Raw genomic sequence first — 138,567 nt, forward strand, 5'->3', positions numbered from 1 at the left:
TGGAATAGTAATAATAGCTGGAGGAGATGGTGGAAATATTTTAATATTTGTAATATTCCGACTGCAGTTACACAATGCCAGTGGATTTGAATTAATGACTGAAGAAAAGTTTTTGTACACTAAACCAAGGTTTTACCTTGAGATGTTTCTACTTTTTAAGACTTGAACATGAATTCCCCCCCGTGCCCATTCTCTCGGGCAGTCTTTGCCACTCTTCACACTTTACTATTCAGTTGATTTAAATAGTAAAGAAAAACAGTCCAAATGACTATGCTAAGAGCAAACTATTTCCCCCTCATGGTTTTTCACAGGGAGATCCGTCATTTTACTGGGACCTACACTTTAGTTATATATGTATTATTTATTCCAGATATTCCTGAGAAGATACTGAGGTTTGTGAAGGTATTTCATAAAAGAGCCAAAGTGTTTGTTCCTTGGGTAATGTTTACAAGTTTTAACAGGTCAAGTCTGTACATAGGTTATTGATGGTAATGTCACGTTCTGACCTTTATTTCCTTTGTTTTGTCTTTATTTATTATGGTCAGGGCGTGAGTTGGGGTGGGCAGTCTATGTGTGTTTTTCTATGTTGGGGTTTTGAGTTCAGACTAGTATGGTTCTAAATCAGAGTCAGATGTTGTTAGTTGTCTCTGATTGAGAATCATACTTAGGTAGCCTGGGTTTCACTTTTGAGTTGTGGTTGTTTGTTTTCCGTGTGTGTGTTTGTTGCCACACGGTACTGTTTCGGTTTCGTTAATTTCACGTTTATTGTTTTGTAGTGTTCAGTTTATGTCTGTAAATAAACGTTATGGGCACTTACCACGCTGCACATTGGTCCTCCGATCCTTCTCGCTACTCCTCCTCAGAAGAGGAGGAAGAAAGCCGTTACAGGTACCTCATATATTGTTCAAAATGATTACCTTTCTCCCAGTGTCTTACCATTTACCAAACTCTTTTCCTGTTGTGAGAATAGTGTATATGACAGTGTCTAAAGCAGGCAGGAACCCAGGAGGATACTGTCATTCCATGTCACGTACTCCAATAAAAAGAATATGAGATATTCTCAGTTTTTCTTTCATTCTCAGTAATTTCATGAACACACGTTTCATAAACACGCATGGACGATAATACTTTGTACTCCAACATTCCCACGATACCCCTTTCCTCTGCCAGATAGAAGATTAACTTCTTCCTGTGGATTTCTGAGGGATCGTTTCATGGGTTTTGACCTCATAACTGCTCCCTAAACCTCTAAATCCACCATGAACAAGTAAGAAATGAGCTATTTGTAGATTGCATCCATATGCACTTACACGCACAAGCACACAAATATAAGTGATTGCATAGATATGCACTGGTCACAGTGTGGGCATAATAATCTTTGCATCGGCTTATCTGTAACTTATGTCAAGGAAAAACAACGAGTAGTGAACAGGATATGGAGAGCAGATAGTATTCATTGACTTTCGTATCGTCTGAGATCACCAAAGATTGGAAAGCTGCCGTGGTCATCCCCTTCTTCAAAGGGGGAGACACTCTAGAAACAAACTGTTACAGACTTCTATCTATCCTACCCTGCCTTTCTAAGGTCTTTGAAAGCCAAGTTAACAAACAGATCACCAACTATTTTGAATCCCACAGTATCTTCTCCGCTATGCAATCTGGTTTCCGAGCTGGTCATGGGGGCACCTCCGCTTCGCTCAAGGTCCTAAATGATATCATAACCGCCACCGATAAAAGACAATACTTTGCAGCCGTATTCATGGACCTGGCCAAGGCTTTCGACTCTGTCAATCACCACATTCTTATCGGCAGACTCAACAGCCTTGGTTTCTCAAATGTCTGCCTCGCCCGGTTCACCAACTACTTCGCAGACAGAGTTCAGTGTGTCAAATCGGAGGGCCTGTTGTCCGGACCTCTGGCAGTCTCTATGGGGGTGCCACAGGGTTCAATTCTCGGGTCGACTCTTTTCTCTGTATACATCAATGATGTCGCTCTTGCTGCTGGTGATTCTCTGATCCACCTCTATGCAGACGACACCATTCTGTATACTTATGGCCCTTCATTGGACACTGTGTTAACTAACCTCCAGATGAGCTTCAATGGCATAGAACTCTCCTTCCGTGGCCTCCAACTGCTCTTAAATGCAAGTAAAACTAAAACCATGCTCTTCAACCGATCGCTGCCCGCACCTGCCCGCCCGTCCAGCATCACAACTCTGGACGGTTCTGACTTAGAATATGTGGACAATTACAAATACCTAGGTGTCTGGTTAGACTGTAAACTCTCCTTCCAGACTCATATTAAGCATCTCCAATCCAAAATTAAATCTAGAATCAGTTTCCTATTTCGCAACAAAGCATCCTTCACTCATGCTGCCAAACATACACTCGTAAAACTGATCATCCTACCGATCCTTGACTTCGGTGATGTCATTTACAAAATAGCCTCCAACACTCTACTCGGCAAATCGGATGCAGAATTACAAAAATCACTGAAGATGGAGACTCATCTCCCTCACTAACATTAAACATCAGCTGTCAGAGCAGCTCACAGATCATTGCACCTGTAAATAGCCCATCCAACTAACTCATCCCCATATTCTTTTTCTTTTCTTTCTCCTTTACACCCCAGTATCTCTACTTGCAAATTCATCTTCTGCACTCCTATCACTCCAGTGTTTAATTGCTAAATTGTAATTTTCACCACTACGGCCTATTTATTGCCTTACCTCCCTAATCTTACCTCATTTGCACACACCGTATATAGATTTTTTTCTATTGTGTTATTGGCTACGTTTGTTTACTCCATGTGTAACTCTGTGTTGTTTGTGTCACACTGCTTTGCTTTATCTTGGCCAGGTCGTAGATGTAAATGAGAACTTGTTTTCAACTGGCCTACCTGGTTAAATAAAGATGAAATATAAAATGTAACCCCTCTGATACAACGTATCTCCAGTGGCCAAGTGGACATGCTTTCTTGAGGGGAGTGGCCAGAAATGTTTGGCATTGGCTGACATGGCTGTGCCCCTCTGTGAGTCATACTGTCTCAGTACTGACATCATCGAGAGGCTATTGGCTCTGGTCATCAAACCACAGATAGTATTGATGAGTGAAGGGGAGTATGGGGGGGGGGGGGGGGGGGGGGTGAATGAGGGAGAGAAAGAGACAGAGAGACAAGAGACACAAAGGGAAGTCCAATTCAATTAAACCTGCATTAGTATTATTACAAGCACACAGTAGCTTTTTTCAGATCATGTAATAACATCATAGAAAAGTTGTGGGTTCTGTAAAGACGTACTATCAAATGTATTTATAAAGCCCTTCTTACATCAGCTGATATCTCAAAGTGCTGTATAGAAACCCAGCCTAAAACCCAAAACAGCAAGCAATGCAGCTGTAGAAGCACAGTGGCTAGGAAAAACTCCCTAGAAAGGCCAGAACCTAGAGAGGAACCAGGCTATTAGGGGTGGCCAGTCCTCTTCTGGCTGTGCCGGGTGGAGATTGTGGGATTACTATCAGTACCGAGTAGACACCGTTCCCAGGTAGATGCTCGGGCTGTAGTTTCTAAAGAAAGATACATTAGTCATGGAGGTGAAACCCACCAGTATCATCAGTCAAATAGATTTTTTTAGAAGAACAACTGAGAAAGATACTGCGTCTCTCTATGCTATACCCCCTGCTACTCTATTTTAATGTTCTAATGTACAGTCTTTGAAATGCAATAGAGCTTTGGCTGAAAAGGGATCAGAGTGGAAAAATACAAAATCTTCTGTTGCAATGACTGACTTTGTTCTTGACTAAGCCCAATGTGACATGCTGGTGACATATGAAGGCTAGACTTCCATCGAAATACGTTGATACAAAGTTCCTACAAGGGCAAAGATGCTGCTCATTCATTTTCTCTCAGAGAGAGACTCAGAGAGAGTGAGCAGAATGGGAACATAATCATAATAATAGCTCCCTATTAGTGACTCATATTCTCACTGTTTTCTAGGAACACTTTTAGAATAAAGGGTGTCCCCATTCCACAGAGGAAAGAGTTCTACCTGGAACCAAAAGGGTTCTAACTGGAACCAAAAGGGGTCTTCAAAGGGATCTCCTATGGCAGGGGTGTCAAAGTCAAATGGACGGAGGGCCAAATAAAAAAATCAGCTACAAGACGAGGGCCGGACTGTTCGAATGTTCATTGAAAAATTTTGAAATGACGCATATAGTCTAGTGAACCTAATTGAACCTACTGAAAACCTAACAAATATATTACAATATGATCAGATAAATAAAGCAATATTTTCTTATGGCTCTGTCAGTAATCTTTAATTTTCAACAGACACAAAAGACAAATTTCCTTTATATAAATATCCCCATAACATGAACATTAAATGAAAGAAACCGGTATTCAAGGCACCATCAGTAGACTATATTTTCTATTTTAGCAAAAGTGGGCTAAATTTACTTCAAAGAAAAAACAATAATAGCAATTTTCTATCATCCACTCAACTGAAATATTTTTAAAATATAATTGGATTGAAATACAAAAAAATAAAGTGCAAAAATCTATTAATCAAAAACAACACTTTGTTTAAGGAGAAGTAACATGCAGTGAAAACAAATATTAAATTTTAACTTTTAAACTTGAACTGAGTAAAAACTCTAAATATGTGATTGCACAGTAATGTTCACTTGTTTGAGGTTGAGGGTGATACTTGGTGGTGTCCCATCTTTTCCACAAGTTCATCAATGTTCGGGGTAAGGCTCTGAGCTGAAGAAATCCTCAGAATTGAGTGGAGGTGTTCAGCAGTAAGTCGACTTCTGTGTGATGTTTTGTTCAGGTTCATCAAAGAAAACAGTTGTTCACACAGGTATGTGCTGCCAAACATAGACAACGTTTGAGCAGCCTGGATGCGCAGCTGGGGCATTGTGCCGGGGAGGAAACGGGCGAACTCCGCAGCACCCACTGCCGCATATTTTGCCCTCAGTGCATCATTGCATTGGAGGTCAATCAACTCCATTTGGAGGTTTGGTGGTGAGCTTTCCACGTCAACAGCAAATGGGTTACCGAGCAGTTCCAACCTGCTTTTTTGTGCTTCAAAGTCAGCAAATCGGCGTCGAAAGTCAGCGGCAAGCATACCTATTTTATCAGCCAACTGTGTGCTCGGGAACGCACTGGTAGAGAGCTTCTCTTTCATGGTCTGGCAGCTGGGAAAGTGGCTCAAATTTTCTTTCCGCATCTGCGTCTCCCACAGAGTCAGTTTGGTTTTAAATGCCTTCACTGTACTGTACATATCAGAGATGACACGATCCCGACCCTGCAGCTGCAAGTTTATTGCATTCAGATGACTCGTAATGTCACACAGAAAAGCCATTTCACACAGAAACATTTCGTCTCGGAGTTGTGTTGTGTCTTTCCCTTTGCTGTCCAAGAACAGACAAATCTCCTCACGAAGCTCGAAACATCTTTGAAGCACCTTTCCCTGGCTTAGCCATCGCACCTCTGTGTGATAAGGCAAATCACCATGCTCCGTTTCTAACTCCGTCAGAAATGCCTTGAACTGGCGGTGATTCAAACCTTTGGCTCTGATAAAGTTAACTGTGCGCGTGATGATGCTCATTACATGCTCCATTTTCAAGGCTTTACCGCACAACGCTTCCTGGTGTATGATACAATGATAAGCTGTCAGCTCACCTGTCGCGTTTTCCTCTTGCATCTTTTCCCGTATCTTCGCCACCAGTCCGCTCCTGTGTCCACACATCGCAGGTGCTCCGTCGGTTGTCAAACCCACGAGTTTTTCCCAAGGCAGCTCCATCTCATTTACACATCTTGACACCTCTTCATACAAATCATGCCCCGTAGTTGTGCCATGCATAGGACGTAAAGCCAAAAACTCCTCTGTCACGCTTAGGTTGGAGTCCACTCCGCGGATGAAAATTGACAACTGGGCAATGTCAGAAATGTCGGTGCTCTCATCCACAGCCAAGGAATATGCAATAAAATCTTTTCCCTTTTTCACAAGCTGCTCTTTTAGATTGATGGACAACTGGTCTACTCTCTCGGCAATGGTGTTTCTGCTCAGACTCACATTTAAAAAGAGTTGCCTTTTTTCTGGGCAAACTTCGTCACAAACTTTAATCATGCAGTTTTTGATGAAATCCCCCTCCGTAAATGGCCGGGCTGATTTAGCGATCTCTTCTGCCAAAATAAAACTGGCCTTGACAGCAGCCTGGCCTTGTGATTTGGCTTTTTTGAACAGAGCCTGTCGAGATTTGAGGCCTCGTTTTAATTCCTCTGCCTTTTGTAGCCTTTGTTCCATGTCCATATTCTTGTTTTTGTCCGCGTGTTTCGTTTCATAATGTCGTCTCAGATTATACTCTTTCAGTACCGCCACACTTTCTCCACACAGAAGACACACAGGTTTTCCAGCTACCTTCGTGAACATATACTCCGACTCCCACCTTGTTTGAAACCCCCGGTTCTCAGTATCCACCTTCCGTTTTGCCATTTTTGATGGGTATCTGAAAGTTAATTTTACTGTGATGCTGACGACTGCTGTGCCAATAAATATTGAAATGAAGCAGCCTACTGCTCGGTGCGTCACCTTTGCATTGTGGGAAATGTAGTATTGGTGCGTGTAAAAGATCTGCGGGCTGCCGGCTTGCTGCGGGCCGGTTCTAATAATAAATCAAGATCATCCCAGGGGCCGTAAAAAACCTTCTTGCGGGCCGGATGTGGCCCGCGGGCCTTGACTCTGACACATTCATTTAACAAGGCAAGTCATAACTAGATTCAGTCATAATTGGACAACTGCTTAGATACCACTGCTGCCATGGGGCATGGTTCAGGAAAATCATGATGCTCCTGGTGGACTAATTCCCCATGTTGCCAGGATTCATGACCCCCATCTTTCTCACCACTGTGTCTCTCATAGGAAAGGAGCCTGGAGAAAGGGAGAAAGAGCCAGCCCTGAGCATACAAAGCAGACTGTCTCCACCTAGTGTGCTTGCCTGTAGCCTACAATAAAACACAGAATTTCTGCAACTCCAAGATCTCAGAGGTTATTAGCAAATACATACACTGAGTGTACAAAACATTAGGAACACCTTCCTAATATTGAGTTGCACCCCCTTTTGCCCCCAGAACAGCATCAATTCGTTGCGGCAAAGTGTGGAAAGCGTTCCACAGGGATGCTGGCCTATGTTGACTCCAATGCTTCCCACAGTTGTGTCAAGTTGGCTGGATGTCCATTGGGTGGTGGACCATTCTTGACACACATCGGAAACCCAACAGTGTTGCAGTTCTTGGCATACTCAAACCGGTGCACCTGGCACGTACGACCATACCCCGTTCAAAGGCGCTTAAATATTTTGTCTTGGCCATTCACACTCTGAATGGCAGACGTACACAATCCATATCTCAATTGTCTCAAGGCTTAAAAATCCCTATTTAACCTGCCCCTACATCTACACTGATTGAAGTGGATTTAACAACTGACATCAATGAGGGAGCTTATTCCTGGATTCACCTGGTCAGTCTGTCATGGAAAGAGGTGTTCCTAATGTTTAATACACTCAGTGTATATTTAAAGTACCTGAACTATCAAAATAATGGTGACGGCGCATAAAGACGGAGGAAATCAGATATGCGTCTTTGTTTTGAACACTATCCATAGACTTTTCAAACTACGTAGCACGACATGGTTCAATGTGCCTATAAATCAGCACAATTGACTTTTTCTTATTTTTTTTATTGCTGCCGTCTTGGAGCTAAAATTGGGATCATGTATGCTGTGCTAATGCCAAACAAAAAATGAGTAACGGAGAGCACTGTAAAATACGGCAAACTTAGCAAATGAGTTGTTTGTGGTAAAGTACATGGGGGTCGTCATCTTCAAGCATCTTCGCCATTCAAGACAAATCTAATGAACAGCAAACTACTACAGTGAACAACATTGACTATTCACTTTAAGATTTAAAACAGTGATTTATACTTACTGGATTAAATGTAACATTGAATTGAAATAGTAGTTATTACAATGGGAACATGAGATTCCTGACATTATTTTAATTTATACATATTTGTGTTTATTTACCGGTATTTATGTACAGTATTTTATGACTACCAAAACTAAAACAGTATCTGTAGCACAATAACTGTTATTAGAGAGACACATCAATTGTTTTATTTTTATGTTTAAAACCATTTAAGTCAACACTGATAGTATTCAACGTCGTCAGGAATAAGTATTTCAAAATCCCAAAACATACATGGTCAACAGTTTATCACAAGATGGGAGGGCAACGACAGTGCTAAAAATCTGAAATAAAAAACAAACACTATAGGAAACCTCCCCACCGGGAATTAACTTACAACACATAGCTTGGCATAACAACCTATACCTGACAAGGCAAGGAGGAGGAAAGAACACAATGCTTGTACAGTATACAGAGAACTGGTCAGAGAAATGAGGAGCCTACTGTAAATGTCCCTACTGTACCGTTCACAGTGTCGAGTGAGTGGTTAATAAACATTGGCTTGTGGTCTAGTGTAACATTGTTCATACTCTGATGTGTGGCACTAACAGTAAGGTCTAATGTGAATAGGTAAGAGGGTAGCGCGAGTGATGATGGAGCGAGCACCTGTTAAAAGTGGCTCCCATCGTCAACACTCACAGGGCTAAGAGGAGGTGCTATTCTAGTGACTCCAACAATAAGGACAGGAGTCAAACCACATCATTAGTGTAAATAATGGATTTCATTATCACAGCTTTTTTTCACTGGATCTCAAAGCACTACATGTACTAGCTTGGTCACTGACAGAGGTTAACAGATATTTTTACTAGCTTGGTCACTGACAGAGGTTAACAGGTATTTGTACTAGCTTGGTCACTGACAGTGCTTAACAGGTATTTTTACTAGCTTGGTCACTGACAGTGCTTAACAGGTATTTGTACTAGCTTGGTCACTGACAGTGCTTAACAGGTATTTTTACTAGCTTGGTCACTGACAGTGGTTAACAGGTATTTGTACTAGCTTGGTCACTGACAGTGCTTAACAGGTATTTGTACTAGCTTGGTCACTGACAGAGGTTAACAGGTATTTGTACTAGCTTGGTCACTGACAGTGCTTAACAGGTGTTTGTACTAGCTTGGTCACTGACAGTGCTTAACAGGTATTTGTACTAGCTTGGTCACTGACAGTGCTTAACAGGTATTTGTACTAGCTTGGTCACTGACAGTGCTTAACAGGTGTTTGTACTAGCTTGGTCACTGACAGTGCTTAACAGGTGTTTTTCATAAATACATGGTTCTTAAAGCATACTATCAATCAATACTTTATAGAATAGGCAGGCAAGTGATATTGAACAAACATTCTGAAAAAACAACAAAAACAAACATATCAAATACAAATCAACATTGCATTTCCACAGATTCACCTTTTGCACTTTAGCAGATAGAAAACGAAGACCCGTGTCATGTAATAGCTGACTCCGCTCCCCCGTAAAGTAGTTTCACAAAGCTTGAATTGCTGTGGTTGAGTGGAAAAAGTAGGCACCACCATCTGCACATACACAGCATTGATCAAATAGCACCTGGTGCAGAGAGGTTGTTAGGGGCAACCTTCTATCGAGCATGGCTGTCAGTGTCATAAGAAAATAAACAGCAGTGTGATTATAGGAAGCCGGGTGTCTCGGCGACCTTTAACTTCAGACAGCTCGTGAAAAGAGAGAAGAAAATGGAGGAAAAAGAGGCCGTTTTTTTTTGGGGGGGGGGGGGGGGGGGGGGTGAAGGTTCTCCCTGCTGCCATGTATTGTGCATGCTTTGTGTCAAAGGTGTTCAGACTGAGGAGAGTGAGGAGATGAATGGTTTAACCATCTCCCTTGACTTCTGCACATTCCATCAGCAGACAAGCTAAGATCTAAGAGTCAATATTTCAGATGTACAGTAATGTTTTAGCTCTAGACACGATCAAAAATGTATAATATTAACAACAAAAACATTACAACAATACAAAAAGTGCAGCAATGAGACAAAGGAAGATAGAATTGAATTTGTTGAGCTGAAAGTTCTGTTGTAATACTGACCAGAAAGACAGGCTATGGAAGGACAATAACTTGAACTCACAGCTGTTTTAAAATCATACAAATACTGCAAACTGACTTAGTGAGGTAAAAACGTAATCTGAGTTCCTTCAACAACACTATTTTACAGCCTCGAAAATGTAAAAACATTTGTGAAACCTTGCATTTACTTATATGATGGAAGAAAAACAATAACCAATGTACTATAGTTAAATATGCCATGTGTCTTTGACAGTGATCTAATGCAATGGCTCACTTCTTGGAATCAGAAGTGATTCTTCTTGTTTGGTGTCAAACCAAGAATGCCCTTATATAGTACGATTTTTTTTTAAAAAGACCTAAAAGTGTTATTTGACTGTTCCTATAGGATACCTCTTTTTGGCTCCAAGTAGAACCCTTTCGGTTCTAGAAAGATGGTTCTAAATGGAACCAAAAAGGGTTCTCCAATGAGGACAACCACAGAACCCTTTTGAAAACCTTTTTTCTAAGAGTGTAGATACATCAAATGCCACAAGAACACAATACACAGCTCCTCTTGTACAATTAAAAGCCAAAATGTAATCAAAGACTAAACTTAAATTGTGTGTGTGTATATATATATGAGTTAACAATACATTAGGAACACCTGCTCTTTCCATGACAGACTGGCAAGGTGAAAGCTATGATCCCTTATTGATGTGACTTGTTAAATCCACTTCAATTAGTGTAGATGAAGGTGAGGAGCCAGGTTAAAGAAGGATTTCTAAGTCTTGAGACAATTGCGACATGGATTGTGTATGTTTGCTGTTAATGGGGTGAATGGGCAATACAAAAGTGCCTTTGAACTGGGGATGGTAGTAAGTGCCAGGTGTACTTTTTCACGCTCAACAGTTTCCTGTGTGTATCAAGAATGGTCCACCACCCATTGGACATCCATCCAACTTGACAACTGTGTGAAGCATTGGAGTCAACATGGGCCAGCATCCCTGTGGAATGCTTTTGACACCTTGTAGAGTCCATGTCCCAACAAATAGAGGTTGTTCTGAGGGCAAAAGGGGGTGCAACTCAATATTAGGAAGGTGTTCCTAATGTTTTGTACACTCAGTGTATATACAGAAAAACATCAAGAACTCTCTAAATTCACTTGACTCTTCCTTAAAAAATGTTTTAAAGATTGCATATTGCGTAGGTAATACAAAACAAAACATTGAGTGCTATTTCTTTTTTTTCTTTGAATGAGGTGGCAGAGCGGTTAAGTATGGATGAAGATGGATGGAGTGTTTTTGACCACCAGATTGCAGTTAAGTCAGGGAGACGGGACCACAATAGATGAAGCTTTGTTGGTTGTGATGGTTGGTCTAGGAGCTGAGGTGGATCCTCCTGCTCCGCTTCTCTCCTCCCTAGCTCAGCTGACAGTAGAGCTTAACCCAGGCTGGTGATGTTGGACCTACCACCAGGGGGCGCCGCAATGCGCTGGGTGTTGCGGCGGGGAATGTTATCATCAACTTGCGCACCTGGGCATGAGATATAAGAGAAAAGAAAGTCAGTTACACTACATGACCAAAAGCGGTTAGGCCTGGCTCGCACTCTGCGTTCCAATTCATCCCAAATGGGTTTGAGGTCAGGGCTCTGTGTAGGCAAGTCAAGTTCTTCCACACTGATCTCGACAAACCATTTCTATATGGATCTTGCTTTGTGCATGGGGGCGCTGTCATGCTGCCACAAAGTTGAAGCACAGAATAGTCTAGAATGTCATTGCATGCTGTAGCATTAAGATTTCCCTTCACTGGAACTAAGGGGCCTTGCCTGAACCATGAAAACCAGCCCCAGACCATTATTCCTCCTCCACCAAACTTTGAAGTTGGCAATATGCATTGGGGCAGGTAGTGTTCTCCAGGCATCTGCCAAACCCAATATGGTACAATTTCAGGCCAAATGATAATCCTTGTGTGCTTACACATCTTAGTATTATGCTATTCCTACTGGTATTCCACGTTGAGCTGTACTGACCAGACAAGCTGAAGCCAGACTGGTGCAGGTTACGGACGGGCTGGGGAGCCTGCTGCTGCTGTTGCTGCTGCTGCTGCAGCTTGGTTGGAGAGGTCTTCACCGAGGTGACCGGGGTCATGACCTTAGGTGTCACATTCTCACACACTGGCCCGTCATAGAGACCCCTGGGGACTCCACTCAGCTCCGTCAGCTGGGAGGACAGAAAGACAGACGAGATAACAGCATCAGTTCGGCTGTTCAAGTTCATCACTGTCAGTGAGAATGGTAATTAACAATCAACAATCTTTATTCTATTCAATGTCAGTTTCACTGCACTATAGACTCACCCTGCTGCGAGCCTTTATCCTCCTGTAGACATGGTCAGGGAAGGGCTTACGGCTCACATAGCGCCCACAGCCCTCAGTGGTATGGAGGTTTCCCTCTTCCAACACTATTTTGCCCTGGCTGACCACCACCAGGGGAGCTCCACGCACCTCGGTGCCTTCGAAGATATTATACTCCACAGCCTGCAAAAGAAGAGCTCTGATGAGAAGAGTTTCAAATAGACTGACAAAGTACAAGAGGGCAAATCACAGAGAAAGACAGCACTTACTCTACTTTCACATGCACATTGCAAACCCCAAAAAACATTTCAAAGATTTGAGGCCTTTTTCCATATGAACTTTAGTCTAGGCCCTTATATATTCAATGAATTGTGCCAGCATGGTAACTGTGGCATTCAGCTGACATCATCAGGAGAAACTAGTGCTGATGTAGCCAGCTAGCTCCTCTAAATGAAAGAAAGCGGTGACTCATTGAGGGATAACTCAGGCCCTGTCTGCATGAGCTGTTCTCTAACAAGTCATTTCAGGTCAGTAGATTTTACTTAATGGTTTGTCTCAACGCTTCGTAGGAAAAAGGCTTCATGTTTCATATGAAACTGAGTCCTACATACAGTAGGTGGGACTAAAACCATGTATAAACACCATGGTTATGATATGGTTAGTACAGTGTGGGTTGGCCAGGCTCTCACCAGGTTGTGACTCTTGGCAGAGATGATCTTGCTGACGTCTGGGTCCCAGAGGACCAGGTCAGCGTCAGAGCCCACTGCAATGCGGCCCTTACGGGGGTACAGGTTGAAGATCTTAGCTGCGTTGGTGCTGGTCACAGCCACAAACTGGTTCTCGTCCATTTTTCCAGTCACCTAAGGGAATCAGAAGAAAATGCATTGTCACTTCCTGACTAACAAGACAGCTGCAAACGTTCACTTGAACAACTGAGAACCCCTTGATGACATGAATGACTGCGGCACAAACTGGGAAAGTAAATTGATTGTTAATTCTACAAAATCTATATCTATTTACATAGACAGGATCAATTTGAAAGAAGCATGTTTGATTGTGGTATGTTTGATTGTAGGAAAACCAGCAGAAAAAGGTCAGTAGAATGTGCCTCACCACACACTTGTCCCAGATGAGGGAGAGTCTCTCCTCAGTGCCGTTGGTGCCTTCTGGGATGAGGGTGAAGTTGTCTTTGCCCACAGCACGCTGAGAGGTGTGGAACGTGCAATGAGCACTACCAGTCACCTGCAGGTCACCACTGGAGACGAACAAAGGATGGAGGGAGAGAGAGAATGAGACACTCCACCCATAGGTCTTACGTTTGCATGTTTTGTCTTGAGTTATATGACTTTCCATGGGCCTCTTATCAACTGTGAGTACATTTCTTTAAAAAATTCTCCCTGACTGTCTAGTTTTAATTTCTGTGATTATTAGTGAGCTGGAAACAGTCAAGAAACTGTATGAATGTTGGTCCATTATCATTTTCTACACAGTTTTGATTGGATTAGTCATCTTAAAGTATACCGAGTTCGTTCTCCACGCCAAAAATGTATAAAACGTTGTTGTTATTGTTTGTACTAAAACCACCGGCGGGCCGGATTGAACCCCCTCGCAGGCCTTATGTTTGACACCCCTGGTATAGCATCTGAAATTAAAAATAGGCTTGGCTACGATGTCGTGCTCCTAATCCTATCTCACAAAAATACTGTAGCCTACCCGTACTGTCACTTACTGTCGAGGTTAACGGCCTATTTACTTTTGAGCATGCTTGGCTATTGAATGAGCGATTGATAAATGGTAGACTACTATTTCTTGTGTAATGGGAACAATTCAAACCAGTTATGTCAGAGAAGGAGAGACATGTCCTGCAATTTGATTATGATTTAGGCCTATATAATAAAATTAAAATAAACATATTAGATGCTATGCGATCTCCTCTTAGGGACTTTAGCATAGTCATTTGGATTGTTTTTCTTTACTATTTAAATCAACTGAATAGTAAAGTGTGAAGAGTGGCAAAGTCTGCCCGAAAGAATGGGCACGGGGGGAATTCATGTTCAAGTCTTAAAGAAGTAGAAACATCAAGGTATTTGCGTGGAGATACACACACTTTTCAAAATCGATAAATACCAACCTTTGCGGGAAAACTGGACGTTTTTTTTAACCTTTAATAAATGAAGCCCCAGGAGGCTAGAATGACATATCACCTTCTGGTGGAGGATGTGTGTAAGTAACACATGATTACTGCATATCTCTGTGTTAAGTAGAGGTACATAGTGTAAATGGAGCACCTACCAGGAGAGCAGTGAGTTGAGATAATCAGGGGTGGTGGGGTCAGGGCTGAGGGGTGGGGAGGTGACGAAGGCAGCTGCCTTGGCCCAGTTCTTACTCCAGTAGTGGGTTCCGTCCGTGCCCAGGCTGGCAGAGATAGGCTCTCCATACACCACAGCACCTAGAGTACCACAGAACACAGCAAAACACCAGGACAGAGGGCTTGTGCCCTGTCTCCAAAGCAGTACTGATTTACAAGGGGAATCATTTATATGCGATTTGACATTTAGTGTACCTTAAAACGGACGGGTAGCCTAGCAGTTAGGACTGCTGAGCCAGTAACCGAAAGGTTGCTGGTTTAAATCTCTGAGCCGATTAGGTGAAAAATCTGTCAATGTTCCCTCTTAACCCTTATTGCTTCAGGATCGCCGTCAATAATGGCTGATCCTTGGCTCTGACCACACTCTCCAGGGGTTTCTCAGGGGCAATGGGGTATGCAAAAAAAGAATTTCCAATTCGCACGTGTGAAATAGGACAAATGTAAGCACACACATTACTATTATTAAACAAACCACAGAGAGCAATCAATAGAAAACATGTTACAGTAGTCCATCACCACACTTCTTTCTCTTTACTATTACCCTTTTTCCTGGCCAGGGCGATGACATCAGCAGCACTCTTGCTCATCACCTTGGTGATGTAGAGGGGGCAGTTGGTCTGATTGGCCACAGTGACTGACCGGTTGACTGCTTCTGCCTCCACCTACACAACAGAGACAGACACAGAGAAAGGGAGTTCAGACCAGACTCAGTGACCTTCATGTTGAGTTACGGACTTCTTCACTGCTGCAGCATTTACCAAAATGCTGAGTAGGCATTCTGGAGGAAGCAAGCATAGGAAAAGAACTCAAGAGACTTGACTCTCACATTCGCTGTTCAGTTACTTCTGTAGTGAGTTCTGTTAAAGTTAGCTTTTTAACAACCAAATCTCTAAAAAGCATGTCATAGAAAAATCCAGACACTTATTTTTGCAATTTAACTTTTTATATTTTTTATATACTGCAACCAGCGATTCACTTTCTCTTCCTTGTTGTGGAGTACAGGGGCCCCCTGAAAAAGCATGAACAAAGGCTCCAAAAACACAAAAATAAGTCATTTTAGAAAACGCAAACGCTCCCAGTATAGTCATGCAGGTCTTTAGATGTTGTACACATTAAATCATGTAATTCTGAACTTTATCCGCAATGGTATATTCCATTTCATTGCGACTCAAGCTTTTCCCCATCCAGCATTTCCATTCACTGTGTAACCTGCTGCTACAATGAACGGAGAGGTATAGCTCGAGTCGCAATAAAATGGAATATAATGTTGCGGATAAAGTTCGGAATGACAATTTTATGTGTACAACATCTAAAGACCTGCATTACTATACTGAGAGCGTTTGCGTTTCTAAAATGACTTATTTTGGTGTTTTTGGAGCCTTTGTTCATGTTTATTCGGAGCACCTGTACTGCGCAACGAGGAATAGAAAGTGAATCGCTGGTTGTGGTACATTTCAAAAAAAAAAAATTGTTATATCGCAAAAAAAAAGTGTCTGGACCTCCGGAAGCCCTGAAGCCCAAGGCAAAAAAAGAAAAAGAAGACTCTTGGAATCATCTAGTTTGAACGATTTAGTAAAAAAAAAAGTTGTTTGAACAAGATACAAAGAGGTACTAAGTTGTTTTAATGACTTATTATCTCGTTTGAACAACTTAATTGTTATCTTGTCTAATTAGGCCTCATTTGTTATGCAGCTTGTCAGACCGTGTAACGGTTGCTGTAGCCATTCATTCACTGATTTGATCGATTGAAATGATTATTAATTAACAGTTCTTTGATAGCCTAAAGCAGGGCTGCTTTTGAATGCCAGAGCATGTAAGTGGAGAAATGTGGAGCAAGGAGCAGAGCGTAATTCGAACATATTTTTTTTAAATGGTGTTGGCCTTCTCTCCTGCCTACAGTGTTGCTGTAGCCTTCTCTCACGCTGCAATTTCGCTCTGGTACTGCTCAGCAACAAACTCTGGGCCTGCTCTGCCTAGCATTTTTTGTTTCTTTATCACTATTCTTTTAATTAGGACTACTCGGTTGTAATTATTTAGTTTATTTATTTACCCCACCCACAGTAAATCTATTTAATATTCTACTTTCTGTAGTTTATATTTTGAAGGACTTCAAATATATTAAAGCTGTTTTAGGTGGGCAATACATAAGCTACTGTAAAATGTATTTAGGTTTTTCTTGGAATAGACACCCCATAATATAAATCAATTTAATAAAGCAAAAATATCTGAAAAAAATAACTAATGGCCAGTATCAGCTTCTTTTTTAAATGAGAATAAACAATAGAAAACTGCAGCGGTCAAATGATTTGCGCACAGAAGCAAGCACCAATAAGCTTCATATGAGCATTGAGCATTGGATATTCGCTCTACGAATTAAATATCATTATCACTATTATTATTATAAAATAAAAATACACATGTAAAAGCTTAATTACATAAAGGAATATTACTGGGAATATAACCATAACATAAACAAGAAAAAGGAGAATGGAATATATATGAGATGCCTCCAATTAAAAAATACATGGATACTATTTCAAAACATTTTAAAAAATGTCTTACAGTGTCTATTATGCATTATTATTATTCTTTTGATTAGAGAAAGAAAACAAGTAAACGGCCAGTATGGTGCAATAAACTTTAGTTAACAATTTAGAGAAAATATTTACAAAATACAGTGCATTCGGAAGGTATTCAGCCCCACGAATTTATCCACATTTTGTTACGTTACAGCCTTATTCTAAAATTGATTAAATTGAAAAAAAAATAATAATATTGCAATTACATAAGTATTCAGACCCTTAACACAGTACTTTGTTGAAGCACCTTTGGCAGCGATTAAAGCCTCAAGTCTTCTTGGGTATGACGCTACAAGCTTGGCACACCTGTATTTAGGGAGTTTCTCCTATTCTTCTCTGCAGATCCTTTCAAGCTCTGTCAGGTTGGATGGGGAGCGTCGCTGCACAGCTATTTTCATGGCTCTCCAGAGATGTTCGATCGGGGTCAAGTACGGGCTCTGGCTGGGCCACTCAAGGACATTCAGAGACTTGTCCCGAAGCCACTCCTGCATTGTCATCAAATCAAAATCAAATGTATTGGTCACATACACGTGTTTAGCAGATGTTATTGCGGGTGTAGCGAAATCCTTGTGTTTCTAGCTCCAACAGTGCAGTTATATCTGACAAGCAATATCTAACCATTTTACAACAATACACACAAATCGAAGTAAAGGAATGGAATTTAGAATATATACATATTTGGATGAGCAATGTCAGAGCGGCATAGACTAAGATACAGTAGAATAGGATAGTGTGGTGCCAGGAAAATAACCTCTCACTCAAACGTCAACAAAACAAAGGAGCCGATCATGGCCCTCACCTCCCTGTAGGCTGTCTCGTGATTGTTCGTAATCAGGTCTACTACTGTTGTGTCGTCTGAAAACTTGGTGATTGAGTTGGAGGTGTGCGTGGCCACGCAGTCATGGATAAACAGGGAGTACAGGAGGGGGCTGAGCACGCACCCTTGTGGGGCCCCAGTGTTGAAGATCAGCGAAGTGGAGGTGTTGTTTCCTACCTTCACCACCTAGTGGCGGCCCGTCAGGAAGTCCAGGACCCAGTTGCACAGGGCGGGGTTCAGACCCAGGGCCCAAAGCTTAATGATGAGCTTGGAGGGTACTATGGTGTTGAATGCTGAACTATAGTCAATGAACAGCATTCTTACATAGGTATTCCTCTTATCCAGATGGGATAGGGCAGTGTGAAGTGCGATGGCGATTGCATCGTCTGTGGATCTATTGGGGCAGTAAGCAAATTGAAGGGGGTCTAATGTGCCAGGTAAGGTAAAGGTTATATGATCCTTGACTAGTCTCTCAAAGCACTTCATGATGACAGAGGTGAGTGCTACGGGGTGATAGTTACGACGTGGCTGGTTTTCCCTTTGTAGTCCGTGATTGTCTGTAGACCCTGCCACATACGTCTCGTGTCTGAGCCATTGAATTGCGACTCCAATTTGTCTCTATACTGACATTTTGTCTGTTTGATTGCCTTATGGAGGGAATAACTACCCTGTTTGTATTCTGCCATGTACGCACATTCAGTTTTGCGCGAATGCTGCCATCTATCCACGGCTTCTAGTTAGGGTAGGTTTTAATAGTCACAGTGGGTACAACATCTCCTATACACTTCCTGATAAACTCAGTTACCGTATCAATGTAATCATCAATGTCATTCATTCTCAGATGCTACCCGGAACATATCCCAGTCCCTGGTCAGACCAGCGTTGAATAGTCCTTAGCACGAGTACATCCTGTTTGAGTTTCTGCCTATAGAAAGGGAGGAGCAAAACGGAGTCATGATCAGATTTGCTGAAGGAAGTTGAAGTAGCAATGGTCAAGTGTTTTAGCAGCGCAAGTACTGCAGTCAAAGTGTTGACAGAACTTCGGTAGCATTTTCCTCAAATGTGCTTTGTTCAAATCCCCAGCTTCAATAAATGCGGCCTCAGGATATGTGGTTTCCAGTTTGCATAAAGTCCAGTGAAGTTATTTTATGGGCTGTTGTGATATCGGCTTGAAGGGGAATATACACGGCTGTGACTATAACCAAAGATAATTCTCTTGGGAGGTAATACGGCCGTCATTTGATTGTGAGGTATTCTAGGCTGAGTGAACAAAAGGACTTGAGTGTCTGTATGCTATCACAATCACACCATGAGTAGTTAATCATGAAACATATACCCCGCCCTTCTTCTTCGCTGAGATATTTATTGCTGTCAGCACGATGAATTGAGAACCCATCAGACAGTATATCCAGAGAGAACCATGTTTCTGTGAAACAGAGTATGTTACAATCCTTGATGTCTCTCTGGAAGGAAATCTTCGCCCTGAGCTCATCAACTTCAATATCCAAAGACTGAAAATTAGCGAGCAATATACTCGGATGCGGGTGTTGTGTGCGCCTAGAAGTCCACTCCGAATACCTCTTCTCCGCCAGCGGTGTTTTGGATCAGCCTCTGGAATCAGTTTAATTGCCCTGGGGGGTAAGAACAAAGGATCCAATTCGGTAAAGTCATATTCCTGGTCGTAATGCTGGTGAGTTACCGCCGCTCTGATATGCAAAAGTTCTTCCCGGCTGTCTGTAATCACGCAAAACAAATCTGGGCAAATAATGTAAGAAACAACACATAAAAAAACAAAATACTAAAAAGTTGCCTAGGGGCTGGAAGCATGGCGGCCCTATCTATTGGCGCCATGTGCTTAGGGTCGTTGTCCTGTTGGAAGATGAACATTCAGCCCAGTCTGACGTCTTGAGCGCTCTGGAGCAGGTTTTCATCAAGGATCTCTCTGTACTTTCAGTGGCAGGGACTGCTCTGTTACTCTTTCCCTCGATCCTGGCAAATCTCCCAGTCTGAAAAACATTCCCACAGCATGATGCTGACACCACCATGCTTCATCGTAGGGATAGTACTCCGCTAATCTTTCCCTCGATCCTGACTAGTCTCCCAGTCCCTGCCACTGAAAAACATCCACACTGCATGTTGTTTCCACCACCATGCTTGGCATTCAGGCCAAAGAGTTCAATCTTTGTTTCATCAGACCAGAGAATCTTGTTTCTCATGGTCTGAGAGTCCTTTAGGTGCCTTTTGGCAAACTCACAAAAGTGGGCTGTCATGTGCCTTTTACTGAGGAGTGGCTTCCGTCTGGCCACTCTACCATAAAGGCCTACTTGGTGGAGTGCTGCAGAGATGGTTATCCTTCTGGAAGGTTCTCCCATCTCTCTGTCAGTGTTTATCGGTTTCTTGGTCACCTCCCTGACCAAGGCCCTTCTCCCCCGATCGCTCAGTTTGGCTGGGCGGCCAGCTCTAGGAAGCTCTGGCTTGGATTTTTGCTCTGACATGCACTGTCAACTGTGGGACCTCATGTAGACAGGAGTGTGCCTTTTCAAAACACCCAATCAACTGAATTTACCACAGGTGTGCTCCAATCAAGTTGTAGAAACATCTTAAGGATTATCAAGGCTTTCGACCGTCAATCACCTCATTCTTATCGGCAGACTCAACAGCCTTGGTTTCTCAAATGACTGCCTCGCCTGGTTCACCAACTACTTCTCAAACAGAGTTCAGTGTGTCAAATCGGAGGCGTGCTGTCCGGACCTCTGGCAGTCTCTATGGGGGTGCCACAGAGTTCAATTCTTGGGCCGGCTCTTTTCTCTGTATACATCAATGATGTCGCTCTTGCTGCTGGTGATTCTCTGATCCACCTCTATGCAGACGACACCATTCGGTATACTTCTGGCCCTTCTTTGGACACTGTCCAAACTGAACTCCAGACGAGCTTCAACGCCATACAACACTCCTTCCGTGGCCTCCAACTGCTCTTAAATTCAAGTAAAACTAAATGCATGATCTTCAACCGATCACCTCCCGCACCTGCCCGCCCGTCCAGCATCACTACTCTGGACGGTTCTGACTTAGAATATGTGGACAGCTACAAATACCTAGGTGTCTGGTTAGACTGTAAACTCTCCTTCCAGACTCACATTAAGCATCTCCAATCCAAAATGAAATCTAGAATCGGCTTCCTAATTCGCAACAAAGCATCCTTCACTCATGCTGCCAAACATATTCTCATAAAACTGATCATCCTACCGATCCTTGACTTTGGCGATGTCATTTACAAAATAGCCTCCAACCCTCTACTCAGCAAATTGGATGTAGCCTATCACAGTGCCATTCGTTTTGTCAGCAAAGCCCCATATACTACCCACCACTGCAACCTGTATGCTCTCGTTAGCTGGCCCTCGCTTCATATTCGTCGCCAAACCCACTAGCTCCAGGTCATCTAGTCTTTGCTAGGTAAAGCCCTGCCTTATCTCAGCTCACTGGTCACCATAGCAGCACCCACCCGTAGCACACGCTCCAGCAAGTATATTTCACTGGTCACCCCCAAAGCCATTCCTCCTTTGGCTGCCTTTCCTTCCAGTTCTCTGCTGCCAATGACTGGAACGAATTGCAAAAGTCACTGAAGCTGGAGACTCATATCTCCCTCACTAACTTTAATCAGCTGTCAGAGCAGTTTACAGATCATTGCACCTGTACATAGCCCATCTGTAAATAGCCCACCCAACTTTGCTTTATCTTGACCAGGTCGCAGTTTTAAATGAGAACTTGTACTCAACTGGCCTACCTGGTTAAATAAAGGTGAAATAAAGAAATATATATATTTTTTAAATTACCTCAATTGCTGCTGCAGCGGGGAGATTACCGAGAGGTGGGGGAGGGGCGGAACGAAGAGGCCGGAGATCGGGCACAAGTGATGGGTGCACACACACTCAGCCAAGCGGGCACAAACAGGGAAGTCGATAAAAATCAAACAAAAGTCGCTGAGGCAGCCTTAATAAGTAGCTACATTTGTCGCTATACTCTTTTGTCAATAAAAGTCACTGGAGGGGTCTGAAAACTCGTTAAATCTAGCTGCAAAGTTGGCAACACGGGATGAGGAGATATGAATGGGAACTAAGTTACAGTCGCTCATCCAATCGTAGCAGTAGGATCAAGTTATAACCCGTCTATTTCTTGACAGAGAGCTGAACTGGCCAATTGAGCTGTTTCGAGTTTCGTCCTGGCAGCTGAGTTGTTTCAAGATGCGGCCTGACAGCTAAAAAAAATAAAGAATGATTTTGTCATCAACATTTTCAAATTTAATGAAATAAAATATCGTCCTACTTTACCGGCAAAAATTGGTATCGGAATCAGCCCTCAAAAAAATCCACATCGCTCGTTCTCTAGTGTATTCTCTCCAGCAGTGAAGTGTAGGCATATGACTATGTAGCCTTGTGACACTGTCCTACTGGACTCTGTGCCGGTCCCTAATGTATGTTGAAATCTCATTATCTTCCTGCAGATGACAGTATTGTGTCATGACCTGAGGGCCTACTTGTTTTCATTCTCTCACCTGTCTTTATTATAATAATAATAATAATATTTCATTTGTAAAGCGCATTTCCCATGCTTAATGCGCATGTGAAGCTTATTGGCGTCATTTGACTGCTGCAGTTTGAGATTATTTATTCCCTTTTATTTATGAAAAGAAGCTGATACTGGCCTTAATTATTTACGGTTTATTTATGATATTTTAGATGAATTAAATTGATTTATTTATATTATGGTGTTCCTATTCCAAGAAAAACAAAAATAAATTTTACAGTCACCTATGGATTTAAAATAGAAACTACATATCCTAATGTTAAAGTAGAATATAAACTAGATATAGGCTACTCTGGGTGGGGTAGGCTACATAATTACAACCAAATAGACCTAATTAAAAGAACAAAACAAAAAATGCTAGGCAGGGCAGAGCGAAATTGAAGCAGGAGAAGGTACACACCATTTTTTTAATCTGCTCAAATTACGCTCTGCTCCTCGCTCAACATTCGCCCACTTACATGCTCAGGCTAAAGCAGGGCTGCTGTTGAATGCCAATCAAAAAACTGTCAATTAATAATGCAGCAACCATTACACGGTCTGACAAACTGCATAACAAAGGTCTAATTAGACAAAACAACATTCATATATTTTTTTTCTACTAACTTGTTCAAACAAGATAATTAATAGAGTCTAAGTTCTTATTTTATTTTGCCAAGGGCTTCAGGGCTTCCATTTGGACCCATCTATAACATGAGATTTACATTAAAAATTTAGATTTGGTTGTAAAAAAGCAACATTCTCCTGTAACATCATATAGCCACTTTCTTGCTTTCCATGTAAAACAACCAAAGGAACACTTCAAGTTCAAGTAGAAGACTAATAGAAGCACAGCACTTGGCCAGAGGTCGTAGTTACCTCCTCCGGGCGGCTCAGCACGTGACCCTCAGGGCCAGTGATGCCCAGCTCCAGGATCTTACGTTGCTCCTGCAAACACATCAGACAACAGCTTTAGTGGCTTGGCCTGTGGAGACAGCAAACTGGGACAAGGTGATAGAATTTATTAGAAGTTCTGTTACCTCGGCAATGATGTCCCCGTTCTCTGCGTGCACCTGAGCGATTGCTCCCAAGTTTCTGATGACATTGAACACCTCGTACATCTACAGGAAGAGGAAAGCATCCTTTCAACACAGGCCAGGGAACAAGGGGTTTTAGCAACGAGGACATTTACAATGTGTTTTTTGGTGGTCCAAGCTTTAGTGGAGATCTTTGTCAGAGCAAGACATGTTGGATGAGAATGTTAAATGCATAGATTAATTAATATACTCTACTTCTTTAGGTTGACCACATGGTTCAACTCAGATTTCACATGGCAATCAACTAGGAATTGACAGCTGCAATAGGCCACAGGAAACTGTCAGGCAATCTTTCAGCACGTGTTACAAGAGTCATCCCCAGTGGCAGTCCTAACCACTAACCGGCCTGTGCTGAGTGGGAAAACTCAATACAGTGCCATTAACAAAGCTTTCCCAGAAATACATGTGCAACGTACATGTGCAACGTGAGAGAGATCAATCACCCCACAGTAAGACAATCCTTTATCTAGCAGATAGCAGTAGATATTCCAGAGGAGGTGAAGAAGGCTTCAATAATCTCATAATTGTTGGAGCAGTGTTCCGCATAAATCCATGCAAATCCCACATTGACATAAACTACTTTTTACACGTACTAATCTCAAATTAGGTTTCAGCCTTCAAAGAGTTTCTAAGCAATGGGTAACACTTTACTTGACACGCAGTGCCATAACATGGTCATAACCATGAACTAATGTCATAACAGCTGACATAACTTGTCATAATATTGTCATAACCCATATTTACACCTGTTGTGACATATATTGCATTATTTTATGGCTGGTTATGACACTTACATAAGAGTGTCAAAACCCACATTTATTCAAACTAGTTTTTTTCCCTGCCAAGAAGTTCCCTTTCGTTTTAAAGTTTGTTTCTTAAATCCTTTGTTGTCGTTGTAATAAATGATTTATAGTCATGCTTTATTCATCATATTTTAAATAACTTTATGACCATACTGTGTCACTTTACTTGGACTAAGAAAATACACTTTATTACACTGTCAAAAAGCATTATGACCTTAATAATCATACAAGCCAGATAGGCCTATCTCGTACACGCCCTTATATCAGTCATCAGTCACAAAGAGGGTGTCTTGTCCTGCTCCTGAAATCTGTTCCTGCATTCATCTCAGTCATCAGCAACAGAGCATTGGGGTAAGCTGCATGTCTGACATCAATGTGTACACAATTACAATGATAATTTAATATGGTCAACAACAAAAAAATAGATAACATAAAGATACTGTTGACACATAGACTATGGTGTAATGGAATGTTTTTGTTTTGTGGGTTTTTAAACTCTTATGTAGGTGTCATAACCAGCCATAAAATAACACAATATATATCATGACAAATCTAAATATATGTGTCATGATAGTGTTTCTGAACATATTATAACAGGTTATGACATGGTTATGACGCTGGATGTCAAGTAAAGTGTTACCAAGCAAGATCATACAGAATATAATTTCATGCAATGCATTTACGCAAAGTGCAATGCAATCACAACTTTAAATGCATGCACAAGCCTCCACAAATGTTGACTCCTCCATCCGTCGCCAGTAAATCATACCAATCTGAAATGCTTCAAATCGTACCTGGGAGTCGGAAAGTTGGAAAACATCCTTATAAGCCAAATAGACCAGGAAAGAGTTGACACCTAAAGATAGAAAACTTATGAGCAATAGTAGCAATAGACAAAGGGAGAGGAAAGGACAGTCACAGGAAGGAAATAAACCACAAGGAGAGTTTTAGTAGAAATCATAGCTCCCTCACCCCAACTGACATTAGTGAATGGGTGACAATGGTTTGTGTAATTGTGTTAGTTGCGTACCGTGGTCCTTCACCAGGCTCTCCATCTCCTCCTGCATGCCCTTGTGCCAGTTAGTGATGTCCACATGCAGGGAGTAGTCACAGCAGGACTTGCTGTCGGCCCATTCCCTCCACTGGTTGAACGCTGCCACCAGGCTCACACCAGGTTCTGGAACCACATGATCAACTACAGACAGACAGACAGACAGACAGACAGACAGACAGACAGACAGACAGACACACACACAGACCATTGTCATTGAAACCACCTTAGCAGTAACATTATCACGTTTTACAGAAGGCATAATGTTCAAAACCATGAGGCAACATGAACATCTGCAAAGGGTAAATTAGTAACAAATGTTTTGGCTGGTTGATATCAGTATTTCAGAATCTAGGGGTGTCTGTAAAGTGTCATTGGGGATGAAGCATTTCATTAGTACATACCTATCATGGTGGTTCCCCCAGCCAAAGCAGCACGGGTGCCCTGGTAGAAGTCATCTGCTGACACCATGCCCCTGTCTGGCATCTGGAAGCGTGTGTGCACATCTATGCCCCCGGGCATCACCATGCGTCCATGGGCATCAATGATCTTCACCCCACCAGGAACTATCAGGTTCTCTCCAATTTGCCTGAGGAGAAGAAATGTATTGAGAGAGAGAGACCAGAAATGATAAAAGTCATTACAAAATAAGATTTAAAAAATCCCCATATATATCTACACTGATCAAAAAAATAAAGGGAACACTAAAATAACACATCCTAGATCTGAATGAATGAAATATTCTTATTAAATACTTTTTTCTTTACATAGTTGAATGTGCTGACAACAAAATCACACAAAAATTATAAATGGAAATCAAATTTATCAACCCATGGAGGTCTGGATTTGGAGTGACACTCAAAATTAAAGTGGAAAACCACACTACAGGCTGATCCAACTTTGATGTAATGTCCTTAAAACAAGTCAAAATGAGGCTCAGTAGTGCTTGTGGCCTCCATGTGCCTGTTTGACTTCCCTACAACGCATGGGCATGCTCCTGATGAGGTGGCGGATGGTCTCCTGAGGGATCTCCTCCCAGACCTGGACTAAAGCATCCGCCAACTCCTGGACAGTCTGTGGTGCAACGTGGCGTTGGTAGATGGAGCGAGACATGATGTCCCAGATGTGCTCAATTGGATTCAGGTCTGTGGAACGGGCGGGCCAGTCCATAGCATCAATGCCTTCCTCTTGCAGGAACTGCTGACACACTCCAGCCACATGAGGTCTAGCATTGTCTTGCATTAGGAGGAACCCAGGACCAGCATATGGTCTCACAAGGGGTCTGAGGATCTCATCTCGATACCTAAAGGCAGTCAGGCTACCTCTGGCGAGCACATGGAGGGCTGTTGCGGCAAACAAATGTCACCCCACACCATGACTGACCCACCGCCAAACCGGTCATGCTGGAGGATGTTGCAGGCAGCAGAACGTTCACCACGGGGTCTCCAGACTCTGTCACGTCTGTCACATGTGCTCAGTGTGAACCTGCTTTCATCTGTGAAGAGCACAGGGCGCCCGTGGCGAATTTGCCAATCTTGGTGTTCTCTGGCAAATGCCAAACGTCCTGCACCTGTGGACGTCGGGCCCTCATACCACCCTCATGGAGTCTGTTTCTGACCGTTTGAGCAGACACATGCACATTTGTGGCCTGCTGAAGGTCATTTTGCAGGGCTCTGGCAGTGCTCCTCCTGCTCCTCCTTGCACAAAGGCAGAGGTAGCGGTCCTGCTGCTGGGTTGTTGCCCTCCTACGGCCTCCTCCACGTCTCCTGATGTACTGGCCTGTCTCCTGGTAGCGCCTCCATGCTCTGGACACTACGCTGACAGAAACAGCAAACCTTCTTGCCACAGCTCGCATTGATGTGCCATCCTGGATGAGCTGCACTACCTGAGCCACTTGTGTGGGTTGTAGACTCCGTCTCATGCTACCACTAGAGTGAAAGCCCCGCCAGCATTCAAAAGTGACCAAAACATCAGCCAGGAAGCATAGGAACTGAGAAGTGGTCTGTGGTCACCACCTGCAGAACCACTCCTTTATTGGGGGTGTCTTGCTAATTGCCTATAATTTCCACCTGTTGTCTATTCCATTTGCACAACAGCATGTGAAATGTATTGTCAATCAGTGCTGCTTCCTAAGTGGACAGTTTGATTTCACAGAAGTGTGATTGACTTGGAGTTACTTTGTGTTGTTTAAGTGTTCCCTTTATTTTTTTGAGCAGTGTATATAGCCAACAAAAGTACCAACAATGGCGCTCAAACTAATAAGACTTACTTGATGACTCCATCCTCGATATAGATGTCAGCAAGGAAAGACTGGTCATCATTTACAATCTTTCCACATTTTATAAGGAGACGATCACTCTGTGAGAAGAGACGGAATTTAATTTGTGACTTAATTGTGTTAACAGCAGTGAGCACCACAACCCATTGATGATAGATTTAAAAAGCATACTTCATATTGGACAAATTTGGCATGAAAGGTAAGCTAGCCAATACTCAATCCCAGCACATCCATCCAGGAGAGCATCAACAGAACCTAACTGAATAGAAGCACATCAGAGGCATACCATAAGGGACTAAAAAGCTCCACACAAGGATAGAGTCCGTAGTATGCATTCCTGTATAAAACAGCACTAGGGCTTGGCCAAGACATGGCCATTGTCTGCCAAGAAACCCCAACCAACAATGCATAAGCAGAGGTAAATCAGAAACAAAGTAACACCCAATTGTATTCAACAATATATTTTTAAGTGTTTTATCTAAATGGAAAAATTTAAACAAAAGGACACAGGCTTATGGCCACAATTTTCTTTATTTTTGTGATCCTTCTGCAAAGTTATCTTCTTAAGCAACAAGAGCTGTTTCTTTCTCTGTCAAACCCGCGATGCAGTTAAGGGGAATTCCGACACCTACTCAGAATGTCTCTACACTGATTATACAAAACATTAAGAACACCTGCTCTTTCCATGACAGACTGACAAGGTGAATCCAGGTGAAAGCTATGATCCCTTATTGATGTCACTTGTTAAATCCACTTCAATTAGTGTAGATGAAGGTGAGGAGCCAGGTTAAAGAAGGATTTTTAAGCCTTGAGACAATTGCGACATGGATTGTGTATGTTTGCTGTTAATAGGGTGAATGGGCAAGACAGATGTAAGTACCTTTTGAACAGGGTATGGTAGTAAGTGCCACTGGTTTGTATCAAGAACTGCAACGCTGCTGGGTTTTCACACTCAACAGTTTCCTGTGTGTATCGAGAATGGTCCACCACCCAAAGGACATCCAGCCAACTTGACACAACTGTGGGAAGCATTAGAGACAACATGGGCCAGCATCCCTGGGGAACGCTTTCGACAAATTGCAGAGTTCATGCCCCGACGAATTGAAGCTGTTCTGAGGGCAAATGGAGTGCAACTCAATATTAGGAAGGTGTTCCTAATGTTTGGTATATCATGTGAGTACAGAAAATGTACAAAAAAAGTATGCACTCAATACTGTAAGTCGCGCTGGATAAGAGCGCTTGCTAAATGACTGAAATGTAAAAATGAGTACAAAGATTAGGCTAATGCCTAACAGAAAGGCCTTATTAAAGCAACCACTACTAAGACAACACTTGGATTCTCCATTTTTACTAGGCTATTGGCCATATATTTCATATAGAATAAGGCTTTATGTGTTAAGTCATGACATATTCCACCCTGATCACAAACAGCTCAGATCTTGAGGGGTAGCCTAGTTCAGTCTGAGATGCAGGGCTGTGTAGAGTAGAGCATGGCTTAATGGAAGACCAGGAGCATCCACTTAAGAGTAGGACAAATAATCCCATTTCCATCTGAGGAGAGCATTCTACTGTTGGCTCGGGCTGGCCTACTTCTCATCAGGCCTTCCTCAGGGAGTGTGGGCTGAGTAGCTACCTTAATGAGGCCAATAGAGGCTCATCCTCTCTCCAGACCATACAGCAGTCACAAGATGTAGAGTGTTAGTATCCCCTAGCTAGCACACTGCCCTGAGCGCTTTCACAATCAGACAGTGACCCTATAGCCTACCACTAATAGTTGTGGTGGTCGCACAGAAGACTGTACAGGCCTCACAAAACTGCATTCTTCCAGCATGATCTAACAGTCTATTATCTTCAAATGGGTCAGTTGACTTCAGATTAGACCACATTTATGCACTCAACCAGATAAAGGAAAATAACAGGCCTGAGTGCAGGGAATAAGGCAAATTGGTTCCAATATCCTGTTTCATATGTCTATGATAAACCATGAGTGATCTTGTCTTACTTATCTTTTATCTGTTTACCATCCATAGTAGAGGTCGACCGATTATGGTTTTTCAACGCCGATACCAATATCGATTATTGGAAGACCAAAAAAAAACAATATCGATTAATCGGCTGATTTAAAAAAATATATATATATATTTGTAATAATGGCAGTTACAACAATACTGAATGAACACTTTTATTTTAACATAATACATCAATCAATTTAGCCTCAAATAAATAATGAAACATGTTCAATTTGGTTTAAATAATGCAAAAACAAAGTGTTGGAGAATAAAGTAAAATTGCAATATGTGCCATGTAAAAAAGCTAACGTTTAAGTTCCTTGTTCAGAACATGAGAACATATGAAAGCTGGTGGTTCCTTTTAACATGAGTCTTCAATATTCCCAGGTAAGAAGTTTTAGGTTGTAGTTATTATAGGAATTATAGGACCATTTCTCTCTATACCATTTGTATTTCATATACCTTTGACTATTGGATGTTGTTATAGGCACTATAGTATTGCCAGTGTAACAGTATAGATTCCTTCCCTCTCCTCGCCGCTACCTGGGCTCGAACCAGGAACACATCGACAACAGCCATCCTCGAAGCATTGTTACCCATCACTCCACAAAAGCCGCGGCCCTTGCAGAGAAAGGAGAACAACTACTTCAAGGTCTCGGAGCTAGTGACGTCACCGATTGTAACGCTATTAGTGCACTCCCCGCTAACTAGCTAGCCATTTCACATCGGTTACACCAGCCTAATCTTGGGAGTTGATAGGCTTGAAGTCATAAACAGCTCAATGCTTGAAGCACAGCGAAGAGCTGCTGGCAAACGCACGAAAGTACTGTTTGAATGAATGCTTACGAGCCTGATGCTGCCTACCACCACTCAGTCAGACTGCTCCATCAAATATCAAATCATAGACTTAATTATAAACACACAGAAATACGAGCCTTAGGTCATTAATGTGGTCAAATCCAGAAACTATCATTTCGAAAACAAAACTTTAATTCTTTCAGTGAAATACGGAACCGTTCCTTATTTTATCTAACGGGTGGCATCCCTAAGTCTAAATATTGCTGTTACATTGCACAACCTTCAATGTTATGTCATAATTATGTACAATTCTGGCAAATGAATTCCTTTGTTAGGAATAAATGGTCTTCACACAGTTCGCAACGAGCCAGGCAGCCCAAACTGTTGCATATACCCTGACTGCTTGCACGGAACGCAAGAGAAGTGACAGAATTTCCCTAGTTAAAATAAATTAATGTTAGCAGGCAATATTAACTAAATATGCGGGTTTAAAAATATATACTAGTGTATTGATTTTAAAGAAAGGCATTGATGTTTATGGTTAGGTACACATTGGTGCAAAGACAGTGCTTGTTTCGCGAATGCGCTTGTTAAATCAACACCCGTTTGCGAAATAGGCTGTGATTCGATGAGAAATTAACAGGCACCGCATCGATTATATGCAACGCAGGACAAGCTAGATAAACTAGTAATATCATCAACCATGTGTAGTTAAACCTCTTACTTCTACCCCCTCCTTTTTCGAACATTCTGTTAAAAATCACGCAACTTTTCAGCGTCCTGCTACTCATGCCAGGAATATAGTATATGCATATGATTAGTATGTGTGGATAGAAAACACTCTGAAGTTTCTAAAACTGGTTAAATCACGGCTGTGACTATAACAGATCGTGTGTTTCATTGAAAAACGCAAGAAAAACTGCTCTCTGAAAGCTAAAAATAATTTCCATAAGTCACTTTCATGGGTTGTTAAAAGGGGACAAAATTTAATATCGACCTGCATCCAACTATCTGGATTCCGTTTCTTCCGGTCTCCACCAGGATCCTTTGAATGTGGACATTGGCAGCCATTGATTTGCAGACGAGGAGCTATTGAATATACATCGCCCTGTAATCATTTTGATAGATTATAAACGTTTACTAATACCTAAAGTTGGATTACAAAAGGATTTCGAAGTGTTTTGTGAAAGTTTATCGTCGACTTTTTTAATTTAAAAAAATGACGCAGCGTTTAAAAACAATGTTTTTTTCTGAATGACACAGCTTCCATAGAAAGCTATTTTGGGTATATATGGACCGATTTAAACGAAAAAAAGACCCAATAGTGATGTTTATGGGGCATATAGGAGTGCCAAGAAAGAAGCTCATCAAAGGTAATGAATGTTTTATATTTTATTTCTGCGTTTTGTGCAGCGCCGGATAAGCAAAGTCTTTATTTACGTCGCATTCAGGCATTTTGAGGTGTTGCATGCTATCAGATAATAGCTTCTCATGCTTTCGCCGAAAAGCATTTTAAAAATCTGACTTGTTGGCTAGGTTCACAACGAGTGTAGCTTTAATTCAATACCCTGCTTGTGAATTTTGATCAAGGTTTGAGTTTTAACGAGTACATTTAGCATTTAGCGTAGCGCATTTGCATTTCCAGGTGCCTACTTGAGACATATGCGTCTCAAGTAGAATCAAGAAGTTAACTAGTGATTATGTTAAGATTGATGGTTTTTTATAAGATAAGTTTAATGCTAGCTAGCAACTTACCTTGGATTCTTGCTGCACTCGCGTATCAGGTAGTCAGCCTGCCATGCAGTCTCCTCGTGGAGTGCAATGTAATCGGCCACAATCGGTGTCCAAAAATGCCAATTACCGATTGTTATGAAAACTTGAAATCGGCCCTAATTAATCGGCCATTCAGATTAAACAATCGACCTATAATCCATAGTGATATATTTATTATAGGCCTATTAGGAAATAAGATGGAATCAGCACCTAAAACAAGGATGCAATCAATGCAAACATTCATGATAGTGATTGATGCCACTGGGTATTCACAAGATGGAAACATTGAGTACAGAAAATAATCAGTAATGTGTTATGCAATGACATTTACACAACTATGCAAAACACTGACTTACTGTGTTTTTATGTCATGCCACTGGATCTCTTTATAAATACCCCACAAACAGAATGACTTCATGAGTCTCTGTCCCCCCTAACAGCACCAGCGGAGGTTAAATTAACTAGGCCTATTTCTATACATACAGTATCTCTGAGACTGACAACCTCAAGGGCAAGCATAGAATGTATTTATTTCATGGACAAGATGTTAACAATAAGCCTATGCTATAATTGTGGAAAATCTGAGAACTCCATGCTGTGCAAACGCTTGACACAGTGATGAAGTGAGAGGGAAATTAAATGCAACTATTGCACTTAATGGCATTTATAACAGGCCACACTAATGCATTATGACTAGTCAGGTAAGGGTAGGGGGCAGTATTTTCACATCCGGATGAAAAGCGTGCTCAAAGTAAACTGCCTGTTACTCAGGCCCAGAAGCAGAGGATATGCATATAATTGGTAGAGTTGGATAGAAAACACTCTAAAGTATCTAAAACTGTTAAAATTATGTCTGTGAGTATAACAGAACTGATATGGCAGGCGAAACACCGAAGACAAACCATAAAAATGTTTTAAAAATTCAGCCTACCACTGTTTCCAATGGCTTTCATGTTTATTATGAGGCGAAGTCTTCCCAGATTGCAGTTCCTAGGGCTTCCACTAGATGTCAACCGTCTTTAGAAAGAGTTTTAGGCTGGTTTTTGGAAAAATGAACTAGAAGTTGTAGTTTTTCTAAGTGGCTCCCATTTTGGCTGTAGTGTTTCCATGCGAGTGGATGAAAGCACATTCTTTGTTATTTATCTCTGGTAATGAACATATTATTCTCTGCCTTAAATTGTATTGTTTATTTACGTATTAGGGTACCTGAGGTTTGATTATAAACGTTGTTTGACTTGTTTAGATACATTTATTGGTAACGTTTAGGATACATTTTATATGCATTTTGAAGGAGGGAAACCGGTGGATTATTGAATGAAGCGAGCCAGCTAAACTGAGTTTTTATGGATATAAAGGACTTTATCAAAGAACAAAAGGACCCTTTGTGATGTAACTGGGACCTTTTGGAGTGCCAACAGAAGAAGATCTTCAAAGGTAAGGCATTTATTATATTGCTATTTCTGACTTTCGTGTCGCACCTGCCTGGTTGAAAAATGTTTTTCATGCTTTTTGTATGCGGGGCGCTGTCCTCAGATAATCGCATGTTGTGCTTTCGCCGTAAAAGCCTTTTTGAAATCTGACACAAGCGGCTGGATTAACAAGAAGTTAAGCCTTATTTTGATGTATAATACTTCTATTTTCATGAATGTTAAATATTTATACTTCTGTAATTTGAATTTCGCACTCTGCAATTTCACAGGATGTTGGCCAGGTGGAACGCTACCATCCCACCTGCCCATAAAAAGTATCCTGCCCATAAGAAGGCATCCTCCTGCCTCGTGTACAGTGAGCCCACTTAAATGCTGAGCTGGATGGGCTCTGTGGATGGATGAGTAATCTTTGTGACACGGGAAATGATTCTGTACCAAACACTCTCTTGGAAATATTTAGGCTACACCACACACATTGGTCAATTGGTCCAGGTCAGGGATGGGCAACTTTGATGGGGGTGGGGGCCACAAAACAATCTAAACTCAGGGGCCGCAAACCCACATCCATACCCACACATGCAGTCAGAGCCACTCTGTCAATGCCATGTACATTAGCAGCATCCCATAACTTCTCTCTTTGCATTTGGTGGGCTGAGAGAGGAGTGCGCAAGTAACAGGGCCAAGGCCTAAACCCTAGGATGCTTCAGTAAAAGTGTTTCACATGGAAGATGTGAGTCAGCCACACCACAATGAGGTGGTGCCACTGGTACAGTTGATGGGAAAACATCACATTGCTCTGTCCCCATTTTAAAGCCACAACACACTGATTGAGCCGTCTGCATGCAATGCCTGAGATGTCAGGTGCTTAGATAAGTCTGCTCCAGTTGTGAGGGAGAGCCGACAGCTGCCTGAAAATACCTCCCCCAATACCAGTTCCCTTCCATGTTGCCCTTGCATAAACAAAAAAGGAACAGATCTCTAGAACCATTTTATTTCAATAATTCATATATTTTTGACAGGAACGCACACAAATGTGTGGTTTGTGTTATTTGATTAAAGACATAAATGCCTAAATGTCATTACTGCATGTAGAGTATGGCAGCATACAGACAAAAGCTAGGCCTTCACAGCAGGTAGCCTAGTGGATAGAGCGTTGGGCCAGTAACCGAAAGGTTGCTAGATCGAATCCCGAGCTGACAAGGTAATAATCTGTGTTTCTTTCCCTGTAAAAGGCAGTTAACCCACTGTTTCTAGGCTCTAATTGTAAATAAGAATGTGTTCTTAACTGACTTGCCTAGTTAAATTTAAAAAACAGTTTACAGCAAGGATGGACTTAATCCAATGACCTACTTTTCATTAAAGGTTTTTGCCCTTTTAACTACTAAGGTTATGACCCCCTCCCTAAATGTCATCATGGCAAATCAACCCTTTGCTGTCTTGGGTTGATAAGACAAATTGTTGTGACAAATGCATATGTATTCAATAAATGAATACATTTTCCCCAAAAAAACATTGTATTATTGTTGCTGGGATTTTCCCCACATTTTAATTTATATTGTGGTATCCCCATAATCTATAGCTACAGTATTACCAATAAGGCATTACAAGTATATTAGAATCAATCTGAATATACGGATGGAAAATATAAAAGATTTTTCCCAATCATCCATTCTTGTTCCTGATCCTGTCGGCTGGGCTAAATCGTCTAACATGGTAGGATATGGAATGGCTAAAAAATAGCATGCACACAATAAGATGAGCGTCTTGACGATTATTCCAATGACATGAGCGCATGAACTGGAGTTCCAATTATGACCAATTACCCTGCCTTTGTTGATTATTGCAAAGCAAGTGGTGACATTACACTGGTATGAATGCCCCCCCTCCCATCCTCCTCCTCAGATAGCGTGATAACTACAGCTAGCACAGTCTAGCTGTCTAATCCCTACGGCTAGTTTATTCATAGGTATAGATTTTTACACAATATTGTTAAATTATGAGCATTTAAAACACTACTCACTGTAATGCGAGGTATATTTTTCTTTCCCTGGTATCCGGACATCTTAGCGGCGCGTTGTCAGCGTCCTCGATTATGGCTGTCACCTCACTGATGTTAGCTAGACCGCTAGCAATGAAAGGGATGGATGCTCAGATGCGTTGAGACCAGTCGACGCCCAGACAAAATTGTGTCTCCGGCTATCGCCTGACTAAATTCGTGAAATAGCTCAATCCGTTCCAACTAGGTTTGCTGAATGAACTTAAAAGGTCTGACAGCCTTTCCTCACGTTCCAATGCTGCGCCAAGCCTGTCCAGCAGTCACCAAGCGATAAGATAAACGGTGATGAGGGCCACGGTCACCGTGCATGCGCAATGCCCCACCCTGCCTCTCCACTCACCTGCTGCAGGCCAAGTCTGGAGGCTGGATGGGAGGCTAGGAGTGACACTGATGCTTATTTGACTTGTCTGAAACAATGCAACTTCCTTTAATTAGAAAGGACAAGCAAAGTCGATTGACATGAGCGCATGAACTGGCGTTCCATGTTTGACCAATTAACCTGCATTTGTTTATTATAGCAGTGCAAGTGGTGACATTACATTGATATGAACTGGTAATAAATCTGAAATAAGCAAGATCTTTTCTCAGATAAAATATTTTTCTCAAAACACACACTGCATTATAAGTATCTTTTGAACAATTAATTATTACAGATACAACCCCTGTATGCCAGTCTAGACTTAGGTGTGGAAATGATCCTTTCATGTATGAGTGGTGACTAATGAGAGTAATGAGGAAAAGGCCCACACACTAATATCCATGTACCACCTCTATTGGTGGTATAGGAACAATCTACTGTCAGGTTTAAATTTGTTACACCTTTGATGATTGAAACCACTTGTGTATTTAGTAATATACATCGTGTGTGGAAGCCTTATGGATTAAATGCTGTTATGTTTCATCAAACAATATGACAGTCAGGTGTGCATGTTGATTTAATTAATTCAGGGATGTATTGTGCATATTCTGTTTAATTTAATGTAATATAAATTCAATTAGATTGCTTTTAAAATTACGAAGGAAGCCATTCACTCATACGCATAGCCATGTGGCCAAGTAGCAGTTTGTCCATGTAGGTAGAAATTAACACATACAGTGCATTCAGACCCCTTCCCTTTTTCACATTTTTACGTTACAGCCTTATTCTAAAATGGATTCAATTATTTTCCCCCTCAATCTAAACACAATGCCCCATAATAACAGCCAAAACAGGTTTAGAAATGTTTGCAAATGTATTAAAAAATACATCTGAAATACCTTTACATAAGTATTCAGACCCTTTGCTATGAGACTTGAAATTGAGATCAAGTGCATCCTGTTTCCATTGATCATCCATGAGATGTTTGTACAACTTGATAGTTGTATCCACCTGTAGTGAATTCAATTGATTGTACATGATTTGGAAAGGCACACACCTGGCTATATGGAGGTCCCACAGTTGACAGTGCATGTCAGAGCAAAAACCAAGCCATGAGGTCGAAGGAATTGTCCGTAGAGCTCCGAGAGGGGATTGTGACAAGGCACAGATCTGTGGAAGGGTACCCAAAAAAATTCTGCAGCATTGCAGGTCCTCAAGAACACTGGCCTCCATTCTTAAATGGAAGAAGTTTGGAACCACCAAGACAGTTCATAGAACTGGCAGCCCAGCCAAACTGAGCAATCAGGGGAGAAGGGCCTTGGTTAGGGAGGTGACCAAAAACCAGATAGTCATTCTGACAGCTCCTATGTGGAGAACCTTCCAGAAGGACAACAATCTCAACAGCACTCCACCAACCAGGCCTTTATGCTCATGGCCAGATAGAAGCCACTCAGTAAAAAGCACGATAGCCAACTTGGAGTTTGCCAAAAGACACCCAAAAGGACTCCGACCATGAGAAACAAGATTCTCTGGTCTGATGAAACCAAGATTGAAATCCTTGGCCTGAATGCCAAGCGTCTGGAGGAAACCTGGCACCATCCCTACAGTGAAGCATGTCGGCAGCATCATGCTGTGGGGATGTTTTTCAGCGGCAGGGACTGGGTGACTAGTCAGGATCAATGGAAAGATGAATGGAGCAAAATACAGAGATCCTTGAAAGCCTGCTCCAGAGCCCTCAGGACCTCAGACTGTGCAGCGACTCTCCCCATCCAATCTGACAGAGTTGGAAAGGATCTGCAGAGAAGAATGGGAGAAACTCCCCAAATACAGGTGTGCCAAGCTTGTAGCATCATACCCAAGACTTAAGGCTGTAATTGCTGCCAAGGGTGCTTCAAAGTACTGAGTAAAGGGTCTGAATACTTATGTAAATGTGATTTCAGTTAATTTTTTATAAAATGTGCAACAAAAAATCTAAAAACCTGTTTTTGCTTTGTCATTATGGGGGTATTGTGTGTAGATTGAGGGGGAAACTATTTAATCCATTTTAGAATAAGGCTGTAACGTAACAAAATGTGGAAAAAGTCGAGGGGGTCTGAATATTTTCTGAATGCATTGTACCACTTCTTTCAACATCAGAACATCTGCTGTAAGCCAATCGAGATGTCTGAAATCCCCAAACCTCTCCTCTGTTGCCATGGGTTAAAAGAGGTATTTATCCCTCAGAGTATAATAGAAACATGAACTAATGGGATGAACCAAGAATGATCTGTTCCTTACAAAACAGTGTTTCGGCATACACAGAGAAAAACGTAAGCATTCATTTAGAGACAGCATGCTGAGGCTAAGAGGACAGACATCTTAATATAGTACTTTTCTATTTACACTATTTCCTCTAAACCTCAACTGCTAAGTAACTTGGTAAAAGGGTTGACTTGACATTGTTTAAATTATTCAAGTCAGAGATAACAGCAATAAACCTTGCTTGCAACAATCTACAACCTTTCACCGATATTCAGATCAATGCAAAGTGGTTCATTTGACCATATTATTGATTTAGTGCGTCACTGTTTGAAAATATGGAGAGACGGTACTGTTACATCTACCCAGTCGCTGTCTAGGTTCAATAAACATCTGCCAATTAATGTGAAACACCTCTGCCACTGCCTATTCTTTCTACTTTTCATGCATCAAGATGGATTAGTGTCAAGTACTCTATCACCCACCTTCCTCTTCTGTTGACAATGTTTTACAATGCATTTCTGTTATCCGTTTTCACCATTCAAAAACCACATTGGAGTGAATTGCGATTAATTTCTCATTTTAATGTCAGATTTTCATCAAATTGGAAAAACTATCAAACAAGGCTGAAAGTTCTTGCTACTAGAATCAATATCACAAACAAAACATGTTCAAGGAAAAGACCAAGCATCTTTCAGTTTGTATTTTGGATTATCAAAGAAAAAAAATGAAACCAATGATAATGCACATACTTCTTCTGCGTTAGATACAGGATGGACTTGACAATATTAAATGAAAGCTATGACAGCCTTTGGCATCTCATGAATGATAATAAGTTAATCAATGCCAATTACAAGCTAAAGGTATGCATACAATGGGAGTTACTTTGAGTTGGCACAAACCAAGAACAGAGGCACAAAAAACAATCCCACTCAAAAAAAAGAACCCTACTACAATCATCACATCTATCCCCATTGTCCACTCACCCTTCCCCCCCAAAGTTAAAAAACAAAACCCTAAATAACCAAGCAGGGGTGGAGTGCTGGTTCTGTAAAGATACTTTCTCAGGAGTTCCTATTGCACGCTATGTGAGAATAATTACTTAGTGTATGAAAAAAAAAAAAAAGCTTTTTACTATTGCAAAAAAAAGAAAAAAGGGTCCTTTATCAGATTTCATAAAATTATTTCAGTACCAAATAGGTCATTGTTAAAGATGTATCTAAAAATCATTACTTGCATATGGTCCGCTTTATGGAAATGTATGCCTATGGGGAATGGAAACATATTTCATGCATACACAAAATGTTCACCGGAGGACATGTCAAAACCAGGACTTATCAGGAATGGAGATATGAGTGCATGAAACTGTTTGTGTTAGTTAAACTTGTCCAATAGTTGAGAAATCACTGTGCGTGTTACCTTTGTAATGAAAGCGCTGAGATTAAAATAAATCTATATTTGGCACTATGCAGTAGTAATTTTGTGTACCAAAAGGAAACAAAACTGAATTATTTGTGGCCAGTTATAACATCATTCCACCAATACATCCTACTCTGTATGGTGGCTGGGACCTATACACTGAGGGCGTGTTACCACACAGGAAAACTTACATTCAAAAGGTTTATAGAATCAGCTTGGAGAAAATAAATTAGATATGAAAAACAAAAGGAAGAATGTGTGGCATTGACACATTAGTTGTTGAACAACAGGCAGGTTGTGTATATTGGTATCAACTACTGTACATAAAGTCTTCATTCAAACTTTCCCTTACCCCGTACTTTAACCTGTACTGCATTTAGATGTACTATTCTTTCTGCATCTACTGGGATGTTTTCCTATTAATCAATGGAAATCTGCAGTAGCTACTAGCATCACTATTCACACCCTTTCACCAAGAGACCACCTTCAGAGAAAATTATTTGGGGCTACTAAATGACACAAATTAGGTATAACAAGAATAGGCTAGAATTACAAGCAAACTTATCCTGAATTGATAAGTCTGGGCTGAATATTATTCCAAACCATAATAAAATAACAAATCTGAACAACAATACCACTTGATTCACAGTTACTGCAATTCTCAATGCCAATTGAAAGACGTACTGCAGATATGTAGCTTATTTTGGTTCAGGTAAAAGTCACCATGAAATTTACTGACTTGGAGTAGGGAGCAGTCGAGGAATTCTTGATTTCTCAAAGCACAATCTCTAGGTCTAAGCCAAGTAATCTGTGTAGAAATCTAAGAGAAATTCCCAAACCCTCAGGCCCTGTGCCATCCAATACCAGTTACAGTGTTTGTGCAGTACAGTATAAACAGCTTTTGAGGAATAATTTTGTCCAGAAGTACATCACTCAGATTCAGGTAGGTGCTGTTAACTATTATGTGCTGCTAGTGGTCATTACTGTTCAAAGCCAATCTGTGTCAAAAGGTAAAAAGTTCCCAGTCATTTATGAATTATGAACCCTCCAAAAGCACGCTACATCAAAAAACGTGGGTAAGTCATTGTTAGATAGTGGTACAAATAACTAAAAAGGGGGAAAAAACAGTTGAAATGAGCTAGCTAGGCATACAATGGATGCAGAGGAAAAGAGGACATTTAAGCACATGAAGACATTGTAACAACTAGTCAACAGGATAATTTTGATGCGACTTCCAGATACTGCTTCACTTTGGGTTTAGAAAGAGCTGGTGGAAGGCGTGGGGAGTCTCTTCCCAATGTAGACCCTAAGGAGACAATAAGTACAGCATGACAATGCTGAGCGATTAACTGACAGTTGTTTTTAACAGCTAATTGAGCGACGACGGTTCATTTTATTCAGTTTTTCCTTCTGTGAGTTCAATGCGCACATTGAACATTTTCTCTAGAGATAAATCAGACCCAGCCTGAACTGTGTGATGTAGTAGGGAGTTGTAGTTTCCAAAAGGCCAATATTCCACATTGTTTAGTGCAAAAACATGGTAATCAACTACAATGACCGTAATCCATTGCGCATCTATCTACCTTGTCCAGTCTCTTATGCCTGCTACAGAAGAGGCAGAAGAATGCACGATCGTGAGGGGATATAGAGAGCAGCTGTTGCTTTGAAAATACATGATCTAAGTGATTGATAGCTTGGTATTCAGCAGTCATAAAAGTATGCCTTATTTAAGAAATACAAAAGTGATTTTGTCAGACAGCATATGCAGCAGCTCTAGAGAAATAAGATTACTTTATTATATCATTCCAAGTTATCAAATAAAACTAATGTAATACACAACTAATGTAATGTGAAAAATTATGGTTAAGTAATAATGGGCAGTCACTACCATGGGACTTTTAATTGTTTTATTGTGATAGGGCAAAATCAAAAAACGTATAATCGAACAGATCACAAAAAAGCACTAATCGCTCAGCACTAATGACAATGATTCAACAGCAGACAATCTACAAATACTCACATATCCATTTGATTTGCTAGTTGTGTAAGATGGAACAGTCACTCACCCAATGCCAAGGGCAAGAATGTGAGATAGCAGTAAGGAAGGGATGAAGACTTTGAGGAAGTCAGCAGAGAAGATACCCCCTTTCTTCATGGCTCCACTATTTCTCATGCTTAGGGATACTGAGCGTCTGGGGTGACGGAAGTGGAACTCCCTACAAAAAAATAAATAAATAAATCACTGAACATGTTCACCATCTTGAAACAAATTGCATTGTTATCCCACAGAAAACTGACATTTGTCTATTTTTGCTATGATTTAGGCTAGCAGTTTTGTGTTAGAACAGGGGTGGGAAAACTTTAAAGGCTTGAAGGCCACATAGGGATTTTGAAAGGGCCGCACATTTTCTATGTTTATACTTTATATCTCCCTCCGGCTGGATTGAATGGGCTCGCGGGCCGGATCGTAGTTTGCCCAACACTGTGTTAGAGTGTGCCGTGTGTCTCCTTACTTGGGTGGAACGTTTTCAGGCCGACTGGACCAATCTGCAACTTTGTTCATCAATATATCCTCTTTGTTTTTCTCTGGACCTTCCTCCTCTAACTGCAGATGGGGGGAGAGAGAGAGCACATGTGAACAGAGAATTACTGTATGCCTATAGTGTAACAGTGTAGACAGGGGCATTGATGGAGGAAGAGAGACATGAGGGCAGGCTGGGTTGTTGTACCTGGCTTCCTCTCCGACTGGACATCTCCACATCAAACGTGATTTGGCCGTCATCCTGATCTGGACTGGGAGGTCTGTGAGGACTGAGGTGCAACACAGGAGGAAATGAATACACAAATTATACAAACACCTCAACATGGAGGACAGAGTTTAGGGAGTACACTAAAAACATGACACTCCCTTACCTGTCGCAGGAGGAGCTGCTCTGGCTGGACTCGTGCTGAGCATCCAGCAGGATCTTCTCCATGTCTCCATTGTGGATAGAGGAGGATGAGGGCACATGCTCCAGTGCCGCTGTCAGACTCTCCTCCACCTCCTCTGGCACCACCTCCAGGGCCTGAGGGGCCTGACTCTCCCCCTCATTCCCGTTCCCCGGGGCAGGAGAGGGTGTGGTGGCGTTTGGCAGCAGGGCTTGGTTCCTGTTGTTTCCATTCATCTCCAGCTCCACCCATGACCCTGAAAACAAAGATGGCAGTGGGGTTTAGAGGAAGTATGTGTATTAGTACAAATGTTAGTGACATAAGTCTAATGGTAAAGATGAAGTGACATTCTCAAATTCGATGCATGGCTTACTGCACCGTCACCAAAAACATTGCATTTTGAAAAGAGAACTTGCAGCTACTATTGTAATTCAAATGAGCAAGCTGGAGAATGAAGGCAGTGGTACTTGGGGAAAACACCAAATAGCTGCTGTAAGTGCTTGCAATTAGCTACAAAGTCAACAAAGAGAGAAGTCATCATGACACAAAAAGACTCACTGAGCCCGAAGAGAGATCCAGACATTTACATTTCATCTTAGTCTACAGCAGAGAGCCCCTGGCAGAGGAATGCATCCCTTCTACCGTTTAGGACCTTTTATATCAGATGCATGAGACATGTCTGTGCTTGGTCTGGCCTTGTTTGTCTCAGCCACTCACAGTATGTGTAATGAAGTCACTGTATGGAACATACAGCAGTGCATGTTAACAAGGAGAGTCAGTGGATAGCCACCCTATGCTGCCGAGGATTAGGCCTAACTCCATATACATGAAAGCAGAATAATTTTGTAAAACAAAAAATAGACATGCATGCATGGGTTTTAGATGTTAAGGACACCAATAGAGGATCTTTGTAGACCTAAGGTTGCATGTGCATGTTACTGAAATGATTGCCTTCATTAACAAAAACAAACATACATTACATGACCAAAAGTATGTGGACACCTGCTCAAACATCTCATTCCAAAATCATGGGCATTAATATGGAGTTGGTCCCCCCTTCGCTGCTATAACAGCCTCAACTATTCTGGGAAAGCTTTCCACTAGACGTTGGAACATTGCTGCACGGACTTGCTTCCATTTAGCCACAAGAGCATTAGTAAAGTTGGGCACTGATGTTGGGCGATTAGGCCTGGCTCATCGTCAGCATTCCAATTCCTCCCAAAGGTGTTCGATGGGATTGAGGTCAGGGCTCTGTGCAGGCCAGTCAAGTTCTTCCACAACCAATCTCAACAAACCATTTCTGTATGGACCTCGCTTTGTGCACGGGGGCATTGTCATGCTGAAACGGGAAAGGGCATTCGCCAAACTTTACAGTTGGCACTATGCATTCGGACAGGTAGCGTTCTCCTGGCATCCACCAAACCCAGATTCATCCTTCGGACTACCAGATGGTGATGAGTGAAACATCACTCCAGAGAACGCATTTCCACTGCTCCAGAGTCCAATGGCGGCAAGCTTTACACCACTACAGCCGACGCTTGGCATTGCACATGGTGAACTTGGGCTTGTTTGCGGCTGCCTGGCCATGGAAACCCATTTCATGAAGCTCCCAACGAACAGTTGTTGTGCTGACGTTGCTTCCAGAGGCAGTTTGTAACTCGGTAGTGAGTGTTGCAACTGAGGACAGACGATTTTTATGTGCTTCAGCACTCAGTGGTCCAGCTGTGAGCTTGTGTGGCCTACCACTTCGTGAGTAAGCCGTTGTTGCTCTTAGATGTTTCAACTTCACAATAACAGCACTTACAGTTGACCGGGGAAGCTCTAGCAGGGCAGAAATCTGATGAACTGACTTGTTGAAAAGGTGGCATAGGACGGTGCCACGTTGAAAGCGACTGAGCTCTTCAGTAAAGCCATTGGCAGTACAATGTTTGTCTATGGAGATGGCATACAGCCATGCAACAGGTGTGGCTGAAAAAGCCAAATCCACTTATTTGAAAGGGTGTCCACATACTTTTGTATATATAGTATAGCAGACTTCAGTAGATTTCAGTTTAGAAAAAGGTACTGGACTCAAAGTCTAGTATGCTTTAAGCCGCAACTGGAACAAAGCATGCTCTCAGTCTTTGCTCACAGTCATAAAAAAGCACCCACGGCTATTAAGCAAAACATTCCTGACTTCCTCTCTTGGGGACATCAATTGGGCTTGTAATGGGGTAATCTCGTCCACCAGCCAGCTCTCCCTCTAATTCGAGCCTGGGGACAAGGTTAGTAGGGGTGGCCTGAATGCCACTGTCAGTGAGGTTATGTGGTTCCATTGCCAATCTGGGCCCTTACATAATGTGCATATTCTATAAAACATAGACATAGCATAGAGATGTTATGTCTATCCATCATCTGAAAAAGTATGCCTCTTATTCATAATTTTGCTTCATTTCATTGCTTCTCTATAAATAAACACTATCCAGATGATAGCCTACATTTCATAATGATAGTGCTACTGCCTCTAACAGCAGGCTGCCTGAATGGAATCCAAACTGCTCCCATGTACGGGTAGGAGGGAGGGGAGTTATGCAATCTCTGCAACCAAGCTAAGCATCGAATCCAGGGCCATCAAATCCAGGGCCTGACTATTTAGCCAGTTACGCCTGAGCAACATTCAACTAACTAAACCTCTTCTAGGACTTTCCCTGTGCATTCTACCAGAAATCCACTCTGCATCTCCATACTGTAAAAAAAGGGACAAAAAGGAACAGAAAGTACTATACAAGGACACCGATAATACCAACCTATACCATCTTAATCTTGTGCTTTTGCCTCCAACGTGGACTGTGTGGGCAGTTTAGAAACTGCATCTGATGGTCATGTCAATATTGACTGTTCAGCATACAGTAGCAGTCATTGTGGGTGGAAGTAGACAATATACCTATTGCGTTATCTGCAAGGTTTACTTTTGACAGTTCCTACCCAAACAGATTTACCACCCCTACCAAAAAAAAAACTAACATTTTTATTACTGATTAGATTGAGACATTGAGAAGCCTAATCTAGTATAAATCTTATTATGAGAAAGCCTTGTAAGGATATGGTATGATGACACACTAACCTATCACTAAGTGTTATGGGCAATTGATAGGTGTGGACTTGAGTCGAATGACTTGGACTTGAGTCTGACTTGAGCCACAAATTTGATGATTTGAGAATCAGCATGATATAAAAAATAAAATAACTTGGAGCCTTAATGCTCGGGACTCTTATTTGACTGGAGACTTATCTGGCCAGGTTTTATAATGTTTTGTCACTTACTTTGTGGCATAGAGTCTTCGTGAATTACTCTCCACGCAGCCACTGTATCACACTTGCAAAAAAAACAAAAAAAAGTGAAACACAAACTTGGTCCTCTAATTGGACCAGCAAACTATCAGTCAACACAGATCAGGTGAGCTTGCTCAGTGAAAAGGTTTTGGGTGGGTTGTGAGTGTAGCCTACCATTTGTATTTTATATTTATACCTTCGCTTATTCAACCTGGTCACTAACATAGGCCTACGGAAATGCACCAAATTCTTGTTTCAAAATCATCTAATCTGTGCTTCAGAACCAAAAAGTTGTGCATCTTGACTGTTGACCAATCATCAGCATTGGCGCGCAAAGGCGGGCTCACATATTCAGATTAGTGACCAGAAAGCACTTGTTTAATTTTCTCCGGTTTTGCCTGCCATTAATGTACATTATTCCATATTAAGTACCATTTAGCAATCTGCTACAGACACATCTTTGTCACAACAATAGGCTACCTGGTGATTTCATTGATCATATTTCAGATAGGCCTAGTTTGGGTGGGTTAATTATACACCTCAGTGGTGGTACTGGCTATATTACGTCTAAAGATAGCTGTAACATCACACACCCTTCAAATTCTTTTGAGATGAAGATGTAGCATTCTTGCAAACTAATTAAGATATTTGTGAGGAAGAAAAATGGCTAAAGACACGTCATGCTTTCCATTCAATCCTGCAACATCCGCTTCTTACAAGTATGATCCTGCTTGCTCTGGACTCCAGAGAAGTGACAATGACCATGTTAACATGCAAACCAATATCCCGTTATTATTCGGGATCTCAAGTATTCTGCTTTTGAGTGGACACATGTAAACATCATATCCTTTAAAAAAAAAATTAAAAGCTTGTATCCCGGTTATGAGAACCCGGATAAGATGCCTGGGATATGTTGATCTTAGATGGGATACTGTGGCATGTGAACATTTTATCCTGTTTACTGTTGCTTTACACGGTCTGCGCAGGCTGAGTTTTGCATTTTATGGGTGTTGTGTGATGTTTTCATCTGATTGTCAAACAAATCACTTCAAAAATAACTACCTACCAGTTCAATCCACCATAATTCACTTTGCTGATACTCCGTACTGAACCGCAGAGCATAATTGCTACATTCATCCCTAATTTAGACAAGTTTTGGATTTATTTTATTTTATTTCACCTTTATTCAACCAGGTAGGCCAGTTGAGAACAAGTTTTCATTTACAACTGCGACCATGCCAAGATAAAGCAAAGCAGTGCAACAAAAACAACAGAGTGACACATATACAAACGTACAGTCAATAACACAATAGAAACATATATGTACTGTGTATGCAAATGTAGAAGAGTAGGGAGGTAAGGCAATAAATAGGCCATAGAGGCAAAATAATTACAATGTAGCATTAACACTGGAGTGATAGATGTGTAGATGGTGATGTGCAAGTAGATATACTTGGGTGCAAAAGAGCAAGAGTATAAATAACAATATGGGGATGAGGTAAGTGGGTGTGCTATTTACAGATCGGCTGTCTACAGGTACAGTGCCCAAGCCCCCCCAAGCTGCTCTGACAGCTGATGCAAAAAGTTAGTGAGGGAGATAGGTCTCTCTCACTTCAGTGACTTTTGCAATACATTCCAGTCATTGGCAGCAGAGAACTGGAAAGAAAGGCGGCCAAAGGAAGTGTTGGCTTTGGGGATGAACAGTGAAATATACTTGCTGGAGTCCGTGCTACGGGTTGGTGTTGCTATCGTGACCAGTGAGCTGAGATAAGGCGGGGCTTTACCTAGCAAAGACTTATAGATGACCTGGAGCCAGTATGTTTGGCGAAGAATATGTAGCGAGGGCCAGCCAATGAGAGCATACAGGTCGCATTGGTGGGTAGTATATGGGGCTCTGGTGACAAAACAGATGGCACTGTGATAGACTGCATCCAATTTGCCGAGTAGAGTGCTGAAGGCTATTTTGTAAATGACATCGCCGAAGTCAAGGATCGGTAGGATGATCAGTTTTACGAGGGTATATTTGGCAGCATGAGTGACGGAGGCTTTGTTGCGAAATAGGAAGCCGATTATAGATTTCATTTTGGATTGGAGATGCTTAATGTGAGTCTGGAATGAGAGTTTACAGTCTAACCAGACACCTAGGTATTTGTAGTTGTCCACATATTCTAAGTCAGAACAATCCAGAGGTGTGATGCTAGTCGGGCAGGCAGCAATCGGTTCAAGGGCATGCATTTAGTTTTACTAGCATTTAAAAGCAGTTGGAGGCCATGGAAGGAGTGTTGCATGGCATTGAATCTCATTTGGAGGTTTGTTAACACAGGTTAACACATTCGAAAGCCTTGGCCAGGCCAATGAAGACAACTGCACAGTACTGTCTCTTATCGATGGCGGTTATGATATCGTTTAGGACCTTGAGCGTGGCTGAGGTGCACCCATGACCAGCTTGGAAACCAGATTGCATAGTGGAGAAGGTACGGTGGGATTGAAAATGGTCGTTGATCTGTTTTTAACTTGGCTTTCAAAGATTTTAGAAAGGCAGGGCAGGATGGATATAGGTCTATAAATGTTGGTCTAGAGTGTTTCCCCTTTGAAGAGGGGGATATCAGCGGCATCTTTCCAATCTTTGGGGATCTCAGACGAGAGGTTGAACAGGCTAGTAATAGAGGTTGCAACAATTTCAGTGGATAATTTTAAAAAGGGAGGGTCCAGATTATTTAGCACAGCTGATTTGGAGGGATCCAGATTTTGCAGCTCTTTCAGAACATCAGCTGTCTGGATTTGGGTGAAGGAGAAATGGGGAGGGGGGGGGGGGGGGTTGGGCAAGTTGCTGCAGAGGGTGCTGAGCTGCTGGCCAGGGTAGGGGTAGCCAGGTGGAAAGCATGCCCAACTGTAGAAAAATGCTTATTGAAATAATCCTTATCGTAGATTTATCGGCGGTGACAGTGTTTCCTAGCCTCAGTGCAGTGGGCAGCTGGGAGGAGGTGCTCTTATTCTCCATGGACGTTAGTGACCCAAAACTTTTTAGAATTAGTGCTACAGGATTCACATTTCTGTTTGAAAAAGCTAGCCTTAGCTTTCCTAACTGACTATATTGATTCCTGACTTCCCTGAAAAGTTGCATATCGCAGGAGCTATTCGATGCTAATGCAGAACGCCACAGGATGTTTTTGTGCTGGTCAAGGGCAGTCAAGTCTAGGGTGAACCAAGGGCTGTATCTGTTCTTAGGTCTACATTTTTTTTGACTGGGGCATGCTTATTTAAGATGGAGAGGAAAGCACTTTTAAAGAGAAACCAGGCATCCTCTACTGACGGGATGAGGTCAATATCCTTCCAGGATACCCGGGCCAGGTCGATTAGAAAGACCTGCTCGCTGAAGTGTTTTAGGGAGCGTTTGACAGTGATGAGGTGTGGTCATTTGACCGCAGACCCATCATTCACGCAGTCAATGAGGCAGTGATCGCTGAGATCCTGGTTGAAGACGGCAGAGGTGTATTTAGAGGGCAAGTTGGTCAGGATGATATCTAAGAGGGTGCCCATGGTTACGGATTTAGGGTTGTACCTGGTAGGCTCCTTAATAATTTGTGTGAGATTGAGGGCATCTATCTTAGATTGTAGGACGGCCGGGGTGTTAAGCATATCCCAGTTTAGGTCACCTAACAGTACGAACTCTGAAGATAGATGGGGGGCAATCAATTCACATATGGTGTCCAGGGCACAGCTGGGTGCTGAAGGAGGTCTATAACAAGCCGCAAAAGTAGAAGCTCGAATTCTTTGGGCACAGACCTGGATAGCATGACTGAACCCTGCAGGCTCTCTCTGCAGTAGATTGCAACTCCGCCCCCTTTGGCAGTTCTATCTTGTCGGAAAATGTTGTAGTTGGGGATGGAAATTTCAGGATTTTTGGTGGCCTTCATAAGCCAGGATTCAGATACGGCTAGGACATCAGGGTCGGCGGTGTGTGCTAAAGCATTGAATAAAACAAACTTAGGGAGGAGGCTTCTAATGTTAACATGCATGAAACCAAGGCTTTTACAGTTAGAGAAGTCAACAAATGAGAGCGCCTGGGGAATGGAAGTGGTGCTGAGGGCTGCAGGGCCTGGGTTAACCTCTACATCACCAGAGGAACAGAGGAGGAGGAGGATAAGGTTATAAGAACTTATAACTTACATTTGTTTATCAACTATAGTTTGATACACGCAGCTTCTCTTCTATTATAACTTGTTGCCCCAGAAGACTAAATAAAGTAGTGCTTACCAGAATAATGTCTTACAACGATAGAATAAATGCATTAGTAATCTAGTTAACACCAGTGAAGTTGTCTGTTTTGTTTAGGGACCGGTGAGAAAAAGCAATAACTCAAAAACAATAACGTTTGAGCTCCCGAGTGGCAAAGCAGTCTAAGACACTGCATCACAGTGCTAGAGGCATCACTACAGACCTTGGTTCAATCCCAGACTATCACAACTGGCCGTGATCGAGAGTCCCATAGAGCGGCGCTGAATTGGCCCAGCGTCGTATGGGCTAGGGGAGGGTTTGGCCGGGTTAGGCCGTCATTGTAAATATCAATTTGTTCTTAATTGACTTGCCAAATAAAGGGTAAATGAATAAAAATGTAATTTAAAAAAAAAAAAACTGTGGAACGATTGGTCCTGTGAGAAATGTCATCAGTTTGACCAGTTTTAAGGAGAAAAACATTTGAGAAAAACATTTCTAATAAAACTTCTGTTTTGTACTGGGTGCATATTTTAAGGTTGAAATTGTCTGCTTGCAGAACAGTGTCAAAGATAATATTACACACACATTCTCTCAAGAGATGCTGAAAGAAATCACATTTCTCCACTCCTGTTCCTGAGACAAAATTAACATTTATTTTATAATTTTACTGCAAGAAAATATATTAGACTACATGTGAGATGTTATAGGCCTACAGTCAGTGTCCATATATCAGTTATTATTCCATTTAACCCATATGAACTTAAATTAGGAATATTCTGTTTATTTGTGGTTAGAGGGATACTCATTGAGCGGGATATCAAAAGGTATGTATGTAAACAGCTTATACAGTATTAGACCTTAAGCGGGATATGAGCTACTATCTGGAATAATGTGTGCATTTAAATATGGTCAACGTGACATGATATCCCTAGTTGATATTGACTGCTTACTTGAATGACTCATCTCAAAATGCGGGTGTAAAACGCTGTTAATTTCAAAATCTTGTTGTTTGAAAATGCATCACTATTTATGGCTGTAATGACAGGCTACATCTGTGCAGTGATTGTGCGTAAGCTTTGAACTACGTCTTTGTGGGGGTCAAAATTAACTAATTAAAATTAGTTAGAAAATCCTTGCGCTAGCAAACAGATTGCTGATTTACTTTACAGCAATAGGACCGGGTGCAGCGTAAACATCAAATTGTATGGAGAGAGGATTGCCATAAATGAATATGCAGATCCAAAAATTGTTCGGTGATCAAGAATATGAACTGTTTACCTTGCAAACTCACCAGCAATGGGGCATCAAGCAACAATTACTAGCATAGGCCTACTGGTATTTTGTTATGTCAAAAGTGCTTGAAATTGAGCATTTACCTACGAAGCTCACATTTGAATTTGTAGTAAAAATGAACAACATAATCAAAAATGTGTTGAAGATAGAATAATGAAAATGGCTGTATGGTTGTCTCAAATAGACAAGCACAGTCGTGAAGAGGGCACGACAACACCTATTCACACTCAGGAGACTGAAAAGATTTGGCATGGTTGCTCAGATCCTCAAAGTTCAACAGCTGCACCATCGAGAGCATCTTGACTGGTTGCATCACCGTCTGGTATGGCAACTGCTCAGCCTCTGACCGCAAGGCACCAGAGGGTAGTGTGAACGGCCCAGTACATCACTGGGGTCAAGCTTCCTGCCACCCAGGACCTCTATACCAGAAGGCCCCAAAAAATTGCCAAGGACTCCAGCCACTCTAGGTCAAAAAGGTTTCTTAATAACAGCTTCAACCCCAAGCCATAAGACTCTTGAACAGTTAATCAAATGGCTATCCGGACTATTTGCATTGACCCCACCCCACATTTTTACGCTGCTGCTACTCTGTTTATTATCGATGCATAGTTACTTTACCTAACATGTACATATTAAATCAATTACCGCGACTAACCGGTGCCCCAGCACATTGACTCTGTCCCGGAACCCCCTGTATATAGCCTCGCTACTGTTATTGTATCGTTGCTCCTTAATAATTAGACCCCCCCCCCCTTTTCTTAAAACTGTATTGTCGGTTAAGGGCTTGTAAGTAGGCATTTCACTGTAAGGTTGTGTTCGGCGCATGTGACAAATACAATTGTATTTGAACAATTCATTGCCTGCATAGCACATTTTTATTGACTTAAGAATTTACATTAAAAAAAAACTTGTGACAACTTGCCCTTAGAATGCACGACTTGTATTTGACCCGTTCTAATTGGAACTCGATTTGTGACTTGCTTGTGACTCGAATAATAGCGAATTGGTCCCACCTCTTGGAACTAAAAAAAATAATATGCACACGTTCCCTGCAGGAAAACGCACATACGTAGACATGCTGTATGCAACGTCTAGAAATGTGTTTCGCATGGCAAAAACGTTGTCTATTGAATGCATTCCATTCGCCTGTGTGTGGATTCAGAAAATCGACAATGCACTGAATGTGTGCAACTCAAACCATAAAAGCGTATGAGTAGCTGGAGTTATGTAAACACATTACATGATTTAAAACAGGGAATTTGTTCGGATTCGACACATTTCATTTATAATTTTCTTTTCAGACATGTTTTGATATGGATTAAGCCCGCCCCAAGACAAACTAGTTCAGTGGTATCCTTCCATGGTTGGTTGAAATCCTGTCACTCAAACATTCAAAGTAAATCAATTGGAGCAATAAGGGTGACGTTTAAACAATATTAAGAGCTCCTCCTGCCCTAAGGAAGCAGAAGAAATTCTAACCTAGGAGGCAACTTTTGCGATGTTTTGTTAAAAACATTTACCATGAAAATAAAGCACATTTGTTGGACATGTATTCAAAACTCTTGATTGTTCGAAAAGGTTGTCGGTGATACTTACCGTTTAGGCTAGGCTCCTCGTTATTGTTTTGCTGAGCAGAAGCAGTGGCGGACATGTTGCCAGCTCCGTCTTTAGCGTTTGTCAACATGACACGCAAGCGACAGCGCGCGCAGGCGTATCATATATGATTGGCTCACCTGAGAAGAGACGTCACTAAATTATTTCACGAACTTTAATTTGTTGTTCAAAATGTGCACCAACTCAAATAAACATTTGTTTGTGATGTGTATTCCTTGCATTTCGCATTTAAATGGTCTTCTCTTGCTTTATTTTCTCAATTTTCAAATGGTGCTTGTTTATGTAATGACAAGACACTTTCCTATATGAGAACATTATACAAATACAAGTCATCTCACTGTGAAAGAAGTCAGAAACGTATTACAATTATTTTATTCATTCTTTATTACTCATTAACCTAAACTGTATTTTATTCTGTTTGACAAATGCAAACAGACCTATACTGTGAACCTTTAAAACTGCTGTATTCCTTTTTCTTTTAAATCACCCAGAATTTCCCAATCTTTATCAAGAGTCCCTCAAAAACAAAACATACAAATAAAAGAAATTCACAAAAATAAAAAGTGCATTCTGTTGTGAGTCCTGTGAATACATTATATTTAAGTTCTCCTGGGCATTCTCCTGCCTGACAAGCCACCAGTCACTTCAGGAAACATACTTTATCTAATTTCCTCTGCTATGAAAAAGGCAATTAGGTCCTTCTGAATGACATTTCGTGGCTTTAGACAAGAGTTGTGAAGACAGGAGTGTGTGGAGGAAAGTTATTTTATTATGTTCAGGTGTCTCCAAGTATTGTTTTAGTCTAAACTGACAGCAGAGATATATAGTTGAAGTCAGAAGTTTACATACAACCACTCCACAAATTTCTTGTTAACAAACTATAGTTTTGGCAAGTCGGTTAGGACATCTACTTTGTACATGACAAGTACATTTTCCAACAATTGTTTACAGACAGATTATTTCACTGTATCACAATTCCAGGGGTCAGAAGTTTATACACTAAGTTGACTGTGCCTTTAAAACAGCTTGGAAAATTCCAGAAAATGTTGTCATGGCTTTAGAAGCTTCAGATAGGCTAATTGACAAAATTTGAGTCAATTGGAGGTGTACCTGTGGATGTATTTCTAGGCCTACCTTCAAACTCAGTGCCTCTTTGCTTGACATTATGGGAAAATCAAAAGCAATCAGCTAAGACCTCAGAGAAAAAAAAAAATTGTAGACCTCCACAAGTCTGGTTGATCCTTGGGAGCAATTTCCAAAACGCCTGAAGGTACCACATCCAGCTGCAAAAACAATAGTACGCAAGTACAAACACCATGGGACCACGCAGCTGTCAAACCACTCAGGAAAGAGAGGCGTTCTGTCTCCTAGAGATTAACGTATTTTGGTGCGAAAAGTGCAAATCAATCCCAGAACAGCAGCAAAGGACCTTGTGAAAATGCTGGAGGAAACAGGTACAAAAGCAACTATATCCACGAATCCTATATCGACATACGGTTTGCAACTGCACATGGAGACAAAGATCGTACTTTTTGGTGAAATGTCCTCTGGTCTGATGAAACAAAAATAGAACTGCTTGGCCATAATGACCATTGTTATGTTTGGAGGAAAAAGGGGGAGCCTTGCAAGCTGAAGAACACCATCCCAAACGTGAAGCACGGGGGTGGCAGCATCATGTGTGAGTGTTTTGCTGCAGGAGGGACTATATTGAAGCAACATCAAGACATCAGTCAGGAAGTTAAAACTTGGGTCACAAATGTGGTCTTCCAAATGGACAATGACTCCAATCATACTTCCAAAGTTGTGGCAAAACGGAGTAAGGACAACAAATTCAAGGTATTGGAGTGGCCATCACAAAGCCTAAATCCTATAGAAAATTTGTGGACAGAACTGAAAAAGTGTGTGCGAGCAAGGAGGCCTACAACAAACCCGACTCAGTTAAACCAGTTCTGCCAGGAGGAATGGGCCAAAATTCACCCAAATTTATTGTGGGAAGCTTGTGGAAGGCTACCCAAAACGATTGACCCAAGTTAAACAATTGAAAGGCAATGCTCCCAAATACTAATTGAGTATATGTAAACTTCTGACCCACTGGGAATGTGATGAAAGACAGAAATAAATCACTCTATACTATTATTCTGACATTTCAAATTCTTAAAATAAAGTGGTGATCCTAACTGACCTAAGACAGGGAATTTCTACTAGGATTAAATGTCAGGAATTGTGAAACTGAGTTTAAATGTATTTGGCTAAGGTGTATGTAAACTTCCAACTTCAACTATGTGTATATATATATATTTGTATGTATGTATATATATATATATATATAAAATAAGAGCCGATCTGTGGCAACAATTACATTTGTACCGTAACTGAGCCGTGATGTTCTAATGCCAAGAGTGTAATGGCGGTATGGGGTTAGGGGTATCACGTGCTGCTTCTCCTATTGAGCATTTTACATCTTAACCATACCTAAACATTAGGCTAGTAGTAGGCTACTCTTGTTCCTCATGTCATGACACATTTTCACAACAGCTATTATAAACTGTCCACAAAACAAACATAAGAAAATTAAGTATTCAACAAGGACATGAGGAAGTGACCCTCACAACACCAGTAGAGCTAATGACCTTTATTGCAGTCTGCAATAGTGCTTATTGGTAGCCTTACTAGTAAATGAGACTCAATTGATACTCTTAATGCTAACTTATTACGATCAAATGGCTCACAATTGGTATCTCGTCAATCAAGTATTCGCGTAGCCATGTGCTACAGACAGAAGAAAAAATTATTTACCTCCCAAAATATCAACAAAGAATGCCACATTGACTAAATACAGTACAAACGCTGGAAATGCCGTTTATTTTAAATACTGTCTCCAATGCCCTGAGCTGACATTACCCAGTAATTCCATCCAATGATACCCACTAACACGACTCACTTAACAGTTTTGTTTGTTTCCTGCATAAAGAACTTACGCACAATCAAAAAAAGAAAATATTGTTTCATAAAATATTTCAAGTCAGTAACCCTGTCTAGTCAATAAACCTGATACTCAGTGAACGTGCGGTTAAGAGCATTTCTTCAGTCAAACTGAAGCAAACAGATAATGCCTTTCCCATTCTCAACGTACAATGGGCTATTAATAATAAAATGATCTTTTACTCAGTGCAATTTTTTTGAAAACACAGCCATGGCAAACAAACGGATGCACACAGATCCACACCGGAGTTAAAACAATTAGCGCAAATGAACTAGCTTAAACTCAGAAGCACCCGAATCCATTCCAGTCAATATCGGTTACAGTAACCCAAATACAAAAACGAATGACCATTATGATTCCACAGTGACACATACCTGAAAATACTTATTTGGACATCCAACATGCATAAAGCCTTTCTTAATGGCACATTAATATGCACTCCATCCTCAAACCCGCAGCCCACGTGAATTTAACACAGTAAGTCACATTAACTTTCACCAGTCCAAGTAATCCTTCAGTCCATAGACCAGTCCAAAACCTACAGCTTAATAGACAACAGTGATCAGACTACACCAAGTAGTGCGAAGGGATTAAAGGATATCAATCAATATTTCTGTCTTCTTAATTCATACAAAAATAAACTAATTATAGTGATTATTCTTTATCTGAAGTACAAAACATCATTAAAAAACAAACAAAAAACTTGATCCAGAGGGAAAACTTAAATTCACAAGAAGCATAAGTCAAGACGCATGCATGGAACTGAGCAGCAGAGGTACAAATGGGTGCCGCGCTTACATTTAAAAACGGACAAGTCATGCAGGTCAGCCAAGGCAGGCCTGTCTTTCTCCTGGCATTACTGCCTCTGTGCTGAGCTGTACATGGTGGCACTCTAAGTGCAAGAAGGAGATTAGGCTGCAATGCCTCTGCCCACTACCGTTTACTTGGAAAAGCAATGGCTTCATACTGTAGGCTACCTCTGGAGAAGGGCACTGTGCTTACCAGACGGTTAACCCTTGTCTGTAGTCTCAGACTGGCTAACTCTATATTCTACATAGTTGTCTCGAAATTACCCCCAGACCCCAACCCAGCCCACCAACTGAGTTGAGCTATTGTGTGTGTGTGTATACGTGTCTACATCAATGTTTAGAGTAAGTGTGTACTGTATGTGAAAGAGGGTGAGCAAACTTGGAAATTTGACAAATGGCCTGGGACAAAAATTGAGAGCTGTCAGCTTGCCAATTTGGTCAGTGAAGAACAGCAATGTTGTGATCGGTGTCAACGATGGAGGGGTGGGAGGGAACAACTTCCTATCAAAAGAAAAAAATGCTTGTATATATAAAAATTGCTTGTGGCACCAAAACCGTTAAATTAGCAACATATCAATATCTCAAAGACTAGTGTTAAAAAAGTGTTCCCTTTGGGATGTAGTGGACAACAGTTGCAATGTGGCAGAAGAAGTGTGGTACTGTTGGAGCCCCCTGAACAGGAAATAAGACTAAGAAAGCCATCAAAACAGAGGCGTTTTGCTGCACTTCTCCAGTTGAGATGTTGGGGACCAGAGTAGTGAGGCTAAAGTGGGATCTGGGATATGAAGGGTTCATTGAATATTTGTTACAGTTTGTCCTGAAATATATAGAGGTTGTTAGTGGTGGCCACGGCGATGATGTTGTCCTGAGGGTGCCAGGCCGTGTGGAGGATCTTCTTGTTAAAGTCCAGGCTGTCTACACTGATCTCGTCCTTCTTGCGCTTCCCACCTGTGCACACCTTGCGGGGCTTGAGCACAGAACGAGGCTTACTGCTTTCCCGAGACGCCTCCAGGGTCACATCCTGCCGGTAGCCTCGGTCAAACATCCTGAAGAAGTTGTTGTATGAGCCCGTCATCACAACACTGAGGAGGACAAGGGTGGGGAATGAAACTGAGGTAGTGGCAGACTGACAGTGGTTTCACATCCGTCTTTCAATCACAGAATCAAAACACTTATTTATCTCAGGCATATTAAGACCGTACAAAATTCAACTGTATTGTGGCGACAGGTAGCCTAGTGGTTAGAGCATTGGGCCAGTAACTGAAAGGTTTCTAGTTCGAATCCCCGAGCTGACAAGGTAAAAATCTGTTGTTCTGCCCCTGAACCAGGCAGTTACCCCACTGTTCCTAGGCCGTCATTGTAAATAAGAATATGTTCTTAACTGACTTGCCTAGTTAAATAAATGTAGAGTCAGGTCCATAATTATTGGCACCCTTGATAAAGATAAGCAAAAATACTTTTAAAAATAAACACTAACCTATACGGTATGCAAAAAGGGCAAAATTCAATTTTTTTTAACTAATACAATAGCTCAGAGAAAGAGATATTGTTTAACAAGTAATTTAAAAAAAGTCAAAAAGATACATGTCAAAACTATTGGCACCCATGTTTTCAGTAGTCTAACACCCTCCCCGTGAGAGGATAATGGCACAGCCTTTTTCTAAAATGTTGAGATTGGAGAACATGTTGGGAGGGATCTTAAACCATCATTCCATACAAAATCTTTTCAGATCATTGATATACTTTGTCTGCTGCTATGGACTGCCCTCTTCAATTCAAAGTACATATTTTCAAGTCCGGAGACAGATGGCCATTGCAAATATGTTGATTTTGTGGTCAATTAACCATTTCCACCACCATAATTTACTGTAGGTATGAGGTACTTTTCTGCATAGGCTTCTGTTTTTCAATGCCAAATAGCTCTATTTTCATGTAATCTGACCATAGCAACCGGTTCCAATCCAAGTGCCAATGCCGTTTATCAAACTGTAGGCGGAGTCACATGAAAATGCAAGGGTGAGCCTTGAGTTCTGTTGGACAGCGATAAAGGAAGCCTTTGATAAGGCCTGTGTCGCTCAGTTCAGATGAGGGGATATCCCCATATACTGTATCTTACAGTATCTACAGCCTTTCTTCTGTAGGCCAAATGGAACATAACATTACTATGTACAACATAGTAATAAATACAACTATTACTCTTTAATGTGTCCTCAATGTCTAACATTGATCTAATGCAGGGATGGGCAACTTCAGTCCTCGGGGGCCTGATTGATTGCCCCAGCTAACACACCGGACTCCTATAAACAACTAATCATGATCTTCAGTTTAGAATGCATTTTTTTTTAAATCAGCTGTATCTGTTAGGGAGGGGGGGGGGGGGACACCACTCCAGCCCCAGAGGACTGGAGTTGCCTATCCCTGATATAATGTATCATACAGCATCAACTTCATGATCAATGTCAGACAGCTATTCGTAATTCTAAACCTAATGCTAAACTTGACTCTCACCTGTCGTTTCCATTCCAGCAGCACTCAAACTTATCAAAGATGCAGTCGTTCTCATAGAGTGAGCACAGTTTACTCCTGAGGTATTCATGGACCTGTTGGGAGGAAAATTATAGTTTATCAAGACACTGAAAACAGTACATTATATTTGCACAAAAAATACATTGGTTCAGTCTAATATAAGCATACCGTCAAATGATAACAAATGATACAATAACCAACTGAATGTATCCTTGCTTGTAAACCATCAAATACAACAAAGGCCAATACAGGACCGGTGTACTCGTAAAGGACACATGTATACACTATATCTCCCCCTACTGGAAGACTTTGATATATATATAAAACTAAAGTTTAGAGATTTGACAAGCAAATAGAATTTTGGACGCAACATCCATGATGTCACCATCTCCCACCATACAGACACCAGCTGACCTGATAAGTCTCTACTGGACGGGACTCCATGTTGAGGTCCCAGATTTTTACGGACAGGTAGTCCCGGGTCATCATGTAGCGCCCACTGTGGCTGAACTTGACATCAGAGATGGAAGAGATAATCTCAGAGAAGAATGAACGATTGCTTGGATCTTCAGGCTCTTCAAACACTGAGTGAGACAAGGAGAAGTGTGCTCGCTTAGTCAGTTCATTGGCTAGGTTTCTGTTCAGCACTTTGTGAAATCAGCTGATGTGAGGGCTTTATAAATAAATTTGATTGATTGAGTAGGTCAATGACAGGAATGGACTCTTGAAACATCTGCTTCCAAGGTCTCTGAAATTTCTGCTTCCAAGGGCTCTGAAATTTCTGGGATTCTCAGTACTTTTAACCTGTCTCCGAAAAACTGGGTACATGTAGTAGTCATTTCAATCAATATACCATTTTAGTCACTTTACCTAGTCGTCTCCACAGGGCACAGCATTCTTCTGTCTGAAACTAAAATCTTTGACTCCACTGTCAGATGCCACTTACGTTTGGAGTGCTGGTCACAGAGAGCTGATGCTCTCATGTCACAGAGGCGGATGGTGCCCTTGCTGCTACTGTAGACAAATGTGTTGCACTGGTTTGGATGGAACTCTGCGGCTGTAATCACCTCTGTCAGCTCCTCCATGTTGACTGGCTTGATGTCCACAATGTCTGAGGAGGTCAGTGAGGTCAAGGGCAAACATAACAGCTCTGACACAACCACAGATAAGGGGGCTCCTGAACTACCCTAGCCCACAAATTACTTGAATTGTGCTTTATTGAACTGTCTCAGTGAAATTGATTACAGTACTATCCAAGACAAAGTCTACACACACACAGATTTTTTTTTTAAATCAGACAGCAGGAAATTGAGATGGATCAAGATCACCTTCATCAGACGCTGTGCTCATCAGACAGACTGAAAGGAAAAGTGATGGTGACCAAACAGAGGATACTAAAGCTGCGGTCAGTGATCTCTAGGTTCCAGAGATTGATGCGAAGGTCATCAGCAGACAAGTAGGTCTCACAGTCACTGTTGACCGAGATGGAGTTGATGTGGTAGGTGTGTGCATTAGCAAACACTCGCCTGGGGCTGGCCTCAACCATCAGGTCCATCGGCTGAAACACTGGGACCTATGGTGAAGGAGAGATTTAGCAGGTTCTGTAGTATGAGTTGTTTGTGTATAGGATTAGGTGTATAGGGTGAGTCTACACACTCTTAGTTGTGTCAGTGTTGGTGTCTCTGAGTGTGTAGGGTATAGGTAGTGGGTACGTGAAGGTCTACACACCCGTAGTGTTGTGACGGTAGTGGGGTCTCTGTAGCGCCCATCCTCTTCCTTGAGGTTGTACCCCTCTGGTCGCTTGTCCCGTTCACTGATTTTCCACAGCTTTATAGTTTTATCTGCAAGACAACACACGTATGTCACACTGCTTCTGCACAAGCTAAATATTTATGTTGATCCCTCTCCTATTCAAATCATACAAATGAATCAAATTAATAAAACAGCTTATCTACAGTTTCCCCATCTTCACCAGAGGAAGGGCTGGGGAGGATAAGGCTACATGCACACACTGCTCTGCTGACCATTTGTGGACAAGAGGAACTGTGCAGCGTTCTTCTGAGGCAGCCACCGGATCTTGTTGATCTTCTCCTCGATCTCAAGGCTCTTCAGGTAGTCGAACTCGGGCTCGTGGCTCTGGAAGGTGCTGTAAACATTGTACTCCCCACGGCACTGTGGCTGGTTCTTGCTCTACTCAATGACAACATGCATAACAGATTCTGAGACAAGATTCAGTCAAGTAATTGATTTTAGTGGACTGTGTTGAGCAGGATCCTTTACTTACCTCTAGCTCCTGCTGAAAGATCACAACGCGGCCCCCCTTGTCCCCAGTGGCTAGCAGCTCCCCAGAGTGATTGAATTCCACAGTGGATATGATGTCAGCTGTTACAAATAACAAGACAAGTAGTAGGTTAAATTGCTTATTGCAAAATAATAGATGTATCAACATTTGTCTTTTTTGGGGGGGGGGGGGGGGGGGGGGGCCTCTCCATTTAGCAATGCATCTAGTGCCCAACAGTGTTGCACTGATTTCACTACAGAGCGTAATACTAGTAGCCTAAATGTGATTTTGAGAAGCTGTGGAAAGCAAGGTATAGACCTACTTAACCACTCCAGAGGGAAAATGTAAAACAAACATAGCATCGGCAGCTAACCGCTTCCATAGAATTCTCATCCCGCTGCCTTTAGCTCAACAATCTCTCCCTTATGACTGAGGTTGGCACAAGCCTGAGTGTAGGGTAGTGCTATCCCCAACACAACAGGAGTGCTATGGAGAAGTGCTTGACTCAGCTCCTGCCACAGCCACACACTGCCCCCCCACAGTTCCAATAGGAACAGACAAAGGAAACAAGCAGAATAAACTATATTTTGCAGCAGCATGAAAACTGTTGCGTGTCCCACATTGCCACTGTCTGAGTCTTGCATCCTTTCTCATGTCTGAAAGTCTGTTTAGATTAACTTAAAGGGACATTTTTATGCGAGTAAAGTACACTTCAGGAAAAAGTGACAGGCCTGATGGAAACTGCAAATTTGTTGGAAAATGTTCCAAATGTCGACAAAACACACTAGACAAGATAGGATGTGTGTGTGTCTGTAAATGTAATTATGAGAGAAACGGCAGTGGAAACACTTATGCACAAATGTCGACATAACTAACATATCGAAGCAAACTTGAGTCACGTGATGATATATTGTGTTGTCCTCCCACTACGACTTGGGAAAGCATGCAGTTTATTAGGCTACAGATGAAATAAACAACAAACTTCACAGGGTGGTGAAACTACACTGAGATCAGCTTGATGCTCCTTTCCAATAAATATTGAGGGTCTTATTCTGGTGACATGAGGATCAATGATTGGCTGTTTGACAAATAAAAACACTTTCTCTTTTGTCTATTATAATCTCATCACATAGGTTAAACCCGAATGCATCTTTGAGCATAGAGCGCATGTGCCAAGGCCAGAGTGGTCACATTTGCTATACAATGCACTTTTTGTGTGTGACAAAACCATCAGTAGAGTTGAAAATGCGATGGAAACCAATTGAACTTGTACTTTTTAAACAGGTACATGGTAATTTAACCGTAAATGTTATACAGTTGAAGTCAGAAGTTCACATACACTTAGGTTGGAGTCATTAAAACTCGTTTTTCAACCACTCCACAAATTTCTTGTTAACCTGTTGGATCTCTGGGGGCGCTATTTCATTTTTGGATAAAAAACGTTCCCGTTTTAAGCGCGATATTTTGTCACGAAAAGATGCTCGACTATGCATACCGTTTTGGAAAGAAAACACTCTGAAGTTTCAGAATCTGCAAAGATTTTGTCTGTAAGTACCCCAGAACTCATTCTACAGGCGAAACCAAGATGATGCATCACCCAGGAATTAGCAGAATTTCTGAAGCTCTGTTTTCCATTGTCTCCTTATATGGCTGTGATTGCGCAAGGAATGAGCCTACACTTTCTGTCGTTCGCCCAAGGTCTTAGCAGCATTGTGACGTATTTGTAGGCATATCATTGGAAGATTGACCATAAGAGACTACATTTTCCAAGTGTCCGCCTGGTGTCCTGCGTCGAATTCGGTGCGCAATTGCCAGCTGCTTCCACTTTACCATTTGATTCAGGGGAGAAAGCATGTGTCCAAGAACGATGTATCAATGAAGAGATATGTGAAAAACACCTTGATGATTGATTCTAAACAGCGTTTGCCATGTTTTCAGTCGATATTATGGAGTTAATTTGGAAAAAAGTTCGCGTTTTGAGGACTGAATTTTCGGTTTTTTTTTGGTAGCCAAATGTGATGTATAAAACGGAGCTATTTCTAATACACAAAGAATCTTTTTGGAAAAACTGAGCATCTGCTATCCAACTGAGAGTATCCTCATTGAAAACATCAGAAGTTCTTCAAAGGTAAATGATTTTATTTGAAGGCTTTTATGTTTTTGTTGAAATGTTGCGTGCTGGATGCTAACGCTAATGCTAACGCTAAATCCTTTGTTTGCTAGCTACTGTTACACAAATTATTGTTTTCCTATGGTTGAGAAGCATATTTTGAAAATCTGAGATGACAGTTTTGTTTACAAAAGGCTAAGCTTGCGAGATGGCATATTTATTTCATTTCATTTGCGATTTTCATGAATAGTTAACGTTGCGTTATGGTAATGAGCTTGAGTCTGTATTCCTGATACCGGATCCGGTATGGGGAGTTCCAAGAGGTTATTAACAAACTATAGTTTTGGCAAGTCGGTTAGGACATCTACTTTGTGCATGACAAGTAATTTTTCTAACAATTGTTTAGACAGATTATTTCACTGTATCACAATTCCAATAGGTCAGAAGTTTACATACACTAAGTGGACTGTGCCTTTAAACAGCCCGGGAAAAAAAATAAAACATGTCATGGCTTTAGAAGCTTCTGATAGGCTAATTGACATCATTGTAGACCTCCACAAGTCTGGTTCATCCTTGGGAGCAATTTACAAATGCCTGAAGGTACCACGTTCATCTGTACAAACAATAGTACGCATGTATAAACACCATGGGACCACGCAGCCGTCATACCACTCAGAAAGGAGATGCGTTCTGTCTCCTAGAAATGAACGTACTTTGGTGCGAAAAGTGCAAATCAATTCCAGAACAGCAGCAAAGGACCTTGTGAAGGTGCTGGAGGAAACAGGTATGACAGTATCTATATCCACAGTAAAACGGGTCCTATATCGACATCACCTGAAAGGCTGCTCAGCAAGGAAGAAGCCACTGCTCCAAAACCGCCATAAAAAAGCCAGACTATGGTTTGCAACTGCACATGGGGACAAAGATCATACATTTTGGAGAAATGTCCTCTGGTCTGATGAAACAAAATAAAACTGTTTGGTCATAATGACCATCGTTATGTTTGGAGGAAAAGGGGGAGGCTTGCAAGCCGAAGAACACATCCCAACCGTGAAGCACAGGAGTGGCAGCATCATGTTGTTAGGGTGCTTTGCTGCAGGAGGGACTTGTGCACTTCACAAAATAGATGCATTGTTAGGAAGGGAAATGATGTGGATATATTGAAGCAACATCTCAAGACATCAGTCAGCAAGTTAAAGCTTGATCGCAAACAAATGGACAATGACCCCAAGCATACTTCTAAAGTTGTGGCAAAATGGCTTAAGGACAACAAATTCAAGGTATTGGAATGGCCATCACAAAGCCCTGACCTCAATCCTATAGAGAATTTGTGGGCAGAACTGAAAACTGGCTGTTAGCCAGCCTGCCAGCATAGTGGAGTCTGCCACTAGCACAGTCAGTGTAGTCAGCTCAGCTATCACCATTGAGACCGTGTCTGTGCCTCGACCTGGGTTGGGCAAAACTAAACATGGCGGTGTTCGCCTTAGCAATCTCACTAGGATAAAGACCACCTCCATTCCTGTCATTATTGAAAGAGATCATGATACCTCACATCTCAAAATAGGGCTACTTAATGTTAGATCCCTTACTTCAAAGGCAATTATAGTCAATGAACTAATCACTGATCATAATCTTGATGTGATTGGCCTGACTGAAACATGGCTTAAGCCTGATGAATTTACTGTGTTAAATGAGGCCTCACCTCCTGGCTACACTAGTGACCATATCCCCCGTGCATCCCGCAAAGGCGGAGGTGTTGCTAACATTTACGATAGCAAATTTCAATTTACAAAAAAAAAAATGACGTTTTCGTCTTTTGAGCTTCTAGTCATGAAATCTATGCAGCCTACTCAATCACTTTTTATAGCTACTGTTTACAGGCCTCCTGGGCCATATACAGCGTTCCTCACTGAGTTCCCTGAATTCCCATCGGACCTTGTAGTCATAGCGGATAATATTCTAATCTTTGGTGACTTTAATATTCACATGGAAAAGTCCACAGACCCACTCCAAAAGGCTTTCGGAGCCATCATCGACTCAGTGGGTTTTGTCCAACATGTCTCTGGACCCACTCACTGTCACAGTCATACGCTGGACCTAGTTTTGTCCCATGGAATAAATGTTGTGGATCTTAATGTTTTTCCTCATAATCCTGGACTATCGGACCACCATTTTATTACGTTTGCAATTGCAACAAATAATCTGCTCAGACCCCAACCAAGGATCATCAAAAGTTGTGCTATAAATTCACAGACAACACAAAGATTCCTTGATGTCCTTCCAGATTCCCTCTGTCTACCCAAGGACGCCAGAGGACAAAAATCAGTTAACCACCTAACTGAGGAACTCAACTTAACCTTGCGCAATACCCTAGATGCAGTTGCACCCCTAAAAACTAAAAACATTTCTCATAAGAAACTAGCTCCCTGGTACACAGAAAATACCCGAGCTCTGAAGCAAGCTTCCAGAAAATTGGAACGGAAATGGCGCCACACCAAACTGGAAGTCTTCCGACTAGCTTGGAAAGACAGTACTGTGCAGTACCGAAGAGCCCTTACTGCTGCTCGATCATCCTATTTTTCTAACTTAATTGAGGAAAATAAGAACAATCCAAAATTCCTTTTTGATACTGTCGCAAAGCTAACTAAAAAGCAGCATTCCCCAAGAGAGGATGACTTTCACTTTAGCAGTGATAAATTCATGAACTTTTTTGAGGAAAAGATTATGATTATTAGAAAGCAAATTACGGACTCCTCCTTAAATCTGCGTATTCCTTCAAAGCTCAGTTGTCCTGAGTCTGCACAACTCTGCCAGGACCTAGGATCAAGAGAGACGCTCAAGTGTTTTAGTACTATATCTCTTGACACAATGATGAAAATAATCATGGCCTCTAAACCTTCAAGCTGCATACTGGACCCTATTCCAACTAAACTACTGAAAGAGCTGCTTCCTGTGCTTGGCCCTCCTATGTTGAACATAATAAACGGCTCTCTATCCACCGGATGTGTACCAAACTCACTAAAAGTGGCAGTAATAAAGCCTCTCTTGAAAAAGCCAAACCTTGACCCAGAAAATATAAAAAACTATCGGCCTATATCGAATCTTCCATTCCTCTCAAAAATTTTAGAAAAGGCTGTTGCGCAACAACTCACTGCCTTCCTGAAGACAAACAATGTATACGAAATGCTTCAGTCTGGTTTTAGACCCCATCATAGCACTGAGACGGCACTTGTGAAGGTGGTAAATTACATTTTAATGGCATCGGACCGAGGCTCTGCATCTGTCCTCGTGCTCCTAGACCTTAGTGCTGCTTTTGATACCATCGATCACCACATTCTTTTGGAGAGATTGGAAACCCAAATTGGTCTACACGGACAAGTTCTGGCCTGGTTTAGATCTTATCTGTCGGAAAGATATCAGTTTGTCTCTGTGAATGGTTTGTCCTCTGACAAATCAACTGTAAATTTCGGTGTTCCTCAAGGTTCCGTTTTAGGACCACTATTGTTTTCACTATATATTTTACCTCTTGGGGATGTCATTCGAAAATATAATGTTAACTTTCACTGCTATGCGGATGACACACAGCTGTACATTTCAATTAAACATGGTGAAGCCCCAAAATTGCCCTTGCTAGAAGAATGTGTTTCAGACATAAGGAAGTGGATGGCTGCAAACTTTCTACTTTTAAACTCGGACAAAACAGAGATGCTTGTTCTAGGTCCCAAGAAACAAAGAGATCTTCTGTTGAATCTGACAATTAATCTTAATGGTTGTACAGTCGTCTCAAATAAAACTGTGAAGGACCTCGGCGTTACTCTGGACCCTGATCTCTCTTTTGAAGAACATATCAAGACCATTTCAAGGACAGCTTTTTTCCATCTACGTAACATTGCAAAAATCAGAAACTTTCTGTCCAAAAATGATGCAGAAAAATTAATCCATGCTTTTGTCACTTCCAGGTTAGACTACTGCAATGCTCTACTTTCCGGCTACCCGGATAAAGCACTAAATAAACTTCAGTTAGTGCTAAATACGGCTGCTAGAATCCTGACTAGAACCAAAAAATTTGATCATATTACTCCAGTGCTAGCCTCTCTACACTGGCTTCCTGTCAAAGCAAGGGCTGATTTCAAGGTTTTACTGCTAACCTACAAAGCATTACATGGGCTTGCTCCTACCTATCTCTCTGATTTGGTCCTGCCGTACATACCTACACGTACGCTACGGTCACAAGACGCAGGCCTCCTAATTGTCCCTAGAATTTTTAAGCAAACAGCTAGAGGCAGGGCTTTCTCCTATAGAGCTCCATTTTTATGGAACGGTCTGCCTACCCATGTCAGAGACGCAAACTCGGTCTCAACCTTTAAGTCTCTACTGAAGACTCATCTCTTCAGTGGGTCATATGATTGAGTGTAGTCTGGCCCAGGAGTGGGAGGGTGAACGGAAAGGCTCTGGAGCAACGAACCGCCCTTGCTGTCTCTGCCTGGCCGGTTCCCCTCTTTCCACTGGGATTCTCTGCCTCTAACCCTATTACAGGGGCTGAGTCACTGGCTTTACTGGGGCTCTCTCATGCCGTCCCTGGAGGGGGTGCGTCACCTGAGTGGGTTGAGTCACTGATGTGGTCATCCTGTCTGGGTTGGCGCCCCCCCCCTTGGGTTGTGCCGTGGCGGAGGTCTTTGTGGGCTATACTCAGCCTTGTCTCAGGATGGTAAGTTGGTGGTTGAAGATATCCCTCTAGTGTTGTGGCGGCTGTGCTTTGGCAAAGTGGGTGGGGTTATATCCTTCCTGTTTGGCCCTGTCCGGGGGTGTCCTCGGATGGGGCCACAGTGTCTCCTGACCCCTCCTGTCTCAGCCTCCAGTATTTATGCTGCAGTAGTTTATGTGTCGGGGGGCTAGGGTCAGTTTGTTATATCTGGAGTACTTCTCCTGTCCTATTCGGTGTCCTGTGTGAATCTAAGTGTGCGTTCTCTAATTCTCTCCTTCTCTCTTTCTCTCTCTCGGAGGACCTGAGCCCTAGGACCATGCCCCAGGACTACCTGACATGATGACTCCTTGCTGTCCCCAGTCCACCTGGCTGTGCTGCTGCTCCAGTTTCAACTGACCTGAGCCATAGGACCATGCCCCAGGAATACCTGACATGATGACTCCTTGCTGTCCCCAGTCCACCTGACTGTGCTGCTGCTCCAGTTTCAACTATTCTGCCTTATTATTATTCGACCATGCTGGTCATTTATGAACATTTGAACATCTTGACCATGTTTTGTTATAATCTCCACCCGGCACAGCCAGAAGAGGACTGGCCACCCCACATAGCCTGGTTCCTCTCTAGGTTTCTTCCTAGGTTTTGGCCTTTCTAGGGAGTTTTTCCTAGCCGCCGTGCTTCTACACCTGCATTGCTTGCTGTTTGGGGTTTTAGGCTGGGTTTATGTACAGCACTTTGAGATATCAGCCGATGTACGAAGGGCTATATAAAATAAATTTGATTGATTGATTGAAAAGCAAGAAGGCCTACGAACCGGACTCAGTTACACCAGCTCTATCAGGAGGAATGGGCCAAAATTCACCCAACTTATAGTGGGAAGCTTGTGGAAGGCTACCCAAAATGTTTGACCCAAGATAAACAATTTAAAGGCAATGCTACCAAATGCTAATTGAGTGTATGTAATCTTCTGACCCACTGGGAATGTGATGAAAGAAATAAAAGCTGAAATAAATCACTCTCTCTACTATTATTCTGACATTTCACATTCTTAAAATAAAAGTGGGGATCCTAAGTGACCTAAGACAGGGAATTTTTACCAGGATTAAATGTCAGGAAGTGTGAAAAACTGAGTTTAAATGTATCTGGCTAAGGGGTATGTAAACTTCCGACTTCAACTGTATTTAGGTGCACTATATCATCACGCACAGCCTTTATCCACAACAAGTACATTTGATGGAAACATCTCTGGAAAATGCTCATATTGTTTTTATGCATATTTTTTACATTTCACATGAAAATCTGTTGCCAACTGGATGGAAACCTAGCTACAGACATACACAGATCCCTATATCTTATGTGCAACTAAGCACACCGTCTATGCAGACTAAACCCAATTAGGCTACTAGCTCTCAAATTAAAAAGCAAAAGTGCCAGTGTTCCCAGTATCTTAATGAGTTTAAGTGGAAAAATACAACAGTTAACATGGGCTCTTTACCAATACTTTACTAACCTGCATCATGAGATGAAGAAGGCTACAGACCAAAACTACATGGCATGACAGACTATAGCTCCGTCATGAGAATCACCCAACATCATCTTACCTTTCGTTTTGGGTCACTGACCATTTCCAGACAATCAATTATGCACCATCACATCTGATCGCAAAATTAACATGTCCCTTTATTATTTGACATGTTTGGTGGGTAACGTAAAACTTCAATTAAACAGTCTCAAAAAGCCACCTGTCCCTTTTAATAGCCGGGCAAAGGCACACATTTCAGCAAATAAACCTTGTGTCTAAATGAATTGTTTACAAGGTTAACATGAATAGATTACCAGGTTTAAAGTTTGATGTGTTACATTAAATAAATCAATAATGACTTTTTTTAAATTATGGAAATCTGTTTTTTTAATTTATCACGAGTAAGAAACTGCTAGACATTGTCTGATAACAGCAAGCTACTGTTAACTGGCAAGCACAAAAACAGTCAAAAACTTAAAAATAGGCATACTAAGACTCAATGACTGACACTGTGTGTACATGATAACACAGTGCAGGCAATGAATAGATTGATTAAAATGAGTGAAGTGAATGCAGGCGCTAAACAAAATCAACTAGCTATGCAAATGAGCAAACGTCTGTATGCATTAATAGATGCCTGGCTCAAATAGAAGCCTGTCTCTAATAAGCGCTTGTTGTGTTCCGTGATTTTAATTGAAGTTATGGTATGATGTTTTGAGAGGAGAGGTGAAAGTGAGTCGGTGGCTGTCGTTGCTAACTGCACACTACATCAACTAGCTAGTTAGCAGTCTAGAGTCTGAATCATCAGTCATACCTTCAGCCACATCGTCATCAATCGCTCCTTTGACTTGAGAGAAACACCACTGCACATCATTGCCTCCGCCGCCAGCTCCTAGAACCGCACAAACAGCAATGCTTTGAAAATCAAAAGCTGCATCATCATGGTTCTGATGTCAAAGATAATATGAATCTTATTGATCAGCATGCTTTGTTTATAATCTTCTGACTACTGTAGCTACTTTCCATGAACATCATCAAGATGTCTATTTTGCTCAATAGTTATCCTTGCTTGCTAACGTTAGCTCCAATACAGAGTGGAAGTTATAACTAACACAGATAAAGTTAGGTAACATTAGCTATCTAAATGTCGATGGTAGAGTTAGCTAGCTAACCTAGCCGAAGCCTCCACTATCGCTGGACAACACATGCAGAGCAACGTTTACACTCCCAACTCGTAGACGTACTACGCTAACCTTAGCTAGCTAGATTATCTCTAAATATCAAGAAAGCGGACAATCTAACGTTACGTCAAAACAATTTGTAGATTTTATGGGCGATTAACTTGACCATTTTATTTATGCGTCATAGTTAGCTAACGACAGTAGCCTGCTATTTAACTTTACCTGCCATGGTGGAGAGGGAATCTCTGTCGAGGAGGGCTTGCCTTGGTTGGGGCCCTTGCTTATCTTTCCAGTTTACCGTGCTAGGGTGTGTACAAGCAGAATCTCGATGAGTGCAGGTGAATCGTAAAGCTACAGAGTGTGTGGCTTTCCCCCTACTATTCTTCAACTTCTCATGTCACTTATCTTGCTTAGCAGTGCTTTGACAATCAGCAACTCTCCCTTAGAACACCTTGCAAAGCCTCTTGTTTAGCTGGCTGCTTGCTTGCAAAATTTCCCCCTCCCTGCTTCTACTTTCAAAATGGCGCAACCTAGTCCTGCATTGACGTCAGTGAGAGACAGACTTCTTCTTCTTGTGAATTTCCGGTAGAGCGATACGAACCTTGTTTCAGCAGGATGTTGTAGATTTTCCTTATGTCATGCCTTATTGGAATGGATTTATTGATAAAATCTCTTGGAAAAAAGTTTGGATGTTGCCACACATACCTACTTAATTAAGGAATTTCCTTTAAAATTATCCATAAATATTAACCACTATATGAAGAAGTTGAATGAAAACATAAACTCAAATTGCTCCTTTTGTAATGACCACCCAGAAACAGTGCTGCATCTTTTTTGGCATTGTATTCATGTAAGAAAACTGTGGCAAGACATCAGTAGATTTATACTTGAACACATTTAGGAAGATTTTACACTATTGTGGAGAGATGTACAGCTTGGATTCTTTACATACGATAGAAATAAGCTGAAACGTTAATTTAATTTAATTATTCTTTTGGCCAAATTTCATATACACAAATGTAAATTTACAAACAACAAAACACATTTTATTACCCTACAAAAATAAATTGAACTGTATTTTAAGTCAAAAAACTTTTTACTAACAAAAAAGCTGTTAGAATTGTCAGCGTATGTATGTCCCTTAAAGTCCTTGTGTAAATGTAATGTGATATTGTGCCCCCTAGCTCGATTGTCCATTGTATATAATCTATATATACTTGTGTTCCCTCGTGTACTTTCTGTATTGATTTGGTGTTAATAAAAATAAAATAAATTAAAAATGTAAAAAAATATGTATAGGGTCTGTCGTATCGCACCACATTGTGCATGTGCAGGCCCTCCGATATAAAGTTGTTTATGACACACAAAAAAATGTGAATTTCCAGTAGACTAGACATTTTTTTTTTTGGCGTATTGCTTCCTTTCTTAGTTCGGAATGTGCATTCCACATTGTGACAAAATAAAAAAATTAAGGGAAAACCTTAAATTGCACCACCATCTCACCCTGCACCTAATATACATTTACATTTCAGCCATTTAGCAGACACACTTATCAAGAGCAAACAGGGTGCCTTGCCTTGCTCAAGGAAACATCGCCAGATTTTCCACCTACCTGCCATCCTATACACTAGCCCCCAAATCCACCGCCCCATCCTACTTAGCCCTAAACGATCCTACACCAGGCCGTCGGCCTGGGAGGATGGAACCCCAAAACTCAAAACTTTCTGTAGATCTGCACTAAAATCTCGTACACCGAAATATTTATCTGCTGCTGCAACTTCCACATCTATCTTGATGATTTCCGCTCCATCAGTGCAATGCAGTTGATCACCATCTCTATAAACGCAAGAAATCCAACCTTACTAAAACTCTCTCTACAGGACTATTCACTGTGGGGGCTCCCAGTCGACTCACTCATCCTTGGGCTATCCTCTACTCTCTTCACTGCCTCAGCATAGGAAACGTTCTGCCCCACTCAAACTCTGGCAATCTCAACCTGTCTTTCTCTCACAGGGCTCTTCTGATCCACAGCTGCATGGGCACCCCCACAGTTGAGTGCAACTGTGGGGGTTGAGATTGCCAGAGTTCGAGTGGGGCAGAACGTTTCCTATGCTGAGGCAGTGAAGAGAGTAGAGGATAGCCCAAGGATGAGTGAGTCGACTGGGAGCCCCCACAGTGAATAGTCCTGTAGTGCACTCTCTATCCCAACTGCAAACTCCCTCTGACTATGCCCTCCTGCAATATCTCACATTGTGGAATCTCTTACACACTGCTGCAACATGTCTGAATCCTTAGCACCTAAAGCAGTGAAGCAGGTTCAGAACATAAGCCCTCACAGAATAGCAAAACACACTACAGGTTAAGCACCTAGCCGCGTGACTCGAAGCGCCCACTTCCTCTGGGAGGCTGTTACACAAAAAATCAAAACAATTCCACTTCTCAAAACTATCAAATATGTAACCATTCCCAGTTGGTCCTATACCCAGCTTGAAACAATGTATGGGTTGGCCGAAAAGCAGGAATTGCCTCTTTCCAAAAATCTCACTTCTACTGATCCAAAATCAATTGCTGATAATGGGCCTCTGTAAGCCTACGTAGATATTTCCTTAATTATCAGCCATTTCCAGCTACAATAATCCTTTACAACATTAACAATGTCTACACTGTATTTCTGATCAATTTGCTGTCATTTCAATGGACAAAAAAAGCTTTTCTTTTCCAAGCTTTGAACAGTAATGTATATTACTGTCACGCCCTGACCATAGTTTGCTTTGTATGTTTCTATGTTTTGTTTGGTCAGGGTGTGATCTGAGTGGGCATTCTATGTTGGATGTCTAGTTTGTCTGTTTCTGTGTTTGGCCTGATATGGTTCTCAATCAGAGGCAGGTGTTAGTCGTAGTCTCTGATTGGGAACCATATTTAGGTAGCCTGTTTTGTCATTGTGGGTTGTGGGTGATTGTCTATGTTAGTTGCTTGTGTCAGCACAGTTCTTATTATAGCGTCACGGTCGTTATTCGTGTATAGTTTGTTCAAGTGTTCTCTGTTCATTAAATTCACGATGAGCACATACCACTCTGCATTTTGGTCCTCCGATCCTTCCAACTACTACTCCTCCTCAGACGAGGAGGACGACGATCGTGACAATTACAGTGCATTCAGGAAAGTATTCAGACCCCTTGACTTTTTCATCATTTTGTTACGTTACAGCCTTATTCTAAAATGGATTAAATAAATAAAAATCCTCATCAATCTACACATAATACCCCACAATGACAAAGCGAAAATAAGTTTTTAGACATTTTTTAAATGTATTTTTATTTACATAAGTATTCAGACCCTTGCTATGCATCCTGTTTCCATTGATGATCCTTGAGATGTTTCTACAACATGATTGGAGTCCACATGTAGTAAATTCATGATTTGTAAAGGCACACACCTGACTGTATAAGGTTCCACAGTTGACAGCGCATGTCAGAGCAAAAAACAAGCCATGAGGTCGAAGAAAATGGTCTTAGAGCTCCGAGACAGGATTGTGTCGAGGCACAGATCTGGGGAAGGGTACCAAAAAATGTATCCAGCATTGAAGGTCCTCAAGAACACACTGGCCTCCATTATTCTTAAATGGAAGAAGTTTTGAACCACCAAGACTCTTCCTAGAGCTGGCCCAGCCCAGCCAAACTGGTCCAGCCCAGCCAAACTGAGCAATCGGGAGAGAAGGGCCTTGGTCACAGGGGTGACCAAGAACCCAATGGTCACTGAAAAAGGCCCTATGTGGAGATGGGAGAACCTTCAAAGAACCTGATTGCACTCCAACAATCAGGCCTTTATGGTAGTGGCCACACAGAAGCCATTCTTCAGTAAAAGCCACATGACAGCGTACTTGGAGTTTGCCAAAAGGCACCTAAAGGACTCTCAGACCATAAGAAACAAGATTCTCTGGTCCGATGAAACCAAGATTGAACTCTTTGGCCTGAATGCCAAGCGTCAAGTCTGGAAGAAACCTGGCACCATCCCTACATTGAAGCGTGGTGTTGGTAGCATCATGCTGTGGGGAGGTTTTTCAGTGGCAGGGACTGGGAAACTAGTCAGAATTGAGATCCTTGAATTGAGATCCTTGATGAAAACCGGCTCCAGAGCACTCAGGACCACAGACTGGGGCGAAGGTTCCCCTTCCAACAGGACAACGACCCTAAGCACACAGGTAAGACAACGCGGGAGTGGCTTCGGGAAAAGTCTCTGAATGTCCTTGAAGTGCCCAGCCAGAGCCCAGACTTGAACCTGATCGAACATCTCTGGAAAGACCTGACATAGATTGAGAGGATCTGCAGAGAAGAATGGGAGAAACTCCCCTAATACAGGTGTGTCAAGCTTGTAGCGTCATAGCCGAGATGACTTGAGGCTGTAATCGCTGCCAAAGGTGCTTCAACAAAGGACTTAGTAAAGGGTCTGAATACATATGTAAATGTGATATTTCAGTTTTTTATTTTCAATACATTTGCAAAAATGTCTAAAAACCTGATTTTGCTTTGTCATTATGGGGTATTGTGTGTACAATGATGAGGGATTAAAAATATTAAGTTTAGAATAAGGCTGTAAAGTAAAAAAATGAAGAAAAAGTCAAGGGGTCTGAATATTTTTGGAATGCACTGTATATCACATGGGATGAACTGCTGTAACCATAATTCCCCAGTATCACGGAGAAAATTGAACAATTTCAAACACTAGATGGCAATAATGTAACATGTAATCTATGTCCCCAAACTGGTTCTTGTGTTACTTGCTGACAACAGCCTGCAGATTTGACAGAAGAGGGGAAAAAAACACTTCTACACAGCTCTCGCTTCCACTAGAATATAAAAGCTGTGCTCACCATAGTAACATGGAAGCCATCCAGTATCTTTATGTCATATGCTTTTTCGATCAAGGAGGCTTTTCTTGATCAAAATGTAAATAATTTTTACAATGCTGAAGAATGCCATTTCACCAAGGTTACCAAATAAATCATTTTACGTATGTGTAATCTATCTTTGTTCAAGTTATTTGCTGCCAGGACAATTGTTCCTTGATATTACTGTTCCTCACAATGATAAATCATATGTGTAATATATATCATATTCATGGGTTTGAATATATCAAATGCATTTTATTATTTGTATGCTTCAACGTGTGGTAATGTATGTTTAGCTTGTGGTAAAATCTGACGGATAATATGACTGAGTTTGTTATCATACCGCCCCGTAGCACTCACTTCCGTCATCATGAAGTGCTTTGAGAGACTAGTGAAGGACCATATCACCTCCACCCTACCTGACACCCTAGACCCACTCCAATTTGCTTACCGCCCCAATAGGTCCACAGATGACGCAATTGCAACCACACTGCACACTGCACACTGCCCTAACACATCTGGACAAGAGGAATACCTATGTGAGAATGCTGTTCATCGACTACAGCTCAGCATTTAACTAGTACCCTCCAAACTCATCATCAAGCTCGAGACCCTGGGTCTCGACCCCGCCCTGTGCAACTGGGTACTGGACTTCCTGACGGGCCGCCCCCAGGTGGTGAGTGTAGGTAACAACATCTCCACCCCGCTGATCCTCAACACTGGGGCCCCACAAGGGTGCGTTCTGAGCCCTCTCCTGTACTCCCTGTTCACCCACGACTGCGTGGCCATGCACGCCTCCAACTCAGTCATCAAGTTTGCTGACGACACTAGAGTGGTAGGCTTGATTACCAACAACAACGAGACAGCCTACAGGGAGGAGGCGAGGGCCCTCGTAGTGTGGTGTCAGGAAAATAACCTCACACTCAACGTCAACAAAACAAAGGAGATGATTGTGGACTTCAGGAAACAGCAGAGGGAGCACCCCCCTATCCACATCGATGGGACAGTAGTGGAGAGGGTAGTAAGTTTTAAGTTCCTCGGCGTACACATCACAGACAAACTGAATTGGTCCATCCACACAGACAGCGTGGTGAAAAAGGCGCAGCAGCGCCTCTTCAACCTCAGGAGGCTGAAGAAATTTGGCTTGTCACCAAAAGCACTCACAAACTTTTACAGATGCACAATCGAGAGCATTCTGTCGGGCTGTATCACCGCCTGGTACGGCAACTACTCCGCCCACAACCGTAAGGCTCTCCAGAGGGTAGTGAGGTCTGCACAATGCACCGGGGGCAAACTACCTGCCCTCCAGGACACCTACATCACCCGATGTCACAGGAAGGCCAAAAAGATCATCAAGGACAACAACCACCCGAGCCACTGCCTATTCACCCCACTATCATCCAGAAGGCTAGGTCAGTACAGGTGCATCAAAGCAGGGACCGAGAGACTGAAAAACAGCTTCTATCTCAAGGCCATCAGACTGTTAAACAGCCTCCACTAACATTGAGTGGCTGCTGCCAACATACTGACTCAACTCCAGCCACTTTAATAATGGAAAATGTATCATTAGCCACTTTAAACAATGCCACTTAATATAATGATGTGCACCCAAACCAGCCTTGATTTCCCAGAGTTTATGGCAATTTGATTAATGAATTAGATCATTCACAGCACTGGTTTGGTTCTCCTACAGAAAAACTTTTAAAGATAATTTCCTTTTCTGTAACTAAATGTACACTGTTTGTGAGTATGTATGCTTAATTGGCCAAGTTATTGACTTTCTGAAATAAGTTACATTGACATTTTAGTCATTTAGCTCTTATCCAGAGCAAGTCTGGATAACAGTGACTTACAGGAGCAATTAGAGTGACTTACCGTAGCAATTAGGGTCAATTGCCTTGCACAAGGGCACATATACAGATTTTTCACATTGTCAGCTCGGGGATTCAAACCAGCAACCTTTCGGTTACTGACTCAACATCTCTACAGTATGCTTTCTTGTCTTAAATATTAATTTCAAAGACACAGCCACCTCCATCATCACAATGAAGACTTATTCCCTCTATAATTAAAATAGATTAGATGAGGAGGCCGTAGGTTTTGATAATCAAAGGGAATTAAGTCTGACATTTTAGGCAGTTACAAGTGCACTGATTGGCTGTTGTCTTCCATGCCTTTTTCTCTGTAGACCTCGGGCAGATTTCACAGGCTAAACCCGAGAAAACACAGAGACTTCTCATCAAAAGATGCAGCTCATAAACTGTCAATTTTTATCTGCTGAGGAAAAGCATGTGTTCTCTTGGTTTCCAAGGATTGTCAACAACAACAACAACATCAGCTGCAGTAGTAACATGCAAGTAACATGCAACTCATAAGCAACAATTATGTAATATACAAAAGCTGTAAAATGTATGTTACTTTTGTGAAATATTCACAACATTTTTTGCAAAAGCTGCCAAAAGCCAAAGGTTTTGGAAAAATGTTATGTTTTCTAACATTTTTTAGATTAATTTTCCTCTGGATATTCCTTAAGCCTGTCCTATGTGTGTTTTTTTAACATAGTTAGACTCAAAGGATTCTAAACAGTGAGCCCTGCAACTACTCATGGTTATACAAGATGTCTTTGTGTCATTATGAAAGGAGAGGAAAATGAATGACTATTCTGGTATCTGTTTACCAGATGACCCTGTGGAAATGTTTTTTTCTTCTGTTTGACTGTTTGAATCTTTTATAAAAGGCACCTTTAAAATGTGTTGGGTCATATTTAAAAGACAAATCGATTGCTTCTTCCATGTGTTTATTTTTTTTTGCCGTCATTACTAATACGGAATGTGAGGCAACATCAAGGTCACCCCAGACTCCTTTGCCCCAGCCAATCTTACTGCACTGTGTGATATTAGAACATGCCCTTATTAATTACCCAATTGAGTCACTCCATTTATAAAAAGTGATTTTCTCTGCCATTGACCTTGAGAGCCTTTCCTGTGTAGACTTTTGCAGTCGATGTGATGTATAGTTAATGTCCTACTAGAGTCGTTTTGTAAGGACTCAAAAATGCATGTAGGAGGTCTTATTTTCACATCCATCGATGTTGTATGTAACTGCTGAAGAGAAAACAGTCACTAAACATCACATGGTAAAATTGGTCATTTGTAGCCTGAAGAAAAAGTGGTATTTGAAATAGCAGAATCAAGCAAGCAAGTATAGTCTACGTAGTTGCTAAAAAACAGACCTTGCAGGAATCCTCCCACAATCCAGACGGTGCAGTGCTCCCTGGCAGGGATGGCATTACCTATTCATCAGACGTGCTTGCCACTCTCTATGGAAATGAAATGCTAAAACATCCAATCACTTCCTGTAGTTGCAGAACTTACTTGACATGTACTAAACCTCATCCTATAATTTTCTAATCTATTCTCCCTGCATATTTGTGGGCTATACTCAGCCTTGTCTCAGGATGGTCAGTTGGTAGTTGAAGATATCCCTCTAGTGGTGTGGGGGCTGTGCTTTGGCAAAGTGGGTGGGGTTATATCTTTCCTGTTTGGCCCTGTCCGGGGGTGTCCTCAGATGGGGCCACAGTGTCTCCTGACCCCTCCTGTCTCAGCCTCCAGTATTTATGCTGCAGTAGTTTATGTGTCGGGGGGCTAGGGTCAGTTTGTTATATCTGGAGTACTTCTCCTGTCCTATTCGGTGTCCTGTGTGAATTTAAGTGTGCTCTCTCTAATTCTCTCTTTCTCTCTTTCTTTCTCTCTCTCGGAGGACCTGAGCCCTAGGACCATGCCTCAGGACTACCTGACATGATGACTCCTTGCTGTCCCCAGTCCACCTGGCCGTGCTGCTGCTCCAGTTTCAACTGTTCTGCCTTATTATTATTGGACCATGCTGGTCATTTATGAACATTTGAACATCTTGGCCATGTTCTGTTATAATCTCCACCCGGCACAGCCAGAAGAGGACTGGCCACCCCACATAGCCTGGTTCCTCTCTGGGTTTCTTCCTATGTTTTGGCCTTTCTAGGGAGTTTTTCCTAGCCACCGTGCTTCTACACCTGCATTGCTTGCTGTTTGGGATTTTAGGCTGGTTTCTGTACAGCACTTTGAGATATCAGCTGATGTACGAAGGGCTATATAAATAAATTTGATTTGATTTGATATTTGGATCTTGTTTACAAGTGGGCCACACCACAACCCAGTTCATAAACAGGGATGACACAGCAATAAACTGTTTAAAGATAATATTCTCGAACAAAAGAGGCATATCTTGTATGTCCATATGTCCATAAATCTTTAATAGTATGATGGCACAAGAGGAGCGGTTGAGAGTGTTGGAATATTGTTTATTCAATCTTATTCGTTTGGGTGAGGAGTATGCATCTCTTTTGAAGATGCATGGCTTATTGGGATCTTATTGCAAAGTATATCCAGATCAGTGGGATATTACAAACTGGCTCAATTTAAAGGTGCATTCACTGCCTGAAAAAGCAGACTCGGCTGAGATTGTCACTTGAAAAAGAAGTCTATTCCCACAGCCATTTATCCAACAGTTACTTAAAGGGAGGGTTTATTTGGAGTCATCTGAAGTTTCAAAATGCTGCAAAATGCTATGTGAATAAGGTGAGATGTATCTATTGGAATTATCTTTGTTTAAACTACTGAATGCACTCCGGCTCTTATACTTTTAGTTATCTTTGTGTACACAGCCTGTGTGATACACATAAGAGAGAAGGAACTTCAGTCATGTTTCTCTTTGCATTCCTCTCACTGTCCATGCGCTCCCCAATGTCCTATGGCAGCTACAGAAAAACAGCAAAGGAGGCTGTCCTGAGGGCGAGACAAGCAAAATATGACCAAGATGCAAGAATGGTGCACTGTCCATGCGGACCAAGAATGGATTAGTGATCTGTGAAGTTCTGTGAAGTTCATCCTTCAATAGTGTTTTACAGTGTACACTGACCCTGAGTCAGCTTACTTTTGGCTACCTGCATGGTGGCTCTAAACAGATTAAAATGTCAGCTGGACAGCAGAACATCTGAGGTTTTTAATTTACACCGCCTGCCTGCCACAGGTAGAAGTGGGATTTACAATACCTCAATTTCATGTCCTTGCAACTTTTCTGCCTCCCTCTTCCCTAAAAAGACAAATGCTCTCTTCTTCAAAGACTATTTCCCTTCTACATTTTGTCTAGACGCCATAGTTATCAGCCATGTACAGTATGAGGGTTCATTTTAGCTACACAACACCCTTGACATATGCCCCCAAAAAATGATCTATAGGCCCACTCCTGTTTTGGCTTCTTTAAATACATTATGTCTCATATTACAGAGTAAAATGGAAAATGAAACGGTTATATCTGTCACATCCTGATCTGTTTCATCTGTCACTTCCTGATCTGTTTCACCTGTCCTTGTGCTTCCCCCCCCAGGTGTCACCCATCTTCCCCATTTATCCCCTGTGTACTTATACCTGTGTTTTCTGTCTGTCTGTGCCAGTTCGTCTTGTTTGTCAAGCTTACCAGCGTTTGTCCTGTCAGCGCCTGTCTTTTCCCAGCCTCTCCTTTTCTCGTCCTCCTGGTTTTTGACGCCCGCCTGACCACTCTGCCTGACCCTGAGCCTGCCTGCCATTCTGTACATTTGCTCCCCCTCTGGATTACTGAGCTCTTCCTGAACCTGAGCCTGCCTACCACCCTGTACCTTTGCTCCTTAGTCTGGATTATCAACGCCTGCTCGCCTTTACTTGTCATTTGCCTGCCCCTGTTGTTACAATAAACATTGTTACTTCACACAGTCTGGACTTGGGTCTTACCTTGATACCTGATAGTATGAACTGACCATGACGGACCCAGCAGACTAGGACCAGCTCCGCAATGCCATCTCTTCCCAAGGATCCACCATTGGTAGGCACGAGGAGTTGCTTCGCGGTCTGATGGAAGGGTTCCAGGCAGTGGCCGAACGTCACGACCTAGCCTTGGACGCATTGAGGGAGTAATTCCTTGGGTTGCCAACTAGGCAACCTACCATTTTTATTTTATTATATTTTACTTCACTTTTATTTAAGCAGGTAGGCTAGTTGAGAACAAGTTATCATTTACAACTGCGACCTGGCCAAGATAAAGCAAAGCAGTGCGATACAAACAACAACACAGAGTTACACATGGAATAAACAAGCGTAGAGTCAATAACACCATAGAAAAAAATAAAGTCTATATACAGTGTGTGCAAATGGTGTGAGGAGGTAAGGCAATACATAGGCCATAGTAGAGGAGTAATTACAATTTAGCAAATTAACACTGGAGTGATAGATGAGCAGATGATAATGTGCAGGTAGAAATACTGGTGTGCAAAAGAGCAGAAAAGTAAATAAGGCAATATGGGGATGAGGTAGGTAGATTGGGTGGGCTATTTACAGATGGGCTATGTTCAGCTGCAGCGATCGGTTAGCTGCTCAGATAGCTGATGTTTAAAGTTAGTGAGGGAAATATAAGTCTCCAGCTTCAGTGATTTGTGCAAATCTTTCCAGACATTGACAGCATAGAACTGTAAGGAAAGGCTGCCAAAGGAGGTGTTGGCTTTGGGGATGACCAGTGAGATATACCTGCTGGAGCGCGTGCTACGGGTGGGTGTTGTCATCGTGACAGGTGAGCTGAGATAAGGCGGAGCTTTACCTAGCATAGACTTATAGATGACCTGGAGCCAGTGGGTCTGGTGACAAATATGTAGCGAGGGCCAGCCGACTAGAGCATACAGGTCGCAGTGCGTGAGTGAAGGAGGCTTTGTTTGCGAAATAGGATTTAATTTAGGATTGGAGATGTTTAATATGAGTCTGGAAGGAGAGTTTACAGTCTAGTCAGACACCTAGGCATTTCTAGTTGTCCACATATTCTAAGTCAGAACCGTCCAGAGAAGTGACGCTAGTCGGTCGGGCAGGTGCGGGCAGCGAATGGTTGAAAAGCATGCATTTGGTTTTACTAGCGTTTAAGAGCAGTTGGAGGCCACGGAAGGAGAGTTGTATGGCATTGAAGCTCGTTTGTTAACACAGTGTCCAAAGAAGGGCCAGATGTATACCAAATGGTGTCGTCTGCGTAGAGATGGATCAGGGAATCACCAGCAGCAAGAGCGACATTGTTGATATATACAGAGAAAAGATTTGGCCCGAGAATTGAACACTGTACCCACATAGACACTGCTAGGGGTCCGAACAACAGGCCCTCCGATTTGACACACTGAGAAGTAGTTGCTGAATCAGGCGAGGCAGTCATTTGAGAAACCAAGGCTGTTGAGTCTGCCGATAAGAATACGGTGATTGACAGAGTCGAAAGTCTTGGCCAGGTTGATGAATACGGCTGCACAGTACTGTCTTTTATCGATAGCGGTTATGATATCATTTAGTACCTTGAGCATGGCTGAGGTGCACCCGTGACCAGCTTGGAAACCGGATTGCACAGCGGAAAAGGTACGGTGGGATTCGAATTGGTCAGTGATCTGTTTATTATCTTGGCTTTTGAAGACTTTAGAAAGGCAGGGCAGGATGGATATAGGTCTATAACAGTTTGGGTCTAGAGTGTCACCCCCTTTGAAGAGGGGGATGACCGAAACAGCTTTCCAGTCTTTAGGGATCTTAAATGATACGAAAGAGAGGTTGAACTGACTGGTAATAGGGGTTGCAACAATGGCAGCGGATAATTTTAGAAAGAGAGGGTCCAGATTGTCTAGCCCAGCTGATTTGTTCGGGTCCAGGTTTTGCAGCTCTTTCAGAACATCTGCTATCTGGATTTGGGTGAAGGAGAAGCTGGGAGGCTTGGGCAAAAGGCTGCGGGGGGTGTGGAGCTGTTGGCCGGGGCTGGGGTAGCCAGGAGGAAAGCATGGCAAGCCGTAGAGAAATGTTTATTGAAATTCTCGATTATCGTGGATTTATCAGTGGTGACAGTGTTACCTAGCCTCAGTGCAGTGGGCAGCTGAGAGGAGGTCCTCTTATTTTCCATGGACTTTGCAGTGTCCCAAAACTTTTTGGAGTTAGAGCTACAGGAAGCAAATTTCAGTTTGAAAAATGTAGTCTTTGCTTTCCTGACTGAGTGTGTGTATTGATTCCTGACTTCTCTGAAAAGGTGCATATCGTGGGAACTATTAGATGCTAGTGCACAGGATGTTTTTGTACTGGTCGAGGGCAGTCAGGTCTGGAATGAACTAAGGGCTGTTTCTTAGTTCTACATTTTTTGAAAGGGGCATGCTTATTTAAGATGGTGAGGAAATTACTTTTAAAGAACGACCAGGCATCCTCGACTGACGAGATGAGGTCAATATCCTTCCAGGATACCTGGGCCAGGTCGATTAGAAAGGCCTGCTCGCAGAAGTGTTTTAGGAAGCGTTTGACAGTGATGAGGGCTGGTCGTTTGACCGCGGACCCATAGCGGATGCAGGCAATGAGGCAGTGATCGCTGAAGTCCTGATTGAAAACAGCAGAAGTGTATTTGGAGTGCAGGTTGGTCAGGATGATATCTATGAGGGTGCCCATGTTTACGGATTTATGGTTGACGATAACCTCCGAGCCCCTCTGTAAACCGGCTGGTAGCAGCACCGTAACCCCGGTTTCCCGGGAACCCCGACTTTCTCTTCCAGTTCTCCCTCGTTTTTGAGCTGCAGCCTTCTTCGTTCCCCTTGGACTGCTCAAAGATAGCGTACAGTATTACGCTGATGTCTAGGAGGGCACTCGCCTGGGTCACGGCGGTGTGGGAGCAACAATCTGCTGCCTGCCTCAGTCTGGAGGTATTCGTGGCAGAGGTGAGAACCACAGCGAGAACCACAGCGAGCCGATCCAATTCCTGCTGGTTGAGACTCTGCAGGTTCCCGTGCTATTGGGATTCTCTTGGCTCCAGCAACACAATCCCTCCATTGACTGGGCTACTGGTGCCATCGTGGGCTGGAGCCCATCTTGCCACACTCATTGCCTGAAGTCAGCTCTGCCTGCCCCGGGACATCTTCCTGGGGCTTGGAAATTTCCCCGGACCTCTCCGCCAGCACCTCAGACTACCAGGACCCCTGAATTGGATTCAGTAATGCCCGGGCCACTTTGCTTCCTCAGCACCGACCGGTATCCAAGAAGGTCAAGCCTGAGGCGCTGGCATGCCGCTATAGTGTCGCGGCTACACCCCCGGAAGCCAAGACCTTTACCCCCCGCTCCAAGATCATTAGCCCCTCTGCTGTTCGTCCTCTGTTGCCCCGTACCCTCCGTATTTGTCCTACCTTTTCTGTGTCTAGAGTCAAAACCATGCCCCTTGTCTTCTGTTTCTAGGCCACCCCCTCTGGATTACAGACCTCTGCCTGTCCTTGACCCTGAGCCTGCCTGCCGTCCTGTACCTTGGCCCCTACTCTGGATTATTGACCCCTGCCTGCCTTGACCTGTCGTTTGCCTGCCCCTGTTACAATAAACATTGTTACTTCACAGTCTGCACTTGGGTCTTACCTTGATACCTGATAATATCCTGTTGTGCTATGTACCACTTCAGCCAGCTGACATGTAACAGAGGAAGCTTACACTGTAAAGAGATTGCCATGAATTTGACAGGCAGCCCGTGGCAAGTAAAATTCTTTATTTCATATTACAGTACACCTGCTGTAATATAAATATGGTAAGAAATGAAATGCTACCGTAATCAGAAATAATTCATGAATGAAATTCATTGAGGTGAGGGCTTTGTATTTTAATCAATCAAATGTATTTATAGAGCCCTTTTTACAGGAATTGGCACAAAGTGCTATACAGAAACCAAGTCTTAAACCCCAGAGAGCAAGCAATGCAGATGTAGAGGCACCATGGAGCGGAAAAACTCCTTTGAAAGGCAGGAACCTAGGAGGAGACATAGAGCAACCAGGCTCTGAGGGGTGGCCAGTCCTCTTCTGGATGTGCCATGTGGAGATTATAAGAGTACTTGGTCATTAAGGCTAGATCGTTCTTCAAGATGTTCAAATGTTCATAGAAGACCACTCGGTCAAATAATAATCATAGTGGTTGTAGAGGGTGCAAGAGGTCAGCACCTTGGGAGTTAATGTCAGTTATGTGACAGCATGTGTGGTATGTTGAGGGTGAACAGCTCAGGGTTCCATGGCCGCAGGCAGAACAGCAGAAACTGGGTCGACCAGGCACGACCAGGTGGACCAGGGACGGGGACAGCCAGGAGTCATCAGGCCAGGTATTCCTGAGGCATTGTCCTAGGGCTCAGGTCCTCTGGGAGGGGATGGAGAGAGAGATATGGGAGAATCAGAGGGAGCATATCTAAGATCACACAGGACATCAGATAAGACAGGAGAATTACACCATATACAACAGACTGACTCTAGGCACATATACTATTGCTGCATAGATACAGGAGACTGAGACGGGGGGGCTCGGCTACACTGAAGCCCCATCCAAAGTTACCCCCTGGACAAGGACAATCAGGTAGGATATAACCCCACCCACTTTGGCAAAGCACAGCCCCCACAACACTAAAGGGATATCAACAGGCCACTAACATACTACCCTGAGACAAGGCCGAGTATAGCTCACAAAAATCTCCCCACCGTATGAGCCGGAGAACAGGAAGGACGGAAGAGCGCAAGCAAGCCAGTGACTCAGCCCCCGTAATGTGCAGAGAATCCCAATCGAGATAGGGGAGCCGGTCAGGCAGAGACAGCAGGGTGGTTCGTCACTCCAGTACCTTGCCGTTCGCCTTCACACCCCTGAGCCAGACTAACTTCAATCATAGGCCCTACTGAAGAGATGAGTCTTCAGTAAAGACTTATAGCTTGAGATCGAGTCTGCTTCTCTCACATGGATCAGCAGACCATTCCATTTTTTTTTTTAGCTCTTTAGGAGATTTTAGAGTGTTTTTCTGTAATTACAAGGGATTGGTGCAAGCAGGTCGGCTGCTAGGTAAAGTGTTTACACGTTACACCATATTAATGAATAATTGGTGTTTAATATAATTTGCACTCAACAAAGACATTCAAACTGGCAGCGACTACAGGGCAAAACAGATGAAAATGACATGGCAAAATGCTCAACCATTTAATGACTTGCTGACACTTCAATCTGTCCTCTATACATTTTAAATGGATGGGGCACAATAACCACATAGGAGTTAATTTGATACAGCATTCTCACTCACAGGAGTAACAAATATAGCCTCTTACAAGGCACGCCTCAAAATATGTTAATGCTCAGAAACAAGCATACCATGCATCCAATTGTGGATAAAAGTTTTTGGGTGCTCTAATGGTACTGTAAGGTACTGTATTTTGAGGGGTGAAATTACAGTACCATTCGAAATACAGCAATTTTCCCACTATGCACCATAATTTACAGTATGCCGCAGTAAATCGTTTCAGAGTTTTTTATTTTTTTTACTGGTAATAATACCTAAAATTACCATATCAACTTGCCTGTGGCATTGACCTGCTCTGTCTGTGGCACTGCGCAGGCTGGTGGAGGAGGCCTTGTCCATGGTGCTGAAGGCTTCGAAGTTTGTACTGTAAAAAAGGAAGCTAGATTCAGTGCATTGAGGTTAGAAATGTTTTGAGCGAGCTGGCTAGGGTTATTTACCTGGAGAAATTGTGTTTTAGCTGGCAACTGCTTATTCCCTTTGCCATAATTGTCTTTTTGGATTGTTTACTGAACAGACATGGCCTTGTATGATGAGAGGTGAACAAAACTGAAGGTGAACAAAACAAAATAAACGTTTGTGTGATTGACAGATTGTGTGTGATTGTATGATTGTTTCACTTGTCTGCTGTATGGATATATGCATAGAAAAATGTGATTTCTCAATCTGTAAATTACTTCAGTTTCTGAGTCAGTTTGGTATATGACTCAGACTCATTAGATGGACGTTTGGTGAGGACACAGGTTAGTCAGTTAGATAATGAGAAATTGACAAGTATATAAATGGAACTACATGGACATCTTTTCAAACTCAAAAGGAGTTAGGTAATATGAACAACCCTTAAAGAGGGAACTTGTGGTCTGTTGTGCTGAATTGCTACCTTTGTGCAATTTTTTTTCTTACATGAAAAGACTGAAGGACACCTTTCTCAAACCACCCACAGTTTCTCTCTGTCGTTCTCTTTGTCTCGCCGTATTCAGAATAATTTATTTAACATATTGCCAGCCATGTATAATTTTAAAGGAGTGACAAGAACAAAGCAGCAACAAAGGCTGCACAATTCTTTATGGTGGTGAAACTGGCCAGGGACTGATTAGTCAATCTCCTGCCTAGTGCTTTAAAGCAGAACGCATGGTATGGGGATAAAATAAAATACCAGGGACTCCAACCAGTGAAGTCATTTTAGCTGTAAAATGGAAAGATTGATGAAACCGTCACCAAACAGGGCAGGTGGAATTCAGTAGGTAGAAGTCAATCCCCAGCTCCCAAACCCTCCCAACACACCCACCCACACCCACCACCCCGTGCTCTTTCTTACTGCCTTTTTGTTATGGTCAAATGTATCTCAATTTGACTAATTCATAAAACCAGGAGAGGAGAGACTGGAGGATTACCTGTCACATGTGAATGTAATTGATGTCAGTGAATGGGTGATTAGTACAGTGGCTGTACATCATCCCATCACAACCACCCCACCTAGTCCCATCACAGGCCACAGGTCTTTGTGACAGTATAGATACCCCCCATGAATTATAGCGCAAAAAGCGCAACACAAATGTACTTATCAATAGACTTACAGGCAGACCCATGGAGAGGGTAGTCACATCAACAGCCTATAACGTCCCTTTTTAAAATGATCCCAACTTTTTTACCTTCGTTACTGGTATGCAATCATTTATGGAAGCAGACACTATGTGAGTAAAATTTTCCAGTGCACAGTGTTACCCTGCTGCGCCAGCTTCCCTTACTATCATGATATCATGGAGTAAAGCCATTTGGAATTATCTATCCTTTCTGCTGATTAACTATTTGTAGTTGTTTTCTATTATAACTCCATTAAAATGTAATTCCCAGGGGGACATTACTGGGCTTTTGATATAGTTTTCTGTACTGGCTAAACCACCAAAACTGTGCTTTATCAAATACCACACCACACAAAGATACAATACACGACCAAATCTAAAATGTGATTCTTCTCACCACAGTGTCGTGACATTGTATTGATTAATGTGACGACTGCTGCTCGTCGAATGATTAACGGTTTATAATTACGTGACTAAATGAATCAGGCAACTATTAACTCATTAACCTGGGGCTCCATGGGAAAGTTTTAGCTATTTTGAGTTTCTATTTCCCAAATTAACTCAAAAAAGATCAGAATATCGATTTTACAACAGTTGCTAATTAATACATTTCCTCTACAGTCTCATTCTGAACGTCGCATAATCTGGGAATCTGCACAATCCCGAGTCTCACCAAATAAATTCGTACCACACCAGTTGAGTTGATTATTTATTAGCTAAAAAGCTATAATTATAACATAAGATACACAAAAACACAGTCTAGGCTATTGATTAGAACTTAGAACGATAAAACAGGTCTCTAGAGGGCCATCACGATATGACGCGTGTACACAAAATGGGGATTTCAAAAGAGAGCGAGAGTGAGAGAGAGTGCACGAGAAAAGACACGTTTCCTTGGAGAGTGGTGACCGGGTGGTCCTGCTTGAATTCATCCCCTTTAGATGCAGCTACTCATCCGTAGCATAGGTTGTTAAAAGGTTCCTTTGTCTTCTTCAACCTTGTTTAGCTTTTTCTGACCACTCAGACCTTGGCTGCAGCTCAGTGTCCCTTAGTCTAATATGTTAATTCTTAACTCACATGTTTTATACCCTTGGGTCAGAAATGGGCGTTTCCGCCTTTAGGGCAATTGTCTGGGTGTACCAAGTTATGAGGCAAGGTCTGGATTTTATTCAGATCCAACTTAGACAACTAACTTCACATTTCATCTTTACAAAAACATTCTCTTTGATCTGGATATTTTCTACACAACATACAATATGCAAACAGTAGGCACATATTAGGAAAATTCTTAAAGTTGGTTTCGTTATAATGTCATCCTTTAACCTTTAATAACATAACAAAAACTACATTCATTTTCATATTCCATCTATAGTCATTGCCACCATTGTGGCTGACAAAACCTATTTATTGCATGTTATCCATTTATTGCATGTTAATGTTCTGAGGCCGGTTCTCCATAGTGAGAGGACAAAGGAATTTTGTCTGCTGCCTTAAGATTTACAATGGGCGTGAGGTGTCATAAACCCCCCATCTCCATACCTCTCGATCTCTTCCCCTCTGGTGGGTGTGAGATATCTCACTGTAGGATTGTGGTCCATGGTATCCTGACCCGAGCAGGCCAGTCATGACAACAGAAACAGAATCCCAGAGCAGGACTCAAATACAGTACAGTGCAGGTGTGAAACACACATCTTAGTGGGCATATTCTGTTGGAAAAACAAAAGAAAAGTACTAATTCATGCATAAGAAGACATTGTAGTACCAGAGGTGAACGACATAGCGTCATCATCCTGGGATTTGAGTATATGTCTTTCATTCTCCTGCCCACTAATAGAAATTGTCACTGTGTCAGCCTAGCCTTCATTTCTTCAGAGCCAGGATAATGAAATGTTTGTCAATATGTTCTTCCATTTGCAGGGCTTTCAACTAAACATTTTATTCACTCATCATAGCTTTTTCAGGAAATTAAGAAGGTGTGTTTAACAGAGAAAAAAAGAGAGGGCTTTCATGTCAGGCTCCACAGTCCACAGTCCACACAGAATCATTGGCTGTGCGGGGACCTTTTCCAGTTGTGATGCTTGAGTGGATTTGCAGAGAAGAATGGGAGAAACTCCGCAAATACAGTTGTGCCAAGCTTATAGCGTCATCACCAAGAAGACTCAATGCTGTAATTGCTGCCAAAGGATCTTCAACAAAGTACTGAGTAAAGGGTCTGAGTACTTATGCAAATGTGTCACGTTCTGACCTTTATTCTGTTTATTTTGTCTTTATTTAGTATGGTCAGGGCGTGAGTTGGGGTGGGCAGTCTATGTTAGTTTTTCTATATTTTCTATCTCTGTGTTTGGCCTGATATGGTTCTCAATCAGAGGCAGCTGTCTATCGTTGTCCCTGATTGAGAACCATATTTAGGTAGCCTGTTTTCCTTTGTGTTTTGTGGGTGGTTATTTTCAGTCTTTGTGTGTCTGCACCGGTTGTCACTTTGTTGTTTTGTATTTTTGAAGTGTTCAGTTGTTTATTAAAAAGATGAAAACTAACCACGCTGCGCTTTGGTCCTCTCCTTCTTCCACCCAAGACAGCCCTTACAGAACCACCCACCAACAAAGGAACAAGCAGCTTGGTAAAGGGCAGCAGCAGCAGCGGCAAGGAACACAGGACTCCTGGACATGGGAGGATTCTGGACGGCAAAGGACCCTGGGCACAGCCAGGGGAATATCGCCGCCCCAAAGCAGAGCTGGAGGCAGCGAAGGCAGAGAGGCGCTGGTATGAGGAGGCAGCACCGCAGCGCGGCTGGAAGCCCGAGAGGCAGCCGCAAAAATGTATTCGGAGGGGGCACAGCCATGTAGGAGACCTGCGCCAACTTCCTGTGCTTACCGGAGAGAGAGAGGGACCGGGCAGGCACCGTGTTATGCGGTGGAGCGCACAGTTTTCCCAGTGCGTGTGCATAGCCCAGTGCTGTACATTCCAGCTCCTTGTATCGGCCGGGCTAGAGTGGGCATCGAGCCAGATGCCATGAAGCCGGCTCTACGCATCTGCTTTCCAGTGTGTCTCCTTGGGCTGGCGTACATGGCACCAGCCTTACGCATGGTGTCCCCAGTTCGCCAGCACAGCCCAGTGCGGGCTATTCCACCTCGCAGCCCTGGCCTGGCTACGGGGAGCATTCAACCAGGTAAGGTTGGGCAGGCTCGGGGCTCAAGAGCTCCAGTGCGCCTGCACGGTCCGGTCTACCCAGTGCCACCTCCACGCAACAGGCTGTCTCTCTGTCTTCTGCCTACAGGTGTTCCCGCCTGTCCTGAGCCGCCGGAGTCTCCCGCCTGTCCTGAGCCGCCGGAGTCTCCCGCCTGTCCTGAGCCGCCGGAGTCTCCCGCCTGTCCTGAGCCGCCGGAGTCTCCCGCCTGTCCTGAGCCGCCGGAGTCTCCCGCCTGTCCGGCGCCGCCGGAGTCTCCCGTCCGTCCGGCACCGCCGGACTCTCCCGTCCATTCGGGTCCCATTTCTAGGGTGACGAATATGTAGCGAGGGCCAGCCGACTAGAGCATACAGGTCACAGTGGTGGGTGCTATAAGGTGCTTTAGTAACAAAATGGATGGCACTGTGATAAACTGCATCTAGTTTGCTGAGTAGAGCATTGGAAGCTATTTTGTAGATGACATCGCCGAAGTCGAGGATCGGTAGGATAGTCAGTTTTACTAGGGTAAGTTTGCTAGGGTAAGCCATTTGAAAAATATGTAACTACAATTCCTTTAAACACAGATACAAATTATGTACACTGCTCAAAAGAATAAAGGGAACACTTAAACAACAAAATGTAACTCCAAGTCAATCACACTTCTGTGAAATCAAACTGTCTACTTAGGAAGCAACACTGATTGACAATACATTTCACATGCTGTTGTGCAAATGGAATAGACAACAGGTAGAAATTACAGGCAATTAGCAAGACATCCCCAATAAAGGAGTGGTTCTGCAGGTGGGGACCACAGACCACTTCTCAGTTCCTATGCTTCCTGGCTGATGTTTTGGTCACTTTGAATGCTAGCGGTGCTTTCACTCTAGTGGTAGCATGAGACGGAGTCTACAACCCACACAAGTGGCTCAGGTAGTGCAGCTCATCCAGGATAGCACATCAATGCGAGCTGTGGCAAGAAGGTTTGCTGTGTCTGTCAGCGTAGGGTCCAGAGCATGGAGGCGCTACCAGGAGACAGTCCAGTACATCAGGAGATGTGGAGGAGGCCGTAGGAGGTTAACAACCCAGCAGCAGGACCTCTACCTCCGCCATTGTGCAAGGAGGAGCAGGAGGAGCACTGCCAGAGCCCTGCAAAATGACCTCCAGCAGGCCACAAATGTGCATGTGTCTGCTCAAACGGTCAGAAACAGACTCCATGAGGGAGCTTACAGCCCAACACCGTGCAGGACGGTTTTCATTTGCCAGAGAACACCAAGATTGGCAAATTTGCCACTGGCGCCCTGTGCTCTTCACAGATGAAAGCAGGTTCATACTGAGCACATGTGACAGACGTGACAGTCTGGAGACGCCGTGGAGAACGTTCTGCTGCCTGCAACATCCTCCAGCATGACCGGTTTGGCGGTGGGTCAGTCATGGTGTGGGGTGGCATTTCTTTGGGGGACCGCACAGCCCTCCATGTTCTCGCCAGAGGTAGCCTGACTGCCTTTAGGTACCGAGATGAGATCCTGAGACCCCTTGTGAGACCATATGCTGGTGCGGTTGGCCCTGTGTTTCTCCTAATGCAAGACAATGCTAGACCTCATGTGGCTGGAGTGTGTCAGCAGTTCCTGCAAGAGGAAGGCATTGATGCTATGGACTGGCCCGCCCGTTCCCCAGACCTGAATCCAATTGAGCACATCTGGGACATCATGTCTCGCTCCATCCACCAACGCCACGTTGCACCATAGACTGTCCAGGAGTTGGCGGATGCTTTAGTCCAGGTCTGGGAGGAGGTCCCTCAGGAGACCATCCGCCACCTCATCAGGAGCATGCCCAGGCGTTGTAGGGAGGTCATACAGGCACGTGGAGGCCACACACACTACTGAGCCTCATTTTGACTTGTTTTAAGGACATTACATCAAAGTTGGATCAGCCTGTAGTGTGGTTTTCCACTTTAATTTTGAATGTGACTCCAAATCCAGACCTCCATGGGTTGATAAATTTGATTTCCATTGATCATTTTTGTGTGATTTTGTTGTCAGCACATTCAACTATGTAAAGACAAAAATAATTTAATAAAAATATTTCATTCATTCAGATCTAGGATGTGTTATTTTAATGTTCCCTTTATTTTTTTGAGCAGTGTATTTTATTTACATGCTGATGCAAAAGTAGGGTGTAAAAGGCAGATGTATCTACACAATACAGGGAATGAACCACAATAGTATCTACATATCTCTATGATGGAATTACCATTGTGAATGACCACTTTGCTCTGCAAGTGTTATACTGTATGTCAGAGGAATTCTCTGTAGTGATCTCCATACTCTTTATTGACAGTTTATATGCCCTCCTAGCTCACTGGAAGAATGTTCAACAAGGGGATTTTGAATTTGATTAAATCATTTCTAAGTGATTCAATATTTCCAAGCTAGTGAGTATTGATCACGCTCATCAGTCTTCATCAGTTAATAATATTTCAGAAGAAAGCATTAATATTGGGTCCCAAAACATAACAGCTTCTCCAGTCAACAGGCGGTTCTCTTCTCAGGCAAATCTCCACTTGGCGAGACACTGACTTCTGAGTCTTTTGAAGCGGAACTTTGCCAGAGCACAGAGAGTGAGAAGATCCAAGTTTTTTCAAGATGAAGGGTTAGTTGGCAGATGGGAGGTACAATCCTTGCCAAGCCTTTGATAGTGGCTATGTTTGTGACTGTTCACAATTAGGCAAGCACTAAGAGGCATGATCAGAGCCATGTCCATGGACCACACTTCTTCAAATAGCACATCTGACTAACTCAGAATCAAAGTGCCTGATTCAAACCATTTGAAGGTAATAGAGGCTTAATAGCACTTGGAGACATATATGTGGAGTCCCACAATGTATCTTGTGTGTATAATACAAATATGCATAAGTACTGGACCTAAAAAGAGATGACTCTATGCAATGCAATAACACATTTATGGACATTAACTCCATATCCAATATACTTACTTAACCCTTTTGAGTGTGTTCAAATAAAACTGTAGTGAGAGTGGTAAACATTTGGAAAGGCAAACTGTTACTAATAAAGTCTCAATGAGAGACGGAGGCAGAGGAGAGACATTAAATATAAGATTATGTTTGACATGAGATGGCAAATAAGCTTCAGGTCATGTTATCTGATATATACCACAAATTACTTGTTTGCCTCAAAGATCAATTTTCTTATAAACAAATCACTGGAAAAGGTGACCTTACAAAAGGTCCAAACTTAAAACTTAAAGACCCAGTGGGAACTAATTCCACGTGAGAGGAATTTATGAGTCAGTTATTGTGTTTGATATGTTATTTTCCTGTTTGTTTGAATCCAGTCACAATCACAGCAGGGTTGGAAGTGAATCTGTTTCTTAATTTATTTATGTAAACTTGGCCTTCCTCCAGTTGGAGCAGATTATTTCATTTGTCTGAGCAGAGTGACTGATTTAATAGGATTACAACCTGGCTGGGAAATAAGCATTGTCTGTGTATCTCTGCCTCTGAACGTTTTAGCACAGTTGTTAACCCATGAAAGTTCATGTTCCTTTTCTATCAGGTTGAAAAAAGCTAGAGGATTTTCATCATCATCAGTTAGAAAAACAAAACCATATGATGTTTTAATATTCCCTGGGAAAAGAAGCTGGGGATAGGCAGCAGTTAAATTGAGTAACTGACCAATGTAGTCCATAACCTGATAAAGAGTATAGCATAAAATCGATACTGAAAACACAGTTTAATCCTCTGAACCAGATCTCATATGATAATCGAAAGGCAATGAGAGTAACCATAGCTTGAGCAGGCAAGGAAGATATGCAGCATGTTCTGCTGTATAGCCGTTCTTAGCAACAAAGCCACACTGAAAGAGTCTCTGCAAGGGATCTGCTTTCAGACTCGCTCCCCGGTACCCTGGGGTATACTGCAGTAGATCACCTGGGAGGGAGGCAGCTTCAGGAATGTTCACATGCTGAGACAGATAGAAGCCAGTTCAGAAGTGCACTAGGATGCACTCCACACACGCAAACTCTATTTAAAAATAAGTCCTATTATCCAGTCAAACAAGTACCATTACCGATGTAATTAATTACATTTGACACACATCCATATGCTAATGTCAAGGTGGAAATAAATTGACTTCCAACACACCAGGCTAATGAAATTGGTTGGAATGTTTGGTTTGTGAACACCACCTTTTCCTTGCAATATTCTTTTCTCTGTTTTCAATTTTTTCCATCACCTTTTGACTTCATTGGAAGTATGCAAAATTACAGCTATGGATATAACAAATCAGAACTCAGCCTGAATACGTCAGGTAAATCCATGTTAATTTTGTGACATTTGCTGCTTTAGACTGGACTTAAACAGCCAGGTCTTTTGTCCAAAACTAAACACCAGTAAGAGGAAATGGCTCTCATGATTCAGTCCAGACGTTTAGCAATCCCCTTTAGTAAACTATGAGACCAGTATAGCCTCATAAGCACATTTCTACTTCATGCCTGAAAAAATATATGACTTAAGGGTATCAAGAAGGATCTAGCAAATACCTTTATGTTAGAAATAAGCACTGCTGTCATCTTACAAGCACCACACTGCACAGACCAGCACATGAGGGAGTTTAGGACAGACCGAAGGAGACAGTAATCTGAATTTTATTTCCTAAATTACCTCAGTTGAAAAGCACAAAATGTGAGACTGGAGCAAGGCGAGACTGAAGGAGCAAAGAGGGTGAAATTATCGAACAGGGGGATGATATGATAGAGAGAGCCCAAGAACAGAAATTAGGAGCAATTAGACTCACAGATATAATCGGATTTACTTTCCTGTCACCACTCAATTATTCATACATGTTTCCGCTTACCACATTCGCTGTATTAGATACTGTAGAAGAAGAAAAAAACTATTCGGATGAAGCCAAAAAAATAACAAGTAAATGTGAAAAATACCACATTTATTGAAACCAAATATATGACTCAGTGCCTACTGTTTTATTTGATTATTACCAAACCTATATATAAAGTTGCAACCTATTTAACACTGAACTTACTTTCCTCCGTGTGTTACACCTAATAAATAATAAATTATCAGGAATCATGGTAAGACCCAAATGCAGGCTGTGTGAAGTAACAATGTTTATTGTAACAACAGGGGCAGGAAAACGACAGGTCAAGGCAGGCAGGGGTTATTAATCCAGAGTAGAGGCCAAGGTACAGGACAGCAGGCAGGCTCAGGGACAGGCAGAGTGGTCAGGTGGGCGAGTACAGGGTCAGGACAGGCAAGGTTCAAAAACCAGGAGGATGAGAAAAGAGAAACTGGAAAAAGCAGGAGCTGAGAGACAAAACTCTGGTAGGCTTGAGCAAACAAGACGAACTGGCAACAGAGACAGAAAACACAGGTATGATTACCCAGAGGATAAGTGGGGAAGATGGGCGACACCTGGAGGGGGTGGAGACGAGCACAAGGACAGGTGAAACAGATCAGGACGTGACATAAATACAAACAAATTTTTAATGTAAATACATTTTTTAAGAATCTTGTTCCGAGTTCACTTTTTAATTATCTTTCCAAATGTCTTCAACTGGGTTAAAAGCGATTCAATAAATTTCCTATGAATTAAAACATTTAGGTGACAGTCATCTTAAGAAGATGATTCGTAGGTAATGGCGGACTGAACAAAGTTATGTAGAGCACCTCAAGATAAAACGTAATATTCAATATCGGCAAGTTAGACTAAAATATTAGCACTACACAATCTGGTGGGTGATAACCTTCAATCTGGATAATAACACAAAACAAATCTTAAGACTAGAGACATTTGTCAACAAATATTACGAAAACAAGCAACACCCAAACATGACGGAGAGTAAGACAGGGGAACCGATTCCAAAACGAAAACGTGACTCTTCTACAGACACAGACGAACCAATGTATTGCTGTGAGCTGGGGTATGAGAGAGCTTTCAATGTTGTTCAGATGATGGATATACTTTTATAATTAATTATACGTCTTATTTATTTATTGTCCTATCATGGTGGAACAGTTTTAAAATAAATGTTTCAGGGAAAAGGTGTACATTTGACCTAGGATGTGACAATGGTTAATAAATCTCTCAATTTCTGCCCATTTTTTTTGCGCGGTCTTGCAGGCCTTCTCGTGCAGCTGCAACAGTAAGTGCATTTGTAAATCAGGACCTTTCTTGAGTTGGGCTCTGGTATGGTGCAACTGTTGAGAATGGGAGTTTATGGTTGTGTGTGGGGAAAGGGTTGAGTGTGTGTGGGTGTATGTGTGTATCCCACAACTGTTGCGAAGGAGTAAAACATGTTAGGGACAATAGAGGATGTTCCACAGCTATGTATAATACAAATCGAGGTGGAAATGCATTTGGCAGTTGATCTACTTCAATTCGGTAAATGTGTGCTCTTTTCAAAGGATGGATCCCAGTCTGTTCAGGGCTATGGGATGCGGGGGGTTGGAGGTGGTCTGCCGGTCATTGGAATGACGGCCCAGCTCGGGATGAGGAGGGTTTTTAGCGGGTGGAATGGTGGGGACCAATTTGAAGTTTAATTAGTAGCAATGAAAATATCATGGTACAGCTAGCTATATAGACACTCAATCATCATGTTACTTTTTAATGGTACGTTTACGAACATATATTTTGATAAATAGAATTGAAAGTTCATTATGGTAAGTGGTGAAATAAGTATAGCCAGTTACAATTGTAATGGCCTAGCAGATAATAAGAAAAGACGATCAGTATTTACCTGGCTAAAAGAGAAGGAATATAATATCTATTGTTTACAGGAAACTCATTCAACAATTTTAGATGAAGTTTTGTGGAAAAAGAACTGGGGGGGAATATATTTCTCCCATGGGCAAAGAAATTCAAAAGGGGGGATGGTTTTAATTAACAGTAATCTTGATCCAAATGTGCAAATTGTCCAAACAGATCCTCAAGGTAGATGGATTATTTTAAATATGTTTTGGGACAATAAACAGATATGGCTTATTAACCTATACGGTCCGAATAATGATGATCCAAGATTCTTTGAAAATATATATAAGAATTTATCAACTCTACAAGCAACACTAGACTCTATTACTTTGGTGGGGGATTTTAATATGGTCTTAAATACCTCTATTTTTTATATATATATATTTTTTAACCTTTATTTAACTAGGAAAGTCAGTTAAGAACAAATTCTTATTTTCAATGACGGCCTAGGAACAGTGGGTTAACCGCCTGTTCAGGGGCAGAACGACAGATTTGTACCTTGTCAGCTCAGAGATTTGAACTTGAGGTTACTAGTCCAACTCTCTAACCACTAGGCTACCCTGCCGCCCCATGGACTGGAAAGGAAACCACACTACAAACTATCATCCTCAAGCACTTAAGGAAATCATGAATGTCATGGATATATTGGAATTAGTGGATATATGGAGACTTAAATACCCTGACCTAGTGAGATATACATGGCGGAGGCTTAATCAAGCTAGTCGTCTTGACTACTTTCTTATGCCATTCTCTCTGGCACCAAAAGTTTAAAAAGTGTTGATAAGGGACAGAATGAGGCCGGATCATCACATAATTGGCATATATATTACTCTTACGAAATTTCCACGTGGGGGAGGATATTGAAAATTCAATCAAAGCCTACTAGATGATAAATTGTTTAGATCTAGGACAGAAGAATTTATAATGGACCTTTTCAGACATAACATAGGTACAGCAGATCCCCTTATTATATGGGACACTTTTAAGTGTGCCTTTAGAGGCCATGCCAGTACTTAGATCAAAAGAGTCCATATTAACAAAGGAAATTGAAGGACTAACAGTACAGTTAGATAGCAATAAAAACGTTACCATAGAGGCACAGAATAAGTTAGAGGAAAAACAAAAAGAAATGGAGGAACTTATTCAAGGAAGATCCAGTGTAATAGATTATAAAAATAAAGGGAACTGAATGGAATGTGGGGAAAAATGCACCAAATTATTTTTCAATCCTCAATATAGAAATGATACCAAGAAAAATCACACATGAATCACCAAATTATATTTTGAAAGAGGAAGTAAAGTACTTTAAGAATATGTTTTCATGTCAGCCTCCTCCGTCTCCACTAACTGAAAATAATTGTATGGATTTTTTTCCTAGTAATATTGTAAAATTAACATCTGTACAGAAAAACTAATGTGAAGTCCAAATTACAGAGGAGGAACGAACTGCTTGATGCAATTGGGGCCTTTAAGGATGGGAAAACTCCAGGGCTGGATGGCATACCAGTGAAAGTATACAAAACTTTTTTTGATATACTCAAAGGACCATTTTTAGCATGTTTTAACCACTCCTATATAAATGGTAGATTATCAGACATGCAACAAGAAGGTCTGATATCATTATTACTGAAACAGGACCCAAGTGGTATATATAAAGATCCAGTCCATTAAAGAGACCTCTTACACTTCAGTGTTGTGATGCAACAATCCTAGCATAATGCTTGGCTCATAGAATTAACAAGTATTGTCAGATATTATTCATCCTAATCAGACAGGTATTTCACATGGACGATACATTGGAGATAATATAAGACAAGTACTGGAAACAATAGAATACTATGAAATATCGGGGACACCAGGCCTGGTTTTCATAGCTGATTTTGAAAAGGCTTTTGATAAAGTACGACTGGAGTTTGTATATAAATGCCTAGAATATTTCAATTTTGGGGAATCTCTTATAAAATGGGTTAAAGTTATGTATAGTAACCGTAGGTGTAAAATAGTAAATAATGGCTACATCTCAGAAAGTTTTAAACTCTCTAGAAGAGTAAAACAAGGTTGTCCACTATCGGCATATCTATTTATTATTGTCATCGAAATGTTAGCTGTTAAGATTAGACCAAACAATAATATTAAGGGATTAGAAATCCGTGGCTTAAAAACTAAGGTGTCATTGTACGCTGATGATTCATGTTTTCTTTTCAAACCACAATTAGAGTCTCTCCACGGCCTCAGAGGATGTAGATACTTTTGCTATTCTCTCTGGATTAAAACCAAATTATGATAACGTATTGGATCACTAAAACAATGCAAATTTTACATTACCATGTAGTTTACCAATAAAATGGTCTGATGGAGATGTGGACATACTCGGTATACAAATCCCAAAAGAAAGAAATTATCTCACTCCAATACATTTTTATAGAAAGTTAGCAAAAATAGATAAGATCTTGCTACCATGGAAAGGAAAATACCTGTCTATTTGTGGAAAAATCACCCTGATTAACTTTAGTCATATCACAGTTGACCTATTTGCTTATGGTTTTGCTTACACCTAGTGACCTGCTTTTTAAATTATATGAACATAAAATATTCAATTTTATTTGGAACGGCAAGCCAGATAAAATTAAAAGGGCCTATTTATATAACGAATGTGAATTCGAAGGGCAGAAATTATTAAATATTAAAGCATTAGACCTCTCACTAAAGGCATCAGTCATACAGAAGTTATACTTAAATCCAAACTGGTTCTCTAGTAAATTGGTACGAATGTCTCTTCCTATGTTCAAGAAGGGCCTTCTTTCCTTTATTCAGATTACACCGGCCCACTTTCGATTGTTTGAAAAGGAAATAATCTCCAAAATATCTTTATTTTTTAAACAAGCCTTAGAAAGTTGGTTGCAATTTCAGTTTAATCCAACTGAAAAGACAGAACAAATAATACAACAAATATTGTGGTTAAATTCAAATATACTTATTGATAAAAAACTGTATTTTTCAAATACATTTTTAAAAAAGGTAGAATTTTTGTGAATTATATCATAAATAGGACTGGTGGAGTTATGTCACACATGCAGCTAACACAGACATATGGAAATGTCTGCTCTACCCAAAATTACAACCAATTAATTGCAGCATTACCACAAAAGTAGAAGGGGAAAAAAGTAAGGAACTTGCATGTCTGCCCTGTATTAAAGAACATAAATGGTTAAAGAAAAGTGTGATAAATAAAAACATATACCAATTTAATTTAAGGACCAAAAAACTGACAGCTGTGCCATATAAATTGCAAAAATAGAGATTTTCGATGTACCCATTCCATGGCACATGGTTTATGAATTGATTCGCAAAACAACGCCGGATGCAAAACTTCAAATTCTAAAATTTAAATGACTATACAAAATTCTTGCAACTAATAGAATGTTATCTATATGGGAGATACAATCTTCCCAGCTCTGCAGATTCTGCTGTGAGGAGGCAGAGTCATTAGATAATTTATTTTGGTATTGTCCATATGTAGCTCGTTTTTGGTCACAGGTCCAGGAATGGCTGAAGAATTGCAACATTTTATAACTAATGCTGCAGACAGCAATACTGGGTGATTTGAAAAGCCAATCAATCAATAATATAATAATTATTTTAGCAAAAATGTTTATTTTTAATTTACAATCTGTAGAAGCTATGAGAATAGAAAGGTTCAAGTCGTTTGTGAGTCATCACAGCACAGTTGAAAAATATATGCCAAATAGAAATCCAAAATGGATGATGTTGAGAGATAGATGGGAGAGGTTGAATGGAGCTGAAGGGTGGGACTAATAGCAAGATAAAACATGTAGAACATACGGGGTCTGTAAAATGTATATATGTTCAGAACTTTTGTGAAATAGCACAGTTGCAAATACAAATCAAACTGGATGGACATCAGAAATAGAGGAAAAACTAAAAACAGACAAAAAATAACAATTGTAAAATAGACTGAATGTAAAAGGTGTATTAAGATGTATAAATTGAAGGTAAAAGCCGAAGTGTTTATTATTTTACTCCAATTGGGGGGGGATCAGTTGTAGGGTTTGCGGGGGATCAGTTGTAGGGTTTGCGGGGAATAATAATAAAGGTTTATTCTTTAAAAAAGTATGTATGTCTATATAGGTATGTGCATGTATATATGTGTATATGTATGCATGTCTGTATGGATATATATATTTACCAAAAAAAAGATACGGGGGATTGGAAATAATGCAGACAATTACATTGATTGAACCAATATTCTTTCCGCAATATTTAGCTGATCCACCCCTTTAAAAAACAAACATTTAGTTAGTTAAATAACTTCAAATAATGTTCTCCCAAACATAATCTTTACACAAGACATTCACATTTAGTAGCCACAATATAATATAGAAACATAGAAACCTTATCCGGCTAGTTAGTATCACATGTATTTATGCAAGTATCATTACAGATGCTGTCAGTGTACAAGTTTAAGTTTGAATAGCAACTACAATAAACCACATTCACTTGAATGACATTCACTGTCACGGGTGGGCAAAAATAACAACCTTAAAGCCACGCCCCAATAAGCCACGGCTCCAACTCTTCTGATGAACTGCCGTCGCTACATTGCCCTCACTGCTATTCCATGCGCATGAGGTTTTGAAAGCAATTTAAAAGCTTTCATTCAATAAAAAAACATTGATTAAAATTACATTTAAAAAACACATTGATCTGTTGACTTTGTTATTTGATTTCAATAATTGAATAGAATAGGTTGAATGAACCAAAGCATAATTTTCAATATTTCCAATCAGTAAAATCTCTTCAAATTAACAACAGCGTTGTCTCACCTTTTACAGTGTGGATCATTAGTGCAAGTTTGTCATTTGACTGTAGGCAGATGGATGATTCCTTATATTAAAATTACAAAATCTATCTCTGAAGCATCAAATGGGGGGCTTTAATGAGATGGACAGCTTGTTCTATCGCTTAATGCCTGACCACCTCACACTGGCACATTGTGACTCTTAGCTCTGTTCTAGTGCTGCTAAGAGTCCACGCACAACTCCCCAAGCATGGCTGAATGTAGTACGATGTCAAACATAATGCTGACAGACTCAGATAATGTGGTCATTTAGTGCATGACTGGCAGTGATAGCTTTTCAATTAATACAGCCCAAATGCCAAATATGCTCAATTAGTTTTAATGGGTTCCACTCTCTGATGAACGCAGAGAAAGTGCATGAAGGCAAAACATTATTTTTCCCTGATGCATTGGTCTGCTGTAACCTGTCATAGTTGCAATGAGCAGCAATGTAAGCAGGATCATTGTCCATTGTTTTCCTCCTCTTTCCATTTGTCATGTGAATGCTTACCTTTTCCAGTTGTTTTCAACATAAACCATGGGCACTAAGATGGATTGTCTGGAATAGATACTGCTGCCTCCAAGGAATATAAAATAAGGAACTGCCAACAAAGCAGAACAGATGAAGACTGGATCAGCAGCCAGAACACAAAAACGTTCCAATATGTATGCAGACAAGACAAGAGGAACACATGTGAATATACAGTACTGGTAAACAATAAATGGGGACAGACTCTAGCAGCCATGTGAGACTACAGGTCCCAAGACTGGATTTGCATGCTTATACTATATTGACTTACTCTCTTGCTCTTACTCTGCCTGCACAATGTTTCTTCAGTTAATTAAAAGTGATTGAAAATGTAATGGTGTATAACCTAAGAATATGTGATTGACCTCATACCCTTCTCTAGGAATTGATTTCAAACATGTACATTTTACATGAAGCAAATTGTTCTTGCTTGATATTTTTGAGGTTTTGCTGAGCAGGTTGATATGTGAGGGTGAGTGTGTGTGCTGTATGCATGCATGTCCAAACTCTATAGTGTGATTGGAGTAGGCTAGAGTTATTGGTAGAGAAGTGTGTCCAAGTCATAGTTACAGTATTAATTCCAATGAGTCTGTAATCCCGTCCTGCCTCTGACTCCGAGACCAATATACAAGTCTACCGCTCTGAGCCGGATTAAGAAGAGGATTGCCCGGGGAACATTATATTAATTTTAGGCTTAAAAAATGGGACGGTGACATACTGTACTTCAAGTACCGCCGCCACAGGGTGAAGAAGCCTACATCTAAATTCCACTTTATCCTCTCTAATGTCCCCCACTTTAAACAGAGTGGTTTTGAGAAGACAAATAATACAATAAAGAAGAAAGACTCTCCTCCCATGAGCATTAGCTCCAGGTGGCTGGAAGTAGTAAAAGTGCGCTCCAGCACCTGGTGGGTGTGTGTGGCAGGCCTGCTGATTTATCTACCTGTTGTAGCCACTTGATGAAAAGCCAACAGCAGGTGTGAGATTATGGTTAGCACTTATTGTGGTGAGCAGATGTGGATGCTATTAAAGCCTTCCCAGACACAAAGGCTGCAGTTCTCACTCCATCGGCATGGTAAGTGACCAGATCATCTTCAGCTCTGTCAGAACACATTGCAAAGGCATGGTTTTCCCATACTATGCTTTTTGTTGTTGATTAGTACATTTGAGACACTGTATTGGACATTATTCTAGTGTGAAACAGACTTTGATAAATGTAAGAACCTCTACCTCAACATAACACCAGACAGAGATTGTCTGCGTTAGTGCTATAGATTTGGTGCATAACACCAGACAGAGATTGTCTGCGTTAGTGCTATAGATTTGGTGCATAACACCAGACAGAGATTGTCTGCGTTAGTGCTATAGATTTGGTGCAATTAAGATTGTGTTTGGTGGCAGCAGCAGCTTTGACTCAAGTCTTCTTCTCATTAGTTCAACGCCATTGGGTTAATAATGTCACCTGGGAAGGACAGGTAATGGCTCATTTTCATGCAAGTATGCCTACTCACAAAAATAGCCATTCATACTTGTCATGTACAAGTCGGCTCAATCTGTGTAACCCGACACAGACTACCTGGGAGGTGGTAGTGGCCCTGACACAGACGTGAACTACTACACATTAAAGTTAACTGTTGGGTTACAACAAGGGTCAAGTCCATACCACCAAGCCCTTGTTTATTCAACTGCTTGGACACACGTGATATAGTATAAAGATGTCAAATCATGTGATATAAACATGTTAAATAAGTATTGTAGTCATTGCTATCAATTCATATTATGCAGGCCTAGTAGTTAAAAGCATTCGGTCAGTAACAAAAAGGTCGCAGGTTCAAATCCCTGAGGTTATTAGGTAAAAATTCAGATGATGTTCCCTTGAGCAAGGCACTTTAATTCCCCCTGTAAGTTACTCTGGATAAGAGCATATGCTAAACAACTAAACAAAAAAAATACAAGGTAGTAATACAAACTAGATGTTAACTTTACAAGTAAAGTTGTGGGGCTTGCTAAAGTTCTTTAAAAGTATGTTTGTGTTAGTGGTCGAAGTTTAAAATATTTTAATATACTATTTAAAGCAAAACAGTTTAAAAGTGTGTATGGTTTTGAAAAACTTTACAGTAGTGGTAGTGTCTGCAGTAATAACTGTGGTGACTGGTTATAGTTGAACAATTTGGTAAATGAAAAATGAGGATAGCCTGAACATATTAAAGTTTGTTTGCTGTATCTAGTTTGAACAGTTCAAGAGTTACTGTTGGTGGGTTATTGCTAATGTATGGTAATTTATAGTTATTAGTTGATATAATAAAAAATATATAAGTTAGGATAGCCTGAATATGTGAAAGTTGGTTTGGTGTATCTAACTTGAACGGTTCAGGAGTTACAATTATTGTTGGTGGTAGGTATTATATGCTAATGAGTGCATATTTAAGTTATAATTTATAACACAAACCAGAGCTAGACCAGAGCTTGTGTGAGCCAGAGCTAACTAGCTACGCCCAGGACCAGAGCTGGACCAGAGCTAGTGCAGACCAGAGTTGTGGTCAGTAGTTGTGGTCAGTAGTTGTGTGGTTGCGGTCCTTAGTTGTGTGGTAAGAAATTGTGTAGATGTAGTCAGTTGTGGTTATGGTCAGTAGTTGTGGGGCTGTCAGTTGTGGTGTGGTCAGTAGTTGCATGGTTGTGGTCAGTAGATATGGTCAGCAGTTGTGTGGTTGTTGTAAGCCGTTGTAAGGTTGTGGTCAGAAGTTGTGTGCTTGTGCTCAACAGGCAAACCATTTATGGGAGGAAGGATGTCAGCGTTGCGCAGCAGCTGAAACCTGGTCCCGAGTGAGTCCGACCGCTCCTTGGAGACAACAACACCAGGCTCCAGAGTATCGAAGCTGTAAAACAGGAAATAACAAAAACATTTTTGAAGATATTACAACCTTGCATAACATCAATCCACCTCCCAAGTTTAGATTAGAAGAATAACTTCACACAATGCAATGAAAATGATATATTTATAAACATTGTAACGTGAAGAGTTTTCCTAGTATACATTTGATGTTTATACATTGTACGTTGTATGGAAAATATCCAAATCAAAGAGAATGTTTTGGGAAAAATGAATTGTGTTAGTTGTCTAAAATTGGATTTGAGTAAAATCTAGACCATGCCCTCATAACTTGGTATGCCCAGAGAATTGCCCTAAAGGCGGTTACACCCACTTCTGACACGAGGGTATAAAACCTGTGAGTAAAGAATTTCCAGAGAAGACTATGTGACCCAAGCTGCAGCCAAGGTCTAAAAAGTCAACGAACCCAGAACGCAACACAAGTTTGAAGACAAAGAAATATTTTTCTACCCGGATGAGTAGCTGTGTCTAAGCGGATGAATTCAAGCCGGACCGCCTTAGTATCCAATCCCAGGGAATCGTAGTATCTAAAAGGTTTCATTCCTATGCTGTGAACTCTGAGCTACAAAGCTGTCTGTCCTCAGAAGACCCCTTCCAGAGCAAGGGTGAGGGAACAGACTCCTAAGCCAAAAGGACACTGACATTGTGAGGATGACCAGAAAGGCGCGCCGGAGAAGTGCATCATCAAGCAGCCTGAACGGTCCACGCGGAGAATCCACAGAGAACATCTCCACGTAATTACATCATTATATTCTGACCCATAAGAGCGGCAGTTTGGGGCAAGGGTTAGAATAAGCATAGCTGACAAATTCACCCAAATGTATATTTCTCTCGTGTACTTTCTCTTTTTCTCTCTCTTTGAAATCCCCATTTTGGGTAACACGCGCCATAGTATGTTGGCCCGTTATACTAAGTTCTAATCAATATCCTATAATGTGTTTTGTCTATGTGTATCTTTTATCATCATTTTAGCTTTTTAGTAAATAAATATTCAACTAAGATTTGTCTGGTACGAACTCATTGGTGAGACCCGGGTCCGTGTACGTTCAGAATGAGATTGTAGAGGTAACTGGTTGGTTAATTAGCGGCTGCTGTAAAATCGATATTCTGATATTCTTTGAGTTAATTTGGGAAATAGAAACTCAATAAAAACTAGTTTTCCCATGGTGCCCCAGGTTAATGAGTTAATAATTGCTTGATTCAGTTAATCACGCAATTATAAACTTTTAATCATTTGATGAGCAACAGTCGTCATATTAACTAATACAACGTCACGACACCTGTGATCAGGAAGTGAAGGTCCAGACTGTGTAGATATTCCATTAAAAATAAACTATTTCCAGCTACAATAGTCATTTACGACATTTACAATGTCTACACTGTATTTCTGATCAATTTGATGTAATTTTAAATGGTCAAAAAACATGCCTTTCTTTCAAAAACAAGGTCATTTCTAAGTGACCCCAAACGTACGTATATATATATATATATATATGTATGTATACTGTATATATACACTGCTCAAAAAAATAAAGGGAACACTAAAATAACACATCATAGATCTGAATGAATTAAATATTCTTATTAAATACTTTTTTCTTTACATAGTTGAATGTGCTGACAACAAAATCACACAAAAATTATCAATGGAAATCAAATGTATCAACCCATGGAGGTCTGGATTTGGAGTGACACTCAAATTTAAAGTGGAAAACCACACTACAGGCTGATCCAACTTTGATGTAATGTCCTTAAAACAAGTAAAAATGGGGCTCAGTAGTGTGTGTGGCCTCCACGTGCCTGTATGACCACCCTACAATGCCTGGGCATGCTCCTGATGAGGTGGTAGATGGTCTCCTGAGGGATCTCCTCCCAGACCTGGACTAAAGCATCCGCCAACTCCTGGACAGTCTGTGGTGCAACGTGGCGTTGGTGGATGGAATGAGACATGATGTCCCAGATGTGCTCAATTGGATTCAGGTCTGGGGAACGGGCGGGCCAGTCCATAGCATCAATGCCTTCCTCTTGCAGGAACTGCTGACACACCAGTCACAGGAGGTCTAGCATTGTCTTGCATTAGGAGGAACCCAGGGCCAACCGCACCAGCATATGGTCTCACAAGGGGTCTGAGGATCTCATCTCGGTACCTAATGGCAGTCAGGCTACCTCTGGCGAGCACATGGAGGGCTGTGCGGCCCCAAAAAAGAAATGCCACCCCACACCATGACTGACCCACCGCCAAACCGGTCATGCTGGAGGATGTTGCAGGCAGCAGAACGTTCTCCACGGCGTCTCCAGACTCTGTCACGTCTGTCACGTGCTCAATGTGAACGTGCTTTCATCTGTGAAGAGCACAGGGCGCCAGTGGCGAATTTGCCACTCTTGGTGTTTTCTGGCAAATGCCAACGTCCTTCATGATGTTGGGCTGTAAGCACAACCCCCACCTGTGGACGTCGGGCCTTCATACCACCCTCATGGAGTCTGTTTCTGACCATTTGAGCAGACACATGCACATTTATGGCCTGTTGGAGGTCATTTTGCAGGGCTCTGGCAGTGCTCCTCCTTGCACAAAGGCGGAGGTAGCGGTCTTGCTGCTGGGTTGTTGCCCTCCTACGGCCTCCTCCACGTCTCCTGATGTACTGGCCTGTCTCCTGGTAGCGCCTCCATGCTCTGGACACTACGCTGACAGACACAGCAAACCTTCTTGCCACAGCTCGCATTGATGTGCTATCCTGGATGAGCTGCACTACCTGAGCCACTTGTGTGGGTTGTAGACTCCGTCTCATGCTACCACTAGAGTGAAAGCACCGCCAGCATTCAAAAGTGACCAAAACATCAGCCAGGAAGCATAGGAACTGAGAAGTGGTCTGTGGTTGCCACCTGCAGAACCACTCCTTTATTGGGGGTGTCTTGCTAATTGCCTATAATTTCCACCTGTTGTCTATTCCATTTGCACAACAGCATGTGAAATGTATTGTCAATCAGTCTTGCTTCCTAAGTGGACAGTTTGATTTCACAGAAGTGTGATTGACTTGGAGTTACATTGTGTTGTTTAAGTGTTCCCTTTATTTTTTTGAGCAGTGTATATAAACTCAGCAAAAAGAAATGTCCTCACTGTCAACTGCGTTTATTTTCAGCAAACTTAACATGTGAAAATATTTGTATGAACATAACAAGATTCAACAACTGAGACACAAACTGAACAAGTTCCACAGACATGTGACTAACAAAATTGAACAATGTGTCCCTGCACAAAGGCGGAGTCAAAATCAAAAGTAACAGGCAGTATCTGGTGTGGCCACCAGTTGCATTAAGAACTGCATTGCATCTCCTCCTCATGGACTGCACCAGATTTGCCAGTTCTTGCTGTGAGATGTTACCCCACTCTTCCACCAAGGCACCTGCAGGTTTCCGTACATTTCTGGGGGGAATGGCCCTAGCCCTCACCCTCCGATCCAACAGGTCCCAGGTCTTGCCTCTTCGCTGGCCATGGCAGAACACTGACATTCCTGTCTTGCAGGAAATCACGCACAGAACAAGCACTATGGCTGGTGGCATTGTCATGCTGGGAGGATGATGTCTTCTCTGTAACGCACTGCGTTGACATTGCCTGCAATGACAACAAGCTCAGTCCGATGATGCTGTGACACACCACCCCAGACCATGACGGGTCCTCCACCTCCAAAATCGATCCCGCTCCAGAACACAGGCCTTGGTGTAACGATAAACACAAATCCAACCGTCACCCCTGGTGAGACAAAACCGCGACTCGTCAGTGAAGAACACTTTTTGCCAGTTCTGTTTGGTCCAGCGACGGAGGGGTTGTGCCCATAGGCGTCGTTGTTGCTGGTGATGTCTGGTGATGGCCTGCCTTACAACAGGTCTACAAGCCCTCAGTCCAGCCTCTCTCAGCCTATTGTGGACAGTCTGAGCACTGATGGAGGGATTGTGCGTTCCTGGTGTAACTCGGGCAGTTGTTGTTGCCATCCTGTACCTGTCCCGCAGGTGTGATGTTCGGATGTACCGATCCTGTGCAGGTGTTGTTACACGTGGTCTGCCACTGCGAGGACGATCAGCTGTCCATCCTGTCTCTCTGTAGCGCTATCTTAGGCGTCTCACAGTATGGACATATCAATTTATTGCCCTGGTAACATCTGTAGTCCTCATGCCTCCTTGCAGCATGCCTAAGGCACATTCACGCAGATGAGCAGGGACCCTTGGCATATTTCTTCTGGTGTTTTTCAGAGTCAGTAGAAAGTTCTCTTTAGTGTCCTACGTTTTCATAACTGTGACCTTAATTGCCAACTGTCTGTAAGCTGTTAGTGTCTTAACGACCATTCCACAGGTGCATGTTCCTTAATTGTTTATGGTTCATTGAACAAGCATGGGAAACAGTGTTTAAACCCTTTACAATGAAGATCTGTGAAGTTATTTTGATTTTTATGAATTATCTTTGAAAGACAGGGTCCTGAAAAAGGACATTTTCCTTTATATGTCCTTTGTCAGTATACAGAAGGAATTGTTGCTTACTTGTTGAGCAAAATCAAATATGTAATGCAAACTGATGTCTTTGCTTGCTGGTTCAGTAGGGCTCCCCTGAGACAACTGCAGGTCTTGACAGATGGTCTTGCAGTCAGCAACCATCTTCTGGTAGACAGACCACACACTCTGAACAAGCAGGATATGCTGCTCTTGCTTCTTCCGTTTGGCTGACTTAACAGCTTCTGACAGATTGGCAGATCTGAAGACCTGATAGTTGTTCCTCTAGCACTGCTTACACAGGTCTGTCCGGGGCTTAGTGCTTGAGATGTGGGGTGACAGTTTTCTCCACAGATTCCTGAAGGAATGTGAGATCAATAAAAGTAGTGTCAATCATGTTGGAGGTAAATTAAATAATCAAAATGTGTTGTTTATGCTTTACATACCAAGTGTTGTAATTTATTCCTTGTAGAGACACCACACCACTGCTTTTGTCACATGAGATGGCAGCAGCTTTCCACCAAAGTGTTTGTGTCCTGGGTGGCGTCCTGGTAATACTATTGCATTATCCTCTGCGTAATTGTCGAAGTCCACGACTCGCTGCAGGTCCTCATGCTTCAGGTGTAACCTGTTCTTGCTTGGGCCAGCTCTCTTTTTGATAAGAGGCATTTTACCATTATCATTGTATGACTGGTGGAGGAGAGTCAGGCGTGTTCTACTGATAATGAAAGACAAATTCCAGACACAAAATTTTAGCATTACTATACAATAGATAGCCGTAATCACAGTCAGACACACCTGGCTAACTTGATGGGTCATGTAATCATCTGGCGAAGTTCAGTCTTTTGTTTAGACATGTAGCTAGCTAGCTAAACAATGAACCATAATCCCAATCCATAGAATACTAGCAATACAAACCGATTGTCATAGCTAGTTGAAGTTGAACCTATTTGTTTAATGTTAGCTAGTTAGCTAGCTAATATTAGACTATAACTAGCTAAATCAAATGGCTTTCTGAGGTATTATTACACAGATCGCACATTTAATGTTAGCTAGCACCTAACACTAACATCTAACACTAGCTAGCTAACAGTAAGCTTTAACTTGCAATGAAAACAACTCTGACAAAAGTAGAAATGTATACTTTCTTAAACTGTAGCTAGACTCTTACCCGTATACGTGGATGAATGCTTCACGGCAGACTGCAAACCCTTTCATTAAATAAGACGTCCTGTGTCGTTTCCGTTTTGTTTATACAGCTTGCTTGGCCCATTGTGTCAAGTCACTCTGGTTCACACTGACCATGTGCAATGCCATAAGAATCATCAGATGTTTCTCCCTCTTTGTCATGGATGCCATGGTTGCCCTTAGTTAGAAGATGTAATACAGAGACAGGTGTTTTATACAACAGCCTTCTGTGTTCTCTTTTTGACTCCTTCTGCATTTGCGATCAATCAACAGAATTGTATTCATCTCCTTATCATCCTCTGCTTCCACCAAACATTCCACTGATTTCAAAACTCCACCAACTTCTTCCGTGACAAGATTACTGTTGTTTGCAATTTCTTCCCCATTACTGTCATCAGAAGACTCTACAATGTCTTCTTCAATTAAAATGTTTTGACCTAAATCAGGGATTTCTTCTTTGCCTGATTCATTTTCAGAGGCAGAGGCAATCGTCCTCCTGAAAGTAGTCGATCTCAACTTTTTCCCACTGACCTTTGTCAATAACGCCTAAAAAGGGCAGCAATGTTATTGAGAACAGTAGCAACACATTTGCACTTCAACATGGCTAACGTTATATCATCAGAAAAAACTGCAGTAGAAATTTTATAGACAGAAGATGCTACATGGCAGACCAAACTCCATGTCCAGCGCATTCATTATCTCAGCCAATCATGGCTAGAGGGATGGTTCCTGACTTTTTCTGTGGCTAAACCAATTAGGCTCGTAATTTAACAACTTAGTTCATATTGGCATACAAGTTTGTTATTAAGGCACATGAAAGTTAAAATGTTACAGAAAAACGCATTTTGATAAAAACATTTAAATAAACATTGAAATGCCTCTCTTGTGAAGTCGTGACTTGTCACATACGCCTAGTTAACTGAAACGAGTCACAATTGTGGTCACTCTTCACCCTCATCATAATTGTTGCCCTCTGTGTCTGAGTATCCATAGCAACGAATCCGTTTGGGCTGCTCAGTGATGACACAGAGACCTGTTAGTAGACGTCAGCTAGCCACTTTTTGTCCCTCTAAACTCCGACAAGCAGCTGCAACATCTGTTCTTTCACCATTTCACAGACCTTTCCTTACAAGTTTTTTTGATTCTGCCTTTTAAACCTGTGTTTGTTTCAAACCGTTTTTAACTTGGTTTGCACAACGTTTGTGGTGTTGAACGTACCCTGTTAAAACCGGACTGGGCTCTAGTCTAGATAGAATTGTGCAAAGGGAAGCTTCCCTTGCAGTCTTCTCTGGTTTACATCCCAAATGGCACCCTATTCCTGCACTCTATAGGGAATAGGGTTCCATTTGGGACACAAATTCTGGTATTACTTGAAACTTGATGTGTATGGGGGGAATCTTGAATACTTTTGCTTTGCTTTCTTTTTCTATAAAATTACTTTTGTAAATGTATTTTATTTTTGTGACCACTTGGTGTACTATGGGCATAAGTAAACAAATAATAATATATATATTTTTTTTTAAATTCCGACAAACAGCTGTAACTTTTATTGGTAGAATCTATTCTTAATTGTTCTATCCAATCAGAAGGGTACAGCCCAACCTTCTCTTAAGAGACAGGCAAACTAGACAGTTAAGTTATTTAGAGCACGGAGCATGAACCTGGAAAAGTAGGATGAAACTAGTAAACATTAGAAAGCTTTTCAGGTCGTCCAGACTGGGAAAGTATTCTTTATTTTAGTGTTGCTAGGCAACAGTAGCCTTGGCGACACTGCTCCCTTTTGGCTAAAGCAAGTGTGAGAAACATACTAACATACAGTAAATTTGTGCTTTAATAATAACTAAATACTGCAAATTCTGACCCACAAAACATACTTTGCTAAATTCATGATAGTGTTCTTAGACAAAGTAAGGAAAGTAATGTATTTTTGGGGGAATTTGCAGCTGTTGTTGGACAATAATTAATCAGCTAGTTTATGACATGATTTACTGCAGCTAGAAAGAGAACATGGGTTGATGGGTTACTAAAAGAGCTCTATCTACAGGTTTGTAGACAATATTCTTAATCCGTTTTCTGATTTGACAAACAGAGAAGTAGGGGAAGATTTCATACACTATGTTTTTGTCTGACTTGTTGGGTTAGTGGTCAAAACGGCAGTTGTTTGGAAAATGTTTGGGGAAAATATAGTAATGCAGTTACTAAAATAGCTGTACAGTAAGATCCGTAGTGAATATGCTTGTTCTGCAAACAGATATGAATAGCAGAGAAGTAGAGGAATATTAAATATCCTCTAACGTTTTGTATAACCTGTTGGGGTAGTGATCAAAAAGGTAGTTGATTGCAAAATAGTTACAGAAAATGTTGTTGATGCAGTAACTAAAACAGCTCATTTGTTAGAGCCTTACCATATATTTCTGTAATTATTTCAGATTAGATTTGAATAGCACAGAAGTAGATGTCATACCCTCTAACTTTTTGTCTAAGTTGTGGTCAAAGTAGATGATTTGTGTAAAAAGTAGTATTTTTGATGTCACAGTGGGGAGCTTTAGAATGTTGCGAAAATTGCCAAAAATAAGGACAAAATAATGAATAACATAAAAAGTATATAAGATATCAAAAAGTTGTATTATAAGCTACTCGAGTGAAACCATTCTGCATATTTTAAAGTTTGAACAGCGTTTCTAGCTTAAACTGTGTAGAAGGAGTAGCATGCTAAAGAATAATAATAAGAAAAAGTACAGTATGTTCAAGATTAAAGCTGTGGCTTTTGCTGTGCAAGCCCCAGAAAAATCCTACTACCCTACAAGCTTTAGTTTACTCCTCCACACAAAAATATGTGGACAATACAGATTTTTCTAACCTGCTGTAGACCTGCAGGTCTAAAGATCAACTTTCCTGCTCAGTTTGTGCTCTACCTTTCCAACACCTCAGATGAAGTGGTTTGGATTTGTTTGATTTCAAACTTACGCTATCGGCATACCTGTTCTTCAGCTACCTCCATCAAGTTGTCAAAAACATGCCCAGAAACCGATTGATTTCCCCCCAGAAATCACTTAGAAGTGGATACATGCTTTGCTGTTACTGTACAAAAAAATATTTAATTTATCTGAAATGGTTTGCTGTATTCTCCAGTGCACAAACCCATTTACTTCAAGGGAACATTACAGAAACAATTTTACTTAAGATGACTGCACCTTATCCTATCCTATGAAAGTTTGAATAGAGTTCAAGAGTTAAGGTGTACAATCTTAGAACCTAAAAGGGGTTATTTGGCTGTTTTCGTAGGAGAACCCTTTGAAGAACCCTTGTTGGTTCTAGGTAGAACCATTTTGGTTCCAAGTAGAACCGTTTTGGGTTTCATGTAGAACCCTTTCCACAGAGGGTTCTACACGGAACCTAAAATGGTTCTACCTGGAACCAAAAAGGGTTCTCCTATGGGGACAGTCGAAGAACCCTTTTGGAACCCTTTTTTCTAAGAGCGTTGTGCAAGCTTTAGTAAGTTTAGTGAGAAGATTAACATTTGATTGATAGATATTTAAAAGTAGACTCAGCGATATGAGATGCTGAAAGTAAACAGCATAGTAGATCAATTTCCCCAACAACTAAGGACGTTACCAAGCTGAAACAGTTTGAAGCGAACCTGTGCATATGTGCAGATACTGTGTGTGACTGTGAGAGACAAGTCTTGCATCTCACTCATCTCCGCTCGTGCAACATCAGTTTGCTGAGTCTACCTTTAATGAATCATGCAGAGAGACACATAAGTCGACGGTTACATGATAGCTGGTGTTATCAAAGCTAAAAAATGTATTTTCGACAATATTAACCTTAATAACCATTCCTATTACCAACAATTTGTATTGTAGCTGTGTTTTGTAATATGCTGTATGGTTCCAGGAAGTGTAATGAGAGCCATAGACACTTGTTTGCAGATCAGTTATAATAACAAATAATTAGGTGGGTGCTTATATTTGTCCTATTTCAAACATGTACATGTGTATTAATACACGTGTGAATTGGAAATGTTTTTTTTTGCATATCTCAACTCTCCCTGAGACACCCTTAAAGAGTAGGGTCATGGCCAGGGTCTGCCATTGTCAACGGCGATCCTGGAGCAGTTTTTAAATTTTTTAAATGTGATTTATTTTACCTTTATTTAACCAGGTAGGCCAGTTGAGAACAAGTTCTCATTTACAACTGCAACCTGGCCAAGATAAAGAAAAGCAGTGCGACAAAAACAACAACATAGAGTTACACATAAACAAACGTACAGTCAATAACACAATAGAGAAATCTATGTACAGTGTGTGCAAATGTAGAAGAGTAGAGAGCTAAGGCAATAAATAGGCCATGGAGGCGAAATAATTACAATTTAGCATTAACACTGGAGTGATAGATGTGCAGATGATGATGTGCAAGTAGAGATACTGGGGTGCAAAAGAGTAAGAAGATAAATAACAATATGGGGATGAGGTAGTTGGGTGTGCTATTTACAGATTGGCTGTGTACATGTACAGTGATCGGTAAGCTGCTCTGACAGCTGATTGCTAAAGTTAGAGAGGGAGATATAAGTCTCCATCTTCAGTGATTTTCGCAATTTGTTCCAGTCATTGGCAGCAGAGAACTGGAAGGAAAGGTGGCCAAGGGAAGTGTTGGCTTTGGGGATGACCAGTGAAATATATCTGCTGGAGCGTGTGCTACAGGTGGGTGTTGCTATGGTGACCAGTGAGCTCAGATAAGGCAGGGCTTTACCTAGCAGAGACTTATAGAATACCTGGAGCCGGTGGGTTTGGCGACTAATGTGTAGTGAGTGCCAGCAAACGAGAGCATACAGGTCGCAGTGGTGGTAGTATATGGGGCTTGGAGACAAAACGGATGGCACTGTAATAGACTGCATCCAGTTTCCTGGGTACAGTGTTGGAGGCTATTTTGTAAATGACATCGCCGATGTCAAGGATCGGTAGGATAGTCGGTTTTATGAGGGTATGTTTGGCAGCATGAGTGAAGGATGCTTTGTTGCGAAATAGGAACCCAAGTCTAGATTTCATTTTGGATTGGAGATGCTTAATGTGAGTCTGGAAGGATCGTTTACAGTCTAACCAGACACCTAAGTATTTGTAGTTTTCCACATATTCTAAGTCAGAACCATCCAGAGTAGTGATGCTACTCTGTCGGGCGGGTGAGGGCAGCAATTGATTGAAGAGCATGCATTTAGTTTTACTAGCATTTAAAAGCAGTTGGAGGCCACGGAAGGAGTGTTGTATGGCATTGAAGCTCATTTGGAGGTTTGTTAACACAAAGAAGGGCCAGATTTATACAGAATGGTGTCGTCTGCGTAGAGGTGGATCAGAGAATCACCAGCAGCAAGAGCGACATCATTGATGTATACAGAGAAAAGAGTCGGCCCGATAATTTAACCCTGTGGTACCCCCATAGAGACTGCCAGAGGTCCGGACAACAGGTCCTCCGATTTAACACACTGAACTCTATCTGAGAAGTAGTTGGTGAACCAGGCGAGGCAGTCATTTGAGAAACCAAGGCTGTTGAGTGTGCCGATAAGAATGCGGTGATTGACAGAGTCGAAAGCCTTGGCCAAGTAGATGAAGACTGCTGCACAGTACTGTCTTTTATTGATGGCGGTTATAATATCGTTTAGGACCTTGAGCGAAGCTGAGGTGCACCCATGACCAGCTCAGAAACCAGATTGCAAAGTGGATAAGGTACGGTGGGATTCAAAATGGTCAATGATCTGTTTGTTTAACTTGGCTTTCAAAGATTTTAGAAAGGCAGGGCAGGATGGATATAGGTCTATAACAGTTTGGGTCTAGAATGTTTCCCCCTTTGAAGAGGGGGATGACCGCAGCAGCTTTCCAATCTTTGGGGATCTCAGATGATACAAAAGAGGGGTTGAACAGGCTAGCAATAGGGGTTGCAACAATTTGGGCGGATAATTTTAGAAAGAGAGGGTCCAGATTGTCTAGCCCAGCTGATTCGTAGGGATTCAGATTTTGCAGCTCTTTCAGAACATCAGCTGTCTGGATTTGGGTGAAGGAGAAGCGGGGGGGCTTGGGAAAGTTGCCTCAGAGGGTGCTGAGCTGTTGGCCGGGGTAGGGGTAGCCAGGTGGAAGGCATGGCCAGCCGTAGAAAAATGCTTATCGATATTCTCGATTATCGTATATTTTTTGGTGGTGACAATGTTTCCTAGCCTCAGCGCAGTGGGCAGCTGGGAGGAATTACTCTTATTCTCCATGGACTTTACAGTGTCCCAAAACTTTTTGAAATTAGTATTACAGGATGGAAATTTCTGCTTGAAAAAGCTAGCCTTAGCTTTCCTAACTGACTGTGTATATTGGTTCCTGACTTCCCTGAAAGTTGCATATCGTGGGGGCTTCGATGCTCATGCAGAATGCCACAGGATGTTTTTGTGCTGGTCAAGGGCAGTCAAGTTTGGGGTGAACCAAGGGCTATATCTGTTCTTAGTTCTACATTTTTTGAACGGGGCATGCTTATTTAAGATGGTGAGGAATGCACTTTTAAAGAGCAACCAGGCATCCTCAACTGATGGGATGAGGCCAATATCCTTCCAGGATACCAGGTCGATTAGAAAGGCTTGCTCGCTGAAGTGTTTTAGTGATGAAGGGTGGCCGTTTGACCGCGGACCAATTACGGATGCAGGCAATGAGTCAATGATCGCTGAGATCCTGCTTGAAGACAGCAGAGGTGTATTTAGAGGGCAAGTTGGTCAGGATGATATCTTAGAGGGTGCCCATGGTTACGGATTTAGGGCTGTACCTTGTAGGTTCCTTGATAATTTGTGTGAGATTGAGGGCATCAAGCTTAGATTGTAGGACGGCCGGGGTGCTAAGCATATCCCAGTTTAGGTCACCTAACAGTACGAACTCTGAAGACAGATGGGGGGGCAATCAATTCACTTTTGGTGTCAAGGGCACAGCTGGGGGCTGATGGGGGTCTATAACAAGCTGCAATGGTGAGAGACTTGTTTCTGGAAAGGTGGATTTTTAGAAGCTCGAAATGTTTGGGCACAGACCTGGATAGTATGACAGAACTCCGCAGGCTATCTGTCTGTCTCAGTAGATTGCAATTCCACCCCCTTTGGCAGTTTTATTGCAATTTCTGAATTTTTGGTGGCCTTCCTAAGCCAGGATTCAGACACGGCTAGGACATCCGGGTTGGCAGAGTGTGCTAAAGCAGTGAATGAAACAAACTTAGGGAGGAGGCTTCTAATGTTAACACGCATAAAACCAAGGCTTTTATGGTTACAGAAGGCAACAAATGAGAGTGCTTGGGGAATGGGAGTGGTGCTGGGGGCTGCAGGGCCTGGGTTAACCTCCACATCCCCAGAGGAACATAGGAGGAGTAGGATAAGGGCACGGCTAAAGGCTAAAAGAACTGGTCGTCTATTGCATTTGGAACAGAGAGTAAAAGGTGCAGATTTCTGGGCGTGGAAGAATAGGTTCAAGGCATAATGTAAAGACAAGGTTATGGTAGGATGTGAGTACAGTGGTAAACCTCGGCATTGAGTGACAATGAGAGAGGTTTTGTCTCTAGAGGCACCAGTTAAGCCAGGTACGGTCACCGCATGTGTGGAGTGTGGAACAAAAGGGCTATCAAAGACATATTGGGCAGGGCTGGGTGCTCTACAGTGAAATTAGACAATAATCACTGACCAAAACAGCAATAAACAAGGCATATTGACATTAAGGAGAGGCATGTGTAGCCGAGTGATCATAGGGTCCAAAGAGTAGCAATAGATGAGTACGGGAGCTGATTCAGTAGTCGCTACTACGCTAGCCGAGCTGGAGGTAGCAGATGGGCCTCCGGCAACGTCGCAACAGAAGAGCCTGTTGAAACCACCTCGGACGATTACCTCGGCAGACCAGTCGTGATGGATCGGCGGGCGTCCATGTCGGTAGTAAAGGGTCCAGGCCAATTGGCAAAGAGGTATTGTAGCCCAGGAATTGGCTGGTGGACATCTTCGCCTAGCCGGGAGATGGGCCTAGCTCAAGGCTATCTGGTGCTTACTTCGGGACAGAGACGTTAGCCAGGAGTAGACACTCAGATTGCAGCTAGCAAGCTGCGATGATCTGGTGTAAATGTTTAGAGCTTGCGGTAGGAATCCGGAGATGTGGTAGAGAAAAAGCAGTCCGATATGCTCTGGGTTGTCGGCTCTGTTATTTTAACTAGCAACATTTCGGTTACTGGCCCAGCGCTCTAACCGCTAGGCTATATGCCGCCCAGTGTTCCTGTGTTTGTGTATTATAGGGTGACTTTACCCATCTGTTACAAACATTTTCTTTCTACATTGTTTCATTTGGCTTGTGACTTTCTTAGCATAAAGGCTCATCACCACATGGATCCTCCCACAGCATTATTTTACGACTAGCTGAAATTAAACTGATTACAAAACACAGCTACTTTGTCTTCGGAAGTATTCAGACTCTTTGACTTTTTCCACATTTTGTTACGGTACAGCCTTATTCTAAAATGGATTAAATCAAAATATATCCTCAGTAATCTACACACAGTACCCCATAATGACAAAGAGAAAACAGATTTTTTTTTATGTTTGCAAATTTATTAAACTGTTAAAACTAAAATGAGTCCTATATTGACATCACCTGAAAGGCTGCTCAGGAAGGAAGAAAACACTGCTCCAAACCGCCATAAAAAAGCTAGACTGGGGTTTGCAACTGCACATGGGGACAAAGATCATGCTTTTTGGAGAAATGTCCTCTGGTCTGATGAAACAAAATAGAACTGTTTGGCCATAATGACCATCGTTATGTTTGGAGGAAAAAGGGGGAGGCTTGCAAGCCGAAGAACACCATCCCAACCGTGAAACACACAGGTGGCGGCATCATGTTGTGGGGGTGCTTTGCTGCAGGAGGGACTGGTGCACTTTACAAAATAGATGGCATCATGAGGAATGGAAATGATGTGGATATATTGAAGCAGCATCTCAAGACATCAGTCAGGAAGTTAAAGGTTGGTCGCAAATGGGTCTTCCAAATGGACAATGACCCCAAGCATACTTCCAAAGTTGTGGCAAAATGGCTTAAGGACAACAAAGTCAAGGTATTGGAGTTGCCATCACAAAGCCCTGACCTCAAGCCTATAGAACATTTGTGGGCAGAACTGAAAAAGTGTGTGCCAGCAAGGAGGTCCACAAACCTGACTCAGTTACACCAGCACTGTCAGGAGTAATAGGCCAAAAATCACCCAACTTATTGTGGGAAGGTTGTGGAAGGCTACCCAAAACGTTTGACCCAAGTGAAACAATTTAAAGGCAATGCTACCAAATAGTAATTGAGTGTATGTAAACTTCTGACCCATTGGGAATGTTATGAAACAAATAAAAGCTGAAATAAATAATTCTCTCTGCTATTATTCCAACATTTCACAATAAAGTGGTTATCCTAACTGACCTAAAACAGGGAATTTTTACTAGGATTAAATGTCAGGAATTGTGAAAAACTGCTTTAATGTATTTGGCTAAGGTGTATGTAAACTTCCGACTTCACTGTATTTAATGTGATTTTTCTGTTTTTTATGTTTAATAAATTAACAATGATTTCTAAAAATCTGTTTTTACTTTGTCATTATGGGTTATTGTGTGTAGATGAGGTAAAACAATAATTTAATCATTTTTGGAATAAGGCTGTAACGTAACAAAATGTGGAAAAAGTAAAGCAGTTTGAATACTTTCCTAAGGCACTGTACATGTATGATATTGAAGTTAAGACCAGAGCACTGTACGTGGATAGGCTATTCACATTAAAAACAAATCAACCGTTAAGTATTCTCAGTTGCTTGTGAGCCCTTAAAAACCCCTAGGGTCGATGTCCACACCTGGACAGAAATCGAATTAGCAAAATAAAAAATTCCCCATCAAAATCAATCTATTTATAGGAAAACTACACTCAAAAATAATCTTTGGTATTTTTTTCATTAGTCAAGTTATAGTATTTAAACAAAATCTAAATGTCACTTGCCACATCATCCTGATGATGTGTTTTGCATTATAGGTCATTACCAATAAAATGTCACAATAAGGTCTATTTGCCTTCTGGGGGGCAAAGAGACACCAGCTCAGCTAAAATCATTGACAACTGCATGCCGTTTTCAAGGGATTATTAAATACATGTTAACTAATCATTGTTAACTATATAGGACAGACACTTCAAAGCAGACATTTGGATTTAATCCCAATAAACATGATTAAGATTATTCCTGAATTGACCACAGATACTGTATATCCTGCTGATGCTCTTGTTGAGGAAACTGGTCCAACATGACAGTTAGTCTGTTATACAGCTCTAGTCTTTGCCTGAAAGTCACCTTTCATGTCACTGCTCCATGGAAAGCTGCCCAATGAAGAGCTGCCAGGTATTAAGCATTTTTAATCTCCCTTAATCTCCCCCGAGTTTCAGCCAACCTTCCACTTTCCAGGAGTTAATACTTCCTCATTTGTGATTCACATTTATGATACTTATCTCCCCTTCTTCCTCCACTAAAGTGACCTACCTATGCTTCATTAATGCAGCCTCTGCAGCACATAAAAGCAGTGTGAGGGATAGCTGTCACCTACAAGTCAATTCGTTGCAGCATATTTCACAACATATTTAATTTTGCAGCAGGATACTTGTATTATTACTGAAATAAAAACTGTCAGCATGAATACAACCCGTTTTCCTTATTGGTATTGTAGAATCTCATTCTCAGCTCATGCATTTCAAAGAATCTTATTTGAGAGGATGACTATTTTAAAAAATGGTATTAGTCAAGAGTGAGCCTCTGTCTTGTCATGCCAGATATCCTCCCCTCGTCACTTAAAAAGCTGAGTCATATCCACAAACTTTTTCTGAGCACTGTAGACTTGAATTGACTACTTTTATGGCTTATTGTAACTTGCCAAACAGAATAAAAATATGGATGTCAAATCAAATCAAATTGTATTAGTCACATGCACCGAATACAACAACCTTACAGTGAAATGCTTACTTACGAGCCCCTAACCAACAATGATGTTTCAAAAAAATATAGATATGAATAAGAGATAAAAGTAACAAGTAATTAAAGAGCAGCAGTAAAATAATAATAGCGAGACTATATACAGGGGGGTACAGATACAGAGTCAATGTGCGGGGGCACCGGTTAGTTGAGGTAGTATGTACATGTAGGTAGAGTTATTAAAGTGACCATGCATAGATGACAACAGAGTAGAAGCGGTGTAAAGAGGGAGGAGGGGGGGGGCACTGCAAATAGTCAGGGTAGCCATTTGACTAGATGTTCAGGATTCTTATGGCTTGGGGGTAGAAGCTGTTTAGAAGCCTCTTGGACCTAGACTTGGTGCTCAGGTACCGCTTGCCGTGCGGTAGCAGAGAGAACAATCTATGACTAGGGTGGCTGTAGTCTTTGACAATTTTTAGGGCCTTCCTCTAGAGGTCCTGGATGGCAGGAAGCTTGGCCACAGTGATGTACTGGGCTGTTCGCACTACCCTCTGTAGTTCCTTGCGGTCGGAGGCCAAGCAGTTGCCATACCAGGCAGGGATGCAACCAGTCAGGATGCTCTCAATGGTACAGCTGTAGAACCTTTTGAGGATCTGAGGACCAATGCCAAACCTTTTCAGTCTCCTGAGGGGGAATAGGTTTTGTCGTGCCCTCTTCACGACTGTCTTGAACCATGTTAGTTTGTTGGTGATGTGGACACCAAGGAACAAAGCTCTCAACCTGCTCCACTGCAGCCCCGTCGATGAGAATGGGGGCGTGCTCGGTCCTCTTTTTCCTGTAGTCCACAATCATCTCCTTGATGATTGCTACGTTAAATGCTGCAAGTTACACATACTTCTCTCTCTCTCTCACACTTTCTCTTTCTCTCCATCTCCCTCTGCCATGCCCAAGTTTTTAAGCTGAATATGTCTTACTGAAGAAAGCATCAGAGGGGGTTAAACAGCAACCCTCTGTCTCAGTATGTGTATTCCATCTATCTGATGCTGTCTGGTCAAAAATAGTATGACATTGTTGCCACCAGTAGCATTGAATTCAATAGCAAATAAAATAAACTGTTTTTGTCACATGCGCCAAATACAACAGGTAGACTTTACTGTAAAATACTTACTTATGAGCCCTTTCTCAACAATGCACCATTAGAAAGTATGAAAAATTGCTAAAAACTTTAAAGGAAACAGTAACACAATAAAATAACAATAACGAGTTAATAATAATGGCTGTAATGGAGCGAATGGAAGGGCATCAAACATCAAACATTTGATACCATTCCACTAATTCCGCTCCAGCCATTAACACCAGCCCGTCCTCCTCAATTAAGGTGCCACCAATCTCCTGTGATGTAGATAGGGGTAAAAGTAAGGCAAGCATTTGGCCCTTGATATTTAAAAAAATAAAAGAATAACCAATCTTGAAAGGCTAAACTGAGTGGGCTCAGAAAGGAGAGAGAAGAGAGGCCTAACTCAGCGGAAAATCTCCCTCCAGCAGGTGGTGTGTTTTTCATTGTTTCACCCACCAAGCAAGGAGTTTTTGTATGGAGGTCAATGAGACAGTGTCGAATTTGGTCAATCTTTTTTTAAGGGCTTATTTGCTCTGTGAGGTTTATTTGATCTAATAGAAGTTTTGTAATGCTTAAGTTGTTACGAGTGTACTGATATAAGTAGTACACGTGAAGTGACATCCCGACAACTTTGTAAAAAAACATTTAAATCGGAGTTGTCTCAAGCTGGATATGCATATTCATGGTATGAGGCTGGTAGCATAGCAGGCGGTTGACATCAACAACCCTCATCAAATATTTAAAAAAATAATACAATATGAGATGTGAACCGCTTTGTGAACAATGACTCCCAATTGTTAGGGCGGAGAGTCATGTATCGCCTATCCATAATCTTTGGTGAGCTGAACTGTGAATGGTCCTCACGCACCAAAAAAAAGTGTCATGGGAAGCCAGTTTGGATTTGGCATCACACCAATCACATAAAAAGCAAAATGTCATTGACAGAAAAAAAAACGTGAATTGTTGAGTCTCGTTGTGTTGTTGTCCTCTGTTGGTTAGCTAGCTAAAGTCAGCCCTTTCCTAAATTAGCCATGGATGGAGATATGGATCTGGACAATGATTATAACAGCGATTTTGATCCTACCATAAATTCATGCATTGTGCCCCTGGACTAAGAGTATGGAAGTTCAATATGTAGCTAGATGTAGGAAAATAACAATAACTAACTAGCTAGCTGGCTCAAAGTTGCCCATGAAAGTCTACAATAACAAAAACACAAAGCATGTAGGCTACTGTATGACACAGAGTCATAGACCGTTTTGGCAACATGAAAGCGAGGAGGATGATATTGGCATTTCTCTAAGTAGGGTGAGTCAACATCTTTTTTCTACCCTGAGTCATGGCTGAACAAGGACATGGATAATATACATCTATCTGGTTCTTCTATTCATCGGCAGAACATAACGGCGTGTGTCTCTCTTTTGTACCAACAGCTTGTTTGCAATCTCTAATATTAAGGAAGTCTCAGGGTTCTGCTCGCCTGAGTTAGAATACCTCATGATAAGCTGTAGACCATAGTATTTACCAAGAGAGTTTTGTTTGTATTTCTCGTAACTTTCTATTTAACAAAAGATGCTGGCACTAAGACCACACTCAACGAGCTGTATAGTTCCATACGCAAACAAGAAAATGCTCATCCAAGAGGTGGCGTTCTTGGAGGCCAGTGATTTTAATGTAGGAAAACTGTATGAAAATGTATTTCACCTCATTTCTACCAGCATGTCACCTGTGCAACTAGAGGGGGGAAAAAACTCATACAAAAGTTATCCCTTACCCTCCATTTGGCAAATCTGACCATAACTCTATCCAGAACTTAATCCGATGGCATTGAGGAGTACCACATCAGTCACAGGCTTCATTAATACGTGCATTGAAAATGTCATCCCCACGGTGATTGTACATGCATCTCCCAACCAGAAGCTATAGATTACAGGCTAACATCCGCACTGAGCTAAAGGCTAGAGCTGCCGCTTTCAAGGAGCGGGACACAAATCTGGAAATGTATAAGTAATCCTGCTTCGCCCTCTGACGAACCATCAAACAATCAAAGTGTCAATACAGGACTAAAATCGAATTCTACTACACTGGCTCTGATGCTCATCAGATGTGGCAGGGCTTGTAAACTATCACAGATTACAAAGGGAAACCTGCCCAGATGAGCTAAATGTCCTCTATGCTTGCCTTGAGGCAAGGAACACTGAACCATGTTGTATTTTACAGTGAAAATTAGGTTTGATTACAATTATCACAACACAGGTTGTAAAATGGCTGTTTACTCATGCACCGCTTCTGATCCATTCCATATAATATTTATTCCTTTTTGGCTGAATGTAGTAGGCCTGCAATTATGTAAATTAAGCTAAGAAAGCCATAGACAAAAAATTAATTAATGGAACAAATAAAACAAGGCATCACATAGCAGCCTGTGTCTTGCGCTACAATGCTGATCCTGCCTCACTCTATCTTTCTCTCCCTCACTTCTCTGCCCCTATGTTTTGGAATATATTTATTCTGTACAGGCTGCCTTGTTTTCACTCTGTCGTTTAGTATTGTGGCATTGATGCAGCCTCAGTTTTCTCCTATCACAGCCATTAAACTCTGTAACTGTTTTAAAATCAAAATTGGCCTCATGGTGAAATCCCTGAGTGGTTTCCTTCCTCTCAAGGAAACTCAGTTCGGAAAGATGCCTGTATCTTTGTAGTGACTAGGTGTATTCATATTAATAAGTCACATTTATTTGTAAAGCCCTTTTTACATCTACAGATGTCACAAAGTGCTTATACAGACCCCAGCCTAATATCCCAAAGAGCATGCAATGCAGATGTAGAAGCACGGTGGCTAGGAAAAACTCCCTAGAAAGGAAAGAACCTAGGAAGAAACCTAGAGAGGAACCAAGCTCTGAGGGGTGGCCAGTTCTCTTCTGGCTGTCCTCGCTGGAGATTACATGGCCATTAAGGCCAGATCATTCTTCAAGATGTTCAAACATTCATAGATGACCAGCAGGGTCAAATAATAATCACAGTGGTTATAGAGAGGGTGCCAGCACCTCAGGAGTAAATGTCAGTTGGTTTTTCATAGCAGAGCATTCAGAGGTCGAGACAGCAGGATCCGTAGAGAGATATATAGAGAGAGAAAGAAACAGGTGAACAGCTCAGGGTTACATAGCCGCAAGCAGAACAGCAGAAACTGGATCAGCAGCACTATCAGGTGTACTGGGGACGGGGACAGCCAAGAGTCGTCAGGCCATGTAGTCCTGAGGCATGGTCCTAGGGCTCAGGTTCTCCGGGAGGGGAAAGAGAGAGAGCAATAGATATGGGAGAATTAGACGGAGCATACTTAAGATCACACAGGACACCAGATAAGACAGGATATTTACACCAGATAGGACAGACTGACCCCAGTGCCCTGGCACATAGGCTATTGCAGCATGGATACTGGAGACTGAGACAGGGAGGGCCCCGTCCGACGATACCCCTAGACAGGGCCAATCAGGCAGGATATAACCCCACCCACTTTGCCAAAGCACAGCTCCCTCACCACCAACAGATCACATCCACAATGAAATTAATAACTTCACCATGCTCAAAGGGATATTCAATGTCTGTTTTTTTTTACCCATCTACCCATAGGTGCAGTTCTTTACGAAGCATTGGAAAACCTCACGGTCTCTGTGGTTGCAGTGGAAATTCACTGCTCGACTGAGGTTCCTTACAGAATATTGTTTGTGTGGGGTACAGAGTTGGGGTAGTCATTCAAAAATCATAATAACCACTGTTATTGCACAAAGAGTCCATGCAACTTATTATGTGACTTGTTTTGCAAATACTCGTGAATTTATTTAGGCTTGCCATGACAAAGGGGTTGAATACTTATTGACTCTAGACATTTCAGCGTTTCATTTTTTATTAATTTGTAAAAATGTGTTGGGGATTAATCAGAATTAGTTGGGAAACATAGATAAGATGTTTTATTTTCATGACATGCTTATGAGTTATTTCTCATAAGAATGTATTTTGTTGTACTATAGTGGTGGCCATTTGCAGTTTATCTGTTCCTCTGTCAGGACTAAGTTGCTTGGGCCGCAGAGAGGCGAGAGGTCAAGGTGTCATCATGTGTAAACATATATTTTAAACCATGTGAAGGGATGATTATTGGGGAACCAATTATATTTTGGCTCCACTGTGTCTGTGTGCCAGTCACTCCCTACTTTTCCCATCGGGGACAGGAGGATGGCAGCGTCTGGAATCATTCTATGCTCCCTCTCTTGTTGCCCCTATCTTGACCTAGAGGCTCACTTTCCTCTCCGTGAGCTTGTCCAGAATTGGTTGTATTTAGGATGGGGTATCTAAAATGACAATTTGATATATATCATTGGGTGGGGGTAATGTCTTGGTACCATTTTGTCCCAAGGACGAGATAAGAGCTTTGTTTAGGAGACCAAACTGAACGATAATTTATAGCCAACTCTGTCTGGCTAGGGGATATTCCTCTCTGAAGTAAAGTCTTTCTTTGTGTAAGTTCCTAAGACCTGTGGTTTGTCATGTCGTCTAGGGAGGGGGTGGATCTTTGCTATAAAGGATCCCAGTTGCCATTATGTTGACGACTCTCAACTTTTCATTAGAGATACTGAACTGTTGAAAGTCAAAATGCTATTGCAAAATCTTAATTATAATTAAAGGTGAAGATTAAGCATAACTCTGACTGGTGTGTGATTTGCTCTCTCATCATTTGGTAATTAAGGAAATTTCCACGACAAATGACTAAAACAATGTTCCACTTTGACATTATGGGGTATTGTATGTAGGTCAAAATCAGTCTGTAACACAATAAACTGTGAAAAAAGTAACTGTAACTGGGAAGATGGTCTCTGGCTCTTAAATACGCAGAGCTATTCAAAGTCTTGAGGGCATAATTGTGATGGATGTGCGAGTGGGCCTGGGTGGCAGTGGAGGTGATTGTGTGTGTGTTTGTGCGTGCATGTGTGCATGTGTGGGATGAAGGGGTTCCCACAAAGATCCTCAGCCAGTAAGTTGTTACTCTGAGCTGACAGACATCTAGATTGTCAGAGTGCTCTCTAGAGCTGACAACCAGGCTAGGACCTGTACAGACAGAAAATAAAGAAATCCTCCTCTTGCTAGACACATTCTGAAAACCTTTGTATGGAGGCAAGAGATACAATAAATAGTGTCTAATAACAGCATGCCATAGCTGATTAGTGGAGGCCATATCAACCATCACAGTTCACCACAACCAACACAATGACAAGCAAACAAAGTCAGGTCAACAACCACCAATCAAAAATATTTATTTTGCAAGGGAACTCATTTTAGGACTACTGTTAAAAGGTCAGCCCTTTGTTAGCAGTTTCTGCAACCCTGAAATAAACTCAGCAAAAAAAGAAACGTCCCCCTTTCAGAACCTTTTTCAGGACCCTGTCTTTCAAAGATAATTCGTACAAATGCAAATAACTTCACAGATCTTCATTGTAAAGGGTTTAAACACTGTTTCCCATGCTTGTTCAATAAACCATAAACAATAAATGAATATGCACCTGTGGAACGATCGTTAAGACACTAACAGCTTACAGACGGTTGGCAATTAAGGTCATAGTTATGAAAACTTAGGACACTAAAGAGGCCTTTCTACTGACTCTGAAAACACCAAAAGAAAGATGGCAAGGGTCCCTGCTCATCTGCGTGAACGTGCCTTGGGCATGCTGCAAGGAGGCATGAGGACTGCAGATGTGGCAAGGGCAATAACTTGCAATGTCCGTACTGTGAGATGCCTAAGACAGCACTACAGGGAGACAGGATGGACAGCTGATTATCCTCGCAGTGGCAGACCACATGTAACAACACCTGCACAGGATCGGTACATCCGAACATCACACGGACAGGTACAGGATGGCAACAACAACTGCCTGAGTTATACCAGGAATGCACAATCCCTTCATCAGTGCTCAGACTGTCTGCAATAGGCTGAGAGAGGCTGGACTGAGGGCTTGTAGGCCTGTTGTAAGGCAGGTCCTCACCAGACATCACCGGCAACAACGTCGCCTATGGGCACAACCCCTCCGTCGCTGGACCAGACAGAACTGGCAAAAAGTGTTCTTCACGGACGAGTCGCGGTTTTGTCTCATATGGGGTGATGGTCGGATTCCCGTTTATCGTCGAAGGAATGAGCGTTACACCGAGGCCTGTACTATGGAGCGAGATCGATTTGGAGGTGGAGGGTCCGTCATGGTCTGGGGTGGTGTGTCACAGCATCATCGGACTGAGCTTGTTGTCATTGCAGGCAATCTCAACGCTGTGCGTTACAGGGAAGACATCCTCCTCCCAAATGTGGTACCCTTCCTGAAGGCTCATCCTGACATGACCCTCCAGCATGACAATGCCACCAGCCATAGTGCTCGTTCTGTGCGTGATGTCCTGCAAGACAGGAATGTCAGTGTTCGACCATGGCCAGCGAAGATCCCGGATCTCAATCCCATTGAGCACGTCTGGGACCTGTTGGATCGGAGGGTGAGGGCTAGGGCCATTTCCCCCAGAAATGTCCGGGAACTTACAGGTGCTTTGGTGGAAGAGTGGGGTAACATCTCACAGCAAGAACTGGCAAATCTGATGCAGTCCATGAGGAGGAGATGCACTGCAGTGCAGCTGGCTGCCACACCAGATACTGACTTTTACTTTTGATTTTGACCCCCCTTTGTTCAGGGACACATTATTCCATTTCTGTTAGTCACATGATTGTGGAGCTTGTTCAGTTTGTTTCAGTTGTTGAATCTTGTTATGTTCATACACATATTTACAGATGTTAAGTTTGCTGAAAATAAACGCAGTTGACAGTGAGAGGACGATTATTTTTTTGCTGAGTATATATATTTTATGAGATTCTTCAAAGTAGCCACCCTTTGCCTTGATGACAGCTTTGCACGCTTTGGCATTCTCTCAACCAGCTTCATGAGGTAGTCACCTGGAATGCATTTCAATTAACAGGTGTGCCTTGTCAAAAGTTCATTTGTGGAATGTATTTTCTTCTTAATGCATTTGAGCCAATCAGTTGTGTTGTGACAAGGTAAGGGTGGTATACAGAAGATAGTCCTATTTGGTAAAAGACCAAGGCCATATCATGGCAAGAACAGCTCAAATAAGCAAAGTGAAACTACAGTCCATCATTACTTTGAGACATGTAGGTCAGTTAATGCGGAAAATGTCAAGAACTTTTAAAGTTTCTTCAAGTGTTGTCTCAAACCATCAAGCGCTACGATGAAACTGGCTCTCATGAGTAACGTCACAGGAAAGGAAGACCCAGAGTTACCTCTGATGAAGAGGAGGAGTTCATTAGAGTTACCAGCATCAGAAATTGCAGCCCAAATAAATGCTTCACAAGGTTCAAGTAACAGACACATCTCAACATCAACAGTTCAGAGGAGACTGCGTGAATCAGGCCTTCGTGGTAAAATTGCAGCAAAGAAACCACTATTAAAGGACACTGTTACGAATCCCTTTTGGCCCGACAGGGGGGGATGGTAGTGAGACCCGTAACATAACTCATGTAAATTATAACAGTGACAAAGTAAAAGTGAACGAAATAACCACGACAACCGAAATAATACCGTCAAACTCAGGGTTTATTTCTAAACACACGGTAATGGGGGGAGCAGGCAAAAGGGGCTGAGCTGGACCCAAGGAAAGAAACAATAAGTATTCAAAACACCCCTAAGCTAGACTAGCCTATTTCAACAACAGCTAACTAACTAACCAAAAATACAGTGGGTGGTCCGCCCAGTTCTAACTAGTGTGTTTTAACAAAGTTTACCTACGGGTAGTGTATGCCCATGGGCGACTTGTCTTGGTTTCCCCCTTTTCCCACCAGCAAACACCATAAGCAAAAACAATACTCACAGGAGATGACAAAGTGCTTTGGAGGTGCTCAAACAAAAGAAGAGGTTAATTAATACACAAAGAGAGAGAGAGCTACATACATGGCATTTACAAAGAGATTGTGCTACTGAAATCTATCAAGAACAGCTATCTACCAACATGGCATTACAAAGATTGAGCTCTCCTTGAAGAAACAAATGATGGGGTTTTTAAACCATGGGGAAGGAACTGTGATAGGGTAGGAAACAGGAGGAGGTGTGTCTTCTGATTGATGGGTTGATTGTTGACTGATTGGGGAGTAATGATTTTCACCTGTGAGGGGAGAAGGAGAGAAAAGAAACACACAGGATACACACAGACACAGGATACACACAGACACAGGATACTTGTATCCGTAACAGACACCAATAATAAGAAGAGACTTTCTTGGGCCAAGAAACACAAGTAATGGACAGGAGACCGGTGGAAATCTGTCCTTTGGTCTGATGAGTCCAAATATTAGATTTTTTTGTTCCAACTGCCATGTCTTTGTGAGACGCAGAGTAGGTGAATTAATGATCTCTGAAGGTGCAGTTCCCACTGTGAAGCCCTTACACACCTCCAGGCTGTGTAAGGGCTATTTGACCAAGAAGGAGAGTGATGGCGTGCTGCATCAGATGATCTGGCTTCCACAATTACCCAACCTCAACCCAGTTGAGATGGTTTGGGATGATTTAGACTGCAGAGTGAAGGAAAAGCAACTAACAAGTGCTCAGCAGATGTGGGAACTCTATTGAGACTGTTGGATAAGCATTCCAGGTGAATCTGGTTGAGAGAATGCCAAGAGTATGCAAAGCTGTCATCAAGGCAAAGGGTGGCTACTTTGAAGAATCTAAAATATTACATATATTTCCCTGTTCCTGATGGTTCCGTTTTACCACTGTTGTTTTCACTATATATTCTACTTCTTGGTGATGTCATTCGGAAACACAATGTCAACTTTCACTGCTATGCAGATTACACACAGCTGTACATTTAGATTAAACATGGTGAAGCCCCAAAATTGCCTACCTTGTTAGCCTGTGATTTCAGACAAAAGGAAGTAGAACTCGGATAAAACAGAGATGCTAGTTTTAGGTCTCAAGAAACAAAGAGATCTGCTGTTGGATCTGACAATTCATCTTGATGGTTGTACAGTAGTCATCTCAAATAAAACTGCGAAGGATGTCTGTGTTACTCTGGAACCCGTATCTCTCTTTTGACTAACATTATATTTCAAGGAAAGCTTTTTTTCCATCTTCGTAACATTGCAAAAACCATAAAACTGTTTGTCCAAAAATGATGCAGAAAATAAAATCCATGCTTTTGTCCCTTCTAGATTAGACTACTGCAATGCTCTACTCTCCGGCTATCCGGTTAAAGGACTAAATAAACTTAGAATATTGACTAGAACCCCAAAATGTGATCAAATTACTCCAGTGCTAGCCTCTCTACACTGGCTTCCTGTTAAGGCTAGGGCTGATTTCATGGTTTTACTGCTAATCTACAAAGCATTACATGGGCTTGCACCTACCTATCTCTCCGATTTGGTCCTCCTGTACATACCTACACGTACACTATGGTCACAAGACGCAGGTCTCCTTTGAATTTCTAAGCAAACAGCTGGAGGCAGAGCTTTCTCCTATAGAGCTCCATTTTTATGGAATGGTCCATGTGAGAGGCGCAGACTCTGAACGGCAGGTCACTGGGGAGACGAACCGCCATTGCTGTCTCTACCTGTGCTCTTCCATGCTGTCCTAGTACTCTTCCAGGGGTGCATCACTTGAGTGGGTTGAGTCACTGACATGAACTTCCTGTCTGGTTTTGCGGTCCCTCGGGCTTGTGCAGTGGAGGAGATCTTTGTGGGCTATACTCAGTGTCATGACGTTGCCCTGTTGGTGAGGTTTATGACCCTCATAAATACCTTTCCCCCTTTCCTCTCTACTCTACAGATGTGACTCTTGGAAAGCCCTTTGTTAACATAGAGAGAGTCTGTTAACATCAAAAGGGTGGTGAACAGAACCATATTTCGGTAATCCAACCAGTTGAAAATATGCGTCGGTACTTAAAGAATATGATGTCAGATCAGTTGTCATCTGAGACATTATTACTGATGATAGGATGACATAAACTGTATCTTGGAAATTCTACACATTCTAGTTATCATATTCACATGGAATTGTTGTGCAATTTAAATGTTTAAATATTAAACTATTTGTGAGAAGATTAAATGTAGTTTTAGCTTCTAAATGAGAGAATTGTTTCCATAAGGTAAATTCTGGTCACTCCGTGTCCCCGCCCAAGTGAACAGACATTGGTTGTAAACTATGAAACACGCCCTTCTCTCCCCACTACATATACATATAACGAAATTAACATTGGTGTTCCCGAGGACATGAGGACGACGGTCCATATGTTAAAAGGGCTAATATCAAACTACAGGACTAAGCCAACTTCAGTGTGAGCTTAAAGTATGGCAATTTGGTATGAACTTTGAGCTCTTATTCACTAAATAAGGGATACCTCCTAGCCGTTGAGTGAGCAGCAGCAGCTGCGTGGGATAGGAAAGGACGGACAAAGTATCTCTTCTACCAAACACACAACGCTACTACAACACATTCGTTCTACCAGACATTCTGCAGAGGACAGGAAGATCTCTGTTGGGCAAAACGGCCTTCCATCTACGACCAACCTATTGAAGCACTGCTCAGAGTAAATATTTCTTGCATTTTCGTATTCCAAATGGGCGGTTATTTAGAATGCATAAGATTCTGTATTTACGATAGCATAGCTTTACAAGGTCCGATCAGAGACCAAATTCCTTTGTTCCTCAGTCTTCCCACGCTTTCATTCACAACACAGCCCCCTTTATTTGTGTAACCAGTCGTCATATCTGTTCCGTCCATTAGGGACGTTTTCTTTTATGACAAAGTTAGTAATCAATGTATGACCCATCCTTTGTATGTGTAATTCTGTGTGATTGTTTAGGTATTTAGTAAATAAATAATTAAACCAAATGTTGTATTGCTGATTCAACTTGTTAGCCAGGGTTTGTGAAGATAACCAAGAATTCTACGACTTCAGATGAGACTGAATAAGGTGACGATTAAGAATTGACCGCTATTGATGTAAAAGATTACCAGGTCTTTAAGAGTTTATTCGGAAGATAACAGCTCTATAAACATTATTTTGTGGTGCCCCGACTTTCTACTTAATTACATGTACATGATTAGTTCAATCAGGTAATATTAATTACAGAGAAATCATTTTATAGAATAGCATGTCATATCACTTAATCCTGCATAGCAAAGACACAACATCAGCCTTGTCTCAGGATAGTAAGTTGGTGGTCTGTTGATATCCCTCTAGTGGTGTGGAGGCTGTGCTTTGGCGAAGTGGGTGGGGTTATATCCTGCCTGGTTGGCCCTAGGCCAGGGGTATCGTCGTACGGGGGCCATAGTCCCCCCCCGTCTAATCCTCCAGTATCTGGAATAGAGTCAGTGTGTTATATCTGGTGTAATTCTCCTGTCTTATCTGGTGTCCTGTGTGAATTAAGTATGCTCCCCCTAATTCTCTCTCTCCCTCCCGGAGGACCGGAGCCCTAGGACCATGCCTCAGGACTATCTGGCCTGTTGACTCCTGGCTGTCTCCAGTCCACCTGCTTGTGCTGCTGCTCCAGTTTCAACTGTTCTGCCTACGGATACGGAACTCAGACCTGTTCACCGGACGTGCCACATTATCCTGGACCTGCTGATTTTGACTCTCTCTCTTTACCGCACCTGCTGTCTAGACCTCTGAATGCTCAGCTATGAAAACTGACATTTACTCCTGAGGTGCTGACCAGCTGCACCCTGAACAACCACTGTGATTATTATTTGACCTTGCTGGTCATCTATGAATGTTTGAACATCTTGAAGAACAATCTGGCCTTAATGGCCATGTACTCTTATAATTTCTTATCTGTTTGGGGTTTTAAGCTGGGTTTCTGTATAGCGCTTTGTGACATCTGCTGATGTAAAAAGGGCTTTATAAATACATTTGATTGATTGATTGACAGCAGTAGATATATATAGGATAATCCTTGACTAGAACACAGCATATACATACAGTATAAAGTGGGTAAAACAGTATGTAAAGATGATTAAAGTGACCAGTGTTTGATGACTATGCACACAGGGTAGCAGTCTCTAAGGTGCAGGATAGAGTACCAGCTGGTAGCTGGTGTCACGACTTCCGCCGAAGTCGGTGTCATGGCTTCCGCCGAAGTCGGTCCCTCTCCTTGTTCGGGCGTTCAGCGGTCGACGTCACCGTCCTTCTAGCCATCGCCGATCCACTTTTCATTTTCCATTTGTTTTGTTTCAATTCCCCAATTACTTGTTCATTATTTTACCCTCTGTTCCCCCATGTTTGTTTGTGAATAATTGTTTGTATGTAATACAATCCGTTATGTGGGCTCGCTTTATTGTATTGTATTTGTCTATTTTGAGTAAATTACGTTTATTTACTTATATCTGCTGTCCTGCGCCTGACTCCTCTACACAAGCTAAACACAGACCTCATTACAGCTGGCTAGTAGCAGTGACTAAGTTCAGAAAAGGGTGCTGGGCGGAGGCCGGCTGGTGGTGACTATTTAACAGTCTGATGGCCTGGAGATCACTGATTTTCAGTCTCTCGGTCCCAGCTTTGAGGCACGTGTACTACTGTCTCTGACTTCTAAAAGGGTAAACAGTCTGTGGCTCGGGTGGCTGAGGTCCTTGATGATCTGCTTGGCCTTCCTGTGACACCGGGTGCTGTAGATGTCCTGGTGGGCATGCAGTGGGGCATTAATCATATCATAATTTGCACAATGTTCTTAGCAGAGAGGAGAAGAGGGGTTGTAGCCTATAATCTGTGACCAACATTTGCAATCTATTCCATTCTATAATTAAGATTAACAGTATGTCTGCGAGCTGGCAAAATATGATCGATGGAGATCCTTCTAGTGGTTTCCCTCTATTGTGACTCTGATTAGGTGACCCATGATAGATTCTGAGCCACAAAAAAAGAAGAAAAATCCTGGATTTCCGCAAGTCATAAATTGCCCTCTGTCAGGGAAATGTAAATCAATGTAGCGAGCTCAGATTGATGGGGCATTTTCTGGCTGAGCACACTTTTATTTCAGGCTCTGGAAATCACATCCAATGCCACAGTTAAAGAAGCAAGAGACCCAGAAGTACAGCATAAAAAAATGGATGTGTTAAATATATGTTAAAGATACAACCATATAGATATTATCTTAATGGCTTTCTTTGTGATTCTTGATTTACAGTGCAGTGTGCAAATTCATGGGTTTCAAGAATCCACATCCACAGTGATTATGTTCTGTTGATGGAGCCTATGTCCCAAACTACCTGGGGGTGAGATTGTAACATTATCCATTTCCTGCATGAAGTTCATTGTGATGCAAGAGCAGCCCTTGGAAAACAAACTGCGCCTTGGTAGAAAGGCAGAACAGTGATGTGCCTGCTGCAGGGACATGACAGCTACAGTCTCTCCATCCATAAATCCCCTTGACTTCACAGGGCACAGTCACACCTGTGTATTAGCCTG

The 138,567-nt window shown here is 41.8% G+C and overlaps 3 protein-coding genes across 4 annotated transcripts; all 3 read right to left on the minus strand.

Annotated features, from left to right (window-relative positions):
- Window positions 1-9,763: 9,763 nt before the first annotated feature.
- LOC139410878 (dihydropyrimidinase like 2a) lies at window positions 9,764-36,244 on the minus strand. Of its 2 annotated transcripts, XM_071156497.1 has the most exons (15): window positions 35,967-36,076; window positions 28,817-28,955; window positions 27,928-28,016; window positions 26,063-26,247; window positions 25,638-25,802; window positions 25,402-25,463; window positions 23,748-23,828; window positions 23,587-23,655; window positions 15,293-15,413; window positions 14,676-14,832; window positions 13,497-13,638; window positions 13,073-13,243; window positions 12,387-12,566; window positions 12,061-12,250; window positions 9,764-11,564 (listed from the first exon to the last, which is right to left on the minus strand). In XM_071156497.1, the coding sequence occupies exons 4-15, from the start codon at window positions 26,184-26,186 to the stop codon at window positions 11,473-11,475; spliced, it is 1,554 nt and encodes a 517-aa protein (XP_071012598.1). In that variant the 5' UTR covers window positions 26,187-26,247; window positions 27,928-28,016; window positions 28,817-28,955; window positions 35,967-36,076; the 3' UTR covers window positions 9,764-11,472. The 2 variants fall into 2 exon arrangements, with proteins under 2 accessions (XP_071012598.1, XP_071012597.1); XM_071156496.1 differs by lacking the exon at window positions 28,817-28,955 and having other exon boundaries at window positions 35,967-36,244.
- A 2,041-nt stretch (window positions 36,245-38,285) lies between these two features.
- Window positions 38,286-53,501, minus strand: LOC139410880 (BCL2/adenovirus E1B 19 kDa protein-interacting protein 3-like). Its single transcript, XM_071156499.1, has 6 exons — window positions 53,365-53,501; window positions 42,931-43,201; window positions 42,747-42,828; window positions 42,531-42,622; window positions 42,084-42,233; window positions 38,286-41,323 (listed from the first exon to the last, which is right to left on the minus strand). Exons 1-6 carry the CDS (start codon window positions 53,450-53,452, stop codon window positions 41,275-41,277), a joined length of 732 nt encoding a protein of 243 aa, XP_071012600.1. The 5' UTR covers window positions 53,453-53,501; the 3' UTR covers window positions 38,286-41,274.
- Window positions 53,502-53,745: 244 nt separating this feature from the next.
- On the minus strand, window positions 53,746-72,067 carry LOC139410879 (serine/threonine-protein phosphatase 2A 55 kDa regulatory subunit B alpha isoform). The gene is made up of 10 exons (XM_071156498.1): window positions 71,719-72,067; window positions 71,130-71,207; window positions 61,985-62,082; window positions 61,725-61,890; window positions 61,429-61,541; window positions 61,096-61,273; window positions 60,647-60,811; window positions 60,115-60,284; window positions 59,683-59,774; window positions 53,746-58,256 (listed from the first exon to the last, which is right to left on the minus strand). Exons 1-10 carry the CDS (start codon window positions 71,723-71,725, stop codon window positions 57,980-57,982), a joined length of 1,344 nt encoding a protein of 447 aa, XP_071012599.1. The 5' UTR covers window positions 71,726-72,067; the 3' UTR covers window positions 53,746-57,979.
- Window positions 72,068-138,567: the final 66,500 nt, after the last annotated feature.

The sequence above is a fragment of the Oncorhynchus clarkii genome, chromosome 6 (assembly GCF_045791955.1).
Source record: "Oncorhynchus clarkii lewisi isolate Uvic-CL-2024 chromosome 6, UVic_Ocla_1.0, whole genome shotgun sequence".
Taxonomy (NCBI): Eukaryota; Metazoa; Chordata; class Actinopteri; order Salmoniformes; family Salmonidae; genus Oncorhynchus; species Oncorhynchus clarkii.

Excerpts from the sequence above, each read along its gene's own strand:
- LOC139410878 (XM_071156496.1), bottom strand. The coding sequence starts at position 36,008 with ATGTCCGGATACCAGGGAAAGAAAAATATACCTCGCATTACA. Across the intron at positions 26,248-27,927 it reads ATCGAGGATGGAGTCATCAA|GCAAATTGGAGAGAACCTGA; the intron begins GTAAGTCTTATT and ends TCTTCTCCTCAG. Across the intron at positions 23,829-25,401 it reads TCCAACTTTCCGACTCCCAG|ATGTACGAGGTGTTCAATGT; the intron begins GTACGATTTGAA and ends CTCTTCCTGTAG.
- LOC139410880 (XM_071156499.1), bottom strand. The coding sequence starts at position 53,452 with ATGTTGACAAACGCTAAAGACGGAGCTGGCAACATGTCCGCCACTGCT. Across the intron at positions 43,202-53,364 it reads CGAGGAGCCTAGCCTAAACG|GGTCATGGGTGGAGCTGGAG; the intron begins GTAAGTATCACC and ends CTTTGTTTTCAG. Across the intron at positions 42,623-42,746 it reads CCAGTCGGAGAGGAAGCCAG|TTAGAGGAGGAAGGTCCAGA; the intron begins GTACAACAACCC and ends CCCCATCTGCAG.
- LOC139410879 (XM_071156498.1), bottom strand. Across the intron at positions 61,274-61,428 it reads CTACCGTCACAACACTACGG|GTCCCAGTGTTTCAGCCGAT; the intron begins GTGTGTAGACCT and ends CCTTCACCATAG. Across the intron at positions 60,285-60,646 it reads CTGTGACCAGCACTCCAAAC|TGTTTGAAGAGCCTGAAGAT; the intron begins GTAAGTGGCATC and ends TGTCTCACTCAG.